Source organism: Salvelinus sp. IW2-2015, linkage group LG4q.1:29, assembly GCF_002910315.2.
Source record: "Salvelinus sp. IW2-2015 linkage group LG4q.1:29, ASM291031v2, whole genome shotgun sequence".
Lineage (NCBI taxonomy): Eukaryota > Metazoa > Chordata > Actinopteri > Salmoniformes > Salmonidae > Salvelinus > Salvelinus sp. IW2-2015.
This window is the reverse complement of record NC_036842.1, coordinates 59,279,635-59,407,547: the sequence shown is the minus strand read 5'-3', so window position 1 is coordinate 59,407,547 and position 127,913 is coordinate 59,279,635. Positions and strand designations below refer to the sequence as shown.

At 42.4% G+C, this 127,913-nt stretch overlaps 5 protein-coding genes and 1 long non-coding RNA gene across 10 annotated transcripts; 3 read left to right on the top strand and 3 right to left on the bottom strand.

Annotated features, from left to right (window-relative positions):
* Window positions 1-6,273: 6,273 nt before the first annotated feature.
* Window positions 6,274-18,188, top strand: lg4q.1:29h11orf24 (linkage group 4q.1:29 C11orf24 homolog). Of its 2 annotated transcripts, none has more exons than XM_023985203.2 (4): window positions 6,274-6,455; window positions 9,103-9,336; window positions 16,122-16,247; window positions 16,445-18,188. In XM_023985203.2, exons 2-4 carry the CDS (start codon window positions 9,198-9,200, stop codon window positions 17,353-17,355), a joined length of 1,176 nt encoding a protein of 391 aa, XP_023840971.1. In that variant the 5' UTR covers window positions 6,274-6,455; window positions 9,103-9,197; the 3' UTR covers window positions 17,356-18,188. The 2 variants fall into 2 exon arrangements, with proteins under 2 accessions (XP_023840971.1, XP_023840972.1); XM_023985204.2 differs by lacking the exon at window positions 6,274-6,455 and adding an exon at window positions 7,726-7,817.
* A 2,496-nt stretch (window positions 18,189-20,684) lies between these two features.
* lrp5 (low density lipoprotein receptor-related protein 5) lies at window positions 20,685-72,267 on the top strand. 2 transcript variants are annotated; one of them, XM_023985201.2, is made up of 24 exons: window positions 20,685-21,151; window positions 26,743-26,937; window positions 27,198-27,414; window positions 32,316-32,513; window positions 36,376-36,572; window positions 37,506-37,637; window positions 40,080-40,476; window positions 40,767-40,938; window positions 58,085-58,301; window positions 58,503-58,792; window positions 59,008-59,234; window positions 59,854-60,038; window positions 63,342-63,665; window positions 64,607-64,803; window positions 65,111-65,325; window positions 66,993-67,183; window positions 68,014-68,223; window positions 68,382-68,507; window positions 68,632-68,868; window positions 69,046-69,156; window positions 69,312-69,560; window positions 69,695-69,837; window positions 70,110-70,207; window positions 70,317-72,267. In XM_023985201.2, exons 1-24 carry the CDS (start codon window positions 21,067-21,069, stop codon window positions 70,576-70,578), a joined length of 4,875 nt encoding a protein of 1,624 aa, XP_023840969.1. In that variant the 5' UTR covers window positions 20,685-21,066; the 3' UTR covers window positions 70,579-72,267. The 2 variants fall into 2 exon arrangements, with proteins under 2 accessions (XP_023840969.1, XP_023840970.1); XM_023985202.2 differs by having other exon boundaries at window positions 20,686-21,151; window positions 69,312-69,551.
* Window positions 72,268-79,978: 7,711 nt separating this feature from the next.
* LOC111962252 (serine/threonine-protein phosphatase 6 regulatory subunit 3) lies at window positions 79,979-98,639 on the top strand. Of its 3 annotated transcripts, none has more exons than XM_023985198.3 (25): window positions 79,979-80,226; window positions 83,860-84,012; window positions 84,121-84,354; window positions 84,581-84,767; window positions 84,882-85,019; window positions 85,110-85,175; window positions 85,260-85,372; window positions 86,965-87,078; window positions 87,166-87,295; window positions 88,756-88,908; window positions 89,160-89,312; window positions 89,398-89,462; window positions 89,628-89,743; window positions 89,848-89,933; window positions 90,108-90,194; window positions 91,628-91,674; window positions 93,525-93,579; window positions 94,216-94,346; window positions 94,483-94,598; window positions 94,722-94,935; window positions 95,145-95,242; window positions 95,334-95,508; window positions 97,434-97,556; window positions 97,683-97,766; window positions 97,884-98,639. In XM_023985198.3, exons 3-25 carry the CDS (start codon window positions 84,128-84,130, stop codon window positions 97,933-97,935), a joined length of 2,730 nt encoding a protein of 909 aa, XP_023840966.1. In that variant the 5' UTR covers window positions 79,979-80,226; window positions 83,860-84,012; window positions 84,121-84,127; the 3' UTR covers window positions 97,936-98,639. The 3 variants fall into 3 exon arrangements, with proteins under 3 accessions (XP_023840966.1, XP_023840968.1, XP_023840967.1); XM_023985200.2 differs by having other exon boundaries at window positions 91,595-91,674; XM_023985199.3 differs by having other exon boundaries at window positions 91,577-91,674.
* A 5,788-nt stretch (window positions 98,640-104,427) lies between these two features.
* LOC139024755 (sperm-specific sodium:proton exchanger-like) lies at window positions 104,428-112,041 on the bottom strand. The gene is made up of 13 exons (XM_070439683.1): window positions 112,027-112,041; window positions 111,791-111,985; window positions 110,966-111,115; window positions 110,690-110,741; window positions 108,681-108,829; window positions 108,448-108,573; window positions 108,233-108,331; window positions 106,366-106,518; window positions 105,788-105,925; window positions 105,318-105,506; window positions 104,951-105,080; window positions 104,660-104,700; window positions 104,428-104,563 (listed from the first exon to the last, which is right to left on the bottom strand). The coding sequence occupies exons 1-13, from the start codon at window positions 112,039-112,041 to the stop codon at window positions 104,504-104,506; spliced, it is 1,497 nt and encodes a 498-aa protein (XP_070295784.1). The 3' UTR covers window positions 104,428-104,503.
* LOC111960970 (sperm-specific sodium:proton exchanger-like) lies at window positions 112,041-118,416 on the bottom strand. The gene is made up of 12 exons (XM_023983119.2): window positions 118,257-118,416; window positions 118,055-118,171; window positions 117,797-117,958; window positions 117,570-117,669; window positions 117,343-117,483; window positions 117,059-117,230; window positions 116,853-116,934; window positions 116,213-116,394; window positions 115,939-116,079; window positions 115,387-115,484; window positions 112,430-112,549; window positions 112,041-112,305 (listed from the first exon to the last, which is right to left on the bottom strand). Exons 1-12 carry the CDS (start codon window positions 118,378-118,380, stop codon window positions 112,041-112,043), a joined length of 1,704 nt encoding a protein of 567 aa, XP_023838887.2. The 5' UTR covers window positions 118,381-118,416.
* A 186-nt stretch (window positions 118,417-118,602) lies between these two features.
* On the bottom strand, window positions 118,603-120,995 carry LOC111961154 (uncharacterized). Its single transcript, XR_002876958.1, has 3 exons — window positions 120,841-120,995; window positions 120,544-120,644; window positions 118,603-118,720 (listed from the first exon to the last, which is right to left on the bottom strand). It is a non-coding gene; the product is annotated as an uncharacterized lncRNA (long non-coding RNA).
* Between the last annotated feature and the right edge of the window lie 6,918 nt (window positions 120,996-127,913).

The following is a 127,913-nucleotide window of genomic DNA, read 5'->3' as shown; positions in this document are numbered from 1 at the left end:
GCTAGATAAAAGCCCCGCCTTTATCCTCAGCTCACTGAGTCACGCATAGCAGACCCCACCCACCCGTTTAAGCACTGCGCTCCAGCAGGTATATGATCACTGGTCACCTTTTAGAAGCCAATTTCTTCCTTTTGGGCATGCCTCTCCTTTCCAGTTCTCTGACTGCCAATGACTGGACGAACTGCCAAAAATTCTGAAGCTGGAAGACTCTTACCCTCCTTCACTAGCTTTCAGCACCAGCTGTCAGAGCCAGCTCACATTATTCACTGGCACCTGTTTATCATAGCGCGTCTCTTTGGTAAATAGACCCAAGTCGCAGAGATGCGTAACACTCATCCCCATTAGCATAGCTATTTCACTGTTAGTGTATCCATGTCTTGCCTTATTGCACTCGCTTAGTATCTCAACTTGCATATTCATTTCTGCAACATCATACCATTCTCCAGTGTTTAATTGCATATATTGAATACCTTTGCCACCATGAGGTACCATAGTAATTTATTCCGTAGGTGGCTCTTTACCCTCTCTTTATTCAGCTCTCAGTCACCGTATTGTGCCTGCCTGTCATATAGTTTTTCGTACCGGTTATTATAGTTGATTATGTTTGTTTACTTGCCGATGTGAACAATTGTGTTTTGTATGTGTCCGAACTGCATTTGCTTTTATCTTGGCCAGGTCGCGATTGCAAAATTAGAACTTGGTTCTCAAGCTAGGAGATACCTGGTTAAATGAACAAGGTTTAAGATAAAGAAAAAAGAAATAAAATATACACAGTTGAAGTCGCGGAAAATGTACAGTGGGGAGAAACAAGTATTTTGATACCACTGCCGATTTTGCAGGTTTTCCTACTTACAAAGCATGTAGAGGTCTGTAATTTTTATCATAGGTACACTTCAACTTTATTCTATAAAACAAAAATCCAGAAAATCACATTGTATGATTTTTAAATAATTAATTTGCATTTGTTATTGCATGACATAAGTATTTGATCACCTACCAACCAGTAAGAATTCCGGCTCTCACAGAGACCTGTTAGTTTTTCTTAAGAAGCCCTCCTTTCTTCCACTCATATTACCTGTATTAACTGCACCTGTTTGAACTCGTTACCTGCTTTATAAACCTTCCACACACTCATCCAAACAGATTCCAACCTCTCCACAATGGCCAAGACCAGAGAGCTGTGTAAGGACATCAGGGAGTAAATTGTAGACACTGCACAAGGCTGGGATGGGCTACAGGACAATAGGCAAGCAGCTTGGTGAGAAGAAACAACTGTTTTGCGCAATATTAGGAAAATGGTAAGAAGTTTCAGATGACGGTCAATCACCTCCGTCTGGGGCTCCATGCAAGATTTCACCTCGTGGGGCATCAAATATCAGAGAGAGGTGAGGATCAGCCCAGAACTACACGCAGGACCTGGTCAATGGACCTGAAGAGACTGGGACCACAGTCTCAAAGGAAAACATTTGTAACACACTACGCCGTCTATGGATTAAAATCCTTGCAGCGCACGCCACGGTCCCCCTGCTTAAGCCAGTGCATGTCCAGGCCTGATCTGAAGTTTCCATTGACCATCTGGATGATCATGAGGTAAGGAATGGGATGCAGAATCTCTCTCCCCTCCCCCTTTTTCCTCCAAACACAACAATGGTCATTATGGCCAAACAGTTCTATTTTTGTTTCATCAGACCAGAGGACATTTCTCCAAAAAGAACGATCTTTGTCCCCATGTGCAGTTGCAAACCGTAGTCTGGCTTTTTTATGGCAGTTTTGGAGCAGTGGCTTCTTCCTTGCTGAGCAGCCTTTCAGGTTATGTCGTTATAGAACTCATTTTACTGTGGATATAGATACTTTGTACCTGTTTCCTCCAGCATCTTCACAAGGTCCTTTGCTGTTGTTCTGGGATTGATTTGCACTTTTCTCACCAAAGTACGTTCATCTCTAGGAGACAGAATGCGTCTCCTTCCTGAGCGGTATGACGGCTGTGTGGTCCCATGGTGTTTATACGTGGGTACTATTGTTTGTACAGATGAACATGGTACCTTCAGGCATTTGGAAATTCCTCCCAAGGATGTTGTGGAGGTCTACATTTTTTTCTGAGGTCTTGGCTGATTTCTTTCAATCTATTTGGCTAAGGTGTATTTAAACTTCCGACTTCAACTGTATAATGCTTTACATTTAACCTTTATTTCACTAGAAAACTCAGTTAAGAACAAATTCTTATTTACAATGACGGCCTACCCCAGCCAAACCCGGACGACGCTGGGCCAATTGTGCACCGCCCTATGGGACTCCCAATCACGGCCGGATGTGATACAGCCTGGAATCAAACCAGGGACTGTAGTGACGCCTCTTGCACTGAGATGTGGTGCCTTAGTCCGCTGCTCCACTCGGGAGCTCTCATGCTGTTTAATCAGCTTCTTGATATGCCCCACCGATGAATGGATTATCTTAGCTAAGGAGAAATGCTCACTAACAGGAATGTAAACAAATTTGTGCAAAAGCCTTTTGTGTGCATGGAAAATTTTGGGGATTTTTTATTTCAGCTCATGAAACATGGGACCAACAGTTACATGTTGTGTTTATATTTTTGTTCAGTGTACCAAGAAATTTCAATAGAAAAACACAACATAAAGCTAGGTTGCTGTCATTACAGTTTCAGTTTGAAGTGCTTGTGTTAGCTGTCTAGTTGGCTACCTATCTCTTCTGAACAGTGACCTGGCGAGAGAACAAATGTTCTATGCCAGGCGAAAACGCACATCAATAGCTCATTGTTATGGATGTATTCCCCCCCAAATCACTAGCTAGCAATCAATGGATAAGAACACTGCCAGCCATCATGGCAACAGAACATTTACAACGAACGACTGGGTCGCAAGTCCATAGATTTGGAACAAAAGACTTAACAACTGGATTGCGTCTCTGGCAACCGAACCGATAGAATGAACGACCAGCCGGCTTGGGTAGCAACCCTAGATTTGTGTCGGGACTGTATTGTTCATTGGGAAAGTATTCAGACCCCTTGACTTTTTCCACATTTTGTTATGTTGCAGCCTTTTTCTTTATACATTTTTTTTTAATTATCAATCTACACACAATACCCCATAATGACAAAGGGAAAACAGGTTTTTAGAATTTTTTGCAAATTTATAAAAAATAAAAACAGAAATACCTTATTTACATAAGTATTCAGACTCTTTGCTAAGAGTGTCGAAATTGAGGTCAGTTGTATCTCGTTTCTATAGATCATCCTTGAGATATTTCTACAACTTGATTGGAGTCCACCTGTGGTAAATTCAATTGATTGGACATGATTTGGAAATGTACACACCTGTCTATATAAGATCCCAAAGTTAACAGTGCATGTCAGAGCAAAAAGCCATGAGGTCAAAGGAATTGTGTCAAGGCACAGATCTGGGGAAGGTACCAAAAATATTCTGCAGCATTGAAGGTCGCCAAGAACACAGTGGCCTCCATCATTCTTAAATGGGAAAAGTTTGGAACCACCAAGACTCATCCTAGAGCTGGCCGCCCGGCCAAACTGAGCAATCGGGGGAGATCTGCCTTGGTCAGGGAGGTGACCAAGACCTGATGGTCACTCTGACAGATCTCCAGAATTCCTCTGTGGATATGGGAGAACCTTCCAGAAGGACAACTATCTCTCCAGCACTCTACCAATCAGGCCTTTATGGAAGAGTGGCCAGACGTAACTACTCAGTGACAGGGACTGGGAGACTAGTGAGGATCGAGGGAAAGATGAACGGAGCAAAGTATAGAAAGATCCTTGATGAAAACCTACTCCAGAGCGCTTAGGACCTCAGACTGGTGTGAAGGTTCACCTTCCATCATGACAACTACTCTAAGCACACAGCCAAGACAACGCAGGAGTGGCTTCGGGACATGTCTCGGAATGTCCTTGAGTTGCCCAGCCAGATTCCAGGCTTGAACCCGATCGAACATCTCTGGAGAGATCTGGAAATAAACTCAGCAAAAAAAGGAATGTCCCTTTTTCAGGACCCTGTCTTTCAAAGATAATTCGTAAAAATCCAAATAACTTCACAGATCTTCATTGTAAAGGGTTTAAACACTGTTTCCCATGCTTGTTCAATGAACCATAAAAAATTAATAAACATGCACCTGTGGAATTATCGTTAAGACACTCACAGCTTACAGATGGTAGGCAATTAAGGTCACTGTTATGAAAACGTAGGACACTAAAGAGGCCTTTCTACTGACTCTGAAAAACACCAAAAGAAAGATGCCCGGGGTCCCTTCTCATCTGCGTGAATGTGCCTTAGGCATGCTGCAAGGAGGCATGAAGACTGCAGATGTGGCCAGGGCAATAAACTGCAATATCCGTACTGTGAGACACCTAAGACAGCGCTACAGGGAGACAGGACGGACAGCTGATCGTCCTCGCAGTGGCAGACCATGAGTAACAACACCTGCACAGGATCGGTACATCCGAACATCACACCTGCGGGACAGGTACAGGATGGCAACAACAACTGCCCGAGTTACACCAGGAATTCACAATTCCTCCATCTGTGCTCAGACTGTCCGCAATAGGCTGAGAAAGGCTGGACTGAGGGCTTGTAGACCTGTTGTAAGACAGGTCCTCACCAGATCACCGGCAACAACGTCGCCTATGAGCACAAACCCACTGTCGCTGGACTGGACAGGACTGGCAAAAAACTGCTCTTCACTGACGAGTCGTGGTTTTGTCATTGCAGGCAATCTCAACGCTGTGCATTACAGGGAAGACGTCCTCCTCCCTCATGTGGTACCCTTCCTGCAGGCTCATCCTGACATGACACTCCAGCATGACAATGCCACCAGCCATACTGCTCGTTCTGTGCGTGATTTCCTGCAAGACAGGAATGTCAGTGTTCTGCCATGGCCAACGAAGAGCCCGGATCTCAATCCCATTGAGCACGTCTGGGACTTGTTGGATCAGAGGGTGAGGGCTAGGGCCATTCCCCCCAGAAATGTCAGGGAACTTGCAGGTGCGTTGGTGGAAGAGTGGGGTAACACCTCACAGCAAGAACTAGCAAATCTGGTGCAGTCCACGAGGAGATGCACTGCAGTGCTTAATGCAGCTGCTGGCCACACCAGATACTGACTGTTACTTTTGATTTTGACCCCCCCTCCTTTGTTCAGTGACACATTATTCAATTTCTGTTAGTCACATGTCTGTGGAACTTGTTCAGTTTATGTCTCAGTTGTTGAATCTTGTTATGTAGCAGAAAAGTAGTTGCATTTCATTTTGTTTGACCTTTTTTTCTATTGACATTTCCTTGTATATATATATATATCCATAAAAAATATGCTGATTCGTGATTTCGACTGGCTGATAAAAGATGTCAATCTCTTTCTGACACGTTAGTTTTCATTAGGACAGTGAAGATCGAATTTCAATATTGAAGCAATGTTGCAAAATTCGAGAGACAGACTGCAACATTTGTACAAACCCCTGTTGTTGCAAACCAAATGTTAGGCTAGAAGCAAGGCGAAATAATGTCTAGATACTTTCTGCAGTGGAGATCAAGTTAATGATTTCAAGATTGTTATTTTGAGTCAGGCTTCTCATGCTAAACTGTTTTTTTAGTATGGTTTAGAACGCTTCTTAACCAATCGCAATGCTTGTTTTGACCAACCCGCTGTAGAACATGCATTGGCATATTTATGTTATTGAACGCCTACTCTGTGAAGTGCGCGTGTGCAATAACTCAATTCGCCCTTGCACTCCAAGGCGAAATAATGTCTAGATACTTTCTGCAGTGGAGATCAAGTTAATGATTTCAAGATTGTTATTTTGAGTCAGGCTTATCATGCTAAACTGTTTTTTTAGTATGGTTTAGAACGCTTCTTAACCAATCGCAATGCTTGTTTTGACCAACCCGCTGTAGAACATGCATTGGCATATTTATGTTATTGAACGCCTACTCTGTGAAGTGCGCGTGTGCAATAACTCAATTCGCCCTTGCACTCCTACTAAACAACACAATTTTTGGAAACTTTGGCAAAGGGTATAGTCTACCAAACTTAGTCCACTCTGTTCGCAATAGATTTTAGTTTTGGGAACAGAAAACTGTATTGTGATCAAATATTTCATCGATGAGAGCATTTGCAGAATGTTTCCCAAAATCCATCTCGTTCCATCTTCTCCCACTGCCGGCCACTTGGCTTCCTCTCACCACCATATTTGGTAGTGAGCGGACGCCACGCGGATGCTTCACTGTAATACATCCGGTGAAATGTCTTTATCATTGTTCTCATCTATGAGGTTATTGGCTAGCTAAATAGTATGTGTTGGGAAGGAGGATGTGTTTGACTGCGTGTCATGACATAGCGTTTTAGCCCATACATAGATTGTTAACTACTACGGTATTAGCTAGCTAGCTACAAGAACAGAAGTTGGCTAAAAGTTGTGCATTTAGCCTCCTCCATCCTGGGTGAGTGAGTTGGTCTTTGGCTAACGTTAGCTAAATTGCCGCTAGCTACTACGTTAACTAGGTAGCAAATAGTGGGGGTAGTGGCTAAACTACCTGCGGTGGATTTGATGGTAGCCTGATTTGCAAACTGTTGCCGGTCTAGAAACGCTGGCCTGTTATCTACACAATCAGCCACATGGACAGCTAGCTGTCGATTTAGCAAGCAAGATAGTGTGATGAACCAGAAATGAACACAGTGGACCTGTCTCTTAATTTCAGTAACGTAGCTACAGCCAAAGGGTGAAGTTAATTGTAGGAAGCACAATGTTGTTAGCTAGCTAATAACTAACTCCATAACTGTTGGCTTCTAGCTAAGTTAGTAGTTATCAAAATGACTGGGGGAAGAGGTCTGAAGACAGATGTTTGTTGAGTGTTCAGGAAACTGTTGTAGAAAATATTAGATCAAATACTTCTCAGATACAGGAGCTTGTAAATTCAATTAGACTTTATTGCAAAAGTAACAGAAGCTGAGCAATTCCATGGAAAAACTGCCTCCTCATTCTTAGTGCTTGGCTTTTATACAGTTTTACCCTTACATAACATCCTCACTCCACTTTACGAATCATGTTGTCTTACTTAGTTTCCATTCTCTTATTGGTTCAGATATTAGGGCATAGATTATATTGGTGGTGTGACATGCATACCCCTTAGCTAATGTTCCTGTCCAAAGGTCTTGACAAGTTCAGGCTGATGTTGTCTGTGATTAACTCATGTGCATGTCCAGTAGCCTTCACAAGATCAGATATAGGCCAGACCAGTCACGTCTTGTTAGTTTACCTTGCCTCATCTACACAGATTCTGCATACGTTCTGTTTTTACATGTCCAATGGAGAATTCAATGTTGATCCAGCATTGTACACTCACATGGGCTTCAGCCTTCATTCTGCTTACACATGTCTAATATTTAAACTTATATCGATTATTCTTTCTACTTCAAAGAGAACAGTATAGGTACTGAGAATCATCAGATGACTGGAAAATCTCCTACAAAACAAATATAGCCAGCTAGCGTGGTTTGTTGATGGGACGATAAGGTTAAACCATATTGCCAATGCTCATTGGTAATAAATACACAAAGCCAGACGTCCCTGGTGTTTTCCATACACATGTAACTAGTTAACTACTCTGTGAACTGTCCATTTGTGCAATGAAAGTTGGGTGGAGAGTAGAGTGGAGTGAAATCCATTGTTCATCACATGATCACCACGTTGGCACGCATGCAGTGGACTATGGCAATTTGTTAGCTAAGTGGTGTTTACATTTAGGGCATAGCCAACAAGAGGTATGAAAAGGTGTAACCATTATATCTTGAGGACAGCAATGGTGAGAGATTTTGTTTCTTGTAGAATGTATGCATGTTCCTTTTCTGGATGTTTGACAATGGTATGATATTTGGGTTGGCTTCTTACTACTGTATAACATGATACAGAATAGTCAACTGTCATCTTACTCTATAAACAGTGAGTGTCCTCGAAGATTGAACAATATTCTGGAATGCTAAAACTACCCACAATGGGTGGGTTTAATCTTGAATGCTGATTTGCTTAAACCGCATTCCAGCCGGTGTCTATTCCACAAATTACCTCCGGCTAAATCTGTGCGTTAAAGTGCCTTTTTACTGTTCCATCTGACTGCGCAATCCACTGTCTCATCAACCCAGCCAGGCAATTTATAAACTTGATCTCCACTATAAAAAGCATCTAGACATTATCACATTTTATTTTAGACTAACATTTAGTTTTCAACAGCGGAGATTTGTATAAACCTTGTATTGCTGTAATGATCGAGACAGACAAGCAGACAGTGTTTCTCAGGCAGTCGAAATCATGAATTGGCTGGCATAATTTTTATGGATATATACAAAGAAATGAAAATAAGTCAAACGAAGTGCAGGTAGTTTGCAGTCTTTCCAGCTTCAGTTTGAAGTGATTGTGTTAGCTAACTCCTCTGAACAACAGTGTCTTGACGAGTCAGCACATTTTCTATGCCAGGTGAAATCGCGCCTCCATTAGCTCATTGTTATGGATGTATCCAAATATACGTGTATGATAGCCTATTTATGGTATCAGAATTGTGATGGTATCAGGAATAACTAAGCTGCCCAGTACAATGGTGAAATATGTGTTCTGCTACAAGCATCTCTCCCTCTGTCTATTCTTCGTTAACTAGGCTAGATCGAAAAATCATTACACATATCCTCAGATGTTACATGAAACTTGAACTATATCATCAATTTGTAACAGGCGATAGAATTTTAAAACGGTTGTATGTTTTGTAGTAATCCCGCTAGATGCTGCTCATGAGTCAAACTTGCAATTGGTCTCTAAACAGCTCATGGCACAGACATTGGCTACCTGGAGCCAGAATCGAACATGTTTTTGTCTTTTTCTCTGCAGACGTGAATCTTCACAATTCAATATTTTAATGGTAATGCGTGTCTTGAATAAAATTGAGATGGAAGTGATCCATCAACCATGGCTTTATGGAAGATGAACGTACAACATTAAAATGCAAACACATGTCTGTAAATGATATGCAATTCTATGGGATGATGACGGCTGCAAATATCTTTAATAGGACCTTTTTCCATTTCTGTGCCCTCCTGTAGATGTTAGAGCTGTGATGGTGGTGTGTCCCCTGCCTTCATTGTGACTCGTGTCCACAACCTTCCTCTCCCTGCCCAGTGTGTGCCACCATTTCACCATGACCCTGCATCTTCTCCTCGTCCTGTCCCCTGTCCTTGGGCTTCTGGTGCTACCTTGTCTGTCATCCCATGTGGCCAGCCAGTTCAGCATTGTGGCCAGCCAGACAATGACCGAGCAAACCCATTGCTCTGAAGCATGTAAGTTTGAATCAGAAAATCAACAAATCAGGTGTGTTGCCACAGGTGAAAAGTGAAAACACACATAAATACTATATCTTTGCTCCGACTCTATTATTTGACTGAAAACATCAAATATGTTGTGGAATGTACACCAGTTCACTAAAGCTCACCAATGTTTGATACATTGTCTAACTACTTCTCATATAAACGTTAGTCACTCATAACCTGAAGGAAGCTCTTATAGAAAAAGATAAGCTGCATGCATGCTACCTACCTACATCTCAAAGCTAACTCTTGGATAAAGTGGGACCACTGCCGATATGGGAGTAGCCATAATGTTCTTTTTTCCCCCCAAATCACATCTTTCTACTGAAGGACATATAATTTCAAAGCAACCATGTGTTTCAGATTTAAGATGAAAGGGATTCTTAGGCCTTGCTGTGTTGTGTATGAGCCTGGCGCTGCTTTGGAGAGCGTTACCCCATGAGTCTAAAGGCTGCATTTACACAGGCATCCAAATTCAATATATTTTTTCCCACTAATTTGTCTTTTGCCCAATCACATCTATTTAAATCAAATATTTTTTGGATCTTATTGTTCAAAAGACCAAAAGACCATTAATGGGGAATAAAAGATCAAAATTGAGCTGCCTGTGTAAACGCAGCCTTTGTCATGACAGGTTCTTCTTTAAATTAGATCTTACAATACTTCTTGCTGCACCACCTGAGTCTGGTCAGATTTATGCAGCAAATGCATAGCTACATATAACCCAAAGGCAGTTATCTCCATGGGAGGAGTTAGTTGTAACTGGCCCAGCCTTCTTCCAGTTCCACCACATGATCCACCCTAAACACGCGACAGGGTTTCCGAGAGGCAATGTGGGTTTGAAAGTAGTAGGGCATGAAAACAAGGTCGCTATTACCATCTGGAAGCATGTAATGTGTGGTATGACAGAGAGCTATAAATACATAATCATTTCGCATTCCAGCTTAGAGACCTGTATGTTTGGGACACGTCATGCCCCTAGCATAGGGTGACCCCCTAGTAACTTAAGAGGAAGGGGGGTGAGGGGCCGTCTGCAACATTGATATTCTTACCCCCTCTCCCTGCTTTCCTCAACTCCCAACTCCACACTCTTTTCCTGTCCCATGTGGAACAGCTGGGGAATCATTAAAAACACAAAGCATCTGGCCTTCCAGTTAGTTTGCCATCACTGACCAGGAATGGCTCTCTAGGCCAAACTTTTTTTCTCTCTTCTTGCGCGATCATCATTTCACCTGAAGTTTTTAACCGCAAAGGAGTTTTGATTCCTCGGCGCCTAGCAGCAGCTTTAAAATAAAGCAGGAGAGGAGACAGACTTGAGGTCGCACAACTCGCTCTGCCTCCTCTCACATTGACTCCCCGGTGGGGCCGACTCCTCTCCTCGGTGCAGGCCCAGGGCTGCCTCCGCTCTTTTGCTTTTCCCCACCTGTTACCCTCATCAGTAGGTCTGCTCTGCAGTGGGAAGAGAGCCAACAGGCGTGCACGGCTGGATGTTGAGGCAGAGGTGTGTAACTGAGAGGATAGCTCCAGCACACGAGTTTGGAAGGGATCAAAGGAGGCGTAAACAGGCCTGTTTTTCTCCCATCTGTTTCTGTAATGGATCCCAGATCTCCTGATAAACACGGACAGTGGTTGCTGAGACTGTTTTTACTCTATTTTTCAGTACTACTCTTATTTCATTTCACGCTGACAACCTTAGTCCCTGTGGTGAACATTTTTAAAGGAATTCCCAGGTTTTTTTGCGGCAACTTTTTGGGAGGCATGTTTGGATAACTCCTGAGAAGTGTTATTTGTTGGCAAGCTATATTTTAGTTGCCTACATAACAATGCTCTTGGTATGTTCCATTCTTCAGTCTTGAATTAATATACAGTACCAGTCTAAAGTTTGGACACGCTTACTCATTCCAGGGCTTTTCTTTATTGACTAATTTCAACATTGTAGAATAATATTGAAGATATCAAAACTATTAAATAATACATATGGAGTCATGTAGTAACCAAAAAAGTATATTTGAGATTCTTCAAAGTAGCCAGTCTGCCTTGATGACAGCTTTGCACACTTGGCATTCTCTCAACCAGCTTCATGAGGTAGTCACCTGGAATGCATTTGGAATTTCTTTCCTTAATGCGTTTGAGCCAATCAGTTGTGTTGTGTCAAGGTAGGGTTGGGTTGGTATACAGAAGATAGCCATATTTGGTAAAAGACCATGTCCATATTATGGCAAGAACAACTTAAATAAGCAAAGAGGAACGACAAGTCCATCATTACTTTAAGACATGGTCAGTCAATACGGAACATTTCAAGAACTTTGAAAGTTTCTTCAAGTGCAGTCGCAAAAACCATCAAGCGCTATGATGAAACTGGCTCTCATGAGAACCGCCACATGAAAGGAAAACCCGGAGTTACCTCTGCTGCAGAGGATAAGTTTGTTAGTTACCAGTTTTGTAGTGATTCATATGTTGATGATGTAAAGAATATTTGCTGGTCTGTGGTGTGCGATGAGGAGCAACGCGATGAGACTGCAACGCATTTATGAAACTACTTATTCCAGTTACTAATAAGCACGCACCCATTTAAGAAAATTACTGTAAAAACTGTTAAATCCCCTTGGATTGATGAGGAATTGAAAAATTGTATGGTTGTGAGGGATGAGGCAAAAGGTATGGCAATTAAGTCTGGCAGCCCAACTGATTGGCAAACGTACTGCAAATTAAGAAACCATGTGACGAAACTAAATTTATAAAGAAACTACACTATGTAACAAAGAATGAATGATAGTAAAAATCTGGGGGCACCTTCAATTAAATTTAGGGGGAAAAAAGCTAACTTGGCTCCTTCATTCATTGAATCAGATGGCTCATTCATCACAAAGCCCACTGATATTGCAAACTACTTTTATGATTTTTTCATTGGCAAGGTAAGCAAACGTAGGGTTGACATGGCAGCAACAAACGCTGACACTACACATCCAAGTATATCGGACCAAATTATGAAAGACAAGAATTGTACTTTTGCATTCTGTAAAGTCAGTGTGGAAGAGGTGAATATTTTTTTTTGTCTATCAACAATGACAAGCCACCGAGGACTGACAATCTGGATGGAAAATTACTGAGGATGATAGCAGACGATATTGCCACTCCTATTTGCCACATCTTCATTTTAAGCGTACTAGAGAGCGTGTGCCCTCAGGCCTGGAGGGAAGCAAAAGTAATTCCGCTACCCAAGAATAGTAAAGCCCCCTTTACTGGCTCAAATAGCTGACCAATCAGCCTATTACCAACCCTTACTATCTTCTGGGAAAAAATGTGTTTGACCAGATACAATGCTATTTCACAGTAAACAAATTGACAACAGAATTTCAGCATGCTAATAGGGAAGGACACTCAACAAGCACAGCACTTACACAAATGACTGATTTGAAGGAGAGAAATTGATGATAAAATGATTGGGGGGGCTGTCTTAGACTTCAGTGCAGCTTTTGACATTATCGATCATAGTCTGCTGCTGGAAAGATGTATGTGTTATGGCTTTACACCCCCTGCTATAATGTTGATAAATAGTTACTTGTCTAACAGAACACAGAGGGTGTTCTTTAATGGAAGCCTCTAAAATATAATCCAGTTAGCTACCCTGGGGAATTCCTGATTCTATGTAGGCCCCTTGCTTATTTTTTTTTACTCATGACATGCCACTGACTTTGAGTAAAGCCAGAGTGTCTATGTATGCGGATGACTTAACACTATACACATCAGCGACTGAAATGACTGCAACACTCAAAGAGCTGCAGTTAGTTTGAGTGGGTAGCAAGGAATAAGTTGGCCCTAAATATTTCTAAAACTAAAAGCATTGTATTTGGAACAAAACACCCACTAAATATTTTAATAAATAATGTGGAAATTGAGCAAGTTGAGATGACTGAACTGCTTGGAGTAACCCTAGATTGTAAACTGTCATGGTCAAAGCATATTGATTCAGTAGTAGCTAAGATGGGGACAAGTCTGTCTATAATAATGCAATGCTCTGCATTCTTAACAACATCAACAAGGCAGTTCCTAGGTTTGTCACACCTTGACTACTGTTCAGTCGTGTGGTCAGGTGCCACAAAAAAAGGACCTAAGGCAACTGCAATTGGCTCAGAATAGGGCAGCACGGCCTGCCCTTGGATGTACACAGAGAGCTAATATTAATAATATGCATGTCAATGTCTCCTGGCTGAAAGTCGAGGAGAGATTGACTTCATCACTACTTTTATTTATGAGACGTATTGACATGTTGAATGCACCGAGCTGTCTGTCTAAACTACTGGCTCACAGCTCGGACACCCATGCATACCCCACAAGACATGTCACAAGAGGTCTCTTCACAGTCCCCAAGTCCAGAACAGACTATGGGAGGCACAAAAGAAATCAGCCAAGACGTCAGAAAAAAAATTGTTGACCTTCACTAGTCTGGTTCATCCTCGGGAGCAATTTCCAAACGCCTGAAGGTACCACGTTCATCTGTACAAACAATAGTACACAAGTATAAACACCATGGGACCACGCAGCCGTCATACCGCTCAGGAAGGAGACGCATTCTGTCTCCTAGAGATGAACGTACTTTGGTGAGAAAAGTGCAAATCAATCCCAGAACAACAGCAAAGGACCTTGTGAAGATGCTGGAGGAAACGGGTACAAAAGTATCTATATCCACAGTAAAACTAATCCTATATCGACATAACCTCAAAGGCTGCTCAGCAAGGAAGAAGCCACGGCTCCAAAACCGCCATAAAAAAGCCAGACCACGGTTTGCAACTGCACATGGGGACAAAGATCATACTTATTGGAGAAATGGCCTCTGGTCTGATGGAACAACAATTGAAATGTTTGGCCATAATGACCATTGTTATGTTTGGAGGAAAAAGGGTGAGGCTGTGAAGCACGGGGATGGCAGCATCATGTTGTGGGGGTGCTTTGCTGCAGGAGGGACTTGTGCACTTGACAAAATAGATGGCATCATGAGGAAGGACAATGATGTCGATATATTGAAGCAATCTCAAGACATCAGTCAGGAAGTTAAAGCTTGGTCGTAAATGGGTCTTCCAAATGGACAATGACCGCAAACATACTTCCAAAGTTGTGGAAAAATGGCTTAAGGACAACAAAGTCAAGGTATTGGGGTGGCCATAACAAAGCCCTGACCTCAATCCCATAGAAAATGTGTGGGTAGAACTGAAAAAGTTTGTGTGAGCAAGGAGGCCTACAAGCCTGACTCAGTTACACCAGGTCTGTCAGGAGGAATGTTCCAAAATTCACCCAACTTATATTGGGAAGCTTGTGGAAGGCTACCCAAAACATTTGACCCAAGTTAAACAATTTAAAGGCAATGCTACCAAATACTAACTGAGTGTATGCAAACTTCTGACCCACTGGGAATGTGATGATGGAAGTAAAAGCTGAAATAAATAATTCTCTACTATTTTTCTGACATTTCACATTCTTAAAATAAAGTGGTGATTCTAACTTAAGACAGGGAATTTTTACTCGGATTAAGTGTCAGGAATTGTTCAACTGAGTTTAAATGTATTTTGCTAAGGTGTATGTAAACTTCCGACTTCAACTGTATGTGGTGGAGTAGGGGCCTGAGTGCGCACAGTGTGTTGTGAAATCTGTGAATGTAATGTTTTTAAAATTGTATAAACTGCCTTAATTTTGCTGGACCCCAGGAAGAGTAGCTGCTGCTTTGGCAGGAACTAATGGTGATCCATAATAAATTAAAATACCAGTCTCAGAAATTGCAGCCCAAATAAATGCGTCACAGAGTTCAAGTAACAGACGCATATCAACATCAACTGTTCAGAGGAGACTGCGGGAATCAGGCCTTCGTGGTAGAATTGCTGCACAGAAACCACTACTAAAGGACACCAATAATAAGAAGAGACTTGTTTCGGCCAAGAAACACGAGCAATGGACCTCAGACCGGTGGAATTCGGTCCTTTCGTCTGAGTCCAAATTTGAGAATTTTGGTTCTAACCGCCGTGTCTTTGTGAGACGCAGAGTAGGTGAACGGATGATCTCCACATGTGTGGTTCCCACCGTGAAGCATGGAGGAGGTGTGGGGGTGCTTTGCTGGTGACACTGTCAGTGATTTATTTAGAATTCAAGGCACACTTAACCAGCATGGCTACCACAGCGTTCTGCAGTGATATGCCATCCCATCTGGTTTGCGCTATTATTTCTTTTTAAACAGGACAATGACCTAAAACACACCTCCAGGGTGTGTAAGGGCTATTTGACCAAGAAGGAGCGTGATGGAGTGCTGCATCAGATGACCTGGCTTCCACAATCACCCAACCTCAACCCAATTGAGATGGTTTGGGATGAGTTGGACTGTAGAGTGAAGGAAAAGCAGCCAACAAGTGCTCAGCATATGTGGAAACTCCTTCAAGACTGTTGGAAAAGCATTCCTCATGAAGCTGGTTGAGAGAATGCCAAGAGTGTGCAAAGCTGTCAAGGCGAAGGGTAGCTACTTTGAAGAATCTCAAATATAAAAAAATATATTTTTGATTTGTTTAACACTTTTTTTTTTTGTTGTTGTTGGTTACTACATGATTCCATATGTTATTTCATAGTTTTGATGTCTTCACTATTATTCTACAATGTAGAAAATAGTCAAGCTCATGAATAGGTGTGTCAACAATTTCTTGCTTAATATTGGATATGATTTTGACTGCATGCAAGATTTCCTTATTACATTTTTTGTGTGTGTGTTTATTCCACAGGCTCACTCAATACGACATGTGATCATGCTGTCTTTTGGAAAGAGAAGTCCACCTGCTTTTTCTTGACATGTCCAAATTGCACCAAATGCAGCAGTATCTCCGTCGCTGACCTGATAAGGGAACAAGGTGTGTACACAATGCTTGGGTGGAGAATGTTTATTAGCTTCTTATTATCAATATGAATATTTTTTGTTGATATATCTAGTTACTGAATCTTTTGGTTTCCAGGGGTTGTAAATGAACCATCTATTTTGTGATTGAAATGCATGTCGTGTAATGCCTTTACATTTGTCACAGTATTTTAAATCTGTTTTTTCCCCCAGAAACAGACATCAGTGTTTTTAAGAGAGAAGCTAAACATGTCATTCAGTCTTCAAGTTCCGTAACTCCATCAGAAAGCCAACATAAGAACCCTACTGTGCATAAATTGACAGTCAACAATAATGCCAATCAAACCTCTGCCCTCAATGAGACCCACTCTACCTCACAGCACAGCGATGCTGGTCAGGCTCCAACTGCTGGAGACTCTCCTGTCTTAACTGCATCTAACATGACTGCAGCACTTTTGCCAGCTCTCAAGAATGACACAGCAACTACAGTATCTGAGACAACCCACAAGTCAAAGGTCCAAAGCCCTGTAACAACCACAGCCACTTCAGTAAAGCTGGAATCTATTACTGTTATGACTCCACCAGCCATCCCACAGATAATAACAACAATCACCACTATGACTACTACTACCACCACAACAGCAATGCCATCTACTACCAATACCACCACAACACAACCAACTACCACCAAAACAACAATACCAACAACTGCCACCACAATAAAAACAACAGCATTACCGTCAACTACCACTCCAAAAACAACCACCACCGCAGACACGCCTACAGATGAGGAGAAGAAGCCGTCACCAACCGTTCCGGAGGCCCCCAGCTCTCAAGCTACCTCCAGAAACACCATGGTTCCTTCAACCTCCACTGCTGAGGTCAGCACAAAAAGGCTGGACGAAGACACCAACAGAGCCATTATAGATGTTGTTGCCGGCGAGATTCTGACTCGCCAGTTGGTGGACACAAGCGCTCTATTGGCTGTTCTGTTGTTTGGCCTCCTCTTCTTCCTAGTTACAGTTGTTCTCTTCCTAACACAGGCCTATAAGAGTTACAGGAGGAAAGACTACACCCAGGTGGACTATCTCATCAATGGAATGTATTCTGATTCAGGTGTTTAAAAGTGATAGTTGAGTGTTTACATTTCAACATGGTTCAGTTATTTCTATTTTTATATTTTCTTTATTGGAAAAGGGTTAATAACATACATGAGTTAAGAGATTGTCAATGTTGCAGCAGCCTTTGCCCTAGTATTGTATAACATTTCTGTCTTAAAGGTACTCCAGCATACAGAGATTATTCAAATATAAGTTACCCCTGCTCTTGTTTTTATTCAGGCCTTAAGGTCTTATGATGGGCCAATTCAGGCCATGGGCCAAAGTATCACCACAGTGGTTTGTTAGTCCTATATTTCTATGTCTTACATTTCTATGCAGATTAATATTCCACCTCCAACCAATAGGATTATGGCCATAGACTTAAGTATTCACTTTTTTAAAATGGTGAATATCGTTCTGTGGAAAAGGGTCTGAAAAGGTTTATTGATGTAGCTTTGTTTTCATCTCTGGTATTTCATTTATTGTAAATTTTTCACTTGTATGTATCCATTGCTTTGTGTACGTTTTGTTGGTAATTTTTCGTGCAATTTTCCTTTGTTCATGACTTGCATGTTTCCTTTGTTTACCATTCCTGTCCTTGGATTAAGATTGAAGGCCAAAATGATCACTGAAGCACATTTACGTTAAAGCCAAGGGAATTGTCTAGCCATTATGAACTCCATTCCATGACGAAGAAGAAGGAACGGTTATATGATAACCAAGAGAGACTTTCCAATGCGGAGGAACTTCTGTCAAGGTTGGAAATGGGTCGGAAGGCCTGTTATGTGCCAATTTAAATCTTACTAATGTGCTATTAGATATGTTATTTCCAGTAAAGAAAACAATTAAGAATGAAATGGATTTTTCTTTCATTCCCCCCCCCCACAAAAAAATCTGTAATGTCAGTAAGGATTAATCAGCGCTTCAGTGAGATGCATTAGTAGTCTTCGATTCTCTCAACTCCTGTAAGACTTTTAAGATGGCTGCACCACTGTGTATATGCTGTGTTTCAGGGAGAGATTCAATGTTGTTTTTTAGAAGGGCATATCAATCAGTTGGGGCTGTAACATCCCACAGCTCTAGCCCAGTAATAGCTTCCTGGTAATATGATGCACATGTAATGTGTCTGTTTTTGTAGCGAAAGTTTGAAGGTCTGGACTACGAATTAATTGGCAGAGAAGAAAATGAGAGCGTGGAGGTGGTCCGACACCTTTACAATGCACACGCCAGGGCAGCATTTATTTTGAGGGAAAACAAAAGCTGAAAAGGGAAAACATGGATTCCATTAGAGTAACATTTAGGAGAGAACTGCCTTGAGATGCCAAAGGTTGTTATGTTTCTCGTTTGCTTCTCTGCTTACTTCTCTCTTCATGCCAATGCTTTCTAAAAGTTCTTGTTCAAACAACCATTACTGTGGACTTATCCCTGTTCCACACAGTTTTCCAGTGATAGTCCCGGTCCACACAGGGTCTAGTTTCTCAATTTCTGAGAATATTTGGCAATAAAATAGCATTTTTGCCTCATGCAACATCACTGCCAAAGAACAGTTTTCTGCATTTAGTAGAAAAATAACTAACAATTGGTTACTACAGTATCTGCCATACCCCAATATATATTGCTGCCAATATGAATATATTTGGTGTACTTCAGTGTTTGGGAATGTTCTATTTGCTCTAGTTATGGGTGTTTTGTTCTCAGTATTGAGCTGTAACTGTCAAATCAGAGAGAGCAGGAAATCAGTGTCTCCAGTACATGCGTCTGCAATATGAATCCCTGGTAAGAAGCTGGTAGCCAGGGGTTTAGTGATAAGCTCGCTGACATGATACCTGTATAAGCCTTTTGTTTTGAGAGGGCTTGTCCCTCATGGACTGCATTACTCTGTGAGGGGTATTTGTTACACTGAGGCGTGGGTATATTACTGCAAACCCAATATTTATAAGCAACAAAGACCAATGGAAAGGCAGATTTTTTTTATTTGTGGATAGGGCCCAGTGGATCAAAGGGAATGCCACAGGCTATATGGTGCAGGTGACTGTAAAGGCAGGCTTCATTACAGCATATTTCTCTGGGCTGGGAATGGTTTCCTGCCTCACTCACACGCACTGAGAGGGACATATGCTTCTACTTTTCCTCTTTCGAGTTCAGGCCAGTTGGAGAACCTTAGCATTCAACCCGACGAGTGCTTTTTCTGCCAGGTCTATGGCCTAATCCTGTTTGCAGTGCCTGGAGTCTTGTGAAAGAGCAAATGGTTTCTCATAAAAGGACTTTTCTGTTATTGCATTATATATAATATGGAGAACATGGGTAGAAGTAACCTAGTAGTGACCAAGTCCGTGTGCCTTGTTTAAAATGACTTGTTTACATTCTGTGGCCTCAGACACATTATGGGCTAAGTGCAATGTCAGCTAAGCAAATCAAAGTGCAACGCGCATTTGGAGACTGATATAGATAATATAGGTTTATCTAATAGTAAAGAGTTATTCATGCCAAATATCCTCTGTGCTGATGCAGTATAGCCTACTGGCCATTTGCTGTAAGGAAGTGTATACCCTTCTATAGCCTGCAGATGTTGTAGATAAATCATCCTGCACTGGACCAAGATGGACTCACTTTGTCACTGATGTTTTGACATCCACTGTAGCCTACACAATATATTTTACAGGTCAAAATTATTCTCACTGTCACATAAAAATGTACTACATTATCTTTGATTCTAAGCCTAAAAACACCAATCATTTCAATATTGACTACTTTATATGAAGTCAATATTTGACGGACACTTTATAGAAACGTAGCTTGTTACGGAAGTATATTTATTGGAGCTGTCAGGTGATTTTTAAAAATCAAGTTTTACATTACAAAGACTGTTAAATCACCAGGAAATCAGCTCAAAGTGGTTTTAATGTAGGAAATGTGTACCCAATTATTCCCATGCATATATAGAGAAGCATTATGTGATCACATCCAAATGTAATCAAGAATTGAAATTATTATGTTTTTTTACTATGTCTGTTTGCGCTTCTTGCGGTCATTGTGCAGTACACATTATTTATAATTATGTTCCTGGTCGGCTCCCGACCTGCCGATCAAGAAAACTGAACGTAATTGGGCACCCCTGGCACAAAGCACAGATTATCCATTACATGGCGCAGATATTCCAGTGTACACTGTAACAATGAAAATAAACGTCTTCAAAAATGGAAGGCAGTCGGGAGGCAAGATCAGGTGGGACCATTCTAGCCAATGAGAGGGCAGATACGCTTGTGAACAACAGGCACAAGTCCGATATAAAGTACATTTTCTCAAAGTTGCCGGGATTTGAAGAGTCCTTCTTATGTCAGTACACTCGTAAGAAACTACGCATTACGAAACTTATGTTCGATCAAATAAGCCACACGTTGCAAATATGCCGTTACATTTTTTGTCAACCAAATTCGACATTCATTGTCCTCCATACTAAAACTCCTCGCTTGGTGAGCGGAAAAAACGCCACCTGCTAGAGAAGATAGATTTTGGGCCCAGTTATCCCTCTCGCTTTGCCTCTTCCTCTCTGCATAAAGTAACTGTATGTCTAGTGACGTCATCTAATTTCCGTTGCCATTCTCGTCAGTGCCTCTACAATCAAGGCAGGCTGGAGTAGCTTTCCAACAAAAGTATAAAAAGTATCGACTAAGACTCCCGTTCGGATTTTTAACTTTCTTTTGCACAAATAACCCGAATAATGGAGTCGGAGTTATGGAATTAAAGCCACGAGCACTAGCAATGGACGTTCTTCTTGTGGAATTACTGTTTTATAGCAGCTTGCTCTCTCTGGTTCATGGTAAGTAGCATTTTTTTGTTCGGACCCTGCTCGGAGGTGGCAAAGTTCTTGGAAGCAATGTGGCTATATCTACGTGATATGTGAATGTATCTCGCTAGAGGTCGGTAGTTATAGTAGCCATAAGTTATATTTTAATATTTTAGAGTTGAATAGAGTCTAGCATGTCTTGGCGTGTATTTTCTTTTAAATATTATACGTTTGAGTCTTTTCTTTCCAAGTTGGATACTGACTGTGTGGCAAGAAAATCGCAGGAGTTCACTCAAGCCGAAACTGTCTCGCGCATTTGTGATGCTTTCACACTGTATCAGTAATAGTGAAATGTTCAAAACCCAAAATATGAAATGAGACACATTATTTTGCGCAACTTTACTTAATTATTGAGGGGAACCGCAAAAGTTCATTTTAGAGCCTATACTCCGAGGCCTCAATGTACTGCGATTGATCGCCGGTGTCGGGTGTCATTTGGGAGTCCTTGATTTTCTGTTTGTAAGTGCGAGAAAGTTTGTGTGAAAGTGAAGGACAAGTTGTTTCTCTTTTTTTCCCCAAAACTTTTTGAAGTAGCAAACCACAAATACCCAATGAGATGGGTGAGTTTTTCTGAAGGTGCCCAAAAAATCCTTAAACAATGAATAGGCAAACACATATTTTGTAAGATGGATCATCAAACCACTAACAAAATGCATTTGACCATTTTACATAAATATTTTTGTAAATACTAGGAATCACAAAAAAACATCTCTCAAAGTCTACAAGTGGGTTTAGGTCTATAGATTCTTGTTTTGTGTGTACGTTATTAGCCAGCTGTTTCCACTAGGTTGACTAGGGCTGAATGCACTATATATAGATTAAATTATTAGTTCACTTTTTATCGAATATAGGCTGGCTATGCCTAGAAATAAATCAATACAAGATTTCTGTATGCAGTTTAGCATGATTGTACACAATTAGAGTTTGAAAGAAGTAGAAAGTGAATATTTTGGGGTTTTATGGCCATTCTTTTAAATAGAAAATGGCAGATTAATGCCCACTTAATTTTTTTATCCTTTTCCCCAACATTGATTTTGGCAAATTATCATATACAGTCCTTCAGAATGTATTCACACCCCTGGATTTTTTTTACACATTTGTTGTTTTACAGCCTGAATTGAACATGTATTAAATTCAGATTGTGTGCCACCTATCTACATACAATAACCCACAATGTCAAAGTGGAATTTTCTTTTGAGATTTATATTTAGAATTAAAAGCGTTAATGTCTTGAGTCAAAAGTATTCAACCCCTTTTCTAATGGTAAGCCTAAATACGTTCTGGAGTAAAAATGTGCTTAACAAGTCACATAATAAGGTGCATGGACTAACACTGTGCAATAATAGTGTTTAACATTATTTTTTAATGACTACCTCATCGCTGTACCCCACACATACAATTATCTGTAAGGCCCCTCAGTCAAGCAGTGAATTTCAAACACAGATTCAATCACAAAAAACAGGGTGGTTTTCCAATGCCTCGCAAAGAAGTGCACCTATTGGTAGTTGGGTAACGTGTTTTTTTTWATTATAAAACAGACACTGAATATCCTTTTGAGCATGGTGAAGTTATTAATTACACTTTGAATGGTGTATCAATAGATGCATTCACTACAAAGATACAGGCGTCCTTCCTGATTCAGTTGCCGGAGAGGAAGGAAGCTGCTCAGGGATTTCACCATGAGGCCAATGGTGACTTTAAAACAGATTAATGGCTGTGATAGAACTGACGATGGAATCAACATTATAGTTACTCCACTATACTAAATGACTGAGTGAAAATGAAGTCTGTACAGAATAAAAAATATTCCAAAACATACAGCCTGTTTTGCAATAAGGCACTGAAGTAATACTGCAAAAAATGTGTCAAAGAAATTAACTTTTTGTCCTGAATGCAAAGCATTATGTTTGGTGCAAATCCAACACATTGAGCACAGCTCTTCATATTTTCAAGCATGGGGTTGGCTGCATCATGTTATGGATATGCTCGTCATCGGCAAGGACTAGGGAGTTTTTTATTTGTATAAAAAGAGACTGAATGTAGCTAAGCACAGGCAAAATCCTAGAGGAAACCTGGTTGTCTGCTTTCCAACATGAATGTTTCTGAGTCTTCTACTTTGACATTATAGTATTTTGTGTTGATGAAGACAATTTAAATCCATTTGACAATTAAATCTAAGAGGTGTGAATACTTTCTGATGGCACTGTAATCCTATATTACCCTCTGACTAGTATCAATCAAAAATAAACTCATTATTTTATGTATGATTGTATTCATTTCAATTACGCTCACATTACACATCCTAGGTAAGATTCAGCCCTTTAGTCACTTCATTGTTTAAAATTTAAAAAATAAGTTTGACCATGTTCAGTAACTGTTGCTTTCTTGTGACTGCATATCATAAATCAATCCCTTCAGATCTATTTTCCCAATAGATCTGAGTTTTGGCTAATTGTTCTGCTGTGAAAATAAAGCCTTGCTGTGTATGGGAAGATTTGCACGACTTGAGGCGTGAATGTTATTCCATTCCATGGGTGAAGAATGTAGTCTATAGATTTAATCTTTTTCACACATCAGTTTTTGAAATATGAGTAGGTTATTTGTTTCATTTCTGCTGGGGATGTAGAGAGGACGTTTAGCTGAATTCTGTACACTGTAACAGGCAGTCTAGATTCCCCATGGGTCCCCCACTCCCTTTTCCTTAACACCTACTCTTCCTCGCAACCTCAGACACCACACACAGCACAGCACTCTGATAAGGCTTTGGAGCCAGGGAGCTGTTCTTCCTCCCAACCAGAACAAGAAAATAAGTGGGAGGGAATCACTTCTCAAGCTGAGCACAGTGCTAGAGCAATGGAGGCTTTCTGCCTTCCTTCCTTTCAGGACACTTCTGAAGCTCGTAGAGTAGTCACCCCCTTCCCTTCACCCCCTATCTCTCCTCCCAGTGGAGGGCCAGTTAATCCTGGTGACAAGCTCAGACTCCTCAGCTGTTCCTTTGTGCTCCCTCTTCCACAAACGCCAAGTCCGCTGGATCCAGGTGTTCCTAACTCACCCCCTTTCAAATGACTGACTGGAAAAGCTGGTATGATGCAATGTTGGTAAGTTATTTGAACTGGCAGAGAAAAATGTCAGGGCAGCTATTGACTTAGTTATTAGACTTACTAAGAAAGAGGTTTAGGTTTTTGGGACCCTGTGCAAAAGTAAAACAGAGCAGACTCTGGTATGCATCTTATCCCAAGCTGTGTGCCCTTGAGCAGAATTGAGTTTCTTATTCAGGTAGTAAGTAGCCTATCTGATAGGCTGTACTTTCCTCTCTATTTGAGCCATCTTTTTTTTTTAAGCTTCAAGTGCAAAATTCATGTGAGGCATAGTGCATTTATATCAAAACTAAGGAAATGCCTGAAGGTTCTGAACCCTATATTTTTATATACCCGGTCTTAATTTCTTTCTTCACGGTGGGCCCATCTTCGGAGAGTGCATTTCTCCTGAGTGCCAGAGCTTTCATTGTGCTTTTTCATGGAAGTTTCCAGGTTCCTCCTGCTGTTTTATACAGATGGAAAGTTCTTCATTGAGTGTTGCTGAGAAAGAAAATGGAATACTGTCGAGAGGGGACAGAAACATAGGCTTTGAAGATGGACCTGTACAGGGTCTAGCACTATAGTGTTTTTGTTTCGGGTCAGCCATTTTGATATAAACTAGCCTTCCAGTGTATAGAGTTGCTGATTGCCTCACCGGCAAGATGTTTGCAGGGTTGTTAAACTATATCCTTATAGCTACACCCCCAAATGATAATGTGGCCTATAGGCTGTTCATTTCTATGTCTATATTAGCTGGCTTGATAATCCAACTGTTGGAGCCACTTGACCATGATGATAGGCAAATAAGGAACCACATTCTTGTCAGTGAAGGATCGTGTCTGGGAGCCAGTCATGGATGTTTAGGAAAGCGCTGGCATTGTTTGTTTGGTAGACTGGCTCCTGGCCCTGCCTCTTGGGATTGTGCATTTGGGGCAGAGACCTAGAGCGACTGCTTTGCAGCATGTGGAGTGGACAGGCCTCTGCTCAGATCTCATAAAAAGTGCAGCTGTTGAGTTTTGTAATCCCCACTGTTATGTATCCACTGGGGGCTGAGGTGTCAAGAATCCTCCCTGATGGCTTTCGGTGGTCTCTCTCTCTCTGGGCCTCCACATTCTGCTGTCTTTTTAGGAATGCCTTTGGATTACCAATGGGGCGTATTTGTTTTCAACACTCCAATGTCCAATACACACGGCCACTTACTTCCAAGCTAAATCCTTGAGATCTCATAATCAGGATGTAGTGTACTTGTTGTATGCCACATGTTGACTAGGCCTAGTTTCTAGAGACTTTCTTTGATTGTGGCATTTCTGTAGCAGAGTTCTCTGTACCTTTAGGCAGTGATAGTGTTATGTTCCTCTCCAGGTCACAACTCTTCTTTCAGTATTGACCTATGAACCTTGTGATTCAGGGAAGAAAAGAAAGAGGGAGACGCACGTGGCCTTATGGGAGAATTAGGCTGTGACTTGTGGCTTTAAATCTAAAGCTTATTCTCCCTCTTTTTCTCCACTAGTACCTGTGTGATAGCCATCTTCTGTCTTTCTCACTGTCTAACATGTGCACCACACTACAAAGACATGTGTTATGTGTTTGTGGAATCCAGATTTAATTCCACAAAATCATGGTTTAAGAAAGGTTACGTTGGACATATCGGCCTAGATATGGGGAGGACGGGGTAGAAACTATGTATGAGGTCTCCCATCACATTTAAATGTGTCGCTCATCTCAGTTAATTTGCCTCACAGCCCTTTTGTAGTCAATAATGAGGAGTCGTGTTCTGAGGATGTGTAGACAGGCAGTAAATTGTGGTTAGTCTGGGTTTTAATCCTGTTCAGGGGGAGGAAGTTCTCCTTAGCAGCAACAAGCAGCAGTCCATGGCAGCTTCAACATGGTTTGTACTGAAGGTTAAACAAGTGATTATACCCCAGAGAAAGTTGGAACATGTTTTGACAACTTTTTATGTAAAACATTGCTGACGGAGGCATCTTTTTATTACATTTTTTATTTAACCTTTATTTAACTAGGCAATTCAGTTAAGAACAAATTCTTATTTACAGTGACAGCCTACCGGGGAACAGTCCCCCTGCCTTGTTCAGGGGCAGAACAACAGATTTTTACCTTGTCAGCGATGGGATTTGATCCAGCAACCTTTCGGTTACTGGCCCAACACTCTAACCACTAGGCTACCTCTCTCCTCTCCGCAAGCATTGTCATTGCTTTCTGCCAGTGATGACATCAGTCTGTGTGTATGCATCCAATGCCCCCATCCCAATCAGCAGTCACTGAGTCACCACTTGCTTACTGGGTGGCACATTATGCAATCCAGCTTTTGCTATTGGCGTTCACTCTCCTTGCGGAATATGTAACTTGATTCTAAATGTAATTAACATGAAAGGTCATGGGCTTCTCTTAGTCAAATTTCAACCTAAATGAGAGTAGGTTGTATAATGGCTGTGTACCTTCTTTTTTTCTTTTTTTCTTTTTCCTCAGGATCTCCCTTGCTGCTGTTTGCCAACCGGCGGGATGTGAGGCTGGTGGAGGTGGGGAGGCCGGAGTCGGTGGTGGTGGTCAGTGATCTGGAGGATGCTGCTGCCGTGGATTTTCTCTACTCTGAAGCACTCATCTTCTGGACTGACGTCAGCGAGGAGGCCATCAAGCAAACCTACTACAATCAGTCCACTCACTGTAAGCGTTACAGCGCCGCATGCCAGTTAGGGACTTATGTTGTGTTGGCTTCCATTTGTAAGTGTGTTAAATATGTGTCGTTTTTAAGTTGGTTGCAAATATAATTAAACATTAATATATTCTGCAAAGCATAGATAAACTGGAAAAAAGATGCAAACTAAGCTAAGTCTAGATAATCGCACAAGAATGTCACTAATAATGTAGGGATGTTAAGTGTAGACCTAAGTGTTCCCACTGAAATGTTGGCATTTTGTTTTTAGCTCTGAAAGAGGCCATGGGGACAGGGCAGACTGTTGTCGTGTCAGGCCTCGACTCCCCTGACGGACTGGCTTGCGATTGGTTGGGCCGTAAACTATACTGGACCGACTCGGAGACCAACCGCATTGAAGTAGCCAACCTGGATGGCACATCTCGGAAAGTGCTCTTCTGGTTAGACCTGGACCAACCCCGGGCCATCGCCCTGAACCCAGCCCATCGGTGAGTCTCTGGCCTGACCTCTTTCTCTCCCCTGACTGGACATGGTTTGGGGTGGGTTCCTAGGTCATGTATCCGCACTAGCCTCCCCTTCCCTCCATGTGTATTTCTGGTTCATACATGCATCCGTTGGTTGATGAGAGAGGGTGGAAAACCTGCTTTTCAGCTGGGTCTGTTTCCTGTTGTTGTGTTGCGTAGATCCTCTGGATCCCCTTTTCTCTCATAGGGCACTGTTTCTAATTCTACGTCAGGGACTAAGGTTGTGTATCCTTTGTTAGCATTGTTGAGTCAGTGAAATTCCACCTCAGTCAGTGGAAATTAATGCAGGAATACCTTTTTAGTTGATGGATTTAGTGCAATTGAGTGCTATTTTTCAATGTATATGGTTTATTAACGTTTGGACTTTAAACCCCAATAACCTTTTTTTTTTTTACTCTTTAGCATAGCGATATAAAAACTAAAACAGATTATGGTGTCAAGAGTTTAACTCTGTACAAAGTTGTGTTCATACAGTTCAAATAAATATATCACTGAAATACTGTCCGATAAACCAAGTAAGATTTGAGTTATTCATTTGTTGAATTCTTTCTCTGAAAGACATTTGTTCATCTTGAAGAAGCACAAAAACACAATACATTAGCCATTTTTAGGTTCTTGCAGTCTTCCGTTTTGAGATCTCTCCTTTTGAGTACAGCTCCTGCCAGCTTCAGTAGTGTTTTTTTTGGGGTTGAGTAGTGGAGGGAAAGGTGTTCAGTCCTTGGTAGGCCACAGTCCAGGATCCAGTTATAGCCTAGTTCAGCTAGCGCTGGTGGATGGTGTGTTTAAGCTAACATATATTTTGATTTGCACAACGTTTACTTGCTGAGGTGGTGGCTAGGTGGAAGGCTGTTCTCAACCACATCACCTAATATGAGCGTTATTTAGAGGTGCCAATTATGTCCAATGTTGATACTCATTTCATTACGTTGATTATTAGTTTAGAAGCAACTCTAGATTCAACTTTTTTTTATTTCACAAATACTATCAATTATGCGTATACCTAATAACAATATATGCGAAATGGGCTGTCCTGAATGTGTCTCAAATGCGAGTTGACATGTGTTGCCTTTCCCTTCTGTCCTTGCTTTGCCCTCATGAGGCTGTTAAGAGTTTAATTCCTAGACAGCACAGCCGTTGTTCTTCATGCTCTTTGTTCAACCAATAACTGAATTCTAATGGGGGTATAGGAGCAGGGAAGCTCTTAATTGTGAAAAATGTGCTAGCTGAGTTTGGCACCATTGTCAAACTAATATGTTAGGTCTTTGGGGGGGGGGTGTTCATGCTTGGTCTCCCTGCTGGCATTAGGTTTAAGAGTTTCCGATGGTGGGTGACATGCTTGCTGTCGTACCACATGCTAAATGAATGAATAATCGGGCTTCTCCAAACTCCCGTTTCCTGACACCATAATTGTATTTTCTACCCGGCTGGACACAGGAATGCTGTTCACCGTGTCAGTTGGTGCACAGTGTTACATTCTAATCAGCTACTGGGTCCCTGACACATAGGCGATCCATTCTGGCACAAATCTACATGTCAGACTTTTCCTATCAAAAGACATGGATTTAAAAAAAGATCTTTGCTTTTATTGGCTCTTGTTGGAACGTGATGTCTGAGAGTTAGCTACTCGTACAGTATATCCATTTTTGGACGTATTTAGAATGCAACTGAAACCCACAAGGTGCTCTGCTCTCAGGGCCTAGAGTTCAGGAATTCACATCATCCTGAGTAATGTGCGTCAGGGGGGCTCTGGGAACATGGAGCTATCCCTAATGTTACAGAAGTATACCAAACATTATGACCCTCCCATTCCTGGACCTTTGGTGGACCATTCTTGATTCACACACGGTAAACTGTTGAGTGTGGAAAAACCCAGCAGTGTTGCAGTTTGACACAAACCGGTGCGCCTGGCACACATACTATCATACCCAGTTCAAAGGCACCTAAATATTCTGTCTTGCCCATTTATCCTCTGAGTGGCACACATGCACAATCCATGTCTCGAGGCTTAAAAATCCGTCTTTCGCCTGGTCAGTCTGTCATGGGAACAGCAGTTAATGTTTTGTATACTCAGTGTATCTGCTTTCTAGCTGACCTTGTACAACACTGGAACAACACTGATGTTAGTGACCCAAAACTGACCTCTGAGTGTGTCTTTTTGTTGTGAGTAGCCTATGAGTAGTAGTAAGACAGTCTACCACACCCAATACTTTCTCTAGCCAGTTTGATAAATGGAAAAACGGAGTAAGCCATAGACCAGGACAACCGGGAAACCTGGAGGCAGCGCATACGTTGTTCATAAAATTCTGCATGTTTGTTCCAGGTTATTTTACAACAGCTTTTCAGTTCTAACACCATTTTTATTCTGTCCGTTTTAACATGCACTACACGGCCAAAAATATGTGGACACCCCTTCAAATTTGTGGATTCGCCTTTTTCAGCCACACCCGTTTGTGACAGTTGTATAAAATTGAGCACAGAAGCCATGCAAACTCCATAGGCGGCAGAAAGGCCTTACTGAAGAGCTCAGTCACTTTCAACGTGGCAGCGTCATAGGATGCCACCTTTCCAACAAGTCTTTTGGTAATTTCTGCCCAGTCAACTGTAAGTGCTGTTATTGTGAAGTGGAAACGTCTAGGAACAACAATGGCTCAGCCGCAAAGTGGTAGGCCACACAAGCTCACATAAAGGGGCTGCAGAGTGCTGACACATGTAAAAATCGTCTGTCCTCTGTTGCAACACTCACTACCAAGTTCCAAACTGCCTCTAGAAGCAATGTCAGCACGAGCTGTTCGTCGGCAGCTTTATGAAATGGGTTTCCATGGCCAAGCAGCCGCCAGAAGCCTAAGATCATCATGCGCGTCGGCTGGAGTGATTTAAAGCTCACCGCCATTGGACTCAGGAGCAGTGGAAACGTGTCTTCTGGAGTGATGAATCACGCTTAACCATCTGGCAGTCTGACAGATGAGTCTGGGTTGGCGGATGCCAGAAGAACGCTACCTGCCCGAATGCATAGTGCCAACTAAAGTTTGGAGGAGGAATAATGGCCTGGGGCTGTCTTCATGGTTTGGACTATGCCCCTTAGTTCCAGTGAAGTGACATCTGAATGCTACAGCATACAATTACATTCTCAACAATTGTGCTTCCAAGTTTGGGGAAGGCCCTTTTCTGTTTTAGCATGGCAATGCCCCCGTGCACCAAGCGAGGTCCATACAGAAGTGTTTTGTCGCGATCGGTGTGGAAGAACTTGACTGGCCTGCCCAGACCCCTGACCTCAACCCCATCGAACACCTTTGGGATGAATTGGAACACCGACTGCGAGCCAAGCCTAATGGCCCGACCTCACTAATACCCTTGTGGCTGAATGGAAGCAAGTCCCCGCAGCAATGTTTCAACATCTAGTGGAAAGACTTCCCAGAAGAGTGGAGGCTGTTATAGCAGCAAAAGGGGGGACCAACTCCACATTAATGCCCAAAATTTTGTAATGAGCTATTCGACGAGCAGGTGTCCATATACTTTTGGCCATGTAGTGTATGTAGGATAATTTCTATTTGCTGGTGGGCTTCCCTGTCCATCCACCACCTCAGCTGTCTATGAATAGAAATGTAACATGCCTAATGTAGCCTCCATTCAATGCAGTGCACATTGGAGCCACTGCAGGTATTCTGGGCACAACATGCAGACTACAACTTGGAGATCTGCCAGGTTTTAAGATTTCTATCAGGCGTTATCAGAGGACGTGTGGGGACATGAGAACGTGTGTGTGCATGTTAGGGGTGAAAACGTTTTAAACGAAATTGGGATCCTAAACGTTAAGAAAAATCCCTAACTCCAAATTTTTTATTTAACATTTAAATCACAGTGCAGTTATCACACAACTACCACTAACAGGTCCCGATAAATATATATCATAATAAATATATATTTTTTAATATATTTTTTTACAAATACCTAACACAACGATGCTGTACTGTTAGTAGGAGAACAAATTGCATTTTTTTCCCATCTTTAGATCAAGCGGCGCTATCTAAAGTGACGAGGGGAGCAGAGATGACAACCAAGTCGACTTATTGCATAGTACCGGTCTTGACTTTATCAAACCGAGAGAAACTAGTTAAGCTAGCTAGTTAATGTTAGCTAGGCTAATTGAGACTACATAACATGAACTGTGTGCTTTCTCCCTGTCCGACTCATACAGTAAATAACTCCATTCAGATGAAGTAGCAGCCTGCTTGTTGGCTCTTGGTGTTGTAGCCTGTCTTTCTCAATTAACTTGTAGTTCTGTCATTTTAATTCCATCTTCCATTGATTGCCTAGATATATAATAACTTGCCACACGGAGGCTCTAGCTCTGACTGTAGCCTAGTGCCGGTTTGACTTTCACGACAACAGGAACAAGCTACACACACTACTCTTTTGTGAAAAGCAAGAGTAACAGCAGCATAAATGATACCATGGGAAGCGCAATGCCGATGTCTACTGTTGGGAGTGTTTGAGGACACATTTTTATTGAAACCCTGGACAAGCACACCTGATTCAACTAATCATCAAGCCCTCAATTGTGTTGAATGAGGTGTGTTTGTCAAGGGCTACAACAAATATGTCCTGTTGAGTACTGGAGGACCAGCGTTGGGAACACTCATGTAGACCACCTGTATTGTTAATTCACATGGTATTTTATGTTTCAAGCCTTCTGAGAGTGGGTCTTATCAGTGGTGCTGTACAAAGTTTTGCTGGGTCTTTAGTTGTGTTTATGCTGCCTGCTTTGTTTTGTACTCTGCCGGGGAAAATGGAAACCTTTCATTTGGTAGGACCATTGGGTGTGTTTGGGTGCTGTTTTACTTATTGACTCTTATTTTCCTCCTCAGCTATATGTACTGGACAGACTGGGGGGAGGAGCCTCGCATCGAGAGGGCGGGGATGGACGGCAGCAACAGGAAGATCATCGTGGAGGTGGACATCTATTGGCCGAACGGTCTCACCATTGACCTGGACGAACAGAAACTGTACTGGGCCGACGCCAAGCTGAGCTTCATCCACAGAGCTAACTTGGATGGCTCCTCACGGTCAGTCTGTTCTCATTATTAGTTTGTACACCCTTTGTGCAAAAGCAGCCAGGGATCTGACTGAACCGTAGCACTGGACTCAACTTAATTTCAGAGGATGAGACGGCTGAAACCTCCAATCCAAACACATTTGACTCTGGAGGTCCCAATCCAAACATTGGCTCTGCATGTAGGCCCAGTTGTGACCCCCTCCCTCTGTGGTTCTCTAAACTGGAGATTACCTCTGCCATACTGTTGAAACCCTATCTGACTTGGCATTATAGTTGTGATTGGGGCCCTCGGGTTGACTTTCCTTTGTGTAACTTGGATTTAATGGCAGTGTTCATAAAGAGGTAGGGCTGGGCGGTATACCGTATTTTACTATATACCGGTATTCATACACAGTTTGGGTTTTTAACATTTTATAACCGTATTTCAATGTTTGATTTGTTAAATGTGATGCGCAACTCCAGCACGTGTAATATCTGTTTTTATAGTTGACTCCATTTGCTATTTGAGTCTTTCTCTCCCTCCTGCTGCATGCCGCTTCCCACACCAAGCCCTGCCCCCTGTCACTCAAGGAGAGAGCAGCTACTCGACCACAGTCGGAGCACTTTCTTGCTGTTAACTCGGCACTGCAGTCTGCATGGTCAGATGGATGCAACTAGATGTTAGTGACATGGTGCTTTCCACAAGAGTTCTCTAATTGCACTATTAGTTTGTTATTGTCTGCAAACTACTATCTGCTGGTGCGTTTTAGCAAGTTGTGGCTGAAATAAATATTGTAAGCTGCTAATATAGCTGGATAGCTAGCTTGCTAAATGTCCTAAGAGTCAGCGCAAACGTAGCTATTTAATACAGCATGTTACCAGTGCTGGTGTAGGCCTAGATGATCATGTTTGTGCAACGGTATCTTCTAAATCAAAGCGGAATAGGCGAAGCATGAATATGTTAGCTAGCTATATGATGTAATTTAACATCTAATTAGGGTCACCTGGAAACACTGACCAACACTTTGGCACCTACCCTGTGAATAATTTTTCCCTGTCTTATTCTTTCGTTGTCATGGCAAACAACAATGTATTCAAGGTGCTGCCCACTATATTCCAACTATAGAATTGGAATAATCATTAGTGCTGAGCGATTGGTACTTATGGAGGTCTGTTCGATTTATTTTTAAAAATCATCACGGTTTTTGGTTAAATGTTTTTGTGAAATAATGGCATTCAAATGATTTTTGAGCTTTTTAATGGAATTCCAATGCCAAAAATAGTTAACATTCAATTGCCAGAACATTGAAAATATTGCATTGTCTCTCAGGTCTGCATTGGGTAGACATCAATAGAAAAATGTCAAATTACTATGAAATAAAATATTTCCGTTGTAGATATTACTTCGTTTTTAATCGATGACTTCAAGAAATGAAAAATCAAGTAATGTCATCTCTGCTCAGGCAGTAGCAGTCTGCCAGCCAGACAACGTTCTGTGCTCCCCATATGTATTGTCTTTAGTCATCCTATTTAGCTAGGCTAGCCTGACTAAGCATGCTGCAGAGCTGTCTGACTAATTAATTTGACAAGTTCTTCAAAATAGATAAGGCATACTTTCACGAACTGTCTCTATCCTTCTTGTTGTGTATGTTCCTCATGCAGTCTGTGTGCTAACATAGCAGGAGTGAAAGTGTATCCATCTCTGTCTGAGACTGAAAAAAACGGGCACAATAAATTATGGTCATTGTTTTTGCTCTTAACTAGGTTGAATATTTGCTCGATGAAAACTACAGCTCCGTTCAGCCCAGCGTCCAACACAGTTCTTGACATGATTTCTCTCGTGAATGATTTGATTTAATTCTAGAGAGACGGCGCCTTGGGCTCACCAAAAAAAAAAAAACTAATGTAATTGAACCAACGTTGGTCAATTATGTGTTTGATAACAAAAAATGACATGTTGGTCAATCGCTCAGCGCTAATAATCATTATATTTCCAAGGTTCCAACAGTTCACCAATTAACTAAGCCTACGTATTTTTTTGCCCATATCATGCAGCCCCGTGTGGCACACTGTGGAAATGATAACGGAAATGCAAAAAATTATAAATGCATTATAATTATTATATTTTTGTTGCATTGAACACTATAAAACAATTAGAATGGCGAAAGCCCCATTTTTGAAATCATGTATAATTTATGCGTTGCCACCCTAGGGTCATGAACTAATCAAAGCATATTTAGTATTTTTATTATTCAAAAACTCAAAATACGGTCAAATGTGAAAAATATTGTGATAACATTTTGGCCATATTGCCCAGCCCTAAAGAGGGCCCTTCTCTCGTTCAGACAAGACTGCTTTCTTCAGGTTGTAGAGTGAAAGGCGTTTTTCTCAAGATCAATGCAGTTGCAATACCCTCGTTTGTTTAACTCCCAAAGGACCAGATTGCCCAGTGTGTTATGTCAATTTGAAATTAAGTTGTGATTTCTAACTTAAGGATAAGACGCACCATGGTGGAACTGTTTCTTGCCAACTGTAATCTAATTGCATGCCTCTAGTAATGGTACTCGGYATTATCGTAAGCACTCTTACAGAGAAAAGTCAACTTCACCCCAGAAGTAGTTTCTGTTAGCGTTTACCTCTTAAAGCGAGACGTTTTTGCCTTTCATGTGCAACACATTCTTGACACGTCTGATTAATGGAGCAGTTTGTAGTGTGTTTTCTTCAAACATGCACACGTCCAACTTCCAAGTACGTCGAATGCGAAATAGCTGTGAAATCTGGTGTAATTATATATATTTTTTCTCTCCCAACCCCTCGTTCTTCACACGCTATTAAAGTTTTGGAGAAAACATGCTGTCGCCCTCCTCGACCCTACCCCTCTGAAAAGGGATCCATTTACCTACCAACCAACCCTCCACAGTCTGGTGATTGATGAMGGCCTCAACAGAATTCTGCTTTCTGTATCAGGGTTCTTAACACTTGTGCAACGGCATGCCACGCTTTGATCCTGCATTTTATTTATGTCCTCACAGGGCTGACTGGCTGTTGGCCTGACTGTGTCGTCTGGCGGCGCAAAGGGGAGCACTACTGGATGAGGCTGCGCTCGGTACTCTGTGCTGCTCTGGTCTGGCTTTGATAGACTACTGCTCTGACTTACTTCCCCACTGAATCAGGACAGCTGTACTGTTAGTACAGAGCCGGGGCAATCGTTCCCCTGTTAAATAGTTTACCAGATGCTGCATTAAAGTCTGATGACAGGCTGATTTGTTAAATTTTCCCTTGGAAAGGGCTTGGTGCGGCTCCTGAACTGTGGTTCCATGACGTCACTACGTGTTCCAACGCATCCTCTTTAGGGCCTGACTGAAATCCCAACCAGGGGGCTCAAGCTTGTTGTTAACTAATTTCCCCTACCACTTGTTATTTTTGGTATGAATTTATTCCTACTCAGTCTGGGTTTTTGCTATGGCCAGGACGATACCTGTTTCGCAATACTCGTTAGTATCTTAACAAGAAAACAAAACACAGAAGATTGAACTTCTTTAAGAAAACGGCTCTAATATTGGAAACAAACATTGTCATCCAGTGTCACAATTATTTATTTTCCAAGCAATAGCACACTATTTTACATGCAGCAGGTTTCTGCTTCGTGTTCATTTTTGCCATGGAAGAAATATTGCTGGTATCGTGAAGGCCCTAGATTTTGCCAGTTACTGCTGTTTGGTGTCATGACATTCACACTTGTAGAATGGCTGAGACGCACAACTCAACATCTCAACTGATACTCCTCTTCATTGCGTTCCAATTTTACTCTTACAAATATACCGTCTAAGCATGGATTGGTACTGATGGCTAAAAAGGTATGCTGATCCATAAATTATGTTTTGAATTCACAGGGAGACTGTGGTGGAGGGCACCCTCACCCACCCGTTTGCCCTCACCCTGTCAGAGGAGACTCTGTACTGGACAGACTGGCAGACCCGCTCCATCCACGCCTGCAACAAACACACAGGAGACAAGAGGAGGGAGATCCTCAGTGGAATCTACTCCCCCATGGACATCCAAGTGCTGGGTCCAGATAGACAGCCAGACAGTAAGTAGTGCCTCTTCAGTTCATTCTGCATGTGTAACGGCCTGCAATGTGTTACTTAAATATCCCCATGGTACTCATAATGAATGTTAGAGAGCACAACATAACAGATTGTCTTTGTTTTGGGAGGATATTTTTAGTGCGTTATGATTCCCATCTGTGTGTCTATGGTTGTGTGTGTTGGGAGGTAGTGAAAAACGGATGACTTTGGCAGTGTGTAAACATTGACACGCCTGTGTTTGGGGAGTGAATGATGACGAACGCCACCATTATGGTGGGTTGCGTCTCCCAAGGAGTTTGGGGAGGGCAGGTGATATAGAGAAAGATGGAAAGGTAGGAGGCTTAGATAAGAAACTTTAGAGAGGACGACATTGATATTTAGGAGGTAGGCCATTTAGATAAATATTCAACAATAAATCTCCTAACCTGTATATTAAGCCGCCATAAATTCAATCCAGAAATGAGTTGGCTTAGACTTTGTGTGAGAGGAGTTTGAGCAATTTGGCCTTTGACTGTGGCCTGGTTGTAATCCTCCTTTAGTGCTGTGAGAAAGGGGAGGGTTGGTGTTTGCTGGTCCACTGTGCCAGCCGCTGGGCTTTGTAGCTCTGTAGTGCCCTGCTGAGATTGGCAGAGCGTGACCCAGTAGACAGGGAAAATCACGCCACAGGACATCAAACTTTGTGGCACAGCTATTGTCCGAGCAGCGACCTTTTTATTGTGGAGCAAAAATATCACAGTTGGTTTATTTTGAAAGAAAAATTATATTTTTGTTTTTTTGAAAGTCTTCAAGTTTTTCATCAATTGTTGTCAGAATGGTTCTCTCGAAGACACCAGTACATGTGAATAGAAGACGCTCGCAGTGTGGCTTTCAGTTTTAGGGACAGTTTCACTGACTTTCAGTGAAATCTCTACTGACATTGCTCTTTGCTCCTTCAGTCCAAACTCCTTGCAGTGTGGACAACGGAGGCTGCTCCCACCTGTGCCTGCTGTCCCCCATACAGCCTTTCTACAGCTGTGCCTGCCCCACTGGAGTCAAGCTCAAGGAGGATGGGAAGACCTGCCGCCCAGGTAAGAGACAAGCCGCTGTGGCCACTACCCTCAGTTGGTATGGGTTTCTCCGTAGAGAGCCCCCTTTTTGAAAAGACTACACAATGGTTGTATCTCAAATGGCACACTATTCCCTATACAGTGCATTGCTTTTGGGCGCTGGTCAAAAGTAGAGCACTTTAGAGGGAATAGGGTGCCATTTGAGAATCAAGCCCACACAATGCCCCCCCAGTGATGACGCCCTCTCCTAATGCTACTGTACATGTGTCGCGGTTTCACATTAGACATTCCTATCTGGTGTACGGGACATTATTGACATTTCTGAGGTTATTTTATTTATGGACTCTTGAGTTAGGCCTATTCAATTGCAAGAGCTGCCCTTAATCACACAAACCAAAAGTCATATTGTCCCAATTTCTTTAAACAGATTAGGAAATATGCCAAGATCTATTTTTCATTTCATAACAACGTGCACAGTAATTAAGCATCAAATTCAGTTAAAATGTTAGATTTTCATTTTTTTAATACAATTATTCAATTAAGATATTTTTATTGGGTGTATTGGCATCCTGTTCCTCGACCATGCCTAACCAGAGAGCCATTAAAAGGGCCTAATCTCTGACAGATGGCTGCTACACACTGCGAGCTCTTCAATGCACAATTTACCCTGCCGTTTGCTCTTAATTTCTATTGCCCCCACATACAGACAGCTACATTTAGCCTAGAAGCCTACTACTCCACCACCTCCTCTCCCCACATTCCCTACTTTCCAGAGTTTACCAAAGGCCACAGATGTGACTGACTGACTGAAATTCAGGAAGGTTGGACCTCCCCTGTTTATGCGTTGTTGTGTTGCTGCTGCGGTCATTTCCCTTGCCACTCCAATCTCCTCGCCTTACTTCTGGGCAGAGAGCGCAATTACGTAGGAAGCCAGGCCTAATCAGGTCACTGCTCCATTTGTGTGTTTAGTGGACACAGCCTGGGCCCATCCTGCAAAATGAAACCTGTTTGTTTGACTTGCCCCAGGGTGTTTACATTCCCTCTGGTCTCTCTCTGGAGGGCCTGATATTTCTCCCCGCCTGCCCATGACTAAGGAGAGACCCACCCCACCCTCATAAAGGTGACAAATACTTGTCTAGAGGGGAAGAAAAAAAACTTCTGGGGGATTTCTTGCGATCAACCCTTGTTTGAGGAGTGACAGCCCTTTGATTGTTTAGTAGCTGGAGGCTGTTTTGACCTGGGATACCTCCTTGTTGGAATGAAACAGTTCGACGTCAAGCCAAGGTCAGTGCTGATTCTGAAATCCGAGTTCAGTCCTGGCCATCCTGGTTCTCACCCCTCTCTCTGGTGGACAGAAAACACTATTGTCTCTGTGCACCAGTCCTGTTCTTTGCCTCAATAAGACTTCTCTCCCAGGCCAGGGATGCAGCAGATCCTCTATTTGAAATTGAGGCGGTGTATTCCCAGGCCAGGGAACAATGAGTTGTATTCTTCTAGCCCTCATTCCAGAGGAGTAAGTAAAACCATAGTGTATGTGTGGGGGGGGGTTTAGTTATCCAGGCCTGATAGAACATGGATGTATTCAGAGTGACTATAGGATTAAGCCAACCTCCAGCAGTGTTGACAACTAAACAGAATGTAAAACAATACCCCATTGTATCAGCTCCGATTAGGGGGAAAGCAGCAGGACGGGGGGTGGCTGTGTGAAGATTAAAAAGAGCTAGTGTCCACGCTCCTCATTTGTTTAGCTTGGGTGGCTAAATTGAGGGCATTTGTTGTGGTTTTAGGGGAAGTCTTGTCACTTTGTCAAATGTGAAGCAGACCGAGGAGTGAATTTAAATCAAAGGCGTGGCGTTCTCTCCTTGATGGGAAAACGAAGAGCCGTTTTTTCACTGTCATTACTCATTGGTGTCACCCTTGATGGATGCCCTCTTCTGATTGGGCGTCGGTAGTCTGAAGCTGGTTTTGGGAGCACTGGAGCGTACATGGCTAAAACGTGAGATTGGGCAAGGAAAAATTTGGCCCTAATTGCCTCCGCAGAGTGTGGCTCTAGTGAGCAAATGCAGCTGCTATTTAAACCAGGCTCAGTGGCAGCTAGGTGTCCCCTCAGGAAAACATTTATACACAACTGTTTTTTTGATAGGCTGATATTTAAAAGGGATAATTTAGTCTTGGATTTGTTTCAATCTAATCTAAAGCCTGTTCTCACTTTTTGTTTGGAAAACAGTGAACAAATTGCCTATTTTCATCAACTAAAAACCGAGTAAACAAATAGAATACAAGAATTAAGTTACAACTATAAATTGTCCTCTGAAGGTTCGTCTTTACTAAAGCATATTCATTTATGTTTGTCAGGTATGGCTTTGTAGGACCTCCAGATAGGTCTCCAATAAGCTCTGTTATGTCACATGCCAGTTGAATGGCATGCTCTCTCCCCACTAATGTCCACTTCTACCCCCCCAGGTGCAGAGCAGGTTCTGCTGCTGGCCCGGAGGACTGACCTGCGGAGGATCTCTCTGGACCTCCCAGACTTCACCGACATTGTCCTTCAGGTGGATGACATCCGCCATGCCATCGCCATTGACTACGACCCCGTGGATGGATACGTGTACTGGACTGATGACGAGGTCAAAGCCATCCGCCGCTCCCGTATCGATGGCACTGAGGCCCAGACCCTGGTCACCACTGAGATCAACCACCCAGATGGCATCGCAGTGGACTGGGTGGCCCGGAACCTGTACTGGACGGATACTGGCACTGACCGTATTGAGGTTACCAGGTTGAACGGAACCTCCCGGCGTATTCTGATCTCAGAGAACTTGGATGAACCAAGGGCCATTGTGCTGGACCCTGTCAATGGGTATGTGTGTGTTTTATAGACGATTTAGGTCTTTTCCCCCTTTTTTTTCTTACTTGATCACAGCAATCAAGTTAACTCATTTCAGCAACAACAAAAATAATGATGTATTCCTCCTTCATTCCATATGTATTCTACAAAACACCTGTTTAATGATTTCACTTCAAGTTACACTATAAATCAAATCAAATTTTATTAGTCACATACACATGGTTAGCAGATGTTAATGCGAGTGTAGCGAAATGCTTGTGCTTCTAGTTGAGTTAGAATTTTGTTCCTGTCTCTCTCCACAGTTACATGTACTGGACAGACTGGGGGGAGAAGCCCAAGATAGAGCGAGCTAACCTGGATGGAACTGAGCGTCTCGTGCTGCTCAATACCTCGCTGGGTTGGCCCAACGGTTTAGCCATCGACTATGAAGCAGGAAAGCTGTATTGGGGCGATGCCAAGACAGACAAAATTGAGGTAAGTTTGGTGCTTCTTATGCACCAAATAGTTGTCTATGGAGCAACTATAATATTCCCATCATGGTTTGCTGCTGTTGATTGTGGAAGTAGTTGAGTCGACGTCTCCCTCGGGACTTGTGTTCTCATTCATTCGTTCCCCTCATTTTGAGGTTGTCTGGTGTGTTTGTGTTGCCTGTGGATGTTGAGAAGTGCTTCGGGAGCACATTCTTGGATGAGGAGAGGCAGCCCAAACCTGAGAATTTATCTGACCTATGGCTGGCACAATTACCCTATAACCATGTTATGGATGAAGACCGGTCATGGAAATAAAATAACCGCCATAACTGTGTAAAAAAAAAAAAAAGAATTAATATGTATATGTCATTGTGACAATCATTTCCATGGTAATGTAGAATGATCATTCAAATTGTTAACTGATGTGGCTCATACAATGGAATGTATTTTTTGTAATGTCAGTTGAGTTGAATCAACAAACCACGGTGCATATTTTAGCACATACAGTATTTTACTTCCTGCCTTGCTCCTATGGGTACACTTGCAACGGCCATCAGTCCACCCATTATGCCATCATTGACTTGAATGGGGACGCCCGTCTTATTCATTCAATTTCTATGGCAGCACATGCAGTCAGAAGTGGCGGAGAGGAGAAAATGGGCTTTAAAAAATTATTGCGGTGAACACGGTCATTTGGCTGTCCAATTACCGTCATCTAATATTCCATGACTGTTACAGCCCTAATCTGACCGTTGATCCCTTCTGAGCTACAGAGGAATGTCTGAGCGAGCGGTTATAATACCTGGACAAGCAACTCTAGATTTCCTGTCAGACAAACTGCAGTTTTATTATTGTTTGGATTCTAACAGCTAGGACTTTATACTGTACTTATTTCCTGCTTGCCTCTGTCCAAAGCCAATTTTTTTGAAACCCTTGATATTACCCAATTTCCCACTTTATATTGCTCAATATTGTGTTATTTTATTGGGGGGGGGGGTCATTTTACATGTGAAAGACTGAATTATTTTGAGAGGCTAGAAACTGCTAGGCTGCTCCTTTGTTAGTGTGCGGGTGATCATATCTTTAGAGGAAGAGCTGTGTATGTGTGTGTCTTCAAGGTCTGACTGTATTTTATGATTTATCGTCTACCTGCATGCACAGGTCCCAGGGTGTTGAATACCACGGTGGCCATATTTCTCCAGTCACATGCTCCATATAATATGTAAACACAGGAAGAGCCGGAGCCACCTCCCAGATGAGCTTTAACACAGCGCTTGGTGGGAATTAGTTCGTTATTTTCCCCTTCTCACTCTTTCTCTTCTCTTCTCTTTCCCTGTGACTGTGTGTGTGTCCTGTTGGTTGAATATTCCCCTGCTCATCATAACTATGCCTTTACCAGTGGTTAGTGAACTCACTTGGGTTTCTGTTCGTTTAGGAGCAGTTTCTCTGACTGGCCTCATCAGTCCTTGGAAGTTTCCTAACCACATTTTTTTTTTTTTGCTCGCCTCTGTTGCCTGGCACCCTGCAGGGGCATTGTTCAGTCTCAGAAAGCATAAAGTACCCTTAGGGGGGAGACTATCCATTTACACATCCACTCCAAAACTCTTGGTTGAACTGTAAATCATTTTTACCTGCCTAGCTAGAATGCTCTGAAGCTGGTGTGTTTGTGTCCAAAGTGTTGATTATCATTAACAGGGTTGGGCATGCAGGCTGGGATGAATGAGCAGGGAATAGGTAGCTCCCACTAAGATATTGAGCTCAATGAGAGGCCACAGATGTGTCAACATGTAATGTCCCTGTCTCCCCTTTCCCCTCGCCTTAAACCAGGCATATGTCCCTCGCTGGGGCTTTGGCTGGCACTGGTTTTGGCTAGCACCAGGCTCCAGCGAGCCTTGGGTTTTGTCCAGGGGCACAGTGAAGAAATGTTCTCTCCTGTCTGAATCAGTTGTCAACTCAGAGCCGTGGGGCGAAGCTTTCCTGAAAGAGTGACGACATCGTCTCTCTAGCCCCACAGGATTCAGGGCAGACAGAGAAGTAGAAAGAGCCCTTTGTCAGATGGCGATGTCCAAAATGTTGAATCCATCTGTGTGTGCAGGTCCTGAGAGTGGGTGTGACCAGTTTTGGGAATCATATGTTGGGTTCATTTCCAGATGAATACTTTTAGTGATAACCGGATAATTTAGGTGAAAAGAAATTGCTATTGGCTGACAATAGTGTTTCCAGAAATCATACATTCCATAACTTTGTGGCTGGTGAAGAGTTGTTTATTTGCTCTGGAGTCTGGACCCAGCAGCCCAGAGTTCCTTGCATGACTCTCTCTCTGTCTGTGTAGAGCAGATGGAGGAGAAACCGAACAAGGGTAGTGGAGTGGAGCGATTCAAAGAGGGGGTTGGGCAGCACTGCCTCTTCTCACAGCACAGCACGCCTGACCAATGTGCTGACTGACAAGGGAAGCCCCTAGCCCGTGTGCTCTGCCGTGACCCTTGCCCTGGACCTTACAATGGGTGCATAGAATGGTGGCGGGCCGGCCCTTGTAGAGTCCTTCTCAGCAGCCCCCACTCCTGCACCAGATGCACACTTTGGTGGCAGCCATGCTTCCAGAGGCTCCCAGCAGCTGACAAGTGTGTTCTGTTCTGCTCTTTTCACAAGGGTTCTTCAGCTTCACCTAATGGAGGCCCGGGCAGTTCTTCCACGGACCCACTTAGCTGCTGAAGGGAACAGAACTGCTTGAAGTGCTAATGGGGAGAAATCCCGGCGCTGCTCAGACATCAGTCATTTCTCATTAAAGTTTTTGAACATAATTACGCGTTTTTGTTTTGAGGGCCCCCTTGTGTTTTTGTAATGGCTGTTTGAAATTCCCGAGACTATCTTTTCCTTAAAGAAGGGTGCATTTAGTTGCTACTGCCTACCTTTTTTCTTTTTAGATGACAACAGCATTAGGTCTTGAATTAAATGTTTTTGAAAAGTGCCTTCTGGCATTTGGAATGTGTCAGTTCACTGGCTGAATGGTTATAAATAGAGGTCTGGAGGCTTTTTAGCCCTCCTCCCCCCACCTTTACTCTTTTTCTGTGCTGGTGACTGGGCCTGTCAGAATTTTCTTTCTTTTCTATTGCGTCGTGAAATGCCCTTTGGGTCCGAAGACATTTTTCAGTGTGTGAGGGCATAGCTCTTCACTCCCCTAAATGTTTGTCATCTTCACACTTTGCATGTGTGGCTTAGGGATGTGCGCTGTTATTTGAATATCTGAATTGACGTTATTATTTGAATAATTGTGAGTTCATTCTTTGCTAGGGGAAAAACGTATGTGTGTGTGTGTGTGTATATCTAATTTTAACACTGGAAATTTATTTTTCAAAATTAAAATATCCATGTGACATTGTTACATACACATATGCCATGACATTTCAAATTATTCATTTAATAAAACACTTTTCAATATAGTTTTTATGCCATGCACGGTGCGCCCCATTAAAGACCAGTATCTAACCTCTAGCCTTCACATATGTAGCCTGTTTGTTGGCCAATCAGTGGCAAACAGGCTCGATGTGAGGGTTCGCTAACGCAATGCAAGATTGAATGGAATGAAGTTAGCGAAATAAGGAGGTCGGCTACAACGGGCAACCAACAGGTAGGATGTCTTATCTGAATGGGGTCGAGGAGAAAGCGCAACTAGCTTATATGGGATGATGAATAACATTGTGGCTGCTACAAGTTAGCTAGCCGTGACTGTATCCACTGCTTGCTACACACTCCGCCCCATATAACCTCAGCACCTGCAGCAATAGAGTGCCAGCCTCCAAATCGCACAGCTGTGCTCTGGTTAAAAACGTATGTTGTTAAAAACACATGCATTTTGAATATCCGACCAAATATGAATGATACTATTCGATTGGTTAAATGATTTCAAACTCCCATCCCTAGTGTGGCTCAGACTCAATTTATATTATCATCAGATGTTTCTGGGGATATTTAATGCTATTATACCACTTTTACTCTGGTGTTTTTGAAAGAGTTATGGTTTGAAAGTCCCCCTTGCCATCTCCAGAGGTAGTACCTTTTCACATTCATTCAAAATGGAGAAATATTTTTAGATGGCATTATCCATTGCTTGCTTGTTGAGTAAATCGATTAAGTCCGGCACTTTCAATTAAGTAAATTAGTAATTTGTTTTCCTTCTGTCCATATCAGTGTTCTGAAGTGAAGTTTCAATACTATTAGATATTATCAAAGTATTTATTAAGACAAAATAGTAGGGATAAAGTTTTCTTAATGTTTTTGACAAAGCTTTTCATTGCTGACGAGCTACCAAGTAGGCCTTTTGCTGAGATACAGTGCAGTTTGAAATGGTGATCTGAGTCCACTGCCCCCTTTTTCTTTTAAATGTGCTGTTGAAAGCTCGGTTTTGAATACAGTCCAAGAAGGTCCTCTTTCATCTCGGGACCCGCACGTCTGAAAGAAGGCTAAGTTATTGGCACTCGGATTGGAAGGTTTTTCCTTAAACAGTAAGGGAATTGTGGTCTTTTTATTTCAGTCTCTCGCCATGTGTTTTAGCCTCTTTGAGGAATCTGACTCCCCCTGCAACCTCGCACCCCCCCCCCCCCGGTGAAATCCTCTGATGTTGCCGCACCCCCTCGTTCACCCAATAACTGGTGAGATCCTGAGGATAACTCATTTGACTGATGTGCTAGTCCTCTATACAGAAACTCATGCTTTGTTGTACAATTATGCAGATTCTCCTTCCGTGGAGCGTTTAGTCACTCTTCATTGCCATGTGTGTAGAGTGTGGTTCCATATGGTACATTTTGTGAGGTAGAGGAAAGTAAATGGTATGGTGATTGAATTTCCTCCAGAAAAATGAGCGGAATGAAAAATATGAGCTTCTCAGGAACTGGGTGTTGGTTCTCAGACCTGAACCTCAAAGACCTCCTGTGATCTCAGCAGCTGTACCCAATACCCATCTATGTGTTGGTGAGAAAAGAGTAGAGGCAACTTTGAACCAATGTGTGAAAATAACTTTTTTTTTTTGTCTATGGCTTACTGCTGAGCCATGAATCTCATTAAAATAACTTTGGTAAAATGAACAAAATAAATGCTGAATTGCCTGTTTGTCAAATAAATCATTATGTGAAGTGGTCTATTATTTCTATAAAAAGTGGAGAAAGGGCACAAACAACAATGAATAGCATCTGATTACTTTAGTTTTTTCGGTACATTACAGCCAAGGTAGTGGCAACCAGGGCTGTTTTCACCACCACAATGAAAAGCCTTGCTCTGAAAGAAAGGCTTTATTTAGGCCTGAGATCTGAGTCTGACCAGCTGAAGGCCCTGGTGCTGATGGATGCTGGCTGAAACCTCTCGTCTGAAAGGGATCAATAATGTTTTCTTTAAAGTTCCCCCGAAGCGTCGCTCAGATGGCCTCGCCACATTGTTGCCGTCTTGAGCCGTGAAACTTGATTTGCGGAGGATTTTCCAACAAGGGGCCCCTCTCTAAAACATTGGCCATGCTAATGACAGCTTTAGTCTCAGTATAAGTGACCCGTTCAAGCCTCTTCACATGGAGGACGGTGGGGGGGACGGCAGCAGAGTAAGCCATAGAGCACTCAGCCACTCAACAGACACAACCACGCACACACACAGCCTTGTGGCCGATCAGTCTTAACAGCTGAGTTGTATCACAGACTCGCTCTCTTAATCCTTGTCCAACCACCTTCACAGTCAGTAAGATCAAACCACCTCGAGTCAACTCAAATTGTAGGAAATAAGTTAAACTCCCATTCTGCTATGGATTCATCTGCCATCATTGCTATTTCTGTGCTTTCATTCAGTCACAATTTTCTGGAATGAAGTCTGCTGAATGCTCTGCTCTTCTTACAGGTTATCCACATGTTTACTGTGGAACTCCCTGGTTTTATAAAGGGGGATGATGACATGCATCTCATTTTCAGAGGTGTCCAGTAAGTCTTTGTACAAGCTTGTTGTTGTGCTGGCCTTGTTGGCTGGTTTGTTTCCACTGCTACGTCTTATATCTCACTTAGCCAATGAGTTACTTGCCTGGTAACAACCGTTTGTTGCTGTTGCCTTCTACAGTGAGGTCTTAAACTTTGATGTGCCAAGCTCTGAGGAAGGATACACATTTGAGGGGAATAAAAGACACCTGACTTTTGTGATATTTTCCACCCCCATCGGCCAGCACTCTGCCGTCCAACTTGTCACTCACTTGGGCTGTACATCATGGGCAAAGCTGTTTTAGAAAACACATCTAGGTATCTGAAAGGCTCATTAGTGGCAAGTGTCGTGTTTTGGTGCCTTCATCAATGTTAAAGTTGTTTTAAAGTTGTCTGCCCAGGCTGATGGTAAACAGCTGTGTTAGACCTATTAAACTCCAGGTTCTCCAATACATTAAGTTAATCAAATGTTTTGCCGGGAAGAGAACTATTAGCCTATGTGTTTAGGTGTCTTGCAATTTTCCAGGAGACTTCGCCGGTAAACACTCATCTTCTTGATGGCTCGTGGCGGTGCACCTTTGGAAATAACAAAGGAAAGGGAAAGATGAATTGGAGAGGAGTGTCTTGAATCAACAAGAACGTCTGTTTTCTTTGACGTTACAGCCCTGCTAGAGGGGAGGATGAGATCGGCTTCTTCAAAGGTTAACAATAACCTTTACAAAGAGCTGTCTGGCTCTCCTCCCTAGCTCCAGCACTGAGACTGCCTGGTCTAGTAATATTCAGCCAGAGAAGCAGCCTTAGCCCCAGTGCTGTGCTGCACGACAATGTCTCATTTCCTGAGGGATGTGCACTGCTGTCCCACATCTGTCAGCAGGCAGGGGGTCTGCGAGCTCCTCTGCTCCTGTTCTGGCCATGTTTGTGGCTTATTAACATGATTGTGCTGTGTCTATCTCTCTTCTCCATAGCAGTGTTGCGGTGAGGAGTTGCCAGAAGCTGTCGACTTGTCTGTTCACAATGCATCCCATATGTATCCCAAAGACCACATTGTGTTGGAATTTACAGGCAAATAGGCCTGCGTGGCGTTCAAAGACATTGCTGAGACAGCCAGCCTGTTTAGACCGTCCTTTCTAAACCCAGTTGAGAAGACCGGAAGCACCTGTTATAGTTCCTAGCTACATTTTATAGTGCCTTCAAAGTATTCATACCCTTGGACTTATTCCACATTTTGTTGTTACAGCCTGAATTCAAAATGATTTAGAATTATTATTTTTTGTCTCACATCTACACACAATGCCCCATAATGACAAAGTGAAAACTTGTTTTTATACATTTTTGCAAATGTATTGAATGAAATATTGCGTTTTATGTAAGTATTCACATCCCTGAGTCAATACATGTTAGAACCAACTTAGGCAGTGATTACAGCTGTGAGTGCTTCTGGGTGAGTCTGAGCTTTGCATACCTGGATTGTACAATATTTCCCATTTAAAATTGTTTAAAGAAAATAAGTATATTTTCTAAATTCTTCACTCTGTCAAATAGGTTGTTGATCATTGCTAGACAACCATTTAAGTCTTGCCATAGTTTTGACTTAAATCTGCTTAAATCTAACTCGGCCACTCAGGAACAGTCACGGTCTTCTTGGTAAGCAACTCGGGTAGATTTGGCCTTGTGTTTTAAGTTATTGTCCTGCTTCTAGGACTTTGCCTGTGCTTGTAGTGACTGGGTGTATTGATACACCATCCAAAGTGTAATTAATAACTTATCCATGCTCAAAGGGATATTCAATGTCTTTTCTTTTCTTTTTTTACCCATCTACCAATATGTTCCCTTTGTGAGTTATTGGAAAACCTCCCTGGTCTTTGTTTGATTCTGTTTGAAATTCACTGCTCGACTGAGGGACCTTACAATTATCTGTATGTGTGGGGTACAGAGATGAGGTAGTCATTCAAAAATCATGTTAAATACTATTATTGCACAGAATGAGTCCATGCAACTTATTATGACTCGTTAAGCACATTTTTATTCCTAAACTTATTTAGGCTTGCCATAACAAAGGGTTTAAATACTTTTGACTCAAGACATTTCTGCTGTTCAGGTTTCATTAATTTGTGAACATTTCTAAAAACATAATTCCACTTTGACATGAGGTATTGTGTGTAAGACAGTGACATAAAAAAATATTTCATAAATTTTAAATGCAGGCATTAACACACTGTGGAAAAAGTCAAGGTGTGAATACTTTCTCAAGGCACTGTACATTTTTGTTTACATTGTCCTTGAATATGGTGCTTGGGGGGTTTATTATTATTTTTTTTAAATGTACATTTTTCCCCCATCACTTTTGTATCGTGTGTGTGTGCAGGTTGGCTCAACGATTGACTGACATAGTATACAAAAACATTGCCTTTATCTACTGTTTACACTACTCTTTGCTTTAACAATTGTGAATGAACAGCCTAAATGAGCCCGACGCTCTTGTTACCCAAGTCGTGCGTTTTACTCATGCCTCCTGGATCAGCAGGATTGTCTTTGCGTGTGAAAGCCGTTCCGCCATGTAAATGTAATTATGTTTTGGCTTAACTGGACCTACTGTTGGCAGGCCTGGTTGGAGAATACTTCAATGTTTATAGACGAGTGGGTGAGATTTATTGTCAGTGATCCTCTCCAGACACCAGCTCCCCATATTTCCTGGGGAGGTGCAGGGATGAGGGGAAGATGGAGTTCCATGGATCAAGAGTTACTATGTTCAGCTAAAGCTAGACCCTATCTGGTTCTGTTGCTCTGTCTGGGTGTGTGTGTGTTGGAGTTTGCCCATATGGAACAAGAATGTTTATATTGCTATAAAGAAAATATGGACTTTGTGCAATGCACTGTAAATCACAATATATCAACTTGAACTTGTGGCGCTAATGAGTCTCCTTCAGCTAGGAAATAACTCCATCTACCTTTTTGAAGGTACACCTTTATAAACAAATGATTGGTAGAAAATGACCATTTATAAAATGCAATAATCCACAATTTAAACTTCTCCGATTACTGTACTATGTGGAAAGCTGTTTGCGCTGAGGGTGTGTTAACAGCTGCTGCTGCGCGATCACTAATCTTACCGAAGTCTCAAGTTTTTGTTCGCCTGAGATGGAATACCTCATAAGCTGCTGACCATACTATTTACCAAGAGTTTATATTTTTAGTAGCCGTCTATTTCCCACCACAGACCGACGCGAGCACTAATACCGCACTCAACGAGCTGTATAGGGCCATAAGCAAACAAGAAAATTCTCATCCAGAGGTGGCGCTCGTAGTGGCCTGCGATTTTAATGCATGGAAACTGAAATCCGTTTTACCTCGGTTTTCACCAGCGTGTCACCTGTGCAACAACTGTAGATCAGCAATAGTCCACACACAGAAATGCGTAACAAGGCTCGCCCTCCCTTTGGAAAATCTGGCCTAGTCAACGACACATCCGCCACGGTGACCCTAAACACAGGGATGCGTGTTTAGTCCCCTCCTGTAGTCTTTGTTCCCACGAGTGTGTGACCTCGCACGACTCCAACACCATTTAAGTTTGCTGATGACACGCGTGGTAGGCCTGATCACCGACGATGCCGCCTATAGAGAGGAGGTCCGTGATCTGACAGTGTGGTGCCAGAACGACAACCTCCACGTCAGCAAGACAAATGAGCTGATCATGGGACAACAGGAAACGGAGTGCCGAGCGCGCCCCGATCCACATCAACGGGGCTGTAGTGGAGTGGGGCTGAGCTCTGTCATCCAGGACCTTTATACCAGGCGGTGTCGAAGGAAGGCCCTAAAAATGGTCAAAGAATCTAGCCACCCAAGTTACCGACTGTTCTCTTCTACCGCACAGCAAGCAGTATGGATGCACCAAGTCTGGAACCAACAAGGCCCTGAACAGCTTCTTCCCCCCCCCAAGCCGTAAGACTACTAAATAGTACATAGTGCTGAGCGATTTGTGCTTTTTTCCCCCTGGTCTGTTTTCAGTTTGATTAGTAAAAAATATTTTATTTTTAACATTACATGCATCATGTGGGTTGAACGCAAATTCCCATAATGGTAGTGACTACCCATGACTATTGATCAGTTATTTGCATTACCTTACTTTAATAAAATATTTCAGTTGTATATTATATTTGATGACTTAATTTTAAAAATCATTTCTATAGAGCTGCTGTCTGACGATAACTGTTTAAGTAGTATTTCAAAGTACATAACGCATACTTTCATGACTGCTGAATACCAATACCTCGCAAAGCAACTGCTCTCTGTATCCCTTGATCGCGCATTCTTAGTAGGAGGCGTGAAAGAAACCAAGACCGGCCAAGTAGCTGCACAATGGATTATGGTCATTGTAGTTAATTATCACGTTTTCTGCATCACTTAATTCTTACGTTAACATGTAGAACATTGGCCTGTTGGAAACTACAACCCCTTAATACATTGCACAGTTTGGGCATTTATCTCTAGAGAAAATGCAGTACAATGTGCGCACTGAGCTCACAGATTATTTTTTTAAACAGAAGAAAATGGAATTTAAATAATTGAACCGAAGTCGATCAATTAGTTTAAAAAACCAAAATAACCGTTTTGGTTAATCACTCAGTCCGAGCAGCTATTTTGTTAACCTCTCTAGGGTATGTGGGACGGTAGCGTCCCACCTGGCCAACATCCAGTGAAAGTGCAGGGCGCCAAATTCAAACTACGGAATTGTAAATATTTAACATTCCTGAAAATACACATGCAATATGGCAAACTAAAGCTTGACTTCTTGTTAATCCAGCCACCATGTCAGATTTCAAAAAGGCTTTACGGCGAAAGCAAACCATGCGATTTTCTGAGGACAGCACCCCATGAAACAAACACAGACAATCATATTTCATCCCGCCAGGCGCGACACAACTCAGAAATAACGATATAATTCATGCCTTACCTTTTGAAGTGCTTCTTCTGTTGGCACTCCAATATGTCCCATAAACATCACAAATGGTCCTTTTGTTCGATTAATTCCGTCGTTATATCTCCAATGTCCATTTTTATTTGGCGTGTTTGATCCAGAAAAAAACAGGTTCCAACTCGCGCAACATGACAAAAAAATACCTAATAAGTTACCTGTAATCTTTGTCCAAACATTTCAAACAACTTTTCTAATACAACTTTAGGTATTTTTTTACATAAATTATCGATAAAATTTAAGATGGGATAAACTGCGTTCAATACAGGACGAAAACAAAGTGGAGCGAGCTTTCAAGTCACGCGCCCCAACCACAACAGTACACTAGACTCGACCCTCGTTCTGAACAGCCCTACTTCTTAATTTCTCAAAGGAAAAACATCAACCAATTTCTAAAGACTGACATCCAGTGGAGCGATTGAAACTGCAAGCAAGTGCCTTAGAAATCTAGATCCCCATAGAAAACCAATTGAAAAGTGACAAAAAAACAAAAKAAAAAAAAACATTCCTGGATGGTTTGTCCTCAAGGTTTCGCCTGCCAAATAAGTTCTGTTATACACAGACATCATTCAAACAGTTTTAGAAACTATGAGTGTTTTCTATCAAATACTACCAATTATATGCATATCCTAGCTTCTACGCCTGAGTAGCAGGCAGTTTACTTTAGGCACCTCAGTCATCTGAATACTGCCCCCTACCCCGACGAAGTTAACTATTAGTGCTATCTGCTCTATGCACTTACGTTTTGACTCTTCACTTACGCTGCTGCTACTGTTTATTATCTATCCTGTTGCCTAGTTACTTTACCACTACCTATATCTACCTCCATTACCTTGTACCCCTGCACATCGACTCGATACTGGTACCCCGTGTGTGTCTAGCCACGTTAGTCATTGTGTATTTATTCCTCGTTATTTTCTGTCTGCATTGTTGGGAAGGGCCCGTAAGTAAGCATTTCACTGTTAGTCTACACCGGTTCTTTACGAGTCATGTGACAAATAACATTTGATTTGAATTGTGTTCTGCATCACATTAGACTCATGTTGAGTTCCAGAGGACAGTTCCAATTATGATACTAGACATTTGAATTGCAGAATTGATATTTAATTTTTATATTTAGATATTTTGTAGACATGACACCAACTCAGATCCACCATTTTTGTTTTTAATATAGTCTTTACAGACCAAACGTCAACATGTATAAGCAAATAATTAAAACATCTTCAGATTAAGTCTTTTACAAGAATTTGATCATATGACCAATAGTAGTCCATTAAACCAAATGTTGTTTAAGGCTTCAAACAGAAGCATAACATTTGAATTGTCACCCAATATACAAAGTCATTTGAGAATAGCGTTTCTCCTCCTTTCCTGCTTATTTCCTGTGGAGGTGGTCAACCCTCATAAGGGAGGGTGAGCAAGAGAAAGGCTTGAAAAGGGAGTTGGGGGAAAGTGCATGGAACATTATTGGGGGGGGGGGGTGTAATGGAGAATTGGAGGGGGAAAGAAAAGCAGTAAGGACATTCTGTTTGAATTAAGGCAGCGCTGTTCTTGGCCTTACATAGAAAACGGCAGATAAAAAGATAATATCATTTGTTGCCGAGTCGGCCCTTCAGAAGAACTGGCCAAACCTCAAGCGAAACCCTATAATATTTCAAAGCCAATGGTGAATAGGGAGGTTGTTTCGTGTGAAGCGGCCTGAGGGGGGGCTGTATTCGGGAGTGGGGTAATTGGTCAGATCTGGCAGGTAAAAGAGGTGGTGGGGGGGGGGCTCGCTCATGTGGAGATTGAATTTGTGCAATTTTCCTAGACTTCTCCATATAATGTAGTCCACAAGGTTATGTGCATCTTGATGGTGATCCCAAAGCTGGGACAATGATATGATGGGTAGGTATCATATCACACAGCAACAAACCCAGGAAAACGCATCCCAGGTCCCACTACTACAAATCTATCTTACTTCTGCAGAACGCTGACTTTATAGCCTAATTATTTAAATTAGAATAAACTAGTGCTTGACATTTTAATTAAAGGGCCATTGGAATGATGGTTTGTAATTGAGACTAAGTGGTAAGAAATAAATGTCACTCTGATTTTGTAAATCAAGTGTAATGTGGGAGTGAAATGGCCTGTTCTGTGTTGGTCAGGCCTCAGTCATACTCAGAGCAGCTTTAGGCTCGCTAGTAGAGACTGGTCTTTGGAGAACATGCGGCCCGTTGTCACACTGCCCCGGCCCACAGAATTTGAATGGCATCTGTGACACTAAGGCGCAAATAGGATATTTAAAATCGGCTGGCATTGAAGCCCGCCAAGCAGGGACTCCCGAGTGGCTCAGTAGTCTAAGTCACTGTATCTCAGTGCTAGAGGCGTCACTAAAGACCCTGATTCGATTCCAGGCTGTATCACAACCGGCTGTGATTGGGAGTCCCATAGGGCGGCGCACAATTGGTAGGCTGTCATTGTAAATACGAATTTGTTCTTAAATGACTTGACTAGTTAAATAAAAAGTAACTTTCTCTGACTTGCTGATGAGACTTTAATGTTTTGTTTTCCTCTCAATAAAATTGTTTTATCATTTTTCCAAGGGTTGGAAAAGATTTCTGCTCATAAGTGCCATCAAAATGTGTGTTTTCAGTTGATCCTAAATCCTGTGGAATCAACATTTCTATATCTAGCATAATAAGATCAGATCCAACTTATTTAACAGACCTTACTTGTTGTATTGCCAACTCTATACCTTCATTTTTTTTGTTTAGCAAAAGAATGTGTGTTTTGGGTGTTTTGAGTCCATTTTTGTTTGTTTGCAAGATTTTTCCTTTTTGGTGGAAAGGGGAGGTCAATTCCTTCAACACTTACTTCTCCCTGTGGCATATGTTTGAATGACCTCAGAGGCCTGCTTAAGTTTGTTCTGGGCTAATTTACCAAGGCAGCTGGCACGTTTTTAATTACACAAAAGGGTCCAGTATGCACTGGCAGCCATGCGTTTACCCGAGCATGCTGTCTAGGGCCTCCCCTCCCCCACTCCTTCCTTTCTCCCCTCCACTCCCAGGCCAACCCCAGAAGGAGTTAACCTGGAGAAAGTGTGGCCACGCCGCTGGAATCCAGGGCCAAAAATTGATAAGCTGCGCACTTACACCGCTCGCCTTGCAGCGCATCAAAGGATTATGTGGAATTGTCAGGATAGGGAGGAACATGACTCCAGAGCAGTACTCCTACCTGGATTAGACTGGGGGGAAAAGGTAAAGGGGAGAAATCATCCCCGAGTTGGGGAGGTTTCATCCATTGCTGGTAAAAGTGCAGGGATTTTGGTGGTATACGCGGGTGAGCGCCTGAACAATGTCCTGTAGTCCACTGAAAGCAAAAAGGCAAGGGGAAACGGACGTTTTGAAAGGTATGCCATCCAATAACATGTCTAATTACACCAGTGGAAAGAATTCATGCCTAACTCCTAGGAAACCATGAGACAAAGATCAACCCCATCCTGTGTTCAACAACACTCTCAATATTCTGTACAGATTGTTAGAACCCAAAGTCGAAAGTCTGCTTCCAAAGCATAACTGGTCATCAATATTTTAATTGGGACAAGATAAGGCACTAGTAAGGCCTAACTACAGAATAACAAATATTTACATTCCAAAGACAGGAAAAACATTTTAAATGATCCGTCTCCCTCAAACAGGGAATCATAACATTCATGGAACTTGGAATACCACACACGTTGTGTGAATCTTCCAGGAAAGTTCAGTTGAGGTATTATATCTCTGCTAGCTGGGGCTGTTATAGAAACCTGTTTGTTGAGCGTCACGTGACCCACCCCAGAGATGACCCACCCTCTCCCCCACAGTGTTACTGCACTTCAACTTGTCTTTGAAGTTGAACTGTGTATTGGAGTGAGGTGTGAAAAAACAACTTTCTGCTAGTTCCCCTTTAAGACTTTGCACTCTGAGTTTTATTGGTTGGCTTGTTGTGCTTAGCCCTTTTAAAGGGGCAATCTGCAGTTTCTACATCCATTTTTGGACTTATAAATTTGATATGTACCCATTGATTCTTGAAGAATATAACATATACATTCCTCATGATCTTAGTTTAACTGTAGTACCCCAACAGAACTTAAAATATGAGCTTGTTTTACGCCAATGTTTGTTTACAAACACTGTATAGCCTCAACATGGTTAACTATAATTTTGATGTCATTCTTTACATCCCTAGCTCTGTCTATGAATTTGACTGCTAATATTTCTCCAGCCTCATCTCAGCTTTTTACTGAAACAGTGGTGGGGACAACCGAGTCACACGGTATAAATGTCCAATAAAGAATGCTGGGTGTAAAGTGAACCCAATCCACCCCTTGAGTTTGTCAGCCATGTGGTCAGAGCAGTTTAGTGAACCGGATTATCTTCCATCACCTTTTTCCCTCAAAAGCGACACCATTTCTCTGTGGTGTCAAATTCTGCCAGTCCCCCTCATAGTGTGCTGCCTGCAATGCGCCCAGTTTTTCTTTATATTAGGAGAGGGAGGAAGTCAGTCGCTCCACCAGCTGTAGGAAGCGAGGGACTGAATTGCAGGAATGAATCAAGTGGACACCCCTCCAGGGCAACAGCCCCTGGCAGTAGCCCCAATCCCCAGCCCTAACCCAATCTCCATCTGCACTCTCTGCTCCACACAGGAAGGGCTCGAGATGGGAACCACATCGTACAGGAAGTCTTTGTTTTAAGAGCTCCTTCTCGGTAAAACAATAGTCCACATTATTATGGCCGTCACCTGGCAGAATGTCTTAATACAAATCTACATGTCAACCGGTAACTGCTGAATGGGCCTAAGTTTGTCTTAACTCGAGCAATCCAAAGTCATCTGTAAGACCACCGGATCTTAGAAGTACAAGTTGCCATTATGTTAAATACTTGCTTTGAACAGGACATAAAGGTGTACTGGTGCCTTTTGTGCTGAATTTGTAAGTCGCTCTGGATAAGAGCGTCTGCTAAATGACTTAAATGTAATGTAATGTAATGTAAATGAATTCCTATAGGGTTTTGTGCTTGTGGACAACATCTTGTTTTTATCCAGAGCAGGCCCTTTAAAAAAAAAATGTGATACTGTGTGTCTGAACCACTTCAGTTTGTCTCCCACCAAAATGAACACCTAGGGTGGGCTGGTTGGTTGCATGGACTGAATTACACCCACGTGAACCCACTGATACCTCCATGCAAGCTGAAATGGAAGAGGAGAAACACAGTGCTGATCTGCGTAGCGTTCGGTTTCTCCTGGAGCAGAATATGCTCACCGAGTCACGTAGTAGTGGCCGCCATAAGATGCCACACCAGAATTTTCAGTCAGATGGAAATATATCCTGGAGCTGACCCCAGTTTGCGAAAATAAAAAATGGCTCTATTTTCAGAGGCACAGTTTTGTGTAATGGTAATGCCGGGTAGTCTAGGATTTGTGTTGAGTGTAATTGCAGTCTTTTCTGAAATAAGCACAGTTCACTTCCCAGGAAGGAACATTCAGTTTCAGTTCTCTCTTTCTGCACCTTAAAAGACCGACACATGCTTTGGCACCACTCCCTACATCCGTTTACTTCATTTTCTTCCCTCTGTAATGCAACACTTGTGACAGGAATCTTATACTGTCACATTTATTCATTTTTAAACGTGATACAAATAAGGATTTGTGCTGTCTCACACAGATGGAGATATTCAGTCATGCTCTGGTTAATGGTAATCTATGAAAATCAAGTTTGTCTGTTTGCAGTTATGTATTGACTTTTCTTGGTTTGAAATGTCCATGATTTGGCTTTAATACACGCAGCAAGAACGTCTTGAAATTAGTACGCACTTGGTGAACTCAACAAATATTATGTGAGGGTCACTGTCAGTGCAATGTATCCAGTTGTGTCGGAAACTTGGTCTCACCTGTTTTTATTTATTTTTATTTACCCCCAGGTTATCAAGTACAAGATTGCATAACTCTTATTGATGCCTACAGCATCTATGGGGTGTGAGTGGATGCTTGTCTAACAGAACAAGAGCCTGAGGATGAATCAAACTCTGTTGCTCATACTTGGCAGACTTAAGATGCCTATTAGTTGCCAGTTCCTACCATTTTGCCCTTGAGCAAATCACCCTACTGCGCCAGGTGTGCTGAAATAAAACTGTTTATTTTCATACATGGCATAGGCTACTGCTTGGGTTGCCCATTTTTTTTACAGTTAAACCCTCCTCCTTGCTCTCCCTCAGGTGATTGACGTGGATGGCTCCAACAGGGTGACCCTGCTGGAGGACAAGCTTCCCCACATCTTTGGCTTCACGCTGCTAGGCGACTACATCTACTGGACGGACTGGCAGAGACGGAGCATCGAGAGGGTCCACAAGACCGACGCCATCCGAGAGATCATCATCGATCAGCTGCCTGACCTTATGGGTCTCAAGGCCACCAGAGTCACAGAGACCTCCGGTAGGAGACAGAATGTTAATGTTTGACACGAGGATGTAGACAGCTTTTTTAGTAGAAGTAGTATACAATATTTACGAATACTCATGTAAATGTTTTCTAATTTTCATGTATGGATATCCACAACTATCAACACTTGAAGAGAGCAGAACTCCCTGTCTACTGCAGAGAAACTCACCGTGTCTGCCTCTCTCTATCCTAAAGGCACGAACGGCTGTGCGGAAGACAACGGCGGCTGCAGCCACCTGTGTTTCCACCGGCCACAGGGCCTGCGCTGTGCCTGTCCCATGGGCCTGGAGCTGCTCAGTGACATGAGGACGTGCGTGGTGCCCGAGGCTTTCCTGCTTTTCACCAACCGGGCTGACATCCGCTCCATCTCTCTCGGCACAAACTCTAACGATGTGGCCATCCCACTCACCGGGGTCAAGGAGGCCTCTGCCCTCGACTTTGACGTCTCCGAGAACAGGATCTACTGGACTGACGTTAGCACCAAGGTGAGGATGACTGCTTTTCTGTCATTCTATTCTAGTCATTGTTAATTTTAGAGTTTCCATGTATCGTTTTGGGGGTTTTTTTTCTGTCGTTTTGGGTTGAATTAGCCACCGGGTGTTTATTTGTTTAGGCTCCGGGCTTTTTAAAATTCCTATTGAGCTCTGTGCCTGACTGTTGTACAAGTGTCTGACCCTACTCCCCTGTTCTGCCTCCCCAGACCATCAGCAGGGCCTTCATGAATGGCAGCTCTGTGGAGCATGTGATAGAGTTTGGCCTGGACTACCCAGAGGGCATGGCAGTGGACTGGATGGGCAGGAACGTGTACTGGGCCGACACCGGGACCAACCGCATCGAGGTGGCCCGGCTGGACGGACAGTACCGGCAGGTCCTGGTGTGTAAGGACCTGGACAACCCTCGCTCCCTGGCCCTCGACCCCGCCAACGGGTAAGACTGACTGAGATTCGTCCCATCTGCATGACGCAACTTTCATGTCTGACTGACCTTAGCCTGGTCGTTGATCTGTTTGTGCAGTCTTGCCAACTTTGAACGTGTGACCGTGACCATAAGAGTGGGGAAAACCGTACAAACAGCTCTGAAGCCAGGCTAGACTGTCTCTTCACCAGTACTGATAGAGATGTCTGGCTGGGTGAATCCCCACACATGATCTTTTCCCTCTCAGGCAGTGAGTGTAATGAGAGGTTGCGTCAGTGGCACAGCACTGCGGCTAGTCCTCCGTGTGAGGAGTTTGTCGACACTCTTGTGCCAACCTGCCACGGCTTCTACATGTCACTCTGCAGTATGAAGTCATATCCTGGAGCTGTCAAAAGTCATTCCTGTGGCTTCTGATGCATTTRTACCACATAGCTTCACCCATTGGCATCGTTTCCTCTCTCAAATACAACACTGAGTTATTCCACAGTGATTGTCCCCGTACTTGAGGCCGTGGCCATTTTTACCAATTTACTAGTTCATATTGAATTAGTTTAAGAATGCAGACATGGTCTTGGCTGCCATCAAGTGTTTGGGGGGATATAAAAAGCAGTTCTTTGTCTACTCTCCTCAGTTACATGTACTGGACTGAGTGGGGAGGCAAGCCCAGGATCGCCAGGGCCCACATGGACGGCAGCAACATAGTGACCCTAGTGGACAAAGTGGGCAGAGCAAACGGCCTCACCATCGACTACATTGACCAGAGACTGTACTGGACCGACCTGGACACCTGCATGATAGAGTCAACCAACATGCAAGGTAAACGCATACCGTAGTCAATCTCTTTTCCAACCACTAATGTTAATGACGACAGCACATGAAATGGCAGCAGGTAGTCTAGTGGTGAAGAGCGTTGGGCCAGTAACTGAAAGGTCGCTGATTTGAATCCCTGAGCCAACTAGGTGAAAAATAAGCTGATGTGCTCTTGAGCAAGGCACTTAACCATAATTATTCTTGTACAGTGCCTTCGGGAAGTTTTCAGACCCCTTGACTTTTTTTCACATTTTGTTACATTAGACATATTCAAAAATTGATTAAATTGTTTTTTTCCCTCATCAATCTACACACAATACCCCATGACAAAGCAAAAACTGGTTTTTAGAAAAAATGTTAAATTAAATATCAAATTTACATTAGTGTTCAGACCCTTTACTCTTTGTTGAATCACCTTTGGCAGCGATTACAGCGGTCTTCTTGGGTATGACACTACAAGGTCGGCACATCTGTATTTGGGGAGTTTCTCACATTCTTCTCTGCAGATCCTCTCAAGCTCTGTCAGGTTGGCTGGGGAGCGTTGCTGAACAGCTATTTTCAGGTCTCTCCAGAGATGTTTGATCGGGTTCAAGTCCGGGCTCTGGCTGGGCCACTCAAGGACATTCAGAGAGTTGTCCCAAAGCCACTCCTGCGTTGTCTTGGCTGTGAGCTTAGGGCCATTGTCCTGTTGAAAGGTGAACCTTCGCCCCAGTCTTAACCTGCTCCAGAGCGCTCAGGACCTTTTCAAGGATCTCTCTGTACTTTGCGCCGTTCATCTTTGCCTCGATCCAGACTAGTCTCCTACTCCCTGCTGCTGAAGAACATCCCCACATCATGATGCTGCCACCTATGCTTCATCGTAGGGATGTTGTCAGGTTTCCTCCAGACGTGATGCTCGGCATTCAGGCTAAAGAGTTCAATATTGTTTTCATCAGACCAGATAATCTTGTTTCTCATGGTCTGAGAGTATTTGGGTGCCATTTGGCAAACTCCAAGCAGGCTCTAGGAAGAGTCTTGGTGGTTCCAAACTTCTTCCATTTAAGAATGATGGAGGCCACTGTGTTTTTGGCGACCTTCAATGCAGCAGAAATTGTTTGGTACCCTTCCCCAGATCTGTGCCTCAACACAATCCTGTCTCGGAGGTCCCCTGACAATTCCTTCGACCTCATGGCTTGGTTTTTGCTCTGAAATGCACTGTCAACTGTGGGACCTTATATAGACAGGTGTGCCTTTTCAAAATCATGTCCAATCAATTGAATTTACCACAGGTGGACTTCAAATTGTAGAAACATCTCAAGGATGATCAATGGAAACAGGATGCACCTGAGCTCAATTTTGAGTCTCAGCAAAGGGACACACCTACTCATTCAAGGGTTTTTCTTTTTACTATTTTCTACGTTGTATAATAATAGTGAAGACATCAAAATGATAAGATAACACATGGAATCATGTAGTAACCCAAAAAAGTGTTAAACAAATCAAAAGATTTTTGATTCTTGAAAGTAGCCACCCTTTCCCTTGATGACAGCTTTGCACACGCTTGGCATTCTCTCAACCAGCTTCTTGAGGAATACTTTTCCAACAGTCTTGAAGGAGATCCCACATGCTGAGCCCTTGTTGGCTGCTTTTCCTTCACTCTACGGTCCAACTCATCCCAAACCATCTCAATTGGGTTGAGGTCGGTTGGTTGTGGAGGCCAGGTCATCTGATGCAGCACTCCATCACGCTCCTTACACAGCCTGGAGGTGTGTTTTGGTTCAGTGTCCTGTTGAAAAACAAATGATAGTCCCACTAAGCGCAAACCAGATGGGATTGCATATAGCTGCAGAATGTTGTGGTAGCCATGCTGGTTAAGTGTGCTTTGAATTCTAAATAAATCACAGACAGTGTCACCAGCAAAGCACCACCACCTCCTCCATGCTTCACGGTGGGAACCACTCCTGTGGAGATCATCCGTTCACCTACTCTGTGTCTCACAAAGACATGGCGGTTGGAACCAAAAGTCTCAGAACAAAGGACAGATTTCTACCGGCCTATTATCCATTGCTCATGTTTCTTGGCCCAAACAAGTCTCTTCTTCTTATTGGTGTCCTTTAGTAGTGGTTTCTTTGCTGCAATTTGACCATGAAGACCTAATTCACCCAGTCTCCTCTGAACAGTTCATGTGTCTGTTACTTGAACTGATGCATTTCTTTGGGCTGCAATCTGAGGTGCAGTTAACTCTAATGAACTTATCCTCTGCGGCAGAGGTAACTTTGGGTGTTCCTTTTTTGTGGCGGTCCTCATGGGAGCCAGTTTCATCATAACGCTTGGTTTTTGCTACTGCACAAAGCTCTTGAAATTTTTCGTATTGATTGACCTTCGTGTCTTAAAATAATGATGGACTGTTGTTTCTCTTTGCTTATTTGAGCTGTTCTTGCCATAATATGGACTTGGTCTTTTACCAAATAGGGCTGTCTTCTGTATACCACCCCTACCATGTCACAACACAACTTGATTGACTCATACACATTAAGAAGGAAAGAAATTCCATAAATGTACTTTTAACAAGGCACACCTGTTAATTGAAATGCTTTCCAGGTGACTACCTCATGAAGCTGGTTGAGTGAATGCCAACAGTGTGCAAAGCTGTCAAGGCAAAGGGTGTCTACTTTGAAGAATATAAAATATATTTTACATTTGTTTAACACTGGTTACTACATGATTCCATATGTTATTTCATAGTTTTGATGTCTTCACTATTTTACAATGTAGATTTTTATTTATTTTATTAGTTAAAATAAAGAAACCCTTGAATAATTAGGTGTCAACTTTTGACTGGTACTGTATGTGAACAAGATCTCAGTTTATTTGTAATACATGTGCAATTTTTTTTAGCCTGCTTTCGCTTTGTCATTATAGGGTATTCTGTGTAGATTGCTGAGTAATTATATAATCCATTTTAGAATAAGGCTGTAAAGTAACAATGTGGGAAAAGTTGAGGGGTCTGAAGGCGCTGTAAGTCGCTCTGAATAAGAGCGTCTACTAAAATGACTCCAATATAAATGATGAGCGTATTACCCTATCCATCATGTTTCTGTGGTTGACAGAAATATCAATCTTCATTTAGCCCAGATACTCTCCTTTTTTCCTAGTCGATCTCTTTTTCAACCCCCTCTGCTGTTTCGTTAATGATACATGGTGTATATTGATGATATACTTATTTTCATATTACTGTACAATATTACTTTCATATTGCTGTGGTTTAAAACCATACCCTCACCAATACATTTTCATTAGTCCACATTGAAAATTATATATTTCCCCCAGGTCTACAGAGGGAGATAGTGGCTGACGACCTCCCGCACCCGTTTGGTCTGACCCAGTACCGGGATTATATCTACTGGACCGACTGGAACCTGCGCAGCATCGAGCGGGCAGACAAGCGCAGCGGCCTCAACCGCACCATGGTCCAGGGACACCTGGAGTACGTCATGGACATCCTGGTCTTCCACTCCTCCCGCCAGGATGGTGCCAACGACTGCTCCCAGAACAACGGCAACTGTGCCCACCTGTGCCTGGCGTCGCCCGCCGGCGCCCAGTGCCGCTGTGCCTCCCACTACACCCTGGATTCCAACGGCAGGAACTGCAGCTGTGAGTTGAGAAACGGGGAGCGTGCGGGCTCTTGGCTGAGGGATGTTTTGGTGTAATAAACAAAATGTAGTTTTGTTCAGTGTTGTATTGAGCAGTCATAGTTTGTGTGTTTGGGTAAGGAGAGTATTTAGGATTTATTTTGGGTTAAAGCTCCAGGCTGCTCTTGAACGTCTAAATCTAGATCGAAGTATGTAGAAATTAGAATGGACCTATACCTTTTCAAATAACTGCCCTTTATCTGGCCCGCAAATTGCTTTTGGCAACCAAATAAGTCCCCCCCCAAAAAAATGTGTGGTCCCCCACTGACTTAAAAAAAAAATATATATTGCCATCGATCCCTCCTCCCGCTGTAGATGAATGTATTGTCTAAATCAAACGCAGGTCTGTCTACAGCCCTCGGCCATGCAAAACCCCAAACACATGTCTGTCTGAATCATGCCATGAGCAAACCTCAGACTTTCACTGAGGCCTGATGTGGACACAAGTGTTAGAAAGGAGGTTGCTGTGCACATATCACAGACTGAGCATTCCTCTGGTCTTGGCATGGGATGAAGGCCCTGTGTTTCTACATGTCTTTTTCTTTCTTACTGCTGCATACTTCCCTGGCCTCTGGGGATCACTGATTACTGCATTCTAGTAAGCTGATTACAGTCTGTCTCTTATACACATCTAGATGTGTATAAGAGACAGGCTGTGCACATATCCCAGCTTGAGCATTCCTCTGCACTTGGCAGGGGATGAAGGCTCTGTCTTTCTACATGAGTCTGTTTTTCTTTCTTACTGTTGCATACTTCCCTGGCCTCTGGGGATCACTGATTACTGCATTCTAGTAAGCTGATTACAGTCATGGAGAGGTTGGTAGGAGAAGGGGGAACGAGAAAGATTTGTTTGGATTGCGCCTGCTGACCTCTGGCCCCCCCCCCCCCCGGCTCTCTCTCTAGCCCCCTCCAGCTTCCTCCTGTTCAGCCAGAAGGCCTCCATCAGCCGCATGGTTCTGGGGGAGCAGAGCCCCGACATCATCCTGCCCATCCACGTGCTCCGCACCGTCCGGGCCATCAGCTATGACCCCCTGGACCACCTGGTCTACTGGGTGGACGGACGACAGAACATCAGGAGGGCCCGCGACGATGGCACACAGGTGCGAGAGCATTAACAGGACCACGGGCCAGAATGTTAACCTGCTTGTACCAACAGCACATTTTAAGATACTATGTCATGTGATTTCCAACAGACACTAACTATGCTTGTCACCTTCCAGTTGACATATAGAGCAGGCTACTTTATCATGGCGATGACAGAGTTATAACACTTAATTTGATTGACATCAGTACAGCCATCAGCCACAAATGAATTTGTATGAACACTGGAAATAACTTTGACCATGTGAAACTGTTGTAGGCCCCTTTTCTCTGATGTGTATCTGTTTCTCCTTTTTCCTGTTCCAGTCATCAGTGGTGGTGTCCACCACTACCACCCACCAGCAGCAGCCTGACAAGCAGCCCCACGACCTGAGCCTGGACCCCTACAGCCGTACTGTCTACTGGACTTGTGAGGCCACCAACACCATCAACCTCCAGCGCCTAGACGGAGATGCTGTGGGCGTGGTGCTGAGGGACGAACACGACAAACCCAGAGCCATCGTTGTCAATGCAGAGAAAGGGTGAGAGGGGAGGGTGGAGTCATGGCGGAGGCTGAATAAAACAAAATTCTGCTTCATACTGTCACACTGGTTGAGGCAAGATGGAGGCAGACTGACTCAATAACTGCATTTAGAGATGGCAACATTTCTATTTGAAATCTACCCCATAAGTGGTGGACTTGGGAATGGAAAACAGGGGGAACTCACTCGAAAGCTTTTGAAAATATACAGGACTTCCAAAATATATCAGGGACAGGGCGTGGCACGCCTCCAAGCAGCAGAGTAATTAGTGGGTGATCAGGTGTTTAGTGATGTGGTGTTGACAATTTGACTTGGACGCTCCGTGGAGCTCTGTTTATTTTCCTTCCATAGGGCAGGGAAGGAACCACAGCCCTAAGTAAGTACGAGGCTGAGATGTCGGGCCATGTGTGCAGCAGATGGTTGTGCATATTGTGCTCTGCTGCCTGAGCTTCTCTTCTCTCCTCACCTCTAGCCTAGTGGAGCAGTGGTATGTTCAGGGCCATGGTCAGGCCCTGGCAAGCTGRGCTGTAATTGTGATGCCCATTGTTCATGCGGCTGCCCTCCACGTTAGCTTCTATTTTGGGCTCTTTGTGGCTTGGCCTGGATGTGACAGAGGGGGCTTATTCCATAGGAGTAACCCAAAGTCAAAGAAGTAAACAAATCATCATGAGACGTGTTTATTATCTCAACGAGCGTGGCCAGAAAGGAACAAATTTAAAACTTATGGCAACCAGCTGACAATTTTGAGAATTTGACATGGTCTTGTAGTTTTGTATGTTAGGGAATCAAATGCAACTTTCAAATGTCTCTCTTTGGGCCTGGAAAGCAGTAGATAAACATTGAAGATATTTGGCTCAGTAAAGGTTACAGGCAGGTTGAGAATCTGTCAGGATAAATTCTTCTCCCACTTTCCCTTGAAGTGACATCTTCCAGATTTACTCAAAGCATTCTGGTGTTACATTAATATGTCAATTGATTATGCTCACAGACTGCCATTTAACAATTATTCCCTTGGAGAGGCAGAACCAAATTACAAACAGATGAGCGTTTGAGCAATAGCGTTTATTTCTCCAAGTCTTCTCAGTCCAACAAGTGTTAGGGAGGGTCTTATCAGAGCTGATAGAACCTGGCGTGAGACATAACAAACCAGGGAAGGCCCACACAGACAGACAATAGCTTCTACTCCTCCAGGCTTTCAGAGAGGGAGAGGGGGGCTAACTGAACAGCCCTGAGCTCTAGTCTACACCCAGCACACATACCACAGTATTATACTATCCATCATCTCTGGCTGATTTCAATTGTTTTGTCATTTATTTTTATTTATTTTTACTTTTATTTAACTAGGCAAGTCACTTAAGAACAWATTCTTATTTTCAATGAGGGCCTTACAACTGCCTTGTTCAGGGGCAGAATGACAGATTTTTACCTTGTCAGCTCAGGGATTCGATCTTGCAACCTTTCGGTTACTAGTCCAACGATCTAACCACTAGGCTACTTGCCGGCCCAATGTTTTGTGATAACCTTGATAGATACTGTATATTAATGTACATCTAAAGTACTGTACACAGTTGGGGGGTTAGGCTAGAAACCGATAAAATGTCTGGCAGTATGCTTTTGTTTTGGTCGTTTTAGTTTTCTAACCTCGGACCGGCTCATCTCTCCTATAGGTACATGTATTTCACCACCATGCAGGATCGCTCTGCTAAGATCGAGGGAGCGTCTCTGGACGGGACGGAGCGGGAGTCTCTGTTCACCACGGGTCTGATCCGGCCTGTAGCCCTAGCCCTGGACAACAAGCTGGGAAAACTGTTCTGGGTGGACGCTGACCTGAAACGCATCGAGAGCAGTGACCTCACTGGTGAGTCCCAGGGCTAAAGAATAACAACCATTCTAGAATCAGAGGACCAGCACTTCTAAACACTCAGCTGAAAATATATTGTTCCTTTTCATCTGCTTCGACGGTGTTTATCTACAGCTCTCATTCTCAATAGTCACTGAAGTACACCGCAATACTACAGAAAATGATACGGAATGTTCCTCCAGTCCAAACACAGTTTGTGGTCAAATAGGGGGGAGCTGAGTTTGATCATAGGAAAATAGTAGGTAATCAGAATGGATGTGGGCCTTTAAAAAAAACATTTAATCCTTGGTCTCTCCTAGTCCCTCCCTCACACGAGCAGAGACATCAAGGTTGTCTGGTTAAGCTCTATCATTGTCAGACAGCTGCTAGCCAAGGCCTTGTGATCCTTTCCGGTCCTGGTGCAGAGAGAAAGGTTTGATGTCTGCCTGGTGGCTGATGAGCTCACCTTTATCTGACTGTGCACATACATGTTTAGCTTCACTCCCCCTGCCTGGCCTCTGAAGTCTGGAATGGATAGGAACAAGCACCCAGACTGATTTATCCAGGCCATTTATGCACCATCGAAGACTGTCGAGTTATATAAGAGTGTATCTTTACTTTGGCACACCATGTTTGGTCAGAGATATTGAATATTATTCAAACAAAGTTGTTTTAGTGATGGCGTCTGAAGTTGTTAGCTATATTTGGTATGATAAAGGTTAGAGCTTCTAAAGTAAGCCCTAAGGGTCTGGAAAGTAAATACGTTTGGGAGAATGCACGGTCTTTGATGATTAGGATAATGTATACGGCCCTGGTTCTGATGAGGTCATTTCTTTTCCTCCTCCCAGGAGCCAATCGGATCGTCCTCCAGGACTCAAACATCCTGCAGCCCATGGGTCTGACGGTGCTGGGAGAGCACCTGTACTGGATCGACAGACAGCAGCAGATGATCGAGCGGGTGGACAAGCTGACGGGGGAGAAGAGGACCCGCATCCAGGGTCGCATCTCCTACCTCACCAGCATCCACGCTGTGGAAGACATGGACCCTACCGAGTTTGGTAAGGCAACAGGACCCTTTGTTTAGTCACTTCCGTTGCCACAGTTTATAACAGTACCTTTGCATATGTAGTGCTGTATGTAGTACAGCAGAGTTCGGTTGACACTCTCCAGTGGCCAAAGCTAACCATCCACGTCTTTTCCTTCCTCTCCTCCAAAGCTTCTCATCCCTGTTCCCGTGACAACGGAGGCTGCTCACACATCTGCATCGCCAAAGGAGACGGGACGCCTCGCTGCTCCTGTCCCATGCACCTGGTCCTGCTGCCCAACCTGCTGGTCTGTGGAGGTACAGCACAGCCGCTGCTCTAACAAATCCAATAAGGCTTTGAGTGAACAATATCAGGTGCATTATTCCTCCACCAGGTGTTTTGCTGTGAATCTAAACGTCCTCTGCTCCTTTACCACCTCAGAGCCGCCCACCTGTTCCACAGAGCAGTTCACCTGTGCCACAGGCGACATTGACTGCATCCCCATGGCGTGGCGTTGTGACGGCTTCGCCGAGTGTGACGATAACAGTGACGAGGAGAAGTGCCCAGTGTGCTCGGCCTTCCAGTTCCAGTGTGACAAGGGCCAGTGTGTGGATGCTCAGCTACGCTGTAACGGAGAGGCAGACTGCACAGACAACTCCGATGAACAGGACTGTGACAGTACGCTCACTCAACTCCGACTGTGTACTACATATTGACACTGGGACAGTTTAGTAAACATGGACTAATGGGGTTGGGATTTAGACTGGGAGCAACAGCGACCTTGTTGTGTGGATTGTAACGATAAACCATGCCTCGTCTTGTAACGAGGACTTTGTTCTCCTCTCCTCCCCTCAGCTATCTGCCTGCCCAACCAGTTCCGCTGTAACAACAACCAGTGCATCCTGAAGAAACAGCAGTGTGACTCCTACAGTGACTGTGCTGACAACTCTGACGAGCTCTTCTGTGGTGCGTTTAACTTCACTCACTGTCGCCAAAATCAAGGGAGTTTAGAATTGTCAGTTCAGAATTTACACATACCTGTATTTTGTGTCATTTTGCTCAGAATTGACAGCGGTCCGTTAAATGTATAGTAATGTCTTTGTCTGTCTGTCTGTCTGTAGAATTCCTCACCCCCTCGTCAAACGACATTCACTCATCTCACACCAGCACCATAGGCCCTGTCATTGGCATCATCCTGTCAGTGTTTGTGATGGGAGGGATGTACTTTTTGTGCCAGCGGGTCGTGTGCCGCCGTTACAAAGGTCCCAACGGAGCCTTCCCCCACGAGTACATCAGTGGCACCCCCCACGTACCCCTCAACTTCATCGCCCCTAGCAGCTCACAGAACGGAACCTTCACAGGTAAAGAAGGTCAGCAATTACACAACACTGAAAACTGCAGGTCAATTGGATGAGTGTATATAGATCGCCTGTACTGTGACGGGATTGTTTTTACGTGCTGAAGCAGGTAGTTGTTCTGACAGACACTGTTTTGTTTCTCTTAGGTATCTCGTGTGGGAAGTCTATCATGAGTTCTGTCAGTCTGATGGGGAGCAGCAGTAGTGGAACTCCGCTCTACGACAGGAACCATGTGACAGGGGCCTCCTCCAGCAGCTCATCCAGCGCCAAGGGAGCCTTCTATCCACAGGTATGTACCCACCTTCTTTTACCTGCACGTAGGGGACCCACCTTCTCCACCCTCTTTTACCTGCACGTAGGGGACCCACCTTCTCCACCCTCTTTTACCTGCACGTAGGGGACCTACCTTCTCCACCCTCTTTTACCTGCACGTAGGGGACCCACCTCGTCTGTCCTATCCGAGTTGGCTCTCATACATAATTCCCATACTGAAGAAAAGTAAAAGTTCAATTACAAATGGAGAATGGCTGAAGATATGCATGTTATTCTCTGTATTTGCAGATGCTCAACCCTCCTCCCTCTCCAGCCACGGATCGCTCCCTGTATAACGCAGACGTCTTCTATTCCTCTAACAGTCCCTCCACCACCAGGTCTTACAGGTAAGAGATCAGTTTCTCTTTGCATTATGCTACAGTCAACTTTGTTTTATTTTACAACAGATGCCAATTTACAATGTTGTCTTCTCTCCTCCATGCTTGCTCCTGAAAGGCCTTATCTAATGCGAGGCGTGGCACCCCCCACCACCCCCTGCAGCACTGACGTCTGTGACAGCGACTACACCACAAGTCGCTGGAAGAGCAACAAGTACTACATGGACCTTAACTCAGACTCTGACCCCTACCCTCCTCCCCCCACCCCCCGGAGCCAGTACCTATCAGCAGAGGAGAGCTGCCCCCCTTCTCCATCCACAGAGCGCAGTTACTTTCACCTCTGTCCCCCGCCCCCCTCACCCTGCACTGACTCTTCATGACACTTGGGGAAATAGCCATGTCTGTAAATAATTTTAAATATGAACAAATTAGATAATTCTATTTTATTCATTTCCACTGATTGCCATGGGTTAAAGTGGGGATGGGATGGAATAGGGCCAGATCAAGTGTGAAATTGTTGTACAGTGTGAATTGTATCACTTGTCTTTATCTTTCATGTTTCCCACCTTCGTTTCAGATGGAGTATCGTCCTAATTTAGAGAATACCTTCAATTTGACGCCGTTCTATTGGCCTTTGTTTTTTCAGCAAAATACTTTAGAACTTCCTTCAAACAACAGATACCTATTTACGGTGACATTTAACAAGCGGACACCAATATCGATTTGAGGAAGTACTCTATTCAAAAATATTAAACTGGTTATGTGGCCAGCCAAAAGAATTTAAAAAAATTATATTGTAAATATTTGTAATTAAGTAAATAATAATTGTTTTCATAACAGCCATCATATGTTCTTATTAATGATTTTATTTGTGATTTGAAATTGTCCCAAGCATATGTTTATTTTACAATATACCAAAAGTGTGTTTGCTGCTACTGTACATATATACTGAGTTATAAAAACACTTAAAAAAAAAAAAAAAGGAAAGCACCCAACCAAACAATTACAATTTGCGTATTAAGACTGACAATAGATCATGAAGCTATTTGACTGTTTTTAATTATTTGTCTAGCAACATTGCAATTGTTTTTTTTGTGTAGAACAGTATTCACATGTGCATTTGTGAAATTGTGTTCATTGTTTTGAAGGAGTCTGTATGAAATAACTCATAAGAACGGCTTCATCATTGATGCAGTTGTCACCCAGAAATGACAAGGCTAGACACAACCTTTTAACTCTCTCGTGAATCTCTTCACTTTATCATTAAACTGATATGCCATGTCAGTGTGCTCTATTTACATATGACATATTACACTGACTATTCCTTTAAAAAAAWWAAAAAWTTAAGATGCCAATARGGTTGGTATTTCAGCTTTTTTTAGTTTAAAAAAAACTGTTCCATCATCCTCTTCTCTAAACAATTTTACTATCCTCATACCTTTCAATTTAATTCTATAGATTGAATTTCATCAGTGGTGAATATCATGCACCTGTAAAATCATGGCTCCATTATATTGTCTTGTTTTGAAGGTCTATGTGTACGCTCAGCAAGCTGTCAGTTGCTAAATTGAGCACTTACTTAAAAATGAACTATCCAACCAGTTATGAAATGTGAACAGTGAATGTAAAAATGACTGTTGGACGTGCAGAGGGAAATGTATATTAAATTCATACCTCTTTTAAAGCTTATTTCCAAGCTTTTTCTCAGTCATTTGGATATTTGTGTATAGGCAATTAACAATGGTGCTGACATAAGAAGTGAAATTAAATCATGTTCAACATTAGTGTTATGACATAGTGTCAGGCCTCCATCTTTATGTTGAACACCTCTGGCTTCTACCAGAGAGGTTGTATAGGTTCCTCAGACCTCCACAACAAAACCTGCTGCCCTGCCCATTTTAAGCCTTGTTGCTGGATAGYGAAAACTTCGACTCTACTTCATTGTGCCAGTATATAGATGCTCTCCGTACAAACTCTGTTTTGTGTTTTAAATGCCTTGTGTAATTTACACTTGTGATAATTTTTGTATCAAAAGCATTTTTATATAATAAAGGTTATATTTTAAGGAATACTTGTGTGCCTAATCTTTTAAATTAGCTGTGTCATTGTTTTATATAGTCACATGAAATGTGATATTAATTTCCATGTTGGTTAGCCAAATGGAGTTCACATTCCTGTTGAGATGGTACTGCACTGGTTATTCAGCACAGCCAGAAGAGGACTGGCCACCTGTCAGCCTGGTTCCTCTAGGTTTCTTCCTAGGTTCCTGCCTTTCTAGGGTTTTTTCCCTAGCCGCTGTGCTTCTGCATTGCTTGCTCTTTGGGGTTTTAGGCTMGGTATCTGTATGGCTATTTTGTGATAATTGATGTAAAAAGGGCTTTTAAAAAAAAAWACATTTGAATGACTTGTAGCTAAATGCTGCCACCATATGGAGAAAAGTTGGACCGTCCTTTTTATTTGTAAATAAATGCTTAATTTCTCTTTCACTTTTCACAAGTGAACATCCATGTCTAAAAATATCAATCTACCTTAATTAAAGACTAGGTATGGCCACAGTATTTTGAGTGAGAGCTGAAAGAAGAATATACAGCAGGTGTACTTTATTGATTGTCCTAGAAACACGTCTGTGGAGCAATTGCTGGTGCATACAATGTTCTTCAGCACAACACATCAGTCTGCAGTTCGAATAAGAAGATACAGTATGTCAATATCTGTGTTCCATTGCTGAGCCAGTGTGGTATGTCACCCTCATAAACACAATAACAACCTGTGTAAGCTACTCTGTGACCCGTATTAACAAGGATTAGACTTTTTTGAATATGGACAACTCCTTAAAACTTCAACTCTCATCCCTTGGGTATGTAAAACTGAAGGAAACTACATATGAGGAAACAAGTTGCTATTTAATATATTTTATGCTCTCATTTTGCTCTACATTGCAGAAATAATTGTGCATACATGAAAGATTCCTGTGAAACTTTTGAGTAGGTTGGTTGAGGAGAAGAAACAACTATGTAAGACTAGACATTTGGTGGCTGGCATTTGAGGTTACTAACAGTGAATGGTAGGGGCACATTAGGAAACTACTAAAGTCTCCAGGTGAAGTTGCTCTCAAGGACAGGCATGTAATGACAGGTCTAAACGGGTTGTTTTGCTCATTTGGATGTCTTCCATCTCTGCTCAATGATGACAAAGGTATACTTCTCCTTTCCATAATCCCTGATGTTACCAATGATAACCCAATCACTGTTTTAGGGAGTAACAGCAAGAGACGGGTGGCCAAGGAGGTCCACAGTGTCTGCAGGATTTAAACATGACCACACCTATAGGTAGTCTTTACTCTGCCCCCTGCATTTGTAACATAACATACTGAAGGCCTGCAATACATCACCAGATTAAGGTCATTTCCATTTTCAGTCCCTAAGGTTACAGGTTGTGATGTCACAATAAGAGAAAAACAATTCAGAGAACAAAAAAACGAAATACTCATGACACACACACTTTACAGCAATAATAACCACGGGGACAACATCAAATCAAATCAAAAACAGCAGGTCCGGGACAAGGTAGCACGTCTGGTGAACAGGTCAGGGTTCCATAGCCACAGGCAAAACCGCATAAACTGGATCAGCGGCACGACCAGGTGGACTGGGGATGGGGACAGCAAGGAGTCATCAGGCCAGGTAGTCTTGAGCCATTGTCCTAGAGCTCAGGTCCTCTGGGAGGGGAGAAAGAGAGAGATGGGAGAATTAGAGGGAACATACTTAAGTTCACACAAAACACCAGATAGGACAGACTGACCCTAGCCCCCCGGCACATAGACTATTGCAGCATAGATACTGGAGGCTGAGACAGGAGGCCGGGGGACACTGGCCCTGTCTGATGATACCCCTGAACATGGCCAATCAGGCAGGATATAACCCCACTCACTTTGCCACATCACAGCCTCCACACCACTAGAGGGATATCAACAGACCACCAACTTACTACCCTGAGACAAGGCTGAATATAGCCCACGAAGATCTCCTCCACCGCACAAGCCCAAGAGGGCACAAGACGGGACAGGAAGATCACGTCAGAAACTCAACCCACTCATGACGAGTATAGCGAAAAAAGCCTGTCACGACGTGACGCACACCTCCTAGGGACAGCATGGAAGAGCACCAGTAAGCCAGGGACTCAGCCCCAGTAATAGGGTCAGAGGCAGAGAATCCCAGTGAAGAGAGGGGAGCCGGCCAGGCAGGACAGCAGGACAGTCTAAAATATATGCGCAATAATATGGTTTAACACTAGCAGATTAGATTAGCTTTATGCTAAGAGATGACCTTTGATCAGTTGCATGGGCTGTAAATCCTTGAGATGCAAAGGTGAGCATCTCCTGGCCTATAATACATCAATATCATCACACTGAGAAATGATATACTGGAATACACCTTTCAGGTAATCTGGTGTAATTTTCTATTATCAACTCATAACAATGAGTGGTAATCATGTAACATTCATTGTAGATTGAACCATAGACTATGCCCACAGAAGACACGTATGTCACGTGTAAGACATGCTGCATCCCCCTGTGTGTAAGAACAATAAGAGCTTATTTTTCCAAAAGTCYGGGCGGCAGGTAGCCTAGTGGTTAAAGTGTTGGACTTGTAACCGAAAGGTTGCAAGATCAAATCCCAGAGCTGACAAGGTAAAAATCTGTGCTTCTTCCCCTGGACAAGGCAGTTAACCCACTGTTCCTAGTCCCTCATTGAAAAAGAATGGACAGCCACATGCTGCCCTAACGCATATTTGCCTAAACTCATAAATATAGAAAAGTATGTTTTCAGGGTATGCATTTGATACCACCAATCCTCTGACTGCCGCAGTGATGGACATGAGGGATTTTGACACATGGCAAGTGACCCAGCTCTTTTTTTTTCGTTAAAAAAAWATATATATTTAAAAATAAAWATATATATTTTTTTATTTTATTATCAACAACAAATCAATACATAAAGTACATGAGGGAACARAAGTATATATAGATTATATGTAACGGATGTGCAATGGCTAGCTAGTTAGCTGTGGTGCGCGCTAATAGCGTTTCAATCGGTTACGTCACTCGCTCTGAAATCTTGAAGTAGTGGTTCCCCTTGCTCTGCAAGGGCCGCGGCTTTTGTGGAGCGATGGGTAACGATGCTTCGTGGGTGACTTGTTGTTGATGTGTGCAGATGGTCCCTGGTTCGCGCGAGGGGACGCCATAAAGTTAAACTGTTACATATATAGAATGGACAATCGAGCTAGGGGGTACAATATCACATTACAATTACACAAGGACCTTAAGGGACATACAGTGGGGAGAACAAGTATTTGATACACTGCCGATTTTGCAGGTTTTCCTACTTACAAAGCATGTAGAGGTCTGTAATTTGTATCATAGGTACACTTCAACTGTGAGAGACGGAATCTAAAACAAAAATCCAGAAAATCACATTGTATGATTTTTAAATAATTAATTTGCATTTTATTGCATGACATAAGTATTTGATCACCTACCAACCAGTAGAATTACCGGCCTCACAGACCTGTTAGTTTTTCTTTAAGAATCCTCCTGTTCTCCACTCATTACCTGTATTAACTGCACCTGTTTGAACTCGTTACCTGTATAAAAGACACCTGTCCACACATCAATCAAACAGATTCCAACCTCTCCACAATGGCCAGACCAGAGAGCTGTGTAAGGACATCAGGGATAAAATTGTAGACCTGCACAAGGCTGGGATGGGCTACAGGACAATAGAAAAGCAGCTTGGTGAGAAGGAAAAACTGTTGGCACAATTTATAGAAAATGGAAGAAGTTCAAGATGACGGTCAATCACCCTCGGTCTGGGCTCCCATGCAAGATTTCACCTCGTGGGGCATCAATGATCATGAGGAAGGTGAGGGATCAGCCAGAACTACAGGCAGGACCTGGTCAATGACCTGAAGAGAGCTGGGACCACAGTCTCAAAGAAAACCATTAGTAACACACTACGCCGTCATGGATTAAAATCCTGCAGCGCACGCAAGGTCCCCCTGCTTAAGCCAGTGCATGTCCAGGCCTGTCTGAAGTTTGCCAATGACAATCTGGATGATCCAGAGGAGGAATGGGAGAAGGTCATGTGGTCTGATGAGACAAAATAGAGCTTTTTGGTCTAACTCCACTCGCCATGTTTGGAGGAAGAGAAGTATGAGTACAACCCCAAGAACACCATCCCAACCGTGAAGCATGGAGGTGGAAACATCATTCTTGTGGGATGCTTTCTGCAAAGGGGACAGGACGACTGCACCGTATTGAGGGGAGGATGGATGGGGCCAGGTATCGCGAGATCTTGGCCAACAACCTCCTTCCCTCAGTAAGAGCATTGAAGATGGGTCGTGGCTGGGTCTTCCAGCATGACAACGACACGAAGCACACAGCCATGGCAACTAAGGAGTGGCTCCGTAAGAAGCATCTCAAGGTCCTGGAGTGGCTAGCCAGTCTCCAGACCTGAACCCAATAGAAATCTTTGGAGGGAGCTGAAAGTCCGTAGCCCAGCGACAGCCCCGAAACCTGAAGGATCTGGAGAAGATCTGTAGGGAGGAGTGGGCCAAAATCCCTGCTGCAGTGTGTGCAAACCTAGTCAAGAACTACAGGAAACGTATGATCTCTGTAATTGCAAACAAAGGTTTCTGTACCAAATATTAAGTTCTGCTTTTCTGATGTATCAAATACTTATGTCATGCAATAAAATGCAAATTAATTATTTAAAAATCATACAATGTGATTTTCTGGATTTTTGTTTAAGATTCCGTCTCTCATAGTTGAAGTGTACCTATGATAAAAAATTACAGACCTCTACATGCTTTGTAAGTAGGAAAACCTGCAAAATCGGCAAGTGTTCAATACTGTCGTCTCCCCACTGTACATACACTTACAATTCTAACAGCTTTTTTGTTAGTAGAGTATTTAACAGTCTTAAAATACAGTTCAATTTCTTTTTGTAGGGTAAGAACATGTGTTTTTTTGTTTGTAAATTTACATTTGAGTATATGAAATTTGGCCAAAAGAATAATGAAATTAATTACATAAAAATGTTTCAGCTTATTTCTATCGTATGTAAAGAAGCCAAACAGTACATCTCTCCACAATAGTGTCAAATCTTCATAAATGTGTTCAATTATAAACCTACTGATGTCTTGCCACAGTTTTATTACATGAATACAATGCCAAAAAAMATGCAACACTGTTTCTGGGTGGTCATTACAAAAGGAGCAATTTGAGTTTTCCTTAAACTTCTTCATATAGTGGTAGGCAGGATAATATTCATGAATAATTTTAAAGGAAACTTCCTTAATTTTGTTAACAAGTAGGTATGTGTGTGGCAACATTCAAACTTTTTTCCAACAGATATTATCAATAAATCCATTCCAATAAGGCATGACATAAGGTATAGATACAACATCCTGCTGAAACAAGGTTCGTATCGCTCTGTTGTTGAATGGACCAAAAGAGAAACAAATCTTTCCTACTGATGAGTCAACAGGGTCAATAGAAGGTAGGCTCTGAGGGTCAGGTCTTGACACGTTCCTGAATAACATAGCAACACCTGAGGGAATGGCATCTAAAACAATTGCAAAATTTTTAGGTGTTACAGGGACCTTGTAAAATAATAAGAATTCCTTATAACTGAGTAAAAGACCCTCTGCATTTACCAGTTGGCTCACCAATAGGATATTATTTCGGAACCAATATTTTAAAAACAAAGAATTATTTTTATACAATATATCCCGATTATTCCATATATAATATCTGTGTTGAGAAAAATTGTGTTTATAAATTAAGGACCATGATAAGAAAACCTGCCGATGAAAAGCAGAAAGTTTCACTGGAACTTTGTCAATATTATAATTGCAAAACAACATGAAGTTAAGGCCACCAAAAGTAGAGAAGACATGATGAGGAATACAATTCCAGATAGAAGTGGGTCTTTTTAGGAATTGTTTTATCCAATTGATCTTAAAAGTATTATTTAAAGTAGTAAAGTCCAGAAAATTCAGCCCACCATTCTAACAAGTGTTCATTACAACAGTTTTCCTCATGTAATGGTACGGTTTCTCCAAAGAAGGTTGAAAAGCATCTGGTCTATCTCCTTGCTTATTTTACTGTCAAGATATAAAGATAGAGCGCCATATGTTAGTCTAGAGATACRTTCAGCCTTGGTTATTAGGACTCTACCTTTTAAAGATAAGTCCCTCTGTAGCCATTGATTTAGTTTCTTCTGGGGTTTTTTAATAAGAGGGTTAAAATTTAGTAAGCCTCTAGACTTCTGATCCTTTGTAATGGTTATGCCTAAATATGTAAGTTCTTCTTTTACTGGAATACCATAATATGAAGGTGTCACACAATCTTTGACAGCTATGAGTTCACATTTATTAATGTTAAGATATAGACCAGACGCTTTGGAAAAGGTTTGTATCACATTGATCGATATGGGAATTTGGTTAGCGTCTTTCAGAAAAAGTGTGGTATCATCAGTCAGCTGGCTTATAATAATTTCTTTACCAGCTATGGAAATACCTTGTACAGGACTATTATTTAAAGAATTTGCAAGAAGTTGGGTGATTAATAAAAACAGGTACGGAGAGATAGGACAACCTTGCCTAATTCCTCTCTTTAACTCAAATCTAGGTYAGGTGRCATATTTCAATTTGATAGAGCTGTTACTATTTGCATAGAGAGTCTTAATAGCCTTACAGAAAAAATCCCCAAAGCCAAGTCTCTCAAGGGAGTGGAAGAGAAACTGATGCTCTACTGTGTCAAATGCTTTATAAAAATCTAAAAATAATATGAAGCTGACATTGTTAGAAATATGTCTGTTCCTCATGAAGCCAGACTGTGTTTCATCAATGATTGCATCCAGGACTTCTTTAATTCTTTTAGCAAGTAGTGAGGCTAATATCTTATAGTCATTATTAACAAGACAAATTGGATGCCAGTTATCGATGAGCAGCACTTATTTTTTAGGCTTAGGTATCAGTGTTATTAACCCGACTCATTGTAGGAGGGAGAACATTGTTTTAAATACTCTCTAAAAAGACTTTAAATAGGAAGGGAGCTATTTGTTCAGAAAATAATTTGTAAAATTCTTATGTAATTCCATCAACACCTGGTGATTTATTGTTCTTTAAATGTTTGATAGACTCTATAATCTCTTCAACTTTGATGGGTTCATCAAAGTTGACATCGTGGCTACCCTCAACTGACCCTGCTCTATCTGCGGAAATGGGGAGTTTCTCGACGCGACAACATTTTTTTACGCAAGGGAGTGGACGCAGTTTAATGACGGTCAGTGCTATCCGGAGTCAATGGGACGTCCCTACCCTAAACCCGAACCATTTTACTTCTCAACTTCAATGGGGTAGGGACGTCCCAAGGATCAATAGCACGGASCATTTAATGACTTGTACACTACCAAATCACAAGACTGAGCTCGCAAGAAGTCTGATTGGCATGATTAATTAGCCAATAGAGCTCAACCGGTCTGTTTGATTGACTGGTAGTTGTGGCAAAATTACCGTTGTCACTGGCACAGCCACACTAATTAAAACAAAAATGTGCTTTTTGGTCTTAATTTAAGGTCAGGCATAAGATCAGTCGTGTGGTTAAGGCTATGCTTAAGGTTAGATTTAAAATAAGATTTTAAGAAGATAAATTGTAGAAATAGGCGGGGTTTAGCCATAATTATGTCTTTGTGGCTGTGGTAACTAGTGACGACCAAAAGACATTGGTATCTGGTGTGTGCCTGCCTGCCTGGTTGTGGTGGGGGAAGGGGTCGTTGAAGTTGATGGAACCGCCATCTTGAAAAGTGCCATCTGACAGTCTAGCTACATTTTCTCGCCTGTCAGAATCCGTTGAAAACACTTTTTTTTCTTCTTAGGATTCGTGGCTTTTTTGTTGTTGACACTTTAGGCTAATGACCCAATAAGCTACATGCCGGGGACTCACCATTTACCGTTGTTTATTGGTACGTACTTGCTAGCTAGTGCATGCAGTTCAGGAGACAGGAACAGCTACTGAGCTAGCTAGCTAGAGCAACATTAACTACCCATTTCTCTTTAGCTATACCGATGTATTTATAAGTACGAATCGTCCTTACTTGTTATTGTACTCGATAGATAGCTACGATACGTTAGTCTTATTGTGTGTGAAAAGCCACTGCACTGGGGTCCATTGAAATGCACTATGTTGTTTGCTAGATAACGCTAGTTAGCCGTATTTCAGACCAGTGTGTTATACACGGTTCGGTTTGGCCTGTCTGCGTTGGTTAGCTGGAAAATGCTAACTGACGTTATCTATCTTGCGCCCACCGTTTGGATATTGATGTTAACGTTATACTGTTAGATGTTGGCTTCGGTATTTTTTTGCCAGTTAACGTTAGATAGCCATCTAGAGGCGTCAAGTTGTTGACGGGAACTGGCTAACGTTAGCTAACAAAAAAATATTTGGCTAACGTTAGTTGGCTACCTAGGAAGCGTTAGCTTTTTGGGTAACGTCAAAGTAGCTAGTTTGCGTTAATGTTAGTAGTTTGTGAAAACCACGTCAGCTGTAACTACGTTACTTCAATAACCCTGGTAAACGCACGTTGTTAGTTGTCCGCAGCGAACCTACTTAACTACCTAACTAGCTATCAAGCAGCTGTCTATTGTGTTAGTTAGCTAAACTCGGCAAAGTAAACGTCCTRTCACTGTCAACTGCGTTTATTTTCAGCAAACTTAACATGTGTAACAACTTAACATAATATAACAACTGAGACATTAACTGAACAAGTTCCACAGACATGTAACTAACAGAAATGGAATAATGTGTCCCTGAACAAAGGGGGGTCAAAATCAAAAGTCAGTATCTGGTGTGGCCACCAGCTGCATTAAGTACTGCAGTGCATCGCCTCCTCATGGACTGCACCATATTTACCAGTTCTTGCTGTGAGATGTTACCCCACTCTTCCACCAACGCACCTGCAAGTTCCCGGACATTTCTGGGGGGAATGGCCCTAGCCCTCACCCTCCGATCCAACAGGTCCCAGACGTGCTCAATGGGATTGAGATCCGGGTTTTTCGCTGGCCATGGCAGAACACTGACATTCCTGTCTTGCAGGAAATCATGCACAGAACAAGCAGTATGGCTGGTGGCATTGTCATGCTGGAGGGTCATGTCAGGATAAGCCTGCAGGATGGGTACCACATGAGGTAGGAGGATGTCTTCCCTGTAATGCACAGCGTTGAGATTGCCTGCAATAACAATAAGCTCAGTCCGATGATGCTGTGACACACCGCCCCAGACCATGATGGACCTTCCATCTCCAAATCGATCCCGCTCCAGAGTACAGGCCTCGGGTTATCGCGAGAGAAAACCGCGACTCGTCAGAGAAGAGCACTTTTTGCCAATCCTGTCTGATCCAGCGACGATGGGTTTGTGCCCATAGGCGACGTTGTTGCCGGTGATGTCTGGTGAGGACCTGCCTTACAACAGGCCTACAAGCCTTCAGTCCAACAAGCCTTCAGTCCAGCCTCTCTCAGCCTGTTGRGGACAGTCTGAGCACTGATGGAGGGATTGTGTGTTCCTGGTGTAACTCGGGCAGTTGTTGTTGCCATCCTGTACCTGCCATCTGCAGTCCTCATGCCTCCTTGCAGCATGCCTAAGGCACGTTCACGCAGATGAGCAGGGACCCTGGGCATCTTTCTTTTGGTGTTTTTCCAGAGTCAGTAGAAAGGCCTCTTTAGTGTCCTAAGTTTTCATAACTGTGACCTTAATTGCCTACCGTCTGTAAGCTGTGAGTGTCTTAACGACCGTTCCACAGGTGCATGTTCATTAATTGTTTATGGTTCATTGAACAAGCATGAGAAACAGTGTTTAAACCCTTTACAATGAAGATCTGTGAAGTTATTTGGATTTTTATGAATTATCTTTGAAAGACAGGGTCCTGAAAAAGGGCTGTTTCTTTTTTTGCATAGTTTACATGTTAGCTTGGTCGTTTTGGCATAGTTTCAGGATTTTCCGGCTCAGGCTGTGTTGAATTTAGCTAGCTAGTTCAGTTTCTGACCCCTATAACCACAACTAACTTGGCTGGATAGTTAGTCCCAGGCTGTCCTGAGACATGGCTGTTGGTTACTTAGCTAATGCACAAAAGTATGTAGTCTTGCTAGCTAATACAGTAAGAACAACACTGAACAGCAAATGGGGCTAAATGGCAATGTAACCCTTTGCTCCCAAGGCAGTGCATTACATTTGACAAACAATAGTGTACTAAAAGAAGTTTGCCTATACAAAAACACATCAAGTTATGACACACTCTGGTTTAGTTTACATGAAACAGAATGTTACCTTGGGCAACCCCTGGGTTTCAGTTTTACACTGTCACTGGATAGTCATACGTGTATAGTTGAGTAACCAACCATACATTACTGTGTTGTGATTTAGTTGACAAATAGTTTTTGTCTTCACCCACTGGAGATTGGCTATTCTGCATTTGTCATATTTTTGTCAATTGAGACAGATGGGGCTATTCCTTAAATCATGGAATTAAGTGTTCATAAGCGTTCTCAGTAGCTGGTAGAGCAAACACTTCAGCACCAGGCCATAACCATATAAATAACCATATAACAGATGTAAACCAGCAGCTGAAAGTGCTTATTTTTTGTTGCGCTCTTGGGTGGCGATAAAACAGTTTTCCTGTCGTTATTTGATCGCCTGTGGTAGACAGAATTTAATGCCAGACAACAACCAATGTTGTGCATGACATTCATTTTGACATCTTCAATTTATTGTATTTTATAGAGCAATGATTGAGTTGCACACTTTCATCAAAGAATGCACCTGGACAGGGACCAATGTCAATGGTCCCTCAGCACAGCCCCGATGCTCAGTCTATTAATACACTTTCTTTTCTCAGCCATTCACTTATCTGAGGTGCTGCTTAGCATAAGACAAGATGGCTTCACGGTAACCTTTAACCCTATTTCTCCCAGGCTTCCCCACAAGATGGGAATTCCTAGCAAATACTTTGACTTTTATTTATTTTTTACCTGAGGGCCAGGTGTACACAGTGGGAAATTCTGTTTATCTTTTGAGGCATATGCCTAGTGTGTGCACTGAACATGTTATGCTGCTTTGTTCCTACGGTGAGTGAGTTGTTGACACAGTGTTCTATATTGCCACTTAAGATGTGACACAAGGTGATTTGACTAAGCACAGTGTTCTGAACTAACAATGATCTTGCCAGTATGTTGAGTGTGGAGAGGTTCGCCCAGTAGTGCTTGTCTTAATGCTTTGAAGTTTAAACAAAGTTTAGACTGATTTTGGGGAGAGTTGTTGGGATGCTGACATGTCGACAAGGAAGTGCACTCTTTTCCTATGATGGAAAAGCTATGGTTTACTGGCTCTTTGCCAGAGATTTAAAGTTTGTCTCATGACCTAGACTAAGTATTTGTTTTCACCTGGTTAACACTTCTTATTTAGAAGGTAATCTAACACAAAATAATTAACTTATATTACTACTTGTTTCAGTAGCATGTGACCTTAACGTAAGAAATCTTACTGTTAGTAAGAAAATGTTCCATTACAATGAGTAATATGCTAATTTATTTTTTGTTTGTTTCAGGTGTGCGTTGATCTGTTGAGGTTGAGGTGGTCGTTCTGCTGCATGTGTCAAAAAGTCTGTCTTGTCACTGCTGCCTGTGGAGCCTGTAATGGGCCAGAACTCCCAAAGAGCAATATCATTTTATTTTTAACCTCTGGACTCTATCCCAGTCAGGTACATTTGTGAAGCTGTCTGTTTGACCACCTCATCTCAACCCACATTGTGTACTTTGTGTCACTGAGTGCTTTCCCATTGTCTTATGAATGTTTTCCTTCCTTGCAGAAGCATCATGTTTTGGAAGTTTGATTTACACACGACGTCCCACATCGACACCCTCCTGGAGAAGGAAGATGTGACTCTGACAGAGGTGATGGACGAGGAGGATGTCCTGCAGGAGTGCAAGGCCCAGAACCACAAGCTGGTGGACTTCCTGGTACGGCCTCAGTACATGGAGGACCTGGTAACTTACATCACGCAGGAGCCAAGTGATGATGTGGAGGAGAAGATCAAGTACAAGTAAGTGGGATTCACACACTAGGCCAGGATATACTTACGGATATATGCCAATTTTGAGAACGATTTCTTGTTTTATTTCAGTTTCCCTTGCATTTGTTTACCTCAAGGGAATTCCCCCTATAATTGCTAGACAGTCAATTATATAGGACCTTTGATGTGCTCTTTTGTGTGGTAGTGGTACTGTATTAATTGATCATTAAATGTTCTACTTCTATGCTATTTTCAGGTACCCCAACATATCGTGTGAACTCCTTACCTCGGACGTTGGACAGATCAATGACAGACTGGGAGAAGATGAACGTTTACTAATGAAACTTTATGGCTTCTTGCAAAATGAATCTCCACTAAACCCTTTACTGGCCAGTTTCTTCAGCAAGGTCCTGAGCATCCTCATCGGTAGGAAACCGGAACAGGTGAGGTCAATACAAAACGCTTGTATAAACCACACGGGTTTTAAAAAGTGTATGACTTTTCACGAATGCTCCGGGAGAAAAGATTGTCCTTTGACACATCCTTAAACTTTGCAGATTGTGGAGTTTCTGCGGAAGAGGGAAGACTTTGTGGACTTGATGATTAAACATATAGGGACCTCTGCCATCATGGACCTGCTGCTCAGAATGCTGACCTGCGTTGAACCACAGCAGCTCAGACAAGATGTCTTAAATGTCAGTGTTGTTATTTGGTTTACTTCGTGTTTTGGTCTTCTTTTTTTAGTGTGTGTTCAATTATTGACCTCTCATCTTCTCCTCCCACAGTGGCTGAACGAGGAGAAGGTGATCCAGAGGCTTGTTGATATGGTCCAGCCTTCTCAGGATGAGGATGTAAGTCACATTTCATCAGCAGTTTGTTTGGCGTCCTGTTGCTCTTTTACAGCATTTTACAGTCTCTCTCTGTTCATCATCCAGAGGCACTCCAACGCATCCCAGTCTCTGTGTGAAATCATCCGCCTCAGTAGAGATCAGATGTTCCAAGTGCAGGGCTGCTCAGAGCCTGACCCATTACTGGCCACACTAGAAAAGTAAGTCTCTACAACCTGTTTCTGTATTTTTTTTTCAAGAAAGAATACTCATTATTACTGTCATCATAGTTAATGACTTTGGCACAACAATAAAATAACTTAATTAACTAACCTACTCATTCAAGGGTTTTTCTTTATTTTTACTATTTTCTTCATTGTAGAATAATAGTGAAGACATCAAAACCATGAAATAACACACATGGATTCATGTAGTAACCAAAAAAAGTGTTCAACAAATCAAAATATATTTGATATTCTTCAAAGTAGCCACCCTTTGCCTCGATGACAACTTTGCACACTCTTGGCATTCTCTCAACCAGCTTCATGAGGTAGTCACCTGGAATGTATTTCAATTAACAGGTGTGCCTTGTTAAAAGTTAATTTGTGGAATTTCTTTCCTTAATGCGTTTGAGCCAATCAGTTGTTTTGTGACAAGGTAGGGGTGGTATACACAAGATAGCCCTATTTGGTAAAAGACCAAGTCCATATTATGGCAAGAACAGCTCAAATAAGCAAAGAGAAACGACAGTCCATCATTACTTTAAGACATGAAGGTCAGTCAATCTGAAAAATGTGCTAACTTTCAAAGTTTCTTCAAGAGCAGTCGCAAAAACCATCGAGCGCTATGATGAAACTGGCTCTCATGAGGACCGCCACACGAAAGGAAGACCTGGAGTTACCTCTGCTGTAGAGGATAAGTTCATTAGAGTTAACTATACCTCAGATTGCAGCCCAAAATAAATGCTTCAGTGTTCAAGTAAGAGACATATCAACATCAAATGTTCAGAGGAGACTGACTGAATCAGGTCTTCATGGTCGAATTGCTGTAAAGAAACCACTACTAAAGGACACCAATAAGAAGAAGAGACTTGCTTGGGCCAAGAAACACGAGCAATGGACATATTAGACTGTGAGTCCAGATTTTTGGTTCCAACCACCGTGTCTTTGTGAGACGCGGAGTAGGTGAACAGATGATCTCTGCATGTGTGGTTCCCACCGTGAAGCATGGAGGAGGTGGGTGCTTTGCTAGTGACACTGTCGGATTTATTTAGAATTCAAGGCACACTTAACCAGCATGGCTACCACAGCATTCTGCAGCGATACACAATCCCATCTGGTTGCGCTTAGTGGGACTATCATTTGTTTTTCAACAGGACAATGACCCAACACACCTCCAGGCTGTGTAAGGGCTATTTGACTAAGGAGAGTGATGGAGTGCTGGATCAGATGACCTGGCCTCCACAATCACCCGACCTCAACCAAATTGAGATGGTTTGGGATGAGTTGGACCGCAGAGTGAAGGAAAAGCAGCCAACAAGTGCTCAGCATATGTGAGAACTCCTTCAAGACTGTTGGAAAAGCAGTCCAGGTGAAGCAGGTTGAGAGAATGTCAAGAGTGCAAAGCTGTCAAGGCAAAGGGTGGCTACTTTGAAAAATACACTTTTTGCTTACTACATGATTCCGTATGTTCATAGTGTTTATGTCTAAATTATTCTACAATGTAAAAAAAATAGTCAAAATAAAGAAAAACCCTGGAATGGGTAGGTGTGTCCAAACTTTTGATTGATACTGTACATGTCCCTTTCTCTCAGACAAGAGACTGTGGAGCAGTTGCTGTCCAACATCTTTGACAAAGAGAAAAATGACTCTGCAATAGTCAGTGTAATTCAGATTCTCCTGACACTCTTTGAGACACGAAGACCAGCGTAAGTTAACGATATCCCATTTGAAAGTTTTATGTGTCATATTTGTTTTGTGACACTTTTTCTGATGTACTGTTCTGTCGTTTGCAGGTTCGAAGGCCATTTGGAAATCTGTCCTCCTGGTATGAGCAACCCGTCCTTCTCAGTCAATCAGAGCATTCTGGAGGCTGTCAGACCCAGGCTCAAAGACTTCCATCAACTGCTGCTGGAACCCCCAAAGGTAATACAGTACTTTACATATACTATATACACAAAAGTATGTGGACATCCCTTCGAGTTAGTGGATTCGGCTGTTGCAGCCACACCTGTTACTAGAAGGTGGAATCTCCACAGACAAACTTTGGCAGTAGAATGGCCTTACTGAAGAGCTCTGACTTTCAACGTGGCACTGTCATAGGATGCCACCTTTCCAACAAGTCATTTTTATGCCCTGCTATAGCTGCCCTGGTCAACTGTAAGTGGAAACGTCTAGGAGCAACAGCGGCTCAGCCGCGAAGTGGTAGGTCACACAAGCTCACAGGACGGGATCACTAAGTGCCAAAGCTCGTAGCGTGTAAAAATCGTCTGTCCTCGGTTGCAACACTCACTACGAGTTCTAAACTGCCTCTGGAAGCAATGTCAGCACAAGAACTGTTCGACGTGAGCTTCAAGAAATGGGTTTCCATGGCCGAGCATCCGCACACAAGCCTAATATCACCATGCGCAATGCTAAGCGTCGGCTGGAGTGGTGTAAAGCTCACCGCCATTGGACTCTGGAGTGATGAATCACGCTTCACCATCTGGTAGTCTGACAGACGAATCTGGGTTTGGTGGATTCCAGGAGAATGCTACCTACCCGACTGCATAGTGCCAACTGTAAAGTTTGGTGGGGGAAGAATAATGGTCTGGGGCTGTTTTTCATGGTTCGGGCTTGGCCCCTTAGTTCCAGTATACAACGACATTCTAGACAATTCTGTGCTTCCAACTTTGTGGCAACTGTTTGGGGAAGGCCCTTTCCTATTTCAGCACGACAATGCCCTAGTGCACAAAGCAAGGTTAATGCAGACATGGTTTGTCGAGATTGGTGTGGAAGGACTTGACAGAGCCCTGACCTCAACCTCATCGAACACCTTTGGGATGAATTGGAACGCCGACTGCGAGCCAGGCCTAATCGCCCAAGATAAGTGCCTGACTTCACTAATTCTCTTGTGCCTGAGTGGAATCCCCGCAGCAATGTTCCAACATCTAGTGGAAAGCCTTCCCAGAATAATTTAGGATGTAGCAGCAAGGGGGGGACCCACTCCATATTTCCCATGATTTTGGAATGAGAAATTTATCAAGCAGATGTCTACATACTTTTGGTCATGTACTGTCGTCTTACACACACACACACTAAACATTGCAGATATTTCAGGCCATTTCAGTTAGCTAAGTAGAGGTTTTTCACTTTGTTATTAACTTGAAATAAATATAACTACCACAATATTTTAAATAAACTATTACTACATTTCTCTGTTTGTTGTGATCCTGCTATCTTAATCTCGGTTTAACTTTGAGTCATATTTATCTTCAGAGTGGGTGGTCTTTCCTCTAAATTGACTACAAGTGCAGTCCACTCTACAAGTTCACTCCAATGGCGGTTGTGTTTGAGTTACCAACTGAATGAGAGCCTGATTGTTTCTTTCATCACCATATTTGCAGAAGAATATCATGAAAACCACATGGGGAGTGCTAGACCCCCCAGTGGGAAACACCCGGCTGAATGTGGTCCGTCTAGTGGCCAGCCTCCTGCAGACCAACACTCATATCATCAACATGGAGCTGATTAACCTCAACACTCTAGGAGTCATACTCGTAAGTTTCCTGTCTTTTATATTTTACACATGGTTTTTAGTACTAGTTGTTCCTGCCGTAATCAGCACCTGGATTTAGACTGCTATGCACAGGGATTTCTGTCTTTCATTACACTAGTTCCTTTAGTACCCCCTTCTCATAACTAAGGTCAACAGGGATGATGCACACTTCAACAACTTGGTTTGGAACATTTTCTTATTAAATAAATGTATTTTTTTTTTTAACAAAAAAAACAATCTGTTTATTCTCAGGACATGTACTTCAAATATATATGGAATAACTTCCTGCATTTACAAGTTGAAATATGCACTGCAATGATCCTAGCGATGCCCCCAGCCCAAAGTGAGAACCTCAAAATCAACAGTGATCAGGAGCCTGTCAGAGAAAGCCACCTCATCAATCATGTGAGGCTTCATCACCCTTTTCTTTACATCTAGAATGGTACTCATCAGACAAGTCAATCAACTATTTTTGTGCGCTGTGTTTTAGCTGTTTCAGAAGTGCCAGTTTATACAGAGAATTCTTGATGCATGGAGCTCCAATGAGAAAGCGCAGTAAGTACTGTTATTATTAGTGATATATGTGTCTAGTTGTTACTAGACCACTGCAGATTTGTTTTTTATATCTCTTGTGAGCTCTTTGGTTTTTCCCCTTGCGAAGGCTCACAGAAATGTCACCACAATGTGCTGGTAGGCTTCAGTAAGTGTTTCCTGTTGCAGGGCTGAGGGTGGACGTAGACAGGGCTACATGGGCCATTTGACCAGAATAGCGAACTCAATAGTGCACAACAGCGACAAGGGCCCCAATGGTGCACAGATACAGCAGCTCCTCTCAGGTGAGTGGGCTTTGACACCCAAAAGGAATGAGGTTGTTGGAGCGAAAAAACAATCCTTACTATATCCTGAAAGGAGGTGGAATAGACTCATCTTGTTATTTCAGAGCTCACGGAGGAAGACAGAGAGAGATGGGAGACCTTCATTTCTGGTCAGCTAGCTGACACAAACAAGAGAAACACTGTAGACCTAGTAAGTCTGATAGACACCTCAGTTACTTAATGGCAAAATATGTTTTCAGAGTACACTGTTACACAGTATTTACACTGACGTACTGAAAGGTGAAGTGCCAGTAATGCCAAAGCTGTTTGAAGGATGTCTCGTGGTTGTCCTCTTAGTAATAAGGTTGGTTGCATTGTGCACTAGGTGAACACACACCATATTCACTCATCCAGTGATGACGAGGTAGACTTCAAGGACAGCGGATTCCACCAGGATTCCTCTTTACAACAAGTAAGTCTGTAACTGGATGAGACTATATAAATGCTGCTAAATCTCCATATTGATACTTTAAAAAAAATATTGTTAACATTATTATACACTGCTCAAAAAAATAAAGGGAACACTTAAACACAATGTAACTCCAAGTCAATCACACTTCTGTGAAATCAAACTGTCCACTTAGGAAGCAACACTGATTGACAAATTTCACATGCTGTTGTGCAAATGGAATAGACAACAGGTGGAAATTATAGGCAATTAGCAAGACACCCCCAATAAAGGAGTGGTTCTGCAGGTGGTGACCACAGACCACTTCTCAGTTCCTATGCTTCCTGGCTGATGTTTTGGTCACTTTTGAATGCTGGCGGTGCTTTCACTCTAGTGGGAGCATGAGACGGAGTCTACAACCCACACAAGTGGCTCAGGTAGTGCAGCTCATCCAGGATGGCACATCAATGCGAGCTGTGGCAAGAAGGTTTGCTGTGTCTGTCAGCGTAGTGTCCAGAGCATGGAGGCGCTACCAGGAGACAGGCCAGTACATCAGGAGACGTGGAGGAGGCCGTAGGAGGGCAACAACCCAGCAGCAGGACCGCTACCTCCGCCTTTGTGCAAGGAGGAGCACTGCCAGAGCCCTGTGCTGGAGGGCATTTTGCAGGGCTCTGGCAGTGCTCCTCCTTGCACAAAGGCGGAGGTAGCGGTCCTGCTGCTGGGTTGTTGCCCTCCTACGGCCTCCTCCACGTCTCCTGATGTACTGGCCTGTCTCCTGGTAGCGCCTCCATGCTCTGGACACTACGCTGACAGACACAGCAAACCTTCTTGCCACAGCTCGCATTGATGTGCCATCCTGGATGAGCTGCACTACCTGAGCCACTTGTGTGGGTTGTAGACTCCGTCTCATGCTACCACTAGAGTGAAAGCACCGCCAGCATTCAAAAGTGACCAAAACATCAGCCAGGAAGCATAGGAACTGAGAAGTGGTCTGTGGTCACCACCTGCAGAACCAVTCCTTTATTGGGGGTGTCTTGCTAATTGCCTATAATTTCCACCTGTTGTCTATTCCATTTGCACAACAGCATGTTGTGAAATTTGTCAATCAGTGTTGCTTCCTAAGTGGACAGTTTGATTTCACAGAAGTGTGATTGACTTGGAGTTACATTGTGTTTAAGTGTTCCCTTTATTTTTTTGAGCAGTGTACTTGTCTAGTAATAGTAGTACTGATTTTGTGAATTTTAACGAATATTAAACGTGTCTTCCAATTGTAAGTATGCTTGCGTTCTTAATCTTTAAACGATTAACCTATAGCTACAGTATTAGTCAATTGTTTTGAATTGAAGTACTTGAAGTTTTTTGTAGTGCCAAGACTATATCATTATRGTTGGTCCTGGGTTTGCCAGGCCTTTTCTGATTATCAGATGCAACAAATGACGTCCAATTTTATTGAGCAGTTTGGCTTCAATGACGAAGAGTTTGCCGATCAGGATGATGTCGTGGAGTGAGTACTGAATCCTGCATGTTTTCTTCATAACCTGCTATTCTACTGGTTGGGAGATTTCAATAAGGGTGTGGGGTGACTAGACTGGTGTTCTATTAATACATTCTTTGCTTCCTTAACAAAGGACTGGGAATCAGTTTCTTTCTCTGTACAAAGGTTTAGGTTACATACATGTTTGCAATTAACATATGAAAATAAAATGCCACTGTTTGGATAATGATATCTCTAGTGTGGGGGAAAGTAAGTGGTAGGTTAATTGGATGCCAGTTTGAATTCAGCAACCCGTGAATGTCAAATGTTCTTATTACATTTAAGTAGCTCATATTATACAGTTCTACCATTTAAAGTAGATTGCCTGTGTCACTGTCAATTAAGACTGATGCTTTGCTTGGACCAGAGTCCAGATAGTAACTTTGTAATTGGTAATTGCAAAACAGTTAAAAATATTTTTTCCTTGATCAAAATGGGGTTTGTGGTGGGTGTGGCCATGGGCGTGGCCTCTGACCAAACATTTGAGGCCCTCCTGTTGGCCACAGTGACAATGTAGCTGTTTTAAAGCTCACTTCCTGCAATTCTACACATTTTGCCATCCCTTACGCTATCTGAGTCAAATATCCCTTTTCTACCAAGATGTTTTTCCGCCAACRTTATCATCCTGCCAACTTTTACCGCCTCTTCTTTATATCTGAAAGGTATTGCCGGTATCAAAGCCCAAAAAATGTTCTGCCAAACGACCTACTAATCATTTCAGTAAAGTTCTGCCTACGGCATAGTATGAAACGTTACCGTAATGCTTTGGCACGCACTACGCTCTTAAACTCTTGATGGTTGCTAGACAGCCAGTTAATACATTTTGCAAGACATGTCGCTTCACCCATCTCTTCTCATAGCCCACCACATGCACTTTTATCTTAAACATAACCGGATGGATACAAAGAATTACTGTGGGAATAAATATCACTGAATGATGAAACTATTGGAATAAAGTATGTGCAATTGAAGGCATGTATCAAGTTGTTGCTTACTGAAATGTCCCAAAGTCATCCAATTCTTGTAATAAATTTTAAGCAAAAGCCTACTAGATTATAATTTCAGCACTGTTTTGATTGGGACGGCACAAGCGCGCTGCTTTGAGACAAGTGTGGGGACTCATCTTGGTAAATCAATAAACTTTTTTAAATCTCTGTTTTGAATATTGTTTAGGATAGAATTACTTGCCTAGTTAGATAAATAAAATTAAATACCATAAATCCTATGTGAAAGCAGCAGAATATTATAAAATCACCAATCATAATTTTGGGAATTTTTGATTCTCCCTAACTGTCTAGCTTTTACTTAGGGGATTGTTCGTTTTGAAAGATCTTATTTAAAAATGTATCCGTTATCTTTCCTACATACTTTCTGGTTTTAGTAGTTTGTTTACACTGAAAAACGTCTTTCCATGTACTTTTTTATTTATTTATTTTATATATTTTTTACTGTTTGGACATAGGCGGCCCGAGGAAAAACACTTAGGCGACCCGCCCAAGACTTTTCTATGCAGAGTAAAAACCCTGCATAATTCAGTTTAGTTTGGAGTAAATAGCGCATTTCAACCCTGCTCTGTGCCTCTGGCTCTTGTTATGTGGGTGATCTGCTGGCGGTTGGGCCCCTGAGGAGAATGACCAGATGGGAATGGCTGGCTGGAGTTTCTGCATAAAGCTGCTTTCATGTGAATAACATTGTGCCATCCTTCTACCTGTTAATGGGCCTCTGTAGGTAGGCGTCCTGAAGCCATTGTGTTTGGTCATTGTTTGTAGTCATTGTCTAATTAATATAACTAAACTAAACTCTTTTCTTTAACATTTCAGTATTCCCTTTGATAGAATATCAGACATCAATTTTTCCTTGAATACAAATGAAAGTGTAAGTATCTTAATATAATTTAATGCATTTCAAAGGTAGTGAAAGGATGTTAAAATGAATGCCATGTTGTCTTCCATTTGTACTGGTGATCTGTTCAATTCTAGTGAAAATGAGTAAGATCATTTTCCTCAAACTGCTACTTTATCTCCCAAAGCCTTAAAGTTTACAATTTTTATAATGCTGTTAGTCTTTACCCTGGGAATTTTTTCAGCCGCAGAGACAGAATGTCTGTTTTGAAGCTAATTTCCTGCAAGGCTACACATTTTGCTATGGCTTATTTCTTGTTCTTATGCTATCTAAGTGATTAAAACAGAAGTCAATGGGGGGCCACATGACATTTTTGGAATTTCAGATTCTCCCAGACTAGTTTTTATTTTGGTAATTGTTAGTTCTCAAAGATGATCCTATTTAAAAAAATAAGTTGCTCCATTATCTTTTCAACAATCTTTTTACCTGGTTTTAGTCGTTTTAAGTTTACACTGAAAACGTTTTACTTTAGCTAATGCTGCACTCTAGACGTCTGAAGTTCTGTTACCTATGAAAATGATGCACATACATATTTTCTTCCCATTTAGCATCATAGCATATCTTTTTGTGTATCTTGTGCTTTACCCTGGTATTGGTGTTGTCTTCCAGGCGAATATAGCTCTGTTTGAGGCCTGCTGTAAGGAGAAGATCCAGCAGTTTGAAGATGCAGGCTCTGATGAGGAGGATATCTGGGACGAGAAAGATGTCACTTTCGCACCAGACGCTCAGAGACGTCCTCGGTACGGCAGCGCCTCTTGACGGATATGTCAATCAAATGACTAACATATCTTCTGAGGCTGATTCAAAGCACCAATTTGGGTTTGGGTGATTTTGATACATTTTCTTGACTTTTGTCCATTCTGTGCCTCCCATTAGGAGCTCTGGCAGCACAGATAGTGAGGAGAGCACAGACTCTGAGGAGGAGGATGTTAAACGTGATCCCTTTGACCCCAACAACGCCAGCTCTGATGACAGAATGGAGGTGGACACTGGTGAGGGATTGTTCCGGGTTGGTGCACTGGGGTTGAGTTAGTGGTTCGTTGGGTAGGTCGGTCTGGTATGATCTTTTCAAGATGATGCCTTGCTTTTTTGTGATGGCTGCCCTGTTGTTTCAGGGCCTCTGTGGACAGCTAACTTTGACGACATACCCATGGACACCGGGAGTTCTACGGCGATGGGAGAATCTGCCCCAGCCTCCACCACCGCTGCCCCAGCCTCCCCCTCCTCCCCTGCGGTTATACCAGAGTCTGCTGGCTGGAGCTCCCCCAACGCCTCCCCTGACAAAGCCATGGGCTGGGCAGACTTCTCTAGCAACTTCTCACCAGTTAGGTAAGGGTTCATCATCCCACCACCCTCAGTCCCAAGGCCTTAGGTGACACTATTGCCACACGTTTCCATATTGCGTTATCCTTCCATGTAGTATGAATAAGGATGGGGGTGACGGGTGTTCTGTTTATTCCCCTGCCTTTCCATGTCTTATATTTGAGTTTGGCTATTTTTAAGAGGACAAATTCAAGACCTTTTCTTGAATCTTCCAGACCCAAAGATCCTTTGAGGAGCAATTCCCCAGTAGCAATGGAGACCTGTATAGAGACAGGAGACCCCTTGGGTGTCAACGCACCAATGCAGCCTGAAGGTGAGGTTTGCCACTGAGCTATACAGGAATAAGTGTGTTACGGCTCACTCTGTGGTCACTGTTATGATGCTGTCCCTGTGTGACGTCGCAGATTCTGACCAGTGGCCAGGGGACGAGGCAGCCCAGCCAGCCAGCTCCCCTGGAGGGAAAGCCGGAGGCTCGGACGCAGAGGAGTCCGTCACCACTGAGACGGTCATCAATGGATCCATGAAGGAAACAGTTAGCCTTACTGTAGATGCCAAAACTGAAACTGCCATTTTCAAGAGGTAAGGCTTTTGATGATGACTCTGGTCACCAATCCTTCATTTACAACACAGCCATTCACCTCACAGAGCATGTGGAATTGACCTCTGTTTCTTGCCACGTTTTCCCCCTCCTGCACTGAGTGACTTAAATCCATGCAAGGCAGGGACACTCCAGTAGACTTGTATAAATATCTATATACCATTTATGTATCACCAAACCTGCCGAACCTACATTGCTGTCTGTCTGTGTTGTTTGAGAAACTGTCCTTCACTTTAACTGCAACACTTACAACATGAGCTTCCTCTTTCTCTCTGGCGTGCGTGTGGCTTCAGAGTGTTGAAATCTTATCGGTATGTACAGCCAGTCGGGGGGCAGACATCTGCTGTGTCTTGTTTTCATGTCAGCCACTGAGTTTTTTTTTATTATTAATTATTTTGCCATCTCCATTTGCATGTATATCTCAGATGTATTGATTTGGTCGTCGCTTGTCGTCAATGACGTCGTGAATTAGCCCTCAGGATTAGCCACTCCCAGTCTTTGAGTTGGCCTTGTTCTCCTTTCTGTCGATGTCCAGGTGGGGGTGTGGATTGGCGGAGGCAGTCTTCAAAATTTATCCGCCACCTCCTTGTGCTGGTGTCTCATTGCCTTTGGTTTGTAGCTCATGGCATTGTGAGGTGGCTGGAATAAACTGGAGAGAGATGAATCTTAGCCTAGCAGTAGTCCTGTTGTCACGCAAAACTCAGCTCTACTAGCAGTAGTCCTGTTGTCGCGCAAAACTCAGCTCTACTAGCAGTGAGCTTTGTTTTTATGCTTGGATCTCAAGTCCAACAGACCTTCAAAATGCCATCTAGCGGCCTCCCGGGTGGCGCAGTGGTCTAGGGCACTGCATCGCAGCGTTAGCTGCGCCACCAGAGTCTCTGGGTTCGCGCCCAGGCTCTGTCGCAGCCGGCCGCGACCGGGAGGTCCTGGGGAGACGCACAATTGGCCTAGCGTCGTCCGTGTTAGGGAGGGTTTGGCCGGTAGGGATATCCTTGTCTCATCGCGCCTCCAGCGACTCCTGTGGCGGGCCGGGTGCAGTGCGCGCTAACCAAGGGGGCCAGGTGCACGGTGTTTCCTCCGACACATTGGTGCGGCTGGCTTCCGGGTTGGAGGCGCGCTGTGTTAAGAAGCAGTGCGGCTTGGTTGGGTTGTGCTTCGGAGGACGCATGGCTTTCGACCTTCGTCTCTCCCGAGCCCGTACGGGAGTTGTAGCGATGAGACAAGATAGTAATTACTAGCGATTGGATACCACYAAAATTGGGGAGAAAAGGGGGTAAAAAAAAGATTATAATAATAAAAAAATGCCATCTAGGTAGTTGTAAATGTAGTTCACTTTGCCAGGTCATTTTAAATAAGAATGTGTTCTAAATTGACTTGCCTGCTTAAATTAAAGGTTAAATAAATCGTACATAACTGCCGCCTCAAAGAGAAAATGAACAAGACCCTTACAAATACCCAAATATCCTGGAGTGCGTTAGTTTTGCCTAGTAATTATGACGACGTAGTCGTGGTTTTAATGACAAAAATCAAGACCGATGGCTGACACAACTTTGAATCATTTCGGTGAGTTTCAAAACTGTCATTATCTCCTCGTGTTCTGCTCTTCAAAACAAGCTCACTCTTAAAAAGAGGCAACTGCTGTAAGTGGATGGTCAGAAAATCTAAATGGACTCTTGCTGCTTCTGTCCATTTGCTGTCCATTTTGTTKCTTGCATCCATTTTTAACCGCCATACGCATTTCGACACATTCGTTTGTCCAATGCTTTGATGTGGTCTGTCTCTCCCATTCTGCATGCGTCAGTCTTTTCCGTTCTGTGTCTAAACAGTGGGGGGTTTCTGTCTACTTTTGTCATTCTGAATGTTTGAAATGGCAAGAGCTCTGTAAATGTTCCTTTTTTCTCTGCAGTGAGGATGTGAAGTTGTCTACCTCAGAGGACGCATCTGCAAAGTACGTGGTGGGGGAGAGTGGAACACCAGAGAAGAGGGTCCCTGCATCTATCCAGCCTGTCAGCAACTGTTCGAAACCAGGGTCTGGCTCCATGTTGTGAACTTATACCTTCACTGGAACTGTCTTGTACTAGTGAGCTATTTTCAGACATGCTGTTGTACCGGTTCTGTCTCATGATGTCCTATCTTTATTTCTTCCCTTCCACAGTGCACAACATTCAGATGAGAAATCAAAAGTCCCCAGTGACGCTGTTAATGGTCCCCTAGAAGGAACAGCAATGGACGAAGCCAAGTAAGTGTCAGCGAGAATGAGGTTGTGCTGTGSGGTTACAGTCTGGCATGTCTTATCACTTGTGATGTGTGTGTCATCCAGTATGTTACACTGTGTCCTCTGTCTGCCCGCCTACAGAACAGAGCAGAGCGTGGCCTCACCGGCGGCAGCTGTGAACGGCCCAGGGTGATGTGTGGTTCCTGCCAGCCTGTTCCTGCCACGCACAGCTCTCTCCCTGGGCCACCAGTAGAGGGCAGTGCAAGTCCAGAGTCAGAGCTGCTGCTGCACTAACTTCACCAGATCAGGACCAGCAATATTAATATTAGGCTATTACAGACAGTTGTACAGAAAGTTGGAACTGAATGAAGAGATACTCTAATGGATACAGTTATTATTATTTTTTTGCATTTGTTTATATACTATTGTTATGAGGTGATCCGTCTGATATTTTGCCACTCCAAGTTAAATAGTAATGTTGCTATAGTTAAAATGATTGTATGAATAAAATATTTTATAAAAAGAAAATGTATACAGAAACGGAAGATAACTGAAATATACCAATTGGAAAACTTGGTGTGATTTTGATAGGGTTTTCCTTCTGCACAAAATCGGATAATTTTATTTCCAGCTACCATATAATGTTAATCGGCAACCCATGTTGGTATGTTTATCAGTACGCTTGTTGGTAGGAATCAAAATAATTTTAAATATTCCAAGGTTTATTTTGCCACAGCTATTATTTGTAAATGTTTCTTGTATACTTTCAACATGAGCAAGATTTGAAAACCTTTGGTATAGTTTTTAACTTAATTTATTAAGGTAGATAATGTTCTGTTACTTAGTGCCATACACATGTTCTCTCCCCGTTGACAACATTAAACTGTACAAACCCAAGGTGAACAACTGTAGGAAATGGTTTCCAGTTGCACGTATCTAGTGAGTGTTAACTGTCTGCAGTCTTGTGGTAAATGGGTTCCATTTTACAACTGTTACAGTACCAATCAAGTCAAACATTCTACCCGCATAATGATGCGTGTGTAATGAATATTCTTGGTATTGCTTCAATCATGCATCAACCATTGATTATTTTTATACAGTGCATTTGGAAAGTATTCAGACCACTTAACTTTTTCCACATCTTGTTAAGTTACAGCCTTTGTCAAAATGGATGGTCATTCCCCCCCCCCTCAATCTACACACAATACCCCATAATGACAAAGCAAAAACAGGTTTCTAGAAATGTTAGCAAATTTCTTAAATACAAAACTGAAATATCAAATTTACATAAGTATTCAGACCCTTTACTCAGTACTTTGAAGCACCTTTGGCAGTGATTACAGCCTCGAGTCTTCTTGGGTATGACGCTACAAGCTTGGCACACCTGTATTTGGGGAGTTTCTCTCATTCTTRTCTGCAGATCCTCTCAAGCTCTGTCAGGTTGGATGGGGAGAGCCGCTGCACAATTTCAGGTCTCCAGAGACGTTAGATCGGGTTCAAGTCCTGACTTTCCAAAGCCACTCCTGTGTTTTCTTAGCTGTGTGCTTAGGGTCGTTGTCCTTTTGGAAGGTGAAACTTTGCCCCAGTCTGAGGTCCTGAGCGCTCTGGAGCAGGTTTTCATCAAGGATCTCTGTACAGTTGTGGCCAAAAGTTTTGAATGACACAAATATTAATTTTCAAAGTTTGCTGCTTCAGTGTCTTTAGATATTTGTCAGATGTTACAATGGAATACTGAAGTATAATTACAAGCATTTCGTAAGTGTCAAAGGCTTTTATTGACAAGTACATGAAGTTGATGCAAAGAGTCAATATTTGCAGTGTTGACCCTTCTTTTTCAAGACCTCTGCAATCTGCCTTGGCATGCTGTCAATTAACTTCTGGGCCACATCCTGACCGATGGCAGCCCATTCTTGCATAATCAATGCTTGGAGTTTGTCAGAATTTGTGGGGTTTTGTTTGTCCTCCCGCCTCTTGAGGATTGACCGCAAGTTCTCAATGGGATTAAGGTCTGGGGGGTATCCTGGCGATGGACCCAAAATATCAATGTTCTGTTCCCCGAGCCACTTAGTTATCACTTTTGCCTTATGGCAAGGTGCTCCATCATGCTGGAAAAGGCACTGTTCGTCACCAAACTGTTTCTGGATGGTTGGGAGAAGTTGCTCTCGCAGGATGTGTTGGTACCATTCTTTATTCATGGCTGTGTTCTTAGGCAGAATTGTGAGTGAGCCCACTCCCTTGGCTGAGAAGCAACCCCACACATGAATGGTCTCAGGATGCTTTACTGTTGGCATGACACAGGACAGATGGTAGCGCTCACCTTGACTTCTCCGGACAAGCTCTTTTCCSGATACCCCAAACAATCGGAAAGGGGATTCATCAGAGAAAATGACTTCACCCCAGTCCTCGACAGTCCAATCCCCGTACCTTTTGCAGAATATCAGGCTGTCCCTGATGTTTTTCCTGGAGAGAAGTGGCTTCTTTGCTGCCCTTCTTGACACCAGGCCATCCTCAAAGTCTTCGCCTCACTGTGCGTGCAGATGCACTCACACCTGCCTGCTGCCATTTCTGAGCAAGCTCTGTACTGGTGGTGCCCCGATCCTGCAGCTGAATCAACTTTAGAAGACGGTCCTGGCGCTTGCTGGACTTTCTTGGGCGCCCTGAACCCTTCTTCACAACAATTGAACCGCTCTCCTTGAAGTTCTTGATGATCCYATAAATGGTTGATTTAGGTGCAATCTTACTGGCAGCAATATCCTTGCCTGTGAAGCCCTTTTTGTGCAAAGCAATTATGACGGCACGTGTTTCCTTGCAGGTAACCATGGTTGACAGAGGAAGAACAATGATTCCAAGCACCACCCTCCTTGAAGCTTCCAGTCTGTTATTCGAACTCAATCAGCATGACAGAGTGATCTCCAGCCTTGTCCTCGTCAACAAGAGAGAATAACTGACATGTCAGCTGGTTCTTTTGTGGCAGGGCTGAAATGCAGTGMAAATGTTTTTTGGGGGGGATTCAGTTCATTTGCATGAATTAATTGCAATTCATCTGATCACTCTTCATAACATTCTGGAGTATATGCAAATTGCCATCATACAAACTGAGGCAGCAGACTTTGTGAAAATTAATGTGTCATTCTTAACTTTTGGCCATGACTGTACTTTGCTCTGTTAATTTTTCCCTAGATCCTGACTAGTCTCCCAGTCCCTGCTGCTGAAAAACATCCCCACAGCATGATGCTACCACCACCATGCTTCACCGCAGGGATGGTGCCAGGTTTCCTTCAGACTTGGCATTTAGGCCAAATTGTTCAATCTTGGTTTCKCCAGACCAGAGAATCTTGTTTTCTCATGGTCTGAGAGTCTTTAGGTGCCTTTTGGCAAATTCCAAGTGGGCTGTCATGTGCCTTTTACTGATGAGTGGCTTCCATTTGACTACTCTACCATAAGGACCTGATTGGTGGTGCTGCAGAGATGGTTGTTCTTCTGGAAGGTTCTCCCGGAAGGTTCTCCCATCTCCACCGAGGAACTCTGGAGCTCTGTCAGTGACCATCTGGTTCTTGGTCACCTCCCTTACCAAGGCCCTTCTCCAATTACTCAGTTTGGCTGGGCGGCCAGCTCTAGGAAGTGTCTTGGTGGTTCCAAACTTCTTCCATTTAAGAATGATGGAGGCCACTGTGTTCTTGGGGACCTTCAATGCTGCAGACATTTTTTGGTACCCTTATCCTGTTCTGCCTCGACACAATCCTGTCTCGGAGCTCTACGGACAATTCCTTCGACCTCATGGCTTGGCTTTTGTTCTGACATGCACTGTCAACTATGGGACCTTCTATATACAGGTGTGTGCCTTTCCAAATCATATTCAATCAATTGAATTTACCACAGGGGAACTCCAATCAAGTTGTAGAAACATCTCAAGGATCATCGATGGAAACAGGATGCATCTGCACTCAATTTCGAGTCTCCTAGCAAAGGGTCTGAATATATAAAMAAGGTATTTCAGTTTTATATTTGCAAATATTTCGACAAAGCAGTTCTCGCTTTGTCATTAAGAGATATTGTGTTAAACAAATCTAAATATATTTTAAATTCTTCAAAGTTGACACCCTTTGCACACTCTGGCATTCTCTCAACCAACTTCACCTCGAATACTTTTCCAACAGTCTTGAAGAAGTTCCCACATATGCTGAGCACTTGTTGGCTACTTTAACTTCACTCTGTGGGCCAACTCATCCCAAACCATCTCAATTGGGTTGAGGTCGGGTGATTGTGYAGGCCAGGTCATCTGATGCAGCCCTCCATCACGCTCCTTGGTCAAATTGCCCTTACACAACCTGGAGGTGTGTTGGGTCATTGTCCTGTTGAAAAACAAATGATAGTCCCACTAGGCGCAAACCAGCTGGGATCGTGTATCGCTGCAGAATGCTGTGGTAGCCATGCTGGTTAAGTGTGCCTTGAATTCTAAATAAATCACAGTGTCACCAGCAAAGCACCATCACACCTCCTCCATGCTTCACGGTGGGAACCACACATGCAGAGATCATCCGTTCACCTACTCTGCGTCTCACAAAGACACGGCCGTTGGAACCAAAAATCTCAAATTTGGACTCATCAGACCAAAGGACTTCCACTGGTCTGATGTCAATTGCTTGTGTTTCTTGGCCCAAGCAAGTTTCTTCTTCGTATTGGTGTCCTTTTAATAGTGGTTTCTTTGCAACAATTCTACCATGAAGGCCGTATTCACGCAGTCTCCTCTGAACAGTTGATGTTGAAATGTGTCTCTTTCTTGAACTCTGTGAAGCATTTATTTGGGCTGCAATCTGAGGCTGGTAACTATAATGAATGTGTCCTCTGCAGCAGAGGTAACTTTGGGTCTTCCTTTCCTGTGGCGGTCCTCATGAGAGCCAGTTTCATCATAGCGCTTGATGGTTTTTGCGACCACTTGAAGAAACATTAAAAGTTCTTGAAATGTTCATTATTGCCTTAATGGTGGACTGTCATGTCTCTTTGCTTTTTTGAGCTGTTCTTGCCATAATATGGGTATTTTACCAAATAGGACTATCTTCTGTATACCAGCCCTACCTTGTCACAACACAACTGATTGTCTCAAATATATTAAGGAAATGAACTTRTAACAATGCACACCTGTTAATTGAAATGCATTCCAGGTGACTACCTCATGAAGCRGGTTTAGAGAATGCCAAGAGTGTGCAAAGCTGTCATCAAGGCAAAGGGTGGCTACTTTGATGAATCTCAAATATAACTTTTATTTTGATTTGTTTAACAATTTTAGTTACTACATGATTCCATGTGTTCATAGTATTGATGTCTTCACTATTATTCTACAATGTAGAAAATAGTAAAACTAAAGAAAAACCCTGGAATAAGTAAGTGTGTTCAAACTTTTGACTGTATATATACACACACACGTGGACAACCTTTCAAATGAGTGGATTTGGCTATTTCAGCCATACCTGATGCTAACAGGTGTATAAAATGGACACAGCCATGTAATCTCCATACGCAAACATTGGCAGTAGAATGGCCTTACTGAAGAGCTCACTGACTTTCAACGTGGCGCCGTCATAGGATGCAACCTTCCCAACAAGTCAGTTTGTCAAATTTCTACCCTGCTAGAGCTGCCCRYGTCAACTGTAAGTGCTGTTATTGTGAAGTGGAAATGTCTAGGAGCGAAAACATCTCACCCGTGAAGTGGTTGACCACACAAGCTCATAGAACGGGACTGCTTAGTGCTGAAGCACAAAGATCGTCTGTCCTCAGTTGCAACACTCACTACTGAGTTTATGCTGCCTCTAGAAGCAACATCAGCACAATAACTGTTCGTCTGGAGCTTCATTAAATGGGTTTCCACGGGCGAGCAGCTGCACACAAGTCTAAGATACGCAATGCCAAGCGTCGGCTGGAGTGGTGTAAAGCTCGCCGCCATTGGACTCTGGAGCAGGGGAAACGCATTCCTTGGAGTGATGAATCACGCTTTACCATCTGGCAGTCCGACAGACGAATCTGGGTTTGGTGGATTCCAGGAGAACACTAACTGCCCGAATGCATAGTGCCGACTGTAAAGTTGGGTGGAGGAGGAATAATGGTCTGGGGCTGTTTTTCATGGTTCAGGCTAGGCCCCTTAGTTCCAGTGAAGGGAAATCTTAATGCTACAGCATACAATGGATGACATTCTAGACGATTTCTTCTATCTTCGTGGCAACAGCTTGGGGAAGTCCCTTTCCTGTTTCAGCATAAAAAAATGCCCCAGTGCACAAAGCGAGGTCCATACAGAAATGGTTTGTCGAGATTGTCGTAGAAGAACTTGACTGGACTGCACAGAGCCCTGACCTCAACCCCATTGAACACCTTTGGGATGAATTGGAACGCCGACTGCGAGCCAAGCCTAATCGAGGGATTCAATTCAAACAAACCTGGGGGCATTTTCTGTTCAATTAATCTAGGTGTTCAAATGCTCATGTGCTTTGCTAGTACAGTGTTATTTTCCCAGAGTAGATTTTGGATTAGTCAAACGGCAGTTAGTATAGCCACTGCACAATAGTTGAGCCTTGAACAGCTTGGATGACAAGTAGGTTTGAGCTTAAAACAGTAACACACAAACGCTATGAAATAAATATGTTTAATATTAAATCAGTATGATACATTTGAAAACAAATATTTGCTTATATAAGTTTTACAGATTCAGGTTGCCTGGCGGGTTGTGTCTGGGCCTGTATGGCCAGCAGCTGCACAGTCATACCCTATCATCACGTGGCCTTGTCAAGTGCTGAACAACTTCTCTTTGGAGAACCCTTCTCAGACGTCACCTTCACAAAGAAAGACGGATGTTCCTCTCTGGGGCCACTATTTCACTTCATTAATGTGTTAAACATGATAAGATACAGTTCATTATATTAACTTACGCTTACTGTTCTCAGCAGCCCTGATCGATCATCTCTAGATGCTGCCGGGAGAGAAAGAGGAGAGTCCGATATCAATTCACTTGCAATACTTGTAAAGCCAGTGGTGTTGGTCGTTGTACTTAAAATATCAATTATCTAAAGCCCATTTGAAATAATACTACTGAAGGGCTTGGTCATAATGCTAGTTTAGCATTCTGCCCATCTTACAAAGARGTGCATCATTCTAGGTTCAGAAGAGAGCAGGGACACCCCACGTAATCACCCTGAGGCTGACTGTAAGCCCTCATTCACCTCTCCTATGAGCTGCATGTCTCAGACAGGGAACACTGTCCTGTCTTGGAAGCTCTGAGACGGTCCGCTTCATTTCAGAATGCTCACTTGGCACGATCAACAGTTTGGTGGTGTTTGCTGTGCCCAGTACCTATACCGAGTTGAGTTAAAACAAAATAAGTTAACACTTTCTGCATCTGAATGAAGAGGTAAAAACAATAGAAAGACATACAATAGCGCAACTTATCTGAGGATGTCGGCCATTTTTAACATGACACTGTTGCACTGARGATGTCTCCAGCAGGTGGCACTATTTCCCAGTCAGTGAATGTCAAGTTGACTAGTGTAGCCACAGTATGAGAAGGTGACATCTGAGTTGTATAGTAACCTGGTGAGTAGTCCTGCTGATGAGAGCTGGGGCGTTGTAGGAGCACTGGGACGCAAGGTCATCACAACTCCCATAGATCACCACCACGTCCTCCATGGTGCCGTCGTACACGTCAAACTTCCTGTTCACCTCCACGTCTACCAGATAGGCCCGGGCCAGATGAGAACAAATCCTGTGGTAACTCCAGCCCTGTGAGGGAAAAGGATTTTGTTCAAATGATTTTGGAACTGTCTAACAATACTGTCTGTTGTCCTGTTGTCCGCTGGTTCTACAGAATGCTAAGTAACGCAACTCACGCTCTCAATCTGTGCTGCGAATATGGCCATTTTCTTTGTTTAACTTTATAGGAATGCTACAGTGGATGTGTAACTTGCAGAGTGTGAGACTCCCATTTATTTCAATGAAACCTGGGCGTAAGCAGTTTGGCTCTTTACTACATATTGCACCATAGAGCGCTAAGTTGATAGTACCTGATAGATAATGTGCTCCATGAAGGTGCTGGTGCTGATTTTCACTGCCAGGGAGCGCCAGATCATATACTCCAGAGACGGGAACTCGGGGAAAACATCAAACGCCTCAAACAGGGATTCAATAGCAATGAAGCAGGTCTGGGGAGAAACCATGGACAAACAATAAGGAAAAATATAGACTGGGGAAAAAATGACGGATAAGGTTTGTCTAACAATTGTCTCCATGGTTACGTGGAACAGTTGGAGAAGAGGCCTTATGGCTAGTTTATCAACCTCACAGTGACGTTTTTGCACTCAATTATCTATGTCGTGAAAGATCACACCCTTGTCTGACATAGCTATTATCAGACAGCGGAGTGGATGTTCAGTTACTTGGGCTTTCTCCAAAACCTGCATCAGATACAGGGCCATTCTGGAAAGAGTCTTGATAATATTGCCCACTTTGTCCATACTATTCTCCTTTACATTTGTACTGATCTGACCTTTGAGATTGGATAAGGTTCTCAAACACTTGTTTTCACTGACATACGTAGGCCATTTCATGCGAACAAAGTTTAGTAAATGAACTGTAGAGAGACCTGAGTGGCTGTCTCACAGGTGACCGTCATCTCCATAGACTGCTGGGTGAGACAGTTGAGTTCTCCCATGATGGCCCCGCAGCTCCTGTAGTCTGTCAGTCTGGTCTTCTCCTTGGGCCTCTTGCCTCCAAAGTTTGGGCTTCCTCCAGTCATCTGCGATACAGTACGGTTCAGAGATTCACATCCATACAGTATAAGGTTATGATCACAGAGCGTCAATCAAGTGATTTTGGTATTGTTTGATGATTAGGGGAGCTTACGCTATAAGACCAGCATTGGATATAAATTACCTCGTAAATAATACAAATAGCATCGACATAAGAGATCATTTCAAGGTCCAGCTTCCATTTCAACAACCGGAAACCCTTCCATGTAAAGTATAATGTAAAAACATAAGCTGGGGATGTGTACATTTAATTACGCCTCTTGAAGAAGATGCATCAACCAGCGTCATCAATGTGACCCGGGGAATAAGGATGGGAGCTCTGAGAAGAGGATACTGCAGTTTGTAAGTGTGACAGCTGGTCTACCTCATAGGTAACAAAGCATTTGCTTTTATGCCCATCGTGCTGCTCCATGACTCAGAGTCATAGAGCTTATTACACACTCCGTCTTCATACAATGTGAAAATGACCTGTGACGTTGGTAAGTTCAAACCATTCTAGGATAAGGAGATCAAACAAACAAAAAAACTTAGCAAAAGACAATTTCTTAATACAGTAATTGCGGAAGTTCAGCTTTACAGCGTGATTGAAATTTTAAAGGCAATGTTCCCGCTTAGTGGAGACTGCATTCACGGTAACCACTGSATATGTCGTTTCAATCGGAAAATTCCCTTTAAATTTCTATTGCGGAATCTGTAGAGCTTCAGTGTTAAAGATTGAATAGAGCCCTAAGTAACAAAGGGATGTTTGTGCTTTTAACATTTTACGACCTTGCTAATTACAAAAATAATTTTGAATAAAATACTGTACTACAATAGAGCCCTCCTTCTACTACTTAGAGATTGTTGTTGCACTCAATATTTCCATTTGAGACTTCCCTTTCTAGTTTGTTTTCTACTATCCTTAATAAAGCTTCAACAAATAAGTGTCCCTGAAGGTACTTTGGCTTACTGTATCTACCGAATGAGAAATTCGATATAAAGAAAATGTAGGAAACGTGTTCATCAATGTTTCTGAATATTGTTTAATATCAGGTCCTGAAACCAATGCCTTATACTGCATTAACAACATGAATGGGACAATGACTTAAAAAAATAATAATCCAGTTTTGTATTCAGAGGCAAAGAAAAAAGAATTGGTATAGAAAATGAGCTGATTTTGAACAACGGCGTAAGATCACAAGGTAAGTAAAGGTGTCTGTACAAAGACAGCGCTATTATCCCCTGCCTTTCAAAATGACCCATAATTGCACTGTCACACTGTAATGTGTTGAAATAGCTTACATTGTGTTCCATTTTAAGGTAACCAAAATGACAAGTGATTAAGTGTAATTTCCAAATATTAATAGCATTGACTGTATACTTGATGTTGTGTTCTACAGAGTTACAATGTGACGGAGAGAGGTAATTAGTTTGTGGTGAAGATTGGGAAAGAAACTACTGGTGAGTAGTAGGCAGATGAATATCAGCCAGTCATTATTTTGTTTGCTATGAAAATAATGTGTCATGCCAAAGACATTCATTCCCAACTATTACGTCTAGCAGTGATGTTTCAAGTTTGTGGTTTGTGTCTGATCATATTACAAATGAAAACCGCTTGATACAAAAACGGGAATTCATTTTCAGAACAGTAACCACTGATTAACACAACTTCAGCTCAGTAGTATGTTATCCCTTTTACTATTTGTGCATATCAGTACATACCTTAACCAGGCCAGAGACAATCAAGTGTATTCCTTGAGGGTCATCATTTTCTTGTATGATGGTGTCTCCAAAGTCAAAGAAAAGAAGCTTGGCTACTGTCTGAAATAACACAATAAATAGAAGAAAAAGAATTGCATGAAAGAAACATTGGTATAATACAGAAAATAAAAACAATTGTCATTCTAAGGCAAGGGTCTGGGAGAAGTGTGCTCTACCTTGATGAACTGAATCTGGGTGCTGTCTTTATTCAGCCAAGGCAAATTCTGCAGAAGCTCCTCTGCTGTTGCTGCTGGGATTGTTGGCGGAAATTTGATCAATTTCTTCATTTTTATGTCAATCATCTGCCAAAGGGAAAAATGTAACATTCATTAATTTAACAATATATGTATGTATTTGAAGAAATTCATTGGAGGCATTGTAAATGGCAGGAGGAGCAAACTGAAAGCACCTTCTCCAGCTTTGATGCTTCTATGTCATCTAAGAGCCCCCCGAACACGAGTGTATGAATGGCGTCTCTCTCACTGTTCAGCACGGCTCGTATGGCCTGTCTGGTCTTCACCGAGATGGCAATCTCAGGATGGTCTCTCTGCAGCAAGCCTGAGAAAAGATCCCACAAGGTGTCCTCAGTCACACTCCTGTCAGTTGTAAACTTAGCACACTGTGCGTAAGCTTGCTATCAAATAACAAAAAGAACCTGAGATGCACTGAGGGCTACATAATTCTATTTCACAAATAGAAAATCAAYCTGTTTTACATATACTTGTAGTGTGTAATCCTGCTTTGTGCCTGTGAAGACTCCCTAAGGTCACCACAGATCTGCTCTTTCTAAATGCTAATGAAAGGTGTTATATAGTTTTCAGAAAGAAGCATCAATCTCGTCCAGCAGGAGAGCATGCTGGGAATCTGAGAAAATGGCTCCATGAGGCATTATTACCAGTATCCTACTGAGCCCTTGTGTTCTCCCAGAACACATTTAGGTCCCCTACTTTGAGGAGTCACCTATGTCCTGTTTCTGTCTTTGATGGCGTACAATGGACTGGTAGTTACTTACATCCCATACCTTTTCTCCAAAGCCCTGCTAGCTTCCCGATACCAGGGGCCCAATCATTAGTATTTCCTGATGTGTCCCATTTCCTTTGATGGTTGTATCTAAAAAGATAGTTGCTCTAAAAGTACACAGACTTGATCCCAGCCTGCTCCCTTTTTCTCCCTCTCAAGTAAGTTTGGTCAGAACGTAGGTCCGTAGAATCCCTACATGCATGACTAGAACAACTTCAACTATATGCAAGTTAAAATGATTGTATGATGATTGGCTAGCAGTGCATTTTCCTCCATTAACCAAGGTACACAATTAGAATATCACACATTATAAACTGGGTAGTTCGAGCCCTGAATGCTGATTGGCTGACAGAAGAATGAAGAATTCCATGAGAAAATGGAACGAGATGGATTTTGGCTGACATTCTGCACATTTTCTCATCGATTAAACATTTGATCTCAATAGTTTTCTGTTCCCAAAACTAGAATCTGTTATGAACAAAGTGTACTAAGGTTCTGTAGACTTTCGCCTTTGCAAAAATGTTTTTTTTTTTTTTTTTAAATCGCCATGGCATTGAATACTTGTTTCTGATTGGCTTGAAGGGCATTGTAGAGCATGCATTATTTGCCTATAATGTACTGTAGAATTAAATGGCTATKATTTATTCTTACATGTTCTATGTTTGAGCTGCTTTTGAAAACAAAAGTAGAATTGAAAACATTATTGGCATTGTTGAATTAGATTTTAATAATGGCAAGCTAGGACTGATGGTTTGGTTAGCTAAACTAGCAAGTCTGTTTYGTTACCACGGCAACTACTGTAGGTATCTACTAAACATGCTAGCTACTTGTGGATGTTGAACACATTTCTACCAGCAAATGAACACATTTATACAGGAAAATGAACACATTTATATCGGCACATGTGTTAAATTATAGCCATGGTATAAAAGGGATAATAAACTGGGGACTCTATGCGTTCGTTCTTTGGAAAATAATGCAACTCGGTGGAACGTAAGTTCCACTCTGCTAGTGTATAGTGGAACACACTTTACACGTTGTTCATTATTTCCCATAGAACGGATAGCCCTCGTTGGTTATCCCTTACTTACTATACCGGCCAGTCAAGAGCATCAACATCAGTCCATTGAAGGATTCTGTCATTGTTTCATTGAATACTTTTTTCATTTATATCAATTTAGGGGAGGTTCAATGTAGGATACTTGACATGTAAATAGGACTGAAGGATTGTTGCTGTGAAAGATGTTGGTGAGTTAAAGCCAACTAACTATACTATATTTGTGATCCCACAGTGACCATGGTTAAAGTGATGGCCTTTATTTAGCATGACTGATATACTGAAGATACAGACAGTGTACATGCAGTAACATTGCTTGTATGTCTCCCCTACTCTCTTACCAATCTCCCTGACAGCTTGCTGGCAGTTTCTCTCCAGTATTCTTTTCAATTTCTGCAACACAAGATGTGGTGTGATGTACATAATCCCAACACATTATAGGGCTATGGAGTAATTATTATTTGGCTAGATACATATCTGTGTAGCAAAAAAAGCAAAAAAATAAAAGGTAGGTACCTGAGATTTCTTTACTATGAGAGGTCTAAACATGATATCATGTTGTGAAAAGATTAACATCTGTTGTTGTATACTGTACTGTAAATGTAATTTAAAAACACCTTAGATATGCTTTTGTCATCAGAGATATGGTCAATGATCTTGCTTATGTGCTCCTCTCCGATGACATAGCCTTTCCCGATGTCATACCCAAAACTGAGCTGCTTATGGATCTGACGGTTTATGATTTCTATGAGCTTGGGAATGATGATCTGAAACATATACATTCAACAATAGATTATTAAGATTCACAGCATTGCTAAATGCAACTGGATAACCTTAGAAAAATGTACTGCAAAGCTATGTCAAATCTACACTGAGTGTACACAATATTAGGAACACCTGCTCTTTCCATGACATAAACTGGCCAGGTGAAACCAGGTGAAAGCTATGAGCCCTTATTGATGTCACCTGTTAAATCCACTTCAATCAGTGTATATGAAGGGGAGGAGACAGGTTAAAGGATTTTTAAGCCTTGAGACAATTGAGACATGAATTGTGTATGTGTGCCATTCAGAGGGTGAATGGGCAAGACAGAATATTTAAGTGCCTTTGAACGGGGTATGGTAGTAGGTGCCAGGCAAACTGGTTTGTGTCAAATACTGCAACGCTGCTGGGGTTTTCACGCTCAACACTTTACWGTGTGTATCAAGAATGGTCCACCACCCAAAAGACATCCAGCCAACTTGACACAACTGTGGGAAGCATCGGAGTCAACATGGGCAAGCATCCCTGTGGAATTCTTTGCCCTGACAAATTGAGGCTGTTCTTAGGGCAAAAGGGGGGCAACCCAATATTAGGAAGGTGTTACTAATGTTGTTGTTTTTTTTACACTCKGTGTATATCACTGATCATAGATTTTATGGTCCCGTCAAACCATAGCATACCTTCACCAAACGAAGTGCCCTGGTAAGGCGGATCATTTTAGACACCTTCACAATTTTTATCATGTGAATATTGACAACATATGCTGTGGTTTCTAAATAATGGTCCAGGAATATGTCAACACAAGCCAAGACGATAATGAAGAGGTCAAACTGGTTCCAGTGATTGAAGATATAGGCCTTCCTCATGGCCAAAGCCTGTAGAACAAGAGGAAATGTGTCACAGAGGGTCTTAAAACCCAAATGTCTGACATTATGCGAAGGTATTGTGTATTAGATCATTTTTAGTTGACATGTATTTTAGTGTAGGCCTATGTCCTGCCTTCAGTATAGCCTCCACAAGATAGCCGCTGAAGAAGATGTAGTTGATAACACTGAGTTCTAGGTTATGTTTGTCACTGATCGCTGGGATGAACTCCAGGATGATGGGGAAGATGTTGAGGACAATCAATGTGTAGATGAAATACTCAAAGGGGAGGCTGAAGACAACCTGGTAGCACCGCTTGAGCATCGCATTCCTGAAATACAACATATCGTTGCGTACATTATGTGTCATTAGAGCAGTTATATAATACCGTTATTTCACTGTGTAACCTGGTGGTCTAAATTCATTTACAGTAAATCTCAGCTGTGCTTTCTTACCTTGATGGTTTAAGTTTATCAAGCTTGACATTGTACAGCCAGTCCTCTAGACTCCTCCGAAGAGACACAAAAACACCTTTCAGCTCCCAGTATTTCTTGACATCCTGAACACTCATGAACCTAAACAAAGACAGAAACATATGCATTACTCTCCCAATTTTTGCAAACATTTCTTCTCCTATACTTAAACAGTCCTCAATATATATCATATACCTGTATATGAACTCATATTTCCACTTTCTAAAAATAAACCACACATAACTAAAGTGCATTCGGAAAGTATTCAGACCCCTTGACTTTTTCCATATTTTGTTACGTTACAGCCTCATTCTAAAGTGGATTAAATAAAAAATGGTCCTCAATCTACACACAATACCCCATAATGACAAAATGAAAAATAGACTTTTATAAAAATGGTAAATTGATTAAAAATAAAAAAACAGAAATACCTCATTTACATAACTATTCAGACCCTTTGCTATGAGAATCGAAATTGAGCTCAGATGCATCCTATTTCCATTGATCATCCTTGAGATGACAGTGCATGTCAGAGCAAAAACCAAGCCATGAGGTCAAAGGAATTGTCCGTAGAGCTCCGAGACAGGATTGTGTCAAGGCACAGATCTGGGAAAGGGTACCAAAACATTTCTGCAGCATTAAAGGTTKCCAAGAACACAGTGGCCTCCATCATTCTTAAATTGAAGAAGTTTGGAAGCACCAAGACTCTTCCTAGAGCTGGCTGCCCAGGGAAGAAGGGCCTTGGTCAGGAAGGTGAGCTTCAGAGTTTCTCTGTGGACATGGGAGAACCTTCCAGAAGGACAACTCCGCAGCATTCCACCAATTCCACCTTTATGGTAGAGGGGCCAGACGGAGGCCACTCCTCAGTAAAAGGCACATGACAGCCCGCTTGGAGTTTGCCAAAAGGCACCTAAAGGATTCTCAGACTATGAGAAACAAGATTCTCTGGTCTGATGAAACCAAGATTGAACTCTTTGGCCTGAATGCCAAGCATCACGTCTGAAGGAGACCTGGCACCATCCCTACTGTGTAGCATGGTGGTGGCAGCATCATGCTGTGAGGATGATTTTCAGTGGCAGGGACTGGGAGACTAGGCAGGATCAAGGGAAAGATAAACCAGGGATGCAAACTGGTGAAGGCCCAAAAAAGTGACACTTTTTTCCCCTCCTCACTGAAACATGCAAAAAAATCCCTGCTAGGGGGAAATGCAGGTTTTAACTAATTAAACAACAAATAATGTGATCTACATGATCAGTCTCTGTGTGTAAAATAAAAAAGTGGTTAATGTGAACCTAACTCACAGCAAAAGATTTTGCCTAGACTTTACTAAAAATGACACTCAAGTCTGAGAAAAAACAATACACTAATATTGCAGTTAGCCATGACAGCCTMTATAATAGAACGCTTGTGACCACACACACACACATCTAAATATTGCACTTGGGGGAAAAAAATCTTAAAGTAGAAATAGAATGAAACAAACAGGCATAACTCTTTTTTGGTTACTACATGATTCCATATGTGTTATTTCATAGTTTTGATGTCTTCAATATTATTCTACAATGTAGAAAATAGTAAAAATAACAAAAAACCAATGAATGAGTAGGTGTTCTAAAACTTTTGACCGGTAGTGTCAATACTTTTATTTTCTGCACTTTGAGATTCTTGTATAATGAAAATCGCTTTACAAATGGAATAAATTATTATATGTTTTTCAGCATCACACCTGCCTAATTCTCACTCGAAACAGTTTGGTGTTTAATAAACTAAATTACACATTCTCGTAACATCTGACTCCATAGTGATCTGTACTTGCAATTTCTAACGTTAGTCTAGTTAGCTAACAATTCACATTTAGATATGATAATTTATCAAAACGTAGTTTGGAAGTAACTAACATTACTAAGTTAGTGAACTAGCTGGCTACTTTTCAAAGTAACTTTAGTTAGCTAGCTAAGTAAACTAATGTTACCAATATGTATCTTAATGGTAACTTTATCGCAGTCAAAGATTATCTATTATATTGGCAAAATAGTCAGGTGACCGCTCTAACAATGGAAATTCATGTCCTCAAAGATGGAAGGCAGGAGAGAGGAGGCGAGATCAGGTGGGACCATTCTAGCCAAGGAAAAGGCAGATACGCATGTGAACAACAGGCACAACTAAGTCATTTTTCTCAAAGTTGCGGGAATGCCACGTGCATCCACTTATAGCAGTACGTTATTTGTAACAGCATAAACATTACGAAACTTCAATTCGATCAAATAAGACTCGACACTCTCCCATAGACCTCCATACAAAAAAAAGACCACTTGGTCTGCTTATCTCATGTGGACAGATTTTGGCCGTTTTTATTTATTTTTGTTTTAATTCTAAAAACCTGTTTTTGCTTTGTCATTATGGGGTATTGTGTGTAGATTGATGAGGGGGGGGAAATGATTTAATCCACTTTAGAATAAGGCTGTAACGTAATAAAATGTGGAAAATGTCAATGGGTCTGAATACTTACCGAATGCACTGTATATTACTATATACTATGACATGAACAATAATAGAATCATGACCCAGAGATGTCAAATATTTAAGGGGTGCTTAATCTAAGTACATAATAAGGTGCAATTACTGAGGTTAGAGTCTTCCAAGTGGTGCCCCCTTTTCCAAAGGGTGCCACACACTTACACAATGACTATAAAAACAATGGAAGATGCTCATCAATCATAGCCTCCATTAATTCTAGCCAAATGTCTTTGTTGTAAGCAGTATAGCTCGATCAGCTCATTCAAAAAAAGAACAGTATGTAACAGATCAGTATTTCTCACAGGTAATGATGTCATCAGCTGCTGTCTTAGCTCAACGTATGCGATTATAAACACATAGACCCGGACTGAACCAAGTGGTCCTATATCTTTTTGAGTGAGGTCAACGAGAGCAGCACTTACTTTCCCTTGTGGTCTGTCATGTTCTCAGCTGTATTGATCAGGGTCCTGGCTGCCTCTCGGTTCAGCATTCCAGCGCTGTACTGCTTCCAGTAGCTTGTCTGGTAGGAAACCAACATCAGTTTCCAGTTTAGGCACCATTCATTCTGGACTCTTAATGATTCATCTGTCAACTTCATGCTAAACCCATTACATTCACCAAAGTCAATAGTTCCTTCCCTGTGGGCTAAAAAGTTAATTATATTCTTATGGGTCATCCTAACCAAATTGTAGAAGTGTATCAACAAGGCTACAACTAAGTGAGGAAAAGCAGAGGTACAGGCTGTGATTAAAGAAACAAAAACAATTTCTAACGTAATATCCTATCGAACACATTGATTTTACATATTTCAGAACAACAGAACATTCGACCTCATCCTCTTTTTAGGTGAGCATTGCTTCCATGTGTTGTACATTGAACAGGCTGAACGAGCGATTAGACCCATCTCTGTACGCAAGGTCAGGGTGACTATGATGAACATTGTGGTTAGTAGGATCCAGTGGGGTGAACCATACCTTCTGAGCCTTCAGGATGCGCATGCGAGCCTCCTCCATCATGTCCTCCAGCTCCTGTGGTGATGGTCCATGGGAAATGTCCCCGTCACAGTCTGGGCACTTAGTCATCCTGGCTGTGGGAGAGAACTCTTCAATGCTAACCTGGAAGAAAGGGCACAGGCAAAGACATATATTTTCACTCATATGTCAAAGTAGGAGTAAAATATAGATATACTGATATGGGTGTTTACACTGTAACACAGTGTCAAAGAAGACAGAAAGAGACACACAATACCTTTTCATTGAGTGTTTTATAGGGGTCCTCTATGAGGACTCTCTGCTCTGCCATTTCCCAGTTAGCATCTGCTAAAAACCTGTCAATCTTCAACAAACTTAAAGTGTTCTGCGAGCTCTCCCGCACCCGCTGCACCGCACTATACATGGCCATGCGCCTGGGCACAGACACATCATACAGGCCTGGGAACACAACATACATTATATAGGCCTGGGCACAGACACATCATACAGGCCTGGGAACACAACATACATTATATAGGCCTGNCAGGCCTGGGAACACAACATACATTATATAGGCCTGGGCACAGACACTTCATACAGGCCTGGGAACACAACATACATTATATAGGCCTGGGCACAGACACTTCATACAGGCCTGGGAACACAAGATACATTATATAGGCCTGGGCACATACACTTCATACAGGCCTGGGAACACAACATACATTATATAGGCCTGGGCACAGACACTTCATACAGGCCTGGGAACACAAGATACATTGTCAGAGAGAGACAACCTCTTGCTGCCTAGGTGCTCCTAAGTGCAGTTTAGTTGGCCTCGCACACATAAAGAGCAATTGTTGTTATTGTGAACAACCTGTCAAGGAAGAGAAACTACTTGACACAGTATACCTCACCTAATAGTCTAAGGAACCAAGTCATCGATGACGCATTGATAAGAAGTGTTAGGACCACCATTCCAGAAGACAGGACCAAAATCTGTAACAGAGATGATATTCAACTGTCAAGATTGCAATTACATTAATCGAGGCCATAAGACACTGCTATCATCATGGTAGCCTGCTAAAGGGGTAGAAAGTACCAAATACAAAAAAATCCCTACCTTTTCTCTCACTTGCTCTTCATCCAAATCGTCTGACTGAAAAGCCATGAGTGTAAGACTTAGACAAAAGGCCCCTTTGGTCCCTCCCCAAACACAGACTGCTGCCCACCGCCAGCTGAAGCCATAGCCAGTGCGTACCAGGAAGGGTGACAGTGCAATAACAGTCACAAGTCTGTAATAGAGAAAGAAGAGTCCCAAACCAAACTGATACATAACATTAGTACATGGTAGAAAAACGGGTTAAATGCCTGATGTAAACTCATTAAAACAGTGATGTTCTTTACCTTATGATGTACATAGCAAAGTAGAGCACTACAATGTTGAACAAATCGTTGACGCCCACATGTTGAAATGCTCTGGCTACCACAATACCAACAATGAAGAAAATTAAGGTGTTGGCCAAATAGGTCAGCATCTCCCAGAACCTATAGAAAAATTTGAAACTTGTCTTTAGAAACTATTTTAAATTCAGAAAGCACCACAGAAAGTGGATTTAATTATCTATACTCACCGTAAAAGAAACACTTCAATTTCTGGGCTGAAGTTGACAGTGTCCAAGACAAGCCCCATAATGAGGACAGCTATGACCCCAGACATGCCTAGCCATTCAGCTAAATGACATGAAAATGTTACATAAAACATTTATTAAACAAATTATATTTATTTAAGATACATTTCTTGCTATTGAACAAACCAAATGACGTCATTTCTAAAAGGACGTAAGAAAAACTCCCTTACCGAAGTAAAATGTGATGTACGTCATTGCCAGGCTGATGGTTATTTCAATCAGTCCATCGTTGAAGATGTAGGACAGCCAAAACATAATGATCTTAGACATGATGAACCCTAAAAGAGGGCTCCCGAAGACTTTCAATATCAGCTTGATGGTGAAAGTTGTTGCTGTTGGATGAAAACATTCACATGATTACAGAATATTCCTTCTTTGTACCCAAAAATAGATACAACTGTACATTTGACAGATAATGCACATTGTACCTTCAAAATGACTAAGATCAGTGGCAAGGTCTTTGAATGCATCAAATGTAATGATAGAGGCACCATCACTGAACAATGACTCTCCCTCTATCAGAAGTATGAGGGGTTTAGCTGTTCCTGTAGAGAGGGACATAGTGAGTTCCTACCAGTACAGCTGATATCATTAAATTGCATTATTCTGCAGAAAGATGTGTATTCTTACCGAGACTYCGTAACAAAGCCGTTGATATGAAAGGGTCAATGGTGCTTACAATGGATCCAAACATCATGCCAACATACCAGTCCCAGTTGTAAGCATACACTTTCACAACTAGCAATGCAATCATAGAAGAACTGAGCAAAAATCCAGGTATTGCCAGCAGTAGTACCTGTTTAACACAAAGTTTAAATAATCTGTTTATGTTATTTCTTTAGTCATTTCTAGTGACGTATTTTAGTGTAGTTAACTTATGTTTCTTTTAAACACCATAAGGCTATTCACAAAATGAATTATATTGCAACCTGTTCATATTAACAACAGTGCAGGGAAGACCTCACCTGTATTAAAGATTTCCAAAAGATGTGGGATTCGATTTCGAAGGCACTACTGAATATCAACACTGGCATAAACGTGTGAATCAACAGTTTGGGGCTGATGTGTGCTATCTCCTTTGTGTAATAACTGACCTGGACAGCAATAAAAATCCATATCAGCAAAGGTATCATAATTCTGATTCTGATCATATGGCCTATGTTTAACATCAGAATTTGGTGATGTAGCCAGTCTATAGAGGACTACAGGGGCCTTACGGCAGAACATAAAAAATAATAAAACACACTTTTCTCAACAGTATATTTTAGACTTTTAGATATTAAATAATTGGATAAATATGATACAGTTGAAGTCAGAAGTTACATACACTAAGGTTGGAGTCATTAAAACGTGTTTTTCAACCACTCCACAAATTTCTTGTTAACAAACTATAATTTTGGCAAGTCGGTTTAGGACATCTACTTTGTGCATGACACAAGTAATTTTTCTAACAATTGTTTACAGACAGATWATTTCACTTAATCACAATTCCAGTGGGTCAGAAGTTTACATACACTAAGTTGACGGTGCCTTTAAACAGCTTGGAAAATTCCAGAAAATTATGTCATGGCTTTAGAAGCTTCTGATAGGCTAATTGACATCATTTGAGTCAGTTGGAGGTGTACCTGTGGATGTATTTCAAGGCCTACCTTCATACTCAGTACCTCTTTGCTTGACATCATGGGAAAATCAAAAGAAATCAGCCAAGACCTCAGAAAACAAATTGTAGACCTCCACAAGTCTGGTTCATCCTTGGGAGCAATTTCAAAATGTCTGAAGGTACCACGTTCATCTGTACAAACAATAGTACGCAAGTATAAACACCATGGGACCACGCAGCCATCATACCGCTCAGGAAGGAGACACGTTCTGTCTCCTAGAGATGAAAGTACGTTGGTGTGAAAAGTGAAAATCAATCCCAGAACAACAGCAAAGGACCTTGTGAAGATGCTGGAGGAAGCAGGTACAAAAGTAGCTATATCCACAGTAAAACGAGTCCTATATCGACATAACCTGAAAGGCCGCTCAGCAAGGAAGAAGCCACTGCTCCAAAACCACCATAAAAAAGCCAAACTACGGTTTGCAACTGCACATGGGGACAAAGATCGTACTTTTTGGAGAAATGTCCTCTGGTCTGATGAAACAAAAATAGAACTGTTTGGAGGAAAAAGGGGGGTGCTTGCAAGCCGAAGAACACCATCCCAACCGTGAAGCAAGGGGGTGGCAGCATCATGTTGTGGGGGTGCTTTGCTGCAGGAGGGACTTGTGCACTTCACAAAATAGATGGCATCATTAGCAAGGAACATTATGTGGATATATTGAAGCAACATCTCAAGACATCAGTCAGGAAGTCAAAGCTTGGTCGCAAATGGGTCTTCCAAATGGACAATGACCCCAAGCATACTTCCAAAGTTGTGGCAAAATGGCTTAAGGACAACAAAGTCAAGGTATTGGAGTGGCCATCACAAAGCCCTGACCTCAATCCTATAGAAAATTTGTTGGCAGAACTGAAAAAGCGTGTGCGAGCAAGGAGGCCTACAAACCTGACTCAGTTACACCAGCTCTGTCAGGAGGAATGGGCCAAAATTCACCCAACTTATTGTGGGAAGCTTGTGGAAGGCTACCCGAAACGTTTGACCCAAGTTAAACAATTTAAAGGCATTGCTACCAAATACTAATTGAGTGTATGTAAACTTCTGACCCACTGGGAATGTGATGAAAGAAATAAAAGCTCAAATAAATAATTCTCTCTACTTTTATTCTGACATTTCACATTCTTAAAATAAAGTGGTGATCCTAACTGACCTAAGACAGGGAATTTTTACTAGGATTAAATGTCAGGAATTGTGAAAAACTGAGTTTAAATGTATTTGGCTAAGGTGTATGTAAACTTCCAACTTCAACTGTATGTCCATACCTCTGGATACTGGAAACTGAGTGTTCCTAGTAACATCCCACAAAGTACTAATAGTACAGTATATGGCAGCTTCAGAGTACGCAAGAGGGTTCTGACAACAGCTGTAGAAACCAGAGGAAAAAAACTTTTTCATGTTTGTGAGGGATTTCGGATCATCTGGGTAACACAGGGGTAATTGTAGGGGTAGTGTATATTTGTACGGCACTGACATGGTTTGCAATTATATATTACATTTAGTTTTGGGTTGTGCACAAGAAGTGACTAGTGTATACGGTCTAGCTAGTTATCTAACTTTACCTCCAAAGAGACATGCTCCAAACACAGTGAGTATGATCCCTGGTTGACTCTGGTCACTTAAAAGAATCCAGGGCATGAGGCTGGTGTCATTATCAGACGTCATATTACTGATTCCTGAATGGGATTCGGTGTGTAGGAAAGCCATTTTTGCATGCAGACAGAAAAAAGGTTATTGCACCCATCGGTGACAACGGGTGGGCATTGTCAGCGGGCTCGGACGGGTTACAAATCACACTAGCTAACGTTAAAGATACACAGCCAGGTCAAACTGTTCAAAAGACATCAGGCTTCTTTTGGATATCTGGTGGTTAGACAAAATAGGTCTGGCTAGCAGTGTTGAGGAAGCTACTATGAAAATAGGCCTATAGTTTTCCAAGCTACCAGGTACTTCACAATGAAAGAAGTTAAGCTACACTAAAGCTACCCTCCAGAAAGATATAGCTTACTTAACTGAAGTTACTTTGAATACATCCAAACTACTTCCTGAAAAGTATCATATGTACAGTGTAAATCTGGAATGCAAGAACAGATAATTTTGTCATTTAGTCTATTAAACACTTCTCTCATATTTATTTATTTTTGAACATAAAAAGTAGTATGTAGTACAGTATCTAGCTACACCACTACATGGCAAAAAAAGTAATTAACTAGGTTACTGAAAACATTACCTAGATTTGAATTTAGTTCAACTACTCAGTGTTGGGGAGTAGTGAACTACATGAAGCTTATTCAACTAGCTAATAATTTAACTACATTTTGCAGTAGCTTGGTGGTTGTTCAACAAGCTAAATTCAAATATTGGTAGCTAGTGTTTTCAGTAGTTAGCTAGCTAGTTAATTAGCTAGCTAGCTAACTTAATTACTTGTTTGCCATGTAGGGGTGTAGCTAGTAAGCTAACTAGAACTGAAACTACATAGCTACCCACTGGGGACAGATGTCAATTCAACGTCTATTCCACGTTGGTTCAACGTAATTTAATTTCAATGATGTGAAAAAAACATTGATTCAACCAGTGGGTAAACAAAATATAGGTGAAGCAGGCAGATAAATATTAATAGTTGTATATATTTGCTTTGTTTAAGTAAATATATACAGTACCAGTCAAATGTTTGGACACAACTACTCATTCCAGGGTTTTTCTTTATTTTTACTAGTATCTACATTGTAGAATAATAGTGAAGACATCAAAAAATATTAAATAACACATATGGAATCATGTGGTAACCAAAAAACATTTCAGAATATCTTTTATATTTGAGATTCTTAAAAATAGCCACCCTTTGCCTTGATGACAGCTTTGCACACTCTTGGCATTCTCTCAACCAGCTTCATGAGGTAGTCACCTGGAATGCATTTCAATTAACAGGTCTGCCTTGTTAGAAAATAATTTGTGGAATTTCTAACCTCCTTAATGCGTTTGAGTTACCTCTGCTGCAGATGATAAGTTCATTAGAGTTACCAGCCTTAGAAATTGCAGCCCAAATAAATGCTTCACAGAGTTCAAGAAACAGACGCATCTCAACATCAACTGTTCAGAGGAGACTGCGTGAATCAGGCCTTCATGGTCGAATTGCTACAAAGAAACCACTACTAAAGAACACCAATGAGAAGAAGAGACTTGCTTGGGCCAAGAAACACGAGCAATGGACATTAGACCAGTGGAAACCTGTTCTTTGGTCTGATGAGTCCAAATTAGAGATTTTTGGTTCCAACCGCCGTGTCTTTGTGAGACGCAGAGTAGGTGAACGGATTAATTCCATATGTGAGGTCCACCATGAAGCATGGAGAAGGAGGTGTGATGGTGTGGGGGTGCTTTGCTGGTGACACTGTCTGTGATTTATTTACAATTCAAGGCAAACACTTAACCAGCATGGCTACCACAGCATTCTGCAGCAATACGCCATCTCATCTGGTTTGCGCTTAGTGGGACTATCATTTGTTTTCAACAGGACAATGACCCAACACACCTCCAGGTTGTGTAAGGGCAATTTAACCAAGAAGGAGAGTGATGTAGTGCTGCATCAGATGACTTGGCCTCCACAATCACCCAACCTCAACCCAATTGAGGTGGTTTGTGATGAGTTGGACCGCAGAGTGAAGAAAAAGCAGCCAACAAGTGCTCAGCATATGTGGAAAAGCATTCCAGGTGAAGCTGGTTGAGAGAATGCCAAGAGTGTGCAACGTTGTCATCAAGGCAAAGGGTAGCTACTTTGAAGAATATCAAATATKAAATATATTTTGATTTGTTTAAAAGTTGTTTAMAAGCCTCTTGAACCTAGACGCTCCGGTACTGCTTGTCGTGCGGTAGCAGAGAGAACAGTCTATGACTAGGGTGGCTGGAGTCCTTGACAATTATTAGGGCAATCCTCTGACACCGCCTGGTATAGAGGTCCTGGATGGCAGAAAGCTTGGCCCCGGTGATGTACTGGGCCGTACGTACTACCCTCTGTAGTGCCTTGCAGTCGGAGGCCGAGCAGTTGCCATACCAGGCAGTGATGCAACCCATCAGGATGCTCTCGATGGTGCAGCTGTAGAACCTTTTGAGGATCTGAGGACCCATGCCAAATATTTTCAGTCTCCTGAGGGGGAATAGGTTTTGTCGTGCCCTCTTCACGACTGTCTTGGTGTGCTTGGACCATGTTAGTTTGTTGTTGATGTGGATGCCAAGGAACTTGAAGCTCTCAACCTGCTCCACTAAATCAAATCAAAGTTTATTTGTCACGTGCGCCAAATACAACAGGTGTAAACCTTACAGTGAAATGCTTACTTACAGGCCCTAACCAACAGTGCCATTTTTAAGTAAGAAATAGGTATTAGGTGAACAATAGATAAGTAAAGAAATAAAAACAACAGTGAAAAGACAGTGAAAAAAAAACAGTAGTGAGGCTATATACAGTAGCGTGGCTATAACAGTAGCGAGGCTACTGTATATACAGGCACCAGTTAGTCAGGCTAATTGAGGTAGTATGTACATGTAGGTATGGTTAAAGTGGCTACAGCCCCGTCGATGAGAATGGCAGCGTGCTCGGTCCTCCTTTCCCTGTAGTCCACAATCATCTCCTTTGTCTTGATCACGTTGAGGGAGAGGTTGTTGTACAGGAGTCCAGTTGCAGAGGAAGGTGTTTAGTCCCAGGGCCTTTAGCTTAGTGACAAAGGAGATGATTGTGGACTACAGGAAAAGGAGGACCGAGCACTCCCCCATTCTCATCGACGGGGCTGTAGTGGAGCAGGTTGAGAGCTTCAAAGTTCCTTGGTGTCCACATCACCAACAAACTAACATGGTCCAAACACACCAAGACAGTCGTGAAGAGGGCACGACAAAGCCTATTTCCCCTCAGGAAACTAAAAAGATTTGGCATGGGTCCTCAGATCCTCAAAAGGTTCTACAGCTGCAACAGAGAGAATCCTGATGGGTCGCATCGAATCAAATTCAATTTTATTGGTCACATACACATGGTTAGCAGATGTTAATGCGAGTGGTCACTGCCTGGTATGGCAACTGCTTGGACTCCGACTGCAAGGCACTACAGAGAGTAGTGCGTACGGCCCAGTACATCACTGGGGCAAGCTGCCTGCCATACAGGACCTCTACACCATCCGGTGTCAGAGGAAGGCCCTAAAAATTGTCAAAGACCCCAGCCACCCCAGTCATAGACTGTTCTCTCTACTACCGCATGGCAAGCGGTACCAGAGCGCCATGTCTAGGACCAAAATGCTTCTCAACAGCTTTTACCCCCAAGCCATAAGACTCCTGAACAGGTAATCAAATGGCTACCCAGACTATTTGCATTGTCCCGCCCCACAAACCCCTCATTTATGCTGCTGCTACTCTGTTTATCATATATGCATAATCACTTTAACTATACATTCATGTACATACTACCTCAATTAGCCCGACTAACCGGTGCCTGTATATAGCCTCGCTACTGTTATTTTTCACTGTCTTTTTACTGTTGTTTTTTATTTCTTTACTTATCTATTGTTCACCTAATACCAATTTTTTACTTAAAAATGCACTGTTGGTTAGGGCCTGTAAGTAAGCATTTCACTGCAAGGTCTACACCTGTGGTGGCACACGTGACAAATTAACTTTGATTTGATTAGTGATGAGCTTTGAGGGCACTATGATGTTGAATGCTGAGCTGTAGTCAATTAATACCATTCTCACATAGGTGTTCCTTTTGTCCAGGTGGGAAACGGCAGTGCAATAGAGATTGCATCATATGTGGATCTGTTGGGGTGGTATGCAAATTGGAGTGGGTCTAGGGTTTCTGGGATATGAGCCATGACCAGCCTTTCAAAGCAATTCATGGCAACAGACGTGAGTGCCACGGGTCGGTAGTCATTTAGGCAGGTTACCTTAGTGTTCTTGGGCACAGTGACTATGGTGGTCTGCTTGAAACATGTTGGTATTACAGACAGACAGGGAGAGGTAGAAAATGTCAGTGAAGAAACTTGCCAGTTGGTCAGCGCATGCTTGGAGTACATGTCCTGGTAATCCGTCTGGCCCTGCGGCCTTGTGAATGTTGACCTGTTTGAAGGTCTTACTCACATCGGTTGCGGAGAGCGTGATCACACAGTCGTTTGGAACAGCTGATGCTCTCATGCATGTTTCAGTGTTACTTGCCTCGAAGCGAGCATAATAGTTATTTAGCTCGTCTGGTAGGCTTGTGTCACTGGGCAGCTCTCGGCTGTGCTTCCCTTTGTAGTCTGCTCCTTGAGAGCAGCAGCTCTACCCTTTAGCTCAGTGCGGATGTTGCCTGTAATCCATGGCTTCTGGTTGGGGTATGTACGTACAGTCACCGTGGGGGGGACGTCATCGATGCAATTATTGATGAAGCCAGTGACTGATGTGGTGTACTTCTCAATTCCATCGGAATATCTATTATATTAGCAAGAAATTCAACAATGGAAATTCATGCCCTCAAAGATGGAAGGCAGACGAGAGGAGGCGAGATCAGATAGGACCATTCTAGCCAATGAAAGGGCAGATACGCATGTGAACAACAGGCACAACAAAGTCATTTTTCTCAAAGTTGCCCAGAAAGCGACATGCATCCACTTATAGCAGTACATTATTTGTAACAGCATAAACATTATGAAACTTCTATTAGATCAAATAAGCCTCATATTATTGGAAACTCTCTCATAGACCTCCATACAAAAAAAAACACCACTTGGCTTCCCAAGTGGCACAGCAGTCTAAGGCACTGCAGTGCTTGAGGCGTCACTACAGATCTGGGTTTGATCCCGGGCTGTGTCGCAGCCGGCTGCGACCAGGAGATCCATGAGGCGAAGCACAATTGGCCCAGCGTCGTCCAGGTTAGGGGAAGGTTTGGCCGGCCAGGATGTCCTTGTCCCATCGCACTCTAGCGACTCCTGTGGCGGGCCAGGCGCATGCACGCCGACACAGTCGCCAGTTGTACGGTGTTTCCTCTGACACATTTGTGCGGCTGGCTTCCAGGTTTAGCGAGCGGTGTGTCAAGAAGTAGTGTGGCTTGGCAGAGTCGTGTTTCGGCGGACGCATGGCTCTCGACCCTAGCCTTTCCCGAGTCTGTACACAAGTTGCAGCGATGGGACAAGACTGTAACTACCAATTGGGTAGAAAAAGAGGTAAAAATTTWGAAAAAATATTAGAATAATAAAAATGTAAATCTCCACTTGGTCTGCTTATCTCATGCGAACAGATTTTGGCCGGAGTACTGTAAATACTCTCGCTTTGCCTCTTCCTCTCTGGTGCAGCTTAACTTCTTCCAGTGTAAAGTAATTGGTAGGTTGTAAAATTACTTTGAACTAGCTAGCTATATTTTCAGAGTACCCACTGGGCACAAACTGGTTGACTCAATGTTGTTTCAACGTAATTTCTCAGCGTATTGTGACATGGATTATGTCATCATGGTTACCAAATTTCAACATAGACAAACCTTAAAAACAATGTCAGATCTACAACGTTGTACACTATAAGAATATAAAACAGTCTGGGCAGCACATCCTACTGGAAAATGTATCTATCTACAGCTACCCTTTGGTCTCCCATCCAGGGTTTTAACCAAGCCCAGCTAACCAATGTGCTATCATGAGATTGTTGAGAGATCTCCACTTAAAAACAAAAAAGATTCACTATTGCAGTCGAAGTCATTCCAAAGAGTAGGTTTAACAGAGCAAATGAAATGTGACCATACTTTATCAAACATATATCATCAATGATGCTATTTTTATAGTATTTGCAAAGTCATCAACAGCTATTGTTTCAATTCAACACAGAATTCAACAAAAAAATAGACAATACAATAGGGCTAGGGTTTCAAGCTCTGGTTGATTTCAAATGTAATAATATTTAGTGATATTGAATTGGGTTTGGTTGTCAACGCAACCAAATATCAACATTTGAAGGAGATGTATCTTCTGCTTGGATAATTCCATCTGTGCCACTGACTTAGTCTGGCTTTAATTCCAGTTTGCCTACAAATTAATAATTTATATTTTGGATTCAAGTTAAAGTCTAATTTAAAGTTAGATTTGATTTAGTACTATTCTTTAAGTTTGATTTTTGATTGAGACTTGAATCCAACATATCAAGGAAACATGTCAAGGAAACAGCAGAGGGAGCACCCCCCTATCCACATTGATGGGACCACAGTGGAGAAGGTGGAAAGCTTCAAGTTCCTTGGCGTACACATCACTGACTAACTGAAATGGTCCACCCACACAGACAGTGTGGTGAAGAAGGCGCAATAGCGCCTCTTCAACCTCAGGAGGCTGAAGAAATTTGTCTTGGCACCTAAAACCCTCACAAACTTTTACAGATGCACAATTGAAGGCATCCTGTCAGGCTGTATCACTGCCTGGTACGGCAACTGCACCGCCCGCAACCCCAAGGCTCTCCAGAGGGTGGTGCAGTCTGCCCAACGCATCACCGGGAGCAAACTATCTGCCCTCCAGGACACCTACAGCACCCGATGTCACAGGAAGGCCAAAAAGATCAGACTGTTAAATACTGTTAAATAGCTATCCCTAGCACATTAGAGGCTGCTGCCCTATATACATAGACTTGGAATCACTGGCCACTTTAA

What these genes read in the sequence shown, in the direction of transcription:
- LOC111962252 (XM_023985199.3), top strand. Translation starts at nt 84,128, where the DNA reads ATGTTTTGGAAGTTTGATTTACACACGACGTCCCACATCGACACCCTC. An exon ending in AGAGAAACACTGTAGACCTA is followed by an intron (nt 89,934 to 90,107) that starts GTAAGTCTGATA and finishes ATTGTGCACTAG; the next exon opens with GTGAACACACACCATATTCA. An exon ending in ACAGCAATGGACGAAGCCAA is followed by an intron (nt 97,767 to 97,883) that starts GTAAGTGTCAGC and finishes GCCCGCCTACAG; the next exon opens with AACAGAGCAGAGCGTGGCCT.
- lrp5 (XM_023985201.2), top strand. Translation starts at nt 21,067, where the DNA reads ATGGAATTAAAGCCACGAGCACTAGCAATGGACGTTCTTCTTGTGGAA. An exon ending in CATGGACCCTACCGAGTTTG is followed by an intron (nt 68,224 to 68,381) that starts GTAAGGCAACAG and finishes TCTCCTCCAAAG; the next exon opens with CTTCTCATCCCTGTTCCCGT. An exon ending in CGATGAACAGGACTGTGACA is followed by an intron (nt 68,869 to 69,045) that starts GTACGCTCACTC and finishes TCCTCCCCTCAG; the next exon opens with CTATCTGCCTGCCCAACCAG.
- lg4q.1:29h11orf24 (XM_023985203.2), top strand. Translation starts at nt 9,198, where the DNA reads ATGACCCTGCATCTTCTCCTCGTCCTGTCCCCTGTCCTTGGGCTTCTG. An exon ending in AACCCATTGCTCTGAAGCAT is followed by an intron (nt 9,337 to 16,121) that starts GTAAGTTTGAAT and finishes TTTATTCCACAG; the next exon opens with GCTCACTCAATACGACATGT. An exon ending in TGACCTGATAAGGGAACAAG is followed by an intron (nt 16,248 to 16,444) that starts GTGTGTACACAA and finishes TTTTTCCCCCAG; the next exon opens with AAACAGACATCAGTGTTTTT.
- LOC139024755 (XM_070439683.1), bottom strand. An exon ending in AAGCATCAAAGCTGGAGAAG is followed by an intron (nt 108,574 to 108,680) that starts GTGCTTTCAGTT and finishes TCCCTTTGGCAG; the next exon opens with ATGATTGACATAAAAATGAA. An exon ending in TTGTCTCTGGCCTGGTTAAG is followed by an intron (nt 106,519 to 108,232) that starts GTATGTACTGAT and finishes ACTGTATCGCAG; the next exon opens with ATGACTGGAGGAAGCCCAAA.